The sequence below is a fragment of the Felis catus genome, chromosome B1 (genome assembly GCF_018350175.1).
Source record: "Felis catus isolate Fca126 chromosome B1, F.catus_Fca126_mat1.0, whole genome shotgun sequence".
Taxonomy (NCBI): domain Eukaryota; kingdom Metazoa; phylum Chordata; class Mammalia; order Carnivora; family Felidae; genus Felis; species Felis catus.
This window is the reverse complement of record NC_058371.1, coordinates 122,434,039-122,547,238: the sequence shown is the minus strand read 5'-3', so window position 1 is coordinate 122,547,238 and position 113,200 is coordinate 122,434,039. Positions and strand designations below refer to the sequence as shown.

General features: G+C 38.5%; 2 protein-coding genes, 1 long non-coding RNA gene and 1 pseudogene across 3 annotated transcripts in view; 2 read left to right on the top strand and 2 right to left on the bottom strand.

The window, feature by feature from the left end:
- The first annotated feature begins 4,128 nt into the window (after nt 1–4,128).
- Nucleotides 4,129–43,435, top strand: LOC123385007. The gene is made up of 3 exons (XR_006596919.1): nt 4,129–4,655; nt 20,818–21,034; nt 43,010–43,435. It is a non-coding gene; the product is annotated as an uncharacterized LOC123385007 (long non-coding RNA).
- Nucleotides 43,436–45,267: 1,832 nt separating this feature from the next.
- Nucleotides 45,268–104,647, top strand: METAP1 (methionyl aminopeptidase 1). The gene is made up of 11 exons (XM_023252915.2): nt 45,268–45,491; nt 76,197–76,248; nt 83,263–83,375; nt 84,320–84,380; nt 85,552–85,643; nt 86,785–86,868; nt 88,923–89,061; nt 90,573–90,704; nt 93,780–93,923; nt 98,436–98,501; nt 102,826–104,647. The coding sequence occupies exons 1-11, from the start codon at nt 45,378–45,380 to the stop codon at nt 102,987–102,989; spliced, it is 1,161 nt and encodes a 386-aa protein (XP_023108683.1). The 5' UTR covers nt 45,268–45,377; the 3' UTR covers nt 102,990–104,647.
- On the bottom strand, nt 79,471–79,885 carry LOC123385006 (annotated as a pseudogene).
- Nucleotides 104,648–112,914: 8,267 nt separating the features above from the next.
- ADH5 (alcohol dehydrogenase 5 (class III), chi polypeptide) overlaps nt 112,915–113,200 on the bottom strand; it is a 15,849-nt gene continuing 15,563 nt past the window's right edge. The window contains exon 9 of the mRNA XM_003985151.3: nt 112,915–113,200. This exon is cut by the window's right edge and continues 25 nt beyond it. The gene's annotated coding sequence lies outside the window, so the exon portion shown is untranslated.

Genomic DNA, 113,200 nt, shown 5'->3' with positions numbered 1-113,200 from the left:
TTTTGAGAGAGAGAGAGAGAGTCGCGGAAGGGGGAAGAGAGAGAGAGAGAGAATGAATCCCAAGTAGGCTCCATGCTGTCAGTGCAGGTGCAGAGCCCAACTCAGGGCTTGAACTTCCGAACCAAACTCATGAACTGTGAGATCATGACCTGAGCTGAAATAAGAGTTGGAATCTTAACTGACTGAGCCACCCAGGTGCTCCAGCTCAGAGTCCAGTTTTTAAAAAATATTTTTAAAGTAAGCTCTAAATCCAACATGGGACTTGAACTCATGACCCCAAGATCAAGAATCACTTGCTGTACCAACGGGGCCAGCCAGGCATCCCACAGTCCTTTTTTTTTTTTTTTAACAGTACTAAGATTTTTAGTTTTTTATACTTATGCTCTCTGAGCTTGGCAAGTGGAAAACTATCCCTGTGGGCTGGATTTTCTCTGTGTCTTTGGACTGTAGTGATTCTCTGAGGAAATGTCAATCTGTAGGAATTGTATGGATGGCTAATTACCCTTCTTCAGGACTTGCCATGTGCCTCTCTATTCCAACTGCATCTTTAGACAGCTACGAATTAGGAATTTTTGATTTACCTACATCTAAACTCTTTAATTTCAAAGTTGGAGAGATACCAGTCCTCAGTTAGGATGTTGCTTAAAAACATGAGATGTACTAAAAATTCTGATATGATCCTGTGTGTTTCAAGTAGCTAATGGAAAACCATGATTGTTGTTTTATTAATATAAATTATAATATAATGCTAATAATACTCAGGGAGCCATTAGTCTCTGGAAAAAATGAGAAATTACTATTAAGGACATGCTATTTGGGAAGAACTTTTACCAGCTCTATGGATGCATTTAGTACAAATTAACCAACAGCATTCAGAGCTCTTAAATGGAAAATTAGGAAACAAGAGTCTGTACTTTATCATATCAGTACCTGAGATTATCAGGTTTTAGGAAGGGGGGAAGGATTTGATCCAGATATGCATGTTAGCAGACTGGATATATTTACCTTGTAAAAACTGACTTCTGGGAAATGACAAAATACCATTTCTGAGCAGACTTATGAAATAAACTGTTAATTTAATTGCCAGACAATTTATGGAAATGGCACCTTAAAAAATAATCTGACTTTGTTTAAAAATTCTTTCTTATATCTTTATATGCTTATATGCTTCCTCCTACCCACCCCTGATAAGTAGAATTTATTCAGATGAAAGTTAAATGTGGTAACTATTTCATTTTATAATAAAGTAAGATGGCAAGATGGGTAAACACCGTCTTAATATCCTAACAGAGCTTCATTTTTACATTTTGAAAGATTTTTGGAAATATATAGGAAAATGTCAATAGCCATTATTAAAATTAAAAAGCCAAGGGGGGCGGGGTGCACCTGGGTGGCTTAGTCGGTTGAGCATCTGACGTTGGCTCAGGTCATGATCTCACGGTTTGTGAGTTTAAGCCCCGCATCGGGCTCTGTGCTAGCAGCTCAGAGCCTGGAGCCTGCTTTGGATTCTGTCTGTCTGTCTGTCTGTCTGTCTGTCTGTCTGTCTCTCTCTGCCCCTCCCCCACTTGTGCTTTGTCTCTCTCAAAAATAAATAAAAAATGTAAATAAATAAAAAGTCAAGGGGAAATTACTGTGTTTTGTTAATTACAAAAAGAAATGGCTAAATGTAATACTTGAAAGGAAGAGCAATCAACAGTACTTGACTGAAAATATTTGAGTGAAAGTTTTAAAATATTTTAGCTTATTACTTTTGTTTATTTTTTTATCTTAAGAAGCAATGTTACATTCTAAGTCAACTATACCACAATAAAGCTCTTTGTTTTGTTTTTTAAGCTCAAAAGAGAATGTTTAATATAGGAAATACATGCTATTTTCTGAATCTGCCTAGGGGCTAAAGGTATTTAAAGTGTTGACAAAGAAACTTGGAATTATGCTGCTGTTTTGGGAGATTAAATCAGATACCTGATAGAAGATAACATTATTTAAAAAGCTGGTGCTTAGCTCATTTAAAAAAAAAAAAAATCACACCCACACCAAAGCTGAATTTGTTTTATTATTATTTGTTTGTTTTTTAATTTAGAACTGGACTTTAAATTCACTTTGGGATTGGAACAACAGCTTAAATTACTTTGAATCTATAAACTAAACTTCTGTTTTTCAAAATAGTTAAGGAACCCTGGAGCAGAAGTGGAACTTTTTAAAAATTATTTTGTTATTCTTATTATTTATTATTGTTTTTCCCCTTGGTGATTTTTGAAATGCATTTAATCTTACATAGTAGTTTCATTTTAAGTACAATATAACAAACAATATAAAAGAAAAAAAATTTAAGAAAATCTCTTTCCAGTATATCCAACATGCCAACATTTTATGCTTTGACAATTACAGGGCACATAAAATTTTGAACTGGGCATTTTTTCACATGATATTTTATTGCAAACATTGCAAACTGAACATTGGTTACAGACTGGAGAACATTTTTAAACATTTTATTTTGAAAAATTATCAACTTTACAGAATTGTTGCAACAGTAAACTCCCACAAATCTTTCTAACTTCACCAGTAATTAATATGTTGCTCTGTTTCTCAATCTTTCATTATTCCTGAGCCATTCAAGAGCAAGTTGCAGACATAATGACCTCTAAATAGTTCAGCATACCCCTCCTAAGTATAAAGACATGTTCTTACAGAGCCATATAATTAATGTAATCAAGATATATAATATTGATTCAATACTTTTATCTAAAACATATAATCAATATTGAATTTTGCCAGTTGTTCCAATAATTACTTTCATAGAACTGGGTTTTGTTTTTTTTTTTTTTTAATATTTATTTTTGAGAGACGCAGTGACAGAGTGAGAGCAGGGGAGGGGCAGAGAGAGAGGGAGACACAGAATCCAAACAGGCTCCAGGCTCTGGGCTATCAGCACAGAGCCCGACATGGGGCTTGAACTCACGAACTGTGAGATCATGACCTGAGCTGAAGCCGGGCGCTTAACCGACTGAGCCACCCAGGTGCCCCGAACTGGGTTTTGTTTTTGTTTTTGTTTTTTTTTCCCAGTCCAGGATCATGCATCACATGAGTTGTGATGTCCTTTCAGTTTTCTTTAATTTGGAACAACGTCTCAGTTTTTCTTTGCCTTTTGAGATATTGACACTCTGAGGAATAAAGGACAGTAGTTTTGAACAATATCCCTTACCTTGGTTTATTGGATTGTTTTCTTACCACAGTTTGATACTCAGTGCTGATAAGGTTATTGTTATGTGGATACAACATTTTTGGGTTTGTGCATTTCTGGAAGAAATACTGAATAAGTAATACTGTGTCATCCCTAGTGCATCACAACACTGGTAACATTAGTGGCTTCAGAATATTACACTGAGTAGGTATATTACAATTCTCTTGCCCAATTCCCCACAGTTATATTTCAGGTTATTTCCACTTTCCCCCTATTATGAATAATACTATTATGAATAATACATTCATGAGAATTTTTTTCATATTTTAGATGATTCTTTCAGGATGAATTTTCAGCAATGGAATTAAACAATTTATATAAGATAAACAAAATGTTCACTCTTTATACATATTGGAATTCACATTGCTCTCCAAAAGTGTTAGGTTGACATGACAGGTCACACAAACTCATCAGCAATGAGTACTAGAAAGAATTAAGAGAATATATTGTTAATAATTTTTATCACTGGTTTCTACCCTACCTTTTATTTTAGAAACTCTTTAAATTTTTTTTAATGTTTATTTTATTTTTTGAGAGATAGAGAGTATGAGTGGGGGAGGGGTACAGAGAGGGAGGAAATCTTTAAATCTACAAAATGTTGAAACAGTGTAATAAACAACTGTAAGTTCTTCATCTAGATGATCTTTGAATCAATAGGATTGACAAGAATATTTGTGATAATTGAAGAGTGTGTGGGGGTGCCTGGGTGGCACAGTCGGTTAAGCGTCTGACTCTTGATCTCAACTCAGGTCATGGTCTGGTGGTTTGTGAGTTCAGGCCCCACATTGGGCTGTGCACTGATGGTGTGGACCCTGCTTGAGATTCTGACTCCCCTTCTCTCTGCCCCTCCTCTGCTTGTGCTCTCTCTGTCTCTCTGTCTCTCTCTCTGTCTCTGTCAAAATAAATAAACCAAAAAAAAAAAAAAAAAGACCTAATTTCTTAAAAAAAAAAGTGTATAGCAGCCAATGGGGCCTGTCCCTCAGAATTATGGAAACTGTTAATAAGACATGAAGTGTCTAGGTGTAAAACTGATGGGCAGGCAACAAGGGCACTATTTGATTTGTACAGTCAAAAAATTATGATGGATAAAACGAAAGCCGAAGGCAGTTGTATCAATAAAACATCACAATTTTTTAGTCCAATTATGATTAACATACAGTATTATATTAGTTTCAGTTGTACAATATAATTTAACAATTCTGTACATTTCTCAGTGCTTACCAAGATAAATATACTCATTTCAATCTTTTGCCCAATACCTGGGCCTGTGCCAGTTTCCAGACCCCAAATGCATTGACTGAAGAAGGTGGATGCCGAAGAGAAAGGAACCATGGCCAGTAATGGGGAAATGATTTTTCCAGTCCTTCCTCAAATGGATCTATGGCCACTTGGGTAACTGTACACCTTGGAAAAGGTAATACCTAAATATTTCTAACATTGTTAGACTCATGTCTGACTTTACATTGATATCCAGAGCCCTGAAAAATCATGTTGGCTCCTTTCTTAGAATCAGAGCATATGGAATTCAAGTAATAAATGGAATCCTGGTTAGGGTCTAGCTCGCAGTAAATCCACTGTATCAAGAAAGACATCTGGTGGTTATTTTACCATTCCCTGAATGTGTAACTGGAATAGTCATACTTGGTAGTTGGAATTTTGGCCCTTGGGAGAAAAGATTTCATAATGGTAAAGGCCAAGTGAAGACCTCTGAAACTGCTCCTCTTTCCCCACTGACTCCAGTTAAAATAATAAACCAAAAGCAGTATATTTCTGGGAACAATGATAATACCACTCCTAAAACTCAAAAAGATGCACGGATGGTGACCCCCCCCCACTATATCTTGATTTAATCTGAAAGTCTTGCTCATATAAAAGCTAGATAGTTCCCCCCAAAATCACATTAGACCTTTGAAACTCAACTAAGTGGAAGCCCCAATTGCTGCTGCTGTAGCAAACATAATATCTTTGCTATAGCAGATTAATATGGCCACGGCACATCATATATATCCATTAATTTGGTGAAATTCCTTTTCCATCCTTATCCAAAATGTGGATTAGAAAGACTGCATTTACATGGACAGGACATATATGTTTATAATTTTGCCCTCAGGCTATGTTATTATACAGTATATTATATGCCTCTGACATAATGTAGTTCCATGAAGCTTGAATGGACATCCTGCAGAACCTCACATTTACCTGCTGTATCAGTGACATCATTCTAATCAAACTGCATGAGCAAATGGGTTAGCACATTGGAGATTTTGATAGGACATATATGCACCAGATAGTAGAAGATAAACTCTACTAAGATTCAGGAGCCTGACACATCAATATAATTTTTAGGGGTCTAATGGTCAGTGGCACGCCAGGATATCGAACCAAACTAAAGGACTAATTATTGCATCTCACACTACCTCCAATGAAAAAGGAAGCGTAACATCAGATACATGCTTCTTCAGATACTGAAAGCAACATATTCTACTCCTGGGATGAAGCGATAAAGGCTGCTAGCTTTAAGTAGCGCCCAGAGGAGAAAGAGTTCTAGAGCAGGACCAGATTATGGTGCGAACAGTCCCACCCTTTGGGCCACTGAACTAGAAGAACTATGATGTTAGAGGTATCAATGGTGGTAAAAGATGCCATGTGGAATTTTTGGCAAGCTGCAGTGGGATAATCACAATGTAAGCTTCTGGGGTTTCAGAGAAAGGCCACGACTTTTGCAGCAGAGAATTTTACTCCTTTTGAAAAACAATTTCTGGCATGATTAATCCCTGATACAAGGGGAGTACTTGCCCATGGGACATCAAGTGACCATCTGGTTGCAACTACCCATGATGAGCTGAGTTCTGTCAGATCTATTCCACCAAGTCACAAGGTTAGGTAGCCTAGCAATGATTCATAATGAGATGAAAGTTGTACACCTGGAATCTAGCATACATAGAACCAGAGGGCCCAAGTAGTTTGCATTAGCACATCTCCTTCACCTTACACTGTGGCTATATGGAGAATTACTCAAGATCACCTGATGGAGGGGGCGCCTGGGTGGCGCAGTGGGTTAAGCGTCTGACTTCAGCCAGGTCACGATCTCGCGGTCTGTGAGTTCGAGCCCCGCGTCGGCTCTGGGCTGATGGCTCAGAGCCTGGAGCCTGTTTCCGATTCTGTGTCTCCCTCTCTCTCTGCCCCTCCCCCGTTCATGCTCTGTCTCTCTCTGTCCCAAAAATAAATAAACATTGAAAAAAAAAAAAAAAGATCACCTGATGGAGGAGGAAAGCTCAAATTTGAGTCATGGCTGGGTCCACTCAATAAGTGGGTGCAAGCTGAAAATAGAAGTTCACTGCAGCCCCACATGGGTGTGGCCTTAGAAAACACTGGTGAATGTCAAAAATAGTAAGACACCTAGGAATAAACCTAACCAAACAGGTGAAAGACCTGCACTCTGGAAACTATAAAACACTGATGGAAGAAATTGAGGATGACACAAAGAAATGAAAAGACATTCCATGCTCATAGATTGGAAGAACAAATACTGTTAAAATGTCTATCCTACCCAAAACAATCTACACATTTAATGCAATAAAAATACAGCATTTTTCACAGAACTAGAATAAACAATGCTATAATTTGTATGGAACCACAAAAGAACTAAATAGACAAAGCAATCTTGAGAAAAAAACAAAACTGGAGGTATCACAATTCCTGAGTTTGTATTATAAAACTATAGTAATCAAAACAGTAGGGTACTGGCACAAGAATAGACACACATAGGTCAATAGAACAGAATAGAAAATCCAGAAATGAACCCACAATTATATGGTCAAGTAATCTTCAACAAAGCTGGGGAGAATATCTAATGGGCAAAAGACAGTTTCTTCAACAAATGGTGTTGGGAAAACTGGACAGCAACAGGCAAAAGAATGAAACTGGACTACTTCCTTACACCAAACACAAAAATAAATTCAAAATGGATTAAAGGCCTAAATGTGAGACCTGAATCCATAAAAATTCTAGAAGAGAGCACAGGCAGTAATTTCTCTGACATCAGCTGTAGCAACTTTTTTTTCCAAATAGGTCCCCCAAAAGCAAGGGGAACAAAAGCAAAAATAAACTTTTGGGACTACATCAGAATAAAAAGCTTCTGCACAGCAGGGAAAACCATCCACAAAACTAAAAGGCAACCTATGGAATGGGAGAAGATATTTGCAAATGACATATTCGATAAAGGGTTAATATCCAAAATATATTAAAAAACTGGTACAATTCAACACCTAAAAAACAAATAATCCAATTAAACAATGGGAAGAAGACATGAATAAACATTTCTCCAAAGACATACAGATGGCCAATAGACACATGAAAAGTTGCTCATCATTACCTATCACCAGGTAAATGCACATCAAAATTACAGTGAGATATTACCTCACACCTGTTGGAATGGCTAAAATAGAAAACACAGGAAACAACAGATGTTGGTGAGGATGTGGAAAAAGAGGAACCCTCTTGCACTGTTGGTGGGAATGCAAACTGGTGCAGCCACTGTGGAAGACAGTATGTAGGTTACTAAAAAAGTTAAAAATAGAATTATCCTATGATCCAGCAATCACACTCCTGGGATATTTACCTAAAGAGTACAAAAACACCGGTTCAGTTGGTAGAGCATATAACTCTTGATCTCAGGGTTGTGAGTTCAAGCACCATGTTGGGCGTGGAGCCCACTTAAAAAAAGAAAAAACAAAAGAAAGAATACAGAAACACCAGTTTAAAGGGATACATGCATCCCCATATTTATAGCAGCATTATTTACGATAGCTAAGATATGGAAGCAGCCCAAGTGTCCATCGATGAAGCATTCCACTTCGGCTCAGGTCATGATCTCACTGTTTCTGAGTTTGAGCCCCACATCAGACTCTCTGCTGTTAGCACAGAGCCAGCTTCGGATCCTCTGTCTCCCTCTCTCTCAGCCCCTCCCCTACTCGAGCATTCCCTCTCTCTCTCAAAAATAAATATTAAAAGAACTATAAAATAAAAATTTAAAAATAAAAGTCACTGGTGAATGAAATTCCTCCAATGAGCACACTGGTACTGGATCCTCCACTTTGTGTGGAAAGATAAGTGGCCCAGGGTTAGAATGTCTAAAAACCCATGTCAGTGGTCAATGGTTCAGCCTGATAGATAGGGGCCTGAAAAAAGAAATATTAGAAGATTAGAGCCAAGTAGATCTGGGGAACATGTACATAAACATTTGTGAATACAAGTATTAGGGTCCCTGTGTCACATGTTAATGTCCCCCAAAGAGCATCCACCATGGAAGAGACTCTAAACAACCAAGAAAACAAAATGGCTTGGCCATTTGATGTTAGCCAGCCTCCATCATCAGCACCTCAGTGCTTGCACAATGGGTGCATGAACAGAATACCCAGGTGACAGTGAATGGAGGCTGTACACGGCCACCAAAAGATGAATTTACTCACCAAGGCTGCTCTAGCTCCTGCCACCATCAAGCTGCAACTTGGCAGACAAAAAGAGGACTCATCATTCTGTCAGAAGTCATTGGCCCTGCCAATCAGGAAGAGGCAGAACTGCTATTAAGCAGTGGAGGCAGAGAGGAGATGCTTGGTGCCCAGGAGATCCACATGGGTGACTCCTAGTGCTGTCTTGACTAAGTTTGAAGGCACGTGGACAAAGAAGGGCATGGTACCTTGGGAATCAGACCCCTTGGATAAGGACCTGGGCCAAGCCATGGGGCAAACTACTGAGACCACCACAGGTGCTCTCTGAGGGTGAGGAGAATCTTAAGTGGATAGTGAGGAAGGGAGACAGTGAGGCTCAGCTACAGCCCTGACGTCAGCTGCTGTGGTGGTATCTGTGATTCCTTCCACTCACCTTCTACTTCCAAATTTCCCTTGGAAAACAGGACCACTGGGATCTGGGAGAAGGTGTTCCAAAACATATGTGAAGAAGTGGGTCTGTACACCTGAAACGAATGTAATGTTGTGTGTCAACTACATTTCAATTAGAAAAAAAGTTGCTTAAAAGAAAAAGTAGTGGATCTGAGCAGCACAGGGGATAAACTACTGTCAGTACAATGCTGACCCACCAAGATTTGCCTTTAATGAACGGCTCATTGCCCCCAGCTCTGTGTCAGAATGTACTTCCCAGAATGTACAACAAGCAACAATCTATATACATAGATAATAATTTAAAATTTTGAGCAGGTGTAATTTGACATATAAGTAGAACACCTATATTTAGTACATTTTAAATGAAATTTTTTTTTTCAAATACGTACCAGCATTTGAATAGGTCTGGAGAAGTTCATGATTGAATCATAATTAATGAATAAATTGGAAAATATATAATGGCATAATTTGTCATAAAACCCTGAGGAAATGTATTAAGCTAAATATGGAAATCAAAGGGTGAAAAATATTAAATTACAATGTGATATATCTGGCAACTTAAACTGTGACCACATTTTTTTTCTAAATTGCTATATAAAGAATTCATATATCCTGAACCACAGGATTATTATTGCTTTTTAGGATAATAATGTGTCTTCTTATTATACTTATACAGGTGGCTTACTCATTTCTATATTTGGAAATGCTAAAATCCTGAAATTATACTTTATATTACTTATAATGTTGCTGCTATTTTTTTGGATTGAGAATAGATAAAAATTCAGCATTTAAACAAACTGACCCCATAGTCTCCAAACCCCATGACTCAATCCTAGCTCTGGCTGCTAGGACAAGACCTTCCCACTAAGTGACCTTACATGACTATATTAGGGTTCTCCAGAGAAACAAAACAAAACAGAATAATATCCTACTATGGGATATGTATATGTGTATGTATACATATCCTATATACATGACTTATAGGAAAAGAAATTGGCTTATGCAATTATGGAGGCCAGGAAGACTCACAATCTATTGTCTGCAGGCTGGAGAATCAGGAAAGCCAGTGGTATGATTACTCTGAGTCTTAAGGTCTGAGAACCAAGAGAGCCAACGGTGTAAGCCCTAGTGCAAGTACAAAGGCTGGAGAGCCAGGAACACTGAGGTCCAAGGACAGAAGATAGAGAAAGTAGAGAAAAAAATCACCCTTCCTCCATCTTTTTGTTCTATTCAGATCCTCAGTGGATTGGATGATGCCCAACCACATTGGCGAGGGCAATCTTGCTCAGTCTACAAGTCAACCACTAGTCTCTTCCAGAAACAGCCTCACAGATACACACAGAAAAAAATGACTTACCAGTTATTGGGGCATCCCTCAGCCCAGTCAAGTTGACACATAAAATTAACAAGCACCGTGACATTTGAATAGCTAAAAATAATATCTGGGACTCACCAACTTCGAGTTGGGTTCTTAATAACCAGCATCTTCCAACATTAACCAGATGTTTTATTTTTAAAATAAAGTGTCATAGGGGCACCTGGTGGCTCAGTTAGTAGAGCGTGTGACTCTTGGTCTTGAGGTCGTGAGTTCAAGCCCTACATTGGGCATAGAGATTGCTTAATAAAAAAACTTTTAAGTGTTGTAGATATTGTTACAACCCCTTTTGTATTCCTCCTAGATCACACTTCTCTCCAATCCTCCCCCACAGTCCTTGAGCATCATTCCTAAAGACTGAACCTCTAAAAATCCTTTTATATACTGTTGGTCATATGTAAGTAATAACGGTTAGTAATCTTTTCTGATTTAAAATGATGGCTGTTTGCCAGCTTCAAGAAAATTTTCAAGAAATTAATGTTAAGGAACTTTCTCAGAACCCGCCAAATGGAATTACTAGCTTGAATACTAGTAATTAATAGACTAGTAATTTATCAAGAGATTGTGAATAATGACAAAAAATGTGCTTTAAACTATGAATGTTACGGTTGTATAAGATGAGGGATTATCTTTGCATGGCTCTTAAATCAGTCTTGGTGATTTTTTTTCTTTTTAAAAAATTTTTAAAAAAAAATTTTTTTTTCAACGTTTATTTATTTTTGGGACAGAGAGAGACAGAGCATGAACGGGCGAGGGGCAGAGAGAGAGGGAGACACAGAATCGGAAACAGGCTCCAGGCTCTGAGCCATCAGCCCAGAGCCCGACGCGGGGCTCGAACTCACGGACCGCGAGATCGTGACCTGGCTGAAGTCGGACGCTTAACCGACTGCGCCACCCAGGCGCCCCTAAAAAAATTTTTTTAATGCTTATTTTATTTATTTTGAGAGAGAGAGAAAGAGAGGAGAGGGGAAGAAAGAGAGAGAGAGAGAGAGAGAGAGAGGATCCCAAGCAGGCTCCACACTGTCAGTGCAGAGCCCCATATGGGACGTGAACTGACAAACTGTGAGATCACAACCTGAGCCGAAATCGAGTCAGACGCTTAACTGACTGAGCCACTCAGGTGCCCTTCTTTTTTCTTTTTTAAAGATTTTATTTTTAAGCAGTCTCTACATTCAACGTGGGGCTTGTACTCACAACCCCAAGATCAAGAGTTGCATGCTCCACCAACTAAGCCAGCCAGTCTTGGTGATTTCCTTTTTTAAAAAAAAATGTTTACTTGTTTTTGAGAGAGCACAAGTTGGGAGGTGGGAAGTGGGGGGGGGGGCGACAGAGGGAGGGGTAGAGGATCAGAAGCAGGCTCTGCACTAACAGCAGCAAGCCCAATGTGGGGCTCAAACTCACAAACCGTGAGATCATGACCTGAGCTGAAATCAGAAGCTCAACCAACTGAGCCACCCAGGTGCCTCCAGTCTTGGTGATTTATAACTCAAGGAACATGGTGTGATCCTGATTGTGTTTCTGCTCACTGCATGTTTTCATCCATGCACTGGTAACAAGGAGAAAGTACTGATAGTCTGATCCAGTGGATGCTTCATGAGTGTTACCTGAAGAAATAACATCCCATATTTACAACTTTTGAGGATCCCATTAGTGAAAATAAGGTTCAGAACGCCCTGTGTAACCTTAATGACATACTTCAAAATGTTTTGTTTTGTTGAAACAATGTTTCAGAGATGGTAGGGATGAAATGGGAGTATCCTTAAACTAAAGAGAATCTGTTTTTTAGGGACCTAGCGTAAGCAAAAAGAGGGAAATTACTTGAGAATCTCTTTTAGTTGGAAGAACTTAGAAAAGGCTAGAATGAAACTAAGTCTCAGGAACAGGGAATTTGAATGACTTCAAAACTTCCTCTGTGTCTTATTTGTGCTCTGCATGTCTGCCTTCTCTTCTCACTGCAAAGTGTCTCCAAATTGTAGGAAACATGGCTGCCGAAAACTCCACACCTCACTGTCATACTATAGGACTTGCCACCAGAATGGTACTGACTCCCATGGTCCCATGCTAAAGTAATCCCAGGGAAGGAAGAGTTAGTTTTACGTCAGATACCTACATCTAGACCAATCAATGAAGTCCAGCAAGGGTGGGATGTTATATCTGGCCTGACTTAAGTTATATACTCCTTTTGGACGGTCAACTCTGCCTGGGGAAGGAATAGCATTTGTAACAACGTAGTAACTTCTGTGTGAGTCAGAGAGTTGGAGGAGAGGGAAGAGTAGGTTACAGAAAAGTGAAAGGAGTGATGTGCTGCTGAGAAAGGAGTATTTAGTATAAAAGAAAAACCCAAACAAAAGCTTAAATAAGATCATGCATAGATGCATAATTAACCAGGTTAATCAACCTAGATATTATAAGATGAATAAACTCTAACAACAGAATAAAAACTGAGCATATTTTGAAAGAACAATGATATGAAAATATACAGAGGGATACATATCAATGTATTAACAATAGTTATTTCTGGGAAATATGTGTGTGTGTGTGGGGGGGGTCATGCAGAGACTTCCATGTTTTACACATCTATAGTGTTTGAAATTGTTATGATTATGTGTATACTGTAGTATACCAAAGGTTGTGAAGAAATAGCAAAGACAGAAGACCCAAGATTCCTTAAAAGTCTTTTAAGCAACAGGAATAGAAAAAATATTATATACTGGGAACTAACAGAGGTGTCATGTGTAATGAAAAACACACCAATACAATGTTAATAGTCATCAATTCTGTAGATTTGAAATAAAGAGAGAGAATAGCTCTTCTGCTCTCCGGGAGAAGACTATCTAAGAAGTAAGTGAGAAGATGCATTTTCAGAAATACCAAATAAAAGCTGTACTGTCTAATTAACAATAGGTTTACAACCTATTGGAAATATGTATTAATCCCCTCCCCCCCCCCCCCCCCCACCAATGGAGTCCCAAACTCATAGACAGTTCTCTTCCACTTCCTGGTTCTTCTTCCCCTCTCCCTTTCGAGGGCTTATTTTCATCATGGGCTTATTTTCAGGGGCTTTGCAATGAGCATGTGCCAAAGAATAAAGGGAGGAACTACTAAAAGTCTCTGCGTCACTTCAGGGAACGTACATGTGTTTCAATCAGACTACTTTTTGCCTTACATGGGCATAGGTGACTTCTGGGTAAGGCTGTAACCTCTGTAGTACTCAGCCAATGAGGAATCAGGGAAGGGACTTGCATGCTAAGAGATAAATTGTCTGCTGTAACTGCCCCGGTGTGCTTGTCCATCAGACACCCACTCTTGCAAGAACGTGGATTAAAGCTTCGCTTCCCTATGCTCCGAGTCTCCGTGTCCCTCCTTAGTTTGGGTCAATGGGCTTATTTCTAACACATCTGCAAAATAAATAACATCCAAGCTGATGAAATTGGTATGATACTTACATGAGGTCACAAAGTGCGTCAAAGTCTAGATAGATAAGAAAGAAAAATAAGTGATTAGAGGATTCTGAGGCAAAAGAAAGTTAGGGGTGGTTTAAAGATTTCTAAGCCTAGGTTGTTGAGATAAACCTATAACCAATCCCCCCAAATGGGGTAGGGGGTAAATTTAGTTGGTTCAAGAAACTAAAAGCAAGGTATGATACAAAGTAATGCATACACTTCACCACCGAGAATGGAACAAAGAAGTGTGATATGTTGCCTGTTTAGGTAGAAATTCACATTTATTTTAACAAATTTAAAAATTGCCAGAGGCTACTCTAAGCAGAGACAATATTTCACTTTAGAATAGATTTTTTTTTTGAGAAGAATCACCCCAGTGGCTGTTTTTAGTTATGTAAATGTAAGAATACAGGCACCCCTTATCCTTTTTTTTGTGGCTTTGACAAAAGCTGCCCTTCCCAATGCTTCTTCATATGCAAATTTTCCTAGAAAAATAGGAGCCTCCTGAGTGGAAAGGAACCAAGATCTTGACCTCATTTCTTCTAATATTCCAATTTATTACAATCTATTTAATGGATTGAGATGGTCCCAAATGATGATGGTCCCATCTGGCAGTAAAGAACACCAAAGTTACCAGGAATAAGCCATGAAGAAAGGGGGCATCTGGGGACAGAGACATATCCCTATGTAGCATAGCAGGTGGCTCACAAGGAGGATTTTTCTCTTTTCTGTCTCTCATCTTACTTGTCTTGGAGAGTGTGTTCTTAAATATGTTACAATGCTATGGCTTTGGGGGCCCAAACCTAGAGTGACTTGTGCCCCATTTAGATCAGCAAGATATTAATTATTGTATTAGTAGACAGAACCATAAACCCAAACTAGAGCTGTTAGTGAACTTGCATGCTTCTCCAATTCTTTCTTCTGTAGAATTGGAACAGGTCTCCTTGGACTGAGTAAGTTCCTAGGCTTTTTAATAATTCAAGGGGGTAATGCCAAAACAGAGCATACTCCTCCAATAATGAGTAGAAAATAACAAAATTCAGTAAAGATGTCCTAGGTATAAAGTTAGAGAAGCACATTTGGATTGTGTTTTATTCATTATTTTTAAGTTTATTTGTTTATTTTGAGAGACAGAGAATGCACACATGCGTGCATGAGCAAGGGAGGGGCAGAGAGAGAGAGGGAGAGAGAGAATCCCAAGCAGGTTCCGTACTGTCAGTGCAGAGTCCCATGTGGGCTTGATTCCACGACCATGAGATCGTGGCCTGAGCCAAAATCAAAGTTGGATGCTTAACTGACTGAGCTACCCTGGTGCACTGGATTGCAATATTCAGCCTATACCAGACTAACAAAGTTGGTGACACTTGTCATTATTAAGTAGGATATAAAACTTAGAGGTAGCCCTATAAAATTAATACTAAAAATTGCTTACAGATGAACGCTAATGAAAGTAAGTGGAATCCAAAACACTACTAATCTCTCTTCTACATAACCACACATTTCTTTTCCTGGATTCTTTTTGTCCTGGTTAATGATAAAAATCATCCTCCAGTCACTCTTTTTCTACAAATCTTGTCATCAGCCCTCCAAAGACTATCCTTCTCTCATCCTCCACATCTAGAAAATCATCAGGAATAAACAATTCTTTTAATATTTTCAAATATTCCCTCTTCTCTTCATTCTCACTACCTTAGTGTAGTGGGCATCTTTAGATCTATAGATCAGCTTTCTCCTTCCTCTGGTAACAATGATTTTTTTCTTTTGATGACCTACTCCCACTCTAATCACTCCCACTCCAATCATGTTGTCCTACTGGGGTCTCTCTCAGAGATCTTACTCCAGCCACAAATGGAGGCACAGGACCTAGGGTAGGAAGTTAAAAGGGGAGGCATAACTTGAAAGGACATGCTCAGAAACTTAACCTTCTGCAAGTCAAAGTTATTATAGTGGTCTTGGTAGATGACTCCCCAGCACTGGTTCCCTCCCCCACCGATGATTAGCCTAAATCAGTAAGTCCCCATACTACTGACATTTGGGATCAGATAATTCTTGTTTGTAGGGGGCTGTTCAGTGCCTTGTAGGATGTTTGGCAGTATTCCTGATTTCTACCCATTAGATGCCAGTAGCACCCTCCCCCCCAAGTTGTGCCAAAAAAACTCAAGATATTGCAAATGCCAGCAGGAAGACAAAATCACTCTGGGATTGAGAACTACTGGTGTAAGCTATTTATGGTAATTTTACTACTTTTTTCTTAGAACTGGGTAGGTATCCCAAACCCAGCCAATGTGTTATTAAGGAATTTTCCACTAGAGGGCTTCTAGGAAGACTTCCTCACTCCTAGGAAAGTGAACCTGAAAAGAGACAATCTTTTTCTTGCTAAAAGTTGTACCTGCACGTAAGTACATAAACTGTTGTAGCCATCTCATAACCATAGAAGAACAAGCTCTAAGATGAAGCCAATATGGAAGGAGAAATGTAGAAATGTATAGAAATGCAAGGAATTTGCATCCTCAAGTATCAAGCTGATGATTTCCTTCAATGTTTCTACACACAATCTTATTTCTGGAATACCACTTATTCTTTACTATGTATACACTAATTTACTCATTTGGTGCATATGTATACATATATATATGATAAGTAGCAGTATATATTGTACTCCCATTTTGGTGTGTGTATATTTTTTAGTATATTCAAAATTTGTTCATATATATAATATTTTCACACAATATTTGTAAGTGATGCTTCCATATAAGTATATATAGAAATACTTCCCTCTTTTCATTGACTGTAAATGATTCCATTTTTTAGATAAAGGATAATGTATTTAACTAGTATTCTAGAAGCTTTTATGCATTTTTTATTTTTTTTCTTTTTTTTATTAAAAATTTTTTTTCAACGTTTATTTATTTTTGGGACAGAGAGAGACAGAGCATGAACAGGGGAGGGGCAGAGAGAGAGGGAGACACAGAATCGGAAACAGGCTCCAGGCTCTGAGCCATCAGCCCAGAGCCTGACGCGGGGCTCGAACTCACGGACCGCGAGATCGTGACCTGGCTGAAGTCGGACACTTAACCGACTGCGCCACCCAGGCACCCCATTTATGCATTTTTTAAAACATTTTTTTAATGCAAAGAATGGTTCAGTAAATTTCCATATATGTAAGTCATTTCACATGTGCGTAGTGTATGGAATAGAATTCAAAGAAGGGATTGTTAGGTAAAAATATATGTGTATATGTGATTCTGATAATATTACAAAATGTCCAGGAAAGATAACAAATTATTAATACTCATTAGCAACGTGTGACAGTGCCTACTGACTCATACCCTCATGAATAACATTAAGTTATCAAAATTTTTGTGCTTTAGTAATTTCATAAAATATGGTATTATAATGTTGTTTTAGTCTGTATGCCTCTTCTAATGAGTGAAATTGAATGTTTCTTCATATATTTAAGAATTATTTGTGTATTTTCTAGTTTTACAAAATGTCCCTTCATATCTTTGTCCATTTTTCTAATGGTTGGTAGGTCATTTTATTACTGACTTTAAGGAATCTTTTATGTATTGAGGAAGTTTTCTCTTTGTGATATGAATTGCAAATATTTTTTTCCAGTTTATAGTTTGTCACTTTACTTAACTGTTGATGAGTTTTCCTATTTGAGAGTTTTAAAAGATTTTTTATGTGCTTCATTTTATCAGTCTTATGCTTTATGGCTTCTGGGTTTATTTCATATTTAGAATGCTCTGTCTTATTCTAAGAGTATGGTTTTGTTTGTATGTTGTTGTTTTTGTAAGTAGGCTCTGTACTCAACATGGGACTAGAACTCATGACCATGAGATCAAGAGTCACATGCCCCACCGACTGAGACAGCCAGGGTCCCCTCTAAGAGTATGTGTTTTAAAAATATCCCTCTTTTATGTAGTTATATATTTTTATATCTTAAGTTTAAGTCTTTGAATTATTTATTTATTTTTAGTGGAATGTATTACGTAAGAATCCAACTCTATTTTTCTGAATTATCATCCAGCTGTACCATATGTTCTTTTCTTTCTTTTAGTTTGTGCCATTATTTATTATTGTAGGTTTTTTTTCCCATAGTTACATCTATATTTTATTTATTTAATTTTTTCATTTTTTTAAAAAATTTAAGTCCAAGTTACATTATTTAACATATAATGTAAAATGATCTCAGAAACAGAATTTAGTGACTCATCACTTACATATAATACCCAGTGCTCATCCCAGCAAGTGTCTTTCTTAATGACCATTGCCCATTTAGCCCGTTCCCCCCACTCAACACCCCCACCAGCAACCCTCAGTTCATTCTCTGTATCTAAGAGTCTCTTATGGTTTGTCTCCCTCTCTGTTTTTATTTTATTTTTGCTTCCCTTCCCCTACGTTCATCTGTTTGTTTCTTAAATTCCACGTATGAGTGAAATCATATATTTGTCTTTCTCTGATTGACTTATCTCACTTAGCACAATACCCTCTAGTTCTATCAATGTTGTTGCAAATGGAAGATTTCATTCTTTTTGATTACTGAGTAATATTCCATTGTATACATATGCCACTTCTTCTTTATCTGTTCATCAGTTAATGGACACTTGGGGTCTTTCCATACTTTGGTTATTGTTGATAGTGCTGCTATAATATGAGCAATTCTATCCAAGTCTGTTTTTTTGTCCAAAAAATATTATTGATGAATTATCCTTGATTGCTCACTCTCCCTTGACCTGGGAACTGTTAAACTGTCCTATGATATTAAGGATGGATACATTCTCTTTGTTATAACAACCACTATCCCTTACTGTGGTATGTAATACACAAAAACTGAGTTCCCAGCTTCTGGAGCCAGAATGTTGTATTCTTTGCTTACTAGCTGTGTGCCCCTGAGCTTCTTGCTATCTCTGTGGCTCAGTTACCTTACCTGTAAAATGAAACTATTATGAGGATTAAATGAGTTTATGATTGCAACACATTTAAAATGATACCTGGTGCATAGGCGAGGCTGTGTTAAGTGTTGGGTTATGACGAACATTACCCTCCTGTGGCTTGGGAGAGGGAAGAAGTGGGCTGAGGCCATGAGTAGCTTCAAGACTTTGCAGATCTTGGGCTTCTGATTTAGAAATGAACTCAGGCAGTCTTGCTCAGAGATTTGCTCTTAATCTCTAATATTTATACCTCTCCTTTAATATTTCTTCAGTTTAGTCCAAATGCTTCTGTATTTGGAAGATGTTTCCCAAAGTTTGGAAAAAACACATTATTTTAATTTTGGGGGGCACCTGGGTGGCTCAGTTGGTTAAATTTCCAGCTCTTGGTTTCTGCTCAGGTCGTGGTCTCACGGTTTTGTGAGTTCGAGTCCCACGTTGGGCTCTGCACTGACCGTGCGGAGCTTGCTTGGGACTCTGTGTCTCCTCTCTCCTCCTCTCCCATTCATGCTATCTCTGTCTCTTTCAAAATAAATAAATAAACTTAAAAATGTTTTTAAATTTTTTTAAAAAGTGGAGGGAAAAGGGGGTAGGAGCTGATTAAAATGGGTAAAGGGGGTAAAAAATACAAACTTTCAGTTATAAAATAAATAAGTCATGAGGATATAATGAACGGCATGGGGACTACAGTTAATATACTGTATTGCATATTTGGAAGTTGCTAAGAGAGTATATCTTAAAAGTTCTTATCACAAGAAAAAATGTATAACTATGTATGCTAATGGATGTTAACTAGACTTATTGCAGTGATATTTTTTCAATATATACAATTATGGAATCATTATGTCGTATACTTGAAACTAATATGTCATATGTCAATTATACCTAAATAAAATTTAAAAAGTAAAAATAGTCCCAAGTCAAATATTAGACAAATACACCATTTGTGGGTTTTTTTTAAAGTTTTTATTTATTTTTGAGACAAAGAGAGACAGACCATGAGCAGGGGAGGGGCAGAGAGAGAGGGAGACACAGAATCTGAAGCAGGCTCCAGGCTCTGAGCTGTCAGCACAGAGCCCGACCCGGGGCTTAAACTCACAGACTGTGAGATCATGACCTGAGCTGAAGTCGGATGCTTAACCGACTGAGCCACCCAGGTGCCCCCACCATTTGTGTTTTAAAATGAATCATGGCAAGGGCACCAGGGTGGCTCAGTCAGTTAAATGTCTGACTCTTGGTTTTGGCTCAGGTCATGATCTCATGGTTCATGAGTTTGAGCCCAGTGTCAGGCTCCTTGCTGACAGTGAGGATCCTGCCTGGGATTCACTCCTTCTCCCTCCATCTCTGCCCCTCTCTTGCTCTCTCCCTCTCTCTCTGCCCTTCTCTTGCTCTCTCTCTCTCAAAAATGAATAAACTTAAAAAAATGAGTCATGGCAGTGATTTATTCCAGCAATGCAACCTAATGTATTTGTTAAAAGCCTATTATATGCATGTATGTATTATATATAAAATTAATGGCATTAAACAGTTGAAGGAAAAAGTTCACAAAGTCATCTACGTAAATACTGAAAATATGTTTAATAAGAATTACGTGCCCACTTCAGGTTCAAACTAGAAATTGTAATCTACTTCTTCATTATCGTAATAATTACTTACCGGAAGCAAACAGCCAGTGTCATTCTTCACAATGAAATCCTACAGGCACTCATCTGAAGCCACTCCGGGGCATTTTCAATCTTTTTGAAATCTTTACCAAGATTATAGTTGTTAAGGCTTTCTCTATGTTTTGACTTAAGCAAAGTTTCTGAATATAGCCCAGAAACTTAAATACCTACAAGACTGGGCAGATTGCATAAATGCATGACACAGCCGGGATAGAATAAAGTATTTTTTGCTTCAAAGTATGCTATTTTCTTTTTTCAAGAAACAGATAACACATGGGTATAAGAAAGGTTTCCTGTCCTCTGAACTTTACTACAAGAAACCCAGCAACGCAAGTATGGTGATAAATGTAAACTGACAACAGCATTAATGCGGGGGAGCTCTACAGAGTGGTAATAGCTACTATGTGCGAGCACCTACATATTCCGGCGGGACACTGAAGCGGAAGCAGAGAAACACACGCACACGGAGAGATTGAGGTGGGACTCTACTAGTCTGACTCTTAACTTACATGTAATTGTGAACCATATCTGTGGTACAAATCAGAGGTGGGCCTGAAGGATGTGACACGGGTGTTGTAAGTGTCTGTTTACACTGGCTGTTTATGAAATGAGAGAAATCCTTCCATAGGATAAAAATTCCCCCAAGAGATTGTGTTGAAATCTTTTATTAAGACAAAGTTCATATGGTGTCCGGATCTCTGGTGTGTCTTTTGGTAATATTTGGCTTTGGTTTTCCTTCGTCCCTTGGTAATTTGGGATCTCTTACCACTGTTTTTTGCCTTGCCCACCGGTACTATCTCCTGCCACCAGGATATCCCTCAAGCCTCAGAATTTTTCTTTCTTTCTTTCTTTCTTTCTTTCTTTCTTTCTTTCTTTCTTTCTTTCTTTCTTTCTTTCTTTCTTTTTAATGTTTATTTATTTTTGAGAGAGACATAGAGCACGCACTAGTGGGGAAGGGGCAGAGAGAGAGGGAGAGGAGGATCCAAAGCAGGCTCTGTGCTGACAGCAGTGAGCCTGATGTGTGGGGCCTGAACTCATGAGCTGTGAGATCATGACATGAGCCGAAGTCAGATGCTTAACCCACTGAGCCACCCAGGTGGCTCTAGCCTCAGAATTTTCTAATTCATCATCACTCCTCCTAGATATTTTTTCTCTTCGGCACACATAACATTTTCTATCCTGAGAAAGTTTAGTCTTCAGTTTATGTGAAACAAATTAATGTCAGATAATTTTGAAAGTTCAAAATTTTTTTAACATTTTTTTTTACTTAACCTGAAGAGTATTCATACATAAATTAAAGGAATAATAGTAGAAATTACTTATGCTTTACCACGTGTCAGGCAATGTTCTAAGGACTTAACATGTGAAATCTCATCTAATCCTTCCCACAACCCTATGAGATTGGTGCTATTATTATCCTCATTTTCAGATGAGGAAACTGAGGCATGGAAATGTGAAGTGCAGTGTACAGGTTCGCACCACTAACAAGGGCAGCTTCACAATGTCTGGCTCTAGTACATGGCTCTCCCGCAGCCATTGCGCCATCCTGCTGCAAGACCGCAGGCCAAAGTACCGAAGGGAAACACTCCTTCTTTCACACACTCCAACCATTCATTTCTTCCCTCATTTATCATACTATTTGGAATGCATACTATGAAAAAAAAATGCTCTTCCAGGAATGGTACAAACAATAAAACACAAAAACCAAATAGCTAGCAAGTGCTACAGAAACTGAAGAAATATGTAAACTCAGTAGGAAGTAAAACAGGTTAATCAATTACGTTAGTGATTTACTATAATCAGATTTGCAATGAACTTTAATCTAGTTCATGGCAAATTGTTCTTGAATCCCTAACAAACGCTTTTGACATTTCTTCAAAACTAACTCAAAACTTCATTTTATTTTGTCTATTTAATTCTGTTTAATTTGGATAAAAATTTTGCTTTCAGCAAACCTAATTTAGTCACTCTCTATGAGATATCATAATAGATTCAGTCTATTTGTTCTTCAGTTCTATGAATTACTGACAGCTTTCTAAATTATTCTAAGATTCTGGAGTGCAATGATTTATTACTTGTGCAATAATTTCTGCAAAGCTGCTGAAACCTGGCAAGTCTATAACTAATTACATATATTAGACTAAGCATTTGGCTCTGACATAAAGTGGGTTTTGTTTTTCTCATCTCTACAGTATTTTCTGTCACTATGTTATCACTTCCCTATCTACAGGAATGCCTTGTTTCTGTTTTAGTGGTGCAGAGAGCATATGTATTTGTGTGCATTACTTGAAGATCTCCTTTTAATCTGAAAGATAAAACTGGGAAAGAACAATATACCAAATAGTATTGAAGTATAGCATGGAGTCTTAATTTGAAATTAGGATAAACTGCAGGCATGAGCAGGGATGTCTGCCAAACTGGTAGGGTAGGGTCCCTAGGAACTGTTTGTATGAAGACAAAGTTGCCTCATGGGAGAAATCACCTTGAAGAAAGACCAAGTAAGAAACAATGAACATGAGTTTGTAACAGAGCCTTATTAGGAAGAGAATAGGGCTCTGTGGGCTGCCTGGTGGCTATTATTTAGCTCATTCTCATTTTCAAGCAAGATGTCTGGGACCTAGCAAGGGACAGGGCTCTACGTAAAAACTGAACGTGCCATAAAACATTGAAACTGCTGGTTTGGATTCCTCTTATCAGAATTGATAGGGGAGAAGCATCTTCCTTTAGTGCCTTTGTGGCAGTGTTTGGTGAGAGACACTGGCAGGCAGAATCGTGGCTAAGACCAGTAGGAATTGCCATGCCTAGGTGGAGTAGAACAGAAGTTGGGATGCCTCATGGAACAGCAGCAGCGTCTGCAGGTAAGTTGGTGCCTGCAGTGCCCATCAAGTGATCCGGAAGCCTCCCTGAACATCAGTGGAACCCAGCAGAAATTGCCATGCGCAGAGCCTGGTAGGGAAACAGTGCTGGGGGAAGAGTTCCTGGTTCTTGTGAGCAAATGTGATACCTGGTGGGTGGTTGCTGAATCAGGGTGAGTTTGTGAGCATATGGGAGACACCCACTGAAGATGCCTAAAACACCTCAAGGAAGTGAGATTTCAAAAAAGGACTGAAGTCCTGCATTATGCAGGTGATGACATAAGCCGATGACTAGTGGGTCATTCCTCTTAAAATGACCTTATTTGCATCTACAAGCTGGTGGAAGCTGGACAAATGGATATATAAAATAATCTAGAGATTGGAAGTCATCATCAGACTATTGAGGATATTTGAAGGGAACTGTGTCATAATAATTTTGAGACAAATAGAATGTGTAATCTCATTTTATAGTCACAGGCTACCTTGTTATATAAGGTCTTATTTAAGACTAAATAACCCAAACTTTGGGAAATGAACCAATTTGGACTCTGGTCATTGCCTCATAAAGGTCATGGAACTAAACCATGTTTAACATGGATCAGGATGAGGTTTCATCCCCCAAGGGAAAGGATATGTTTATATTCTGAAAGCAATATTTCCTCTATTTACTCTACCTTTGACAGTAACACTGAACAAGCTCAGCCTCAGGATATGTCTGCCAACAGCCCCTTCTAAGAGGTTCTTGTCTATAATACTCTTCTAGAGTTTTACTTCTACATAGAATTCTCTTCTTGTATAAAATCACCCTGTCATCTGAGCCACAACTGATACGAACAAAGGCAGTTATCTGATCCAGGGAAAGCCAATAGCGCATTTAGTTAATAACATATGAGTTGATATTTCATAGAAACTCAATTGGGAATAATTGTAGTTAGGCTGATGAATATCACCTTTCCTTGAGAAAGTGCTAGTAAACACAAAAACTGAAAAACAAAGATTGAGAAAAGGTAATTAATAGAAGTCTATAAGCAGAAGCCACAAATAAAAAGCTGAAGTAAGCAGATGCCATTATGTTGAAAGGAGATGGTCAGTTTATTGGTGGCATGTGAAGCAGGACAATCAGACACAGAGTAACGGAGTCTCTGTTATGGTTGAGCATCGAATGAAGGTCATTGGAAGATTACTGAGCCACAAGAACTGCTGAACATCATGATGGACCTTGCAGTTCCCGAGCCATATTCTGTCTCCTTGACCTGGTAACTCAAGTATGTCTCTATTCCTGTAACCTAGCAGGCCCTAGCTACCTCCTACACTACTGCAATGAATTTTGTCGGTTAAAAAAAAATCAACAGTGATTTGAATAAGTGGGGAAGTGTACTTGCTTACATGATATACCTCATAGAGTTAGTAATAGAATGACAATCTAAAAATCAGAACTTAAGCAAAATAAATTGGTAAATATTCTCACTTCAAGGATCTATAATTGCTATGTATATTCAGTATAAAATTTGAAGCCCAACCTTCCAGGTATCTAAGGCATATATATATATATATTTATATAAATATATATATAAATATAAATATATGTATTTTATATAAATATATATATTTATATATTTATAAATATGTATATTTATAAATATATAAAAGAAAAAAGAAAAAAAGAACTAAAATATTTTGAGACATTTAACTTTTATCTCTTTATTTTTCCCTTTCCCTTCCTCTAAGTAGGTGGGCCGGTTAGTGCTTTCTTCAGCAAGATGAAGTGTGTCCTAGGGATGGATATTGAAGTTGTCTGGAAAACTTTCTGGCTTTTATTTCAAAAGGCTAAGCCTCAGTAGAAAAGAGAAATTGCAGGTGGAGACAAAATTACCAGGAGAAAGCTGAAGTTAGAACTTCCCTCAGTTTAGAAAAAAAAAAAAGACTCTACATGCCAATGGGGGCCAGAGGACTTGGATGAAGGAGCCTAGATCATGCTCTCGGGTAGTATTGTTAGGGAGGCAGCAAGATGGACCTCAGAAAGTGATGGCTGCAAGGTACATGAGAGCCCAAGCTTCGAATTCTTGGTAAAAATATCCATCCTGCAGACCTGGTACAGAAGCAGCTGAGAGCTGCTGGACCTGAAGGGATAATGCAGACAGAGCAAAGTCAGGGCTGTGACGAGATGACCAACCACCACTGGGCGTTTCTTCCATCTGAGTGATGTCTCGGCGCTGCATAAGATTCCAGAACCATGAACAACCCCGGGTAGGTTGGGGTCAGCTCCAAGAATGGACAATGTTAAATTTCCACACACCTGATGGAAAGATGATGGTAGGACTCAGCATCAGGAAGTACCTTGATACAGAACATTTTTGTACATCTGTATCTGTGGACAGAGATTCACAAGGCGCTATACTCGCGTTATCAGAAAAAAATGTACCAAGATCACTTCTAAGTTTCAGATTAATCATAGTGGCTATGATGATGGCTCTTTAAATCACAAAATAAAATGACAAGCTAGGGAAGCTTAAGTGATAGGGCTTTAAAGTAAGGCAGACAAATAACTTCTGCAGTCAGACCCTCTTCCCCCACTGGAATGAATCTGGAAGGTCATTCGGGATACTAGTAGTTTATGCCATTGTGTTCTCATGCCGCCATGGATCCCTGTTGCAGTCCTATACCATTCTGGTGACTCAGCCACTCTTTGTAGCTGCTATTCCTGCTATTCCATTCTGTCCATTGTCTTTCTTAGCTTTTGCCATTCATAGTTTCTGACGACTGTTGGGTTTTATTGTCTCGCGGCTTCTGATGATTGCTTTTTCTCTGGGTGTTTGTTTGGTTTTGTTCTTTTCATTTTTTGAATTCTACCCCTATAATAAACTGCTGACTTACTCTCTGTGTTATACCCTCAGCCTTTGCAAAAGAGTCCATTCATTCAGTTACAGCCACTTCTGTTGAATGGAGTGCTCACACCTGTATCCTCTCTGCTACAGCCAGCACTGTGAGTTCCTGAAACTTTCATAGCCCACTGTACAAGGACAGTTTTATGGACAGACTCTGTGAAAATAATAATAATATAATGATAATAATATCTAACACTTATGGAGTGCTAACTGTGAACTAGACATTGTTCCAAGTACTTTATAGTTAGTCTATTCAAACCTCTGAATAAAATTCCCATTTTACAGATAAAAAAGCAAGCTAATGTGGTTAGAGGTGAGCAATGTTTCCGAAGTCACACAGCCAGTAAGCAGCAGAGCCAGAATTCTATCCAGGCAGTCTGGCTTTTACTGGCTACATTTCCAACTCGACTGAATTTTTTAAAGAAACCTACACTGGATCTGCCATGCGCAGCAGAGGGGCTAGCTGACTACTAACGATCCAAATTCTGTGTTCCTGGTGGAGAGTTGTAATGGGAAGTGGTTGCCCAGCCAAGGGCTATGTTTTTCTAGTCCCTTTGAATCTAAGTAAGAACATATGACTGGTTCTAGCCAACGTGAACACCAGTGATGTGCTTCACATTCAGCTCAAGGAAAGTAGTATCTGATGTGCCTTCCTCATGCTCTATTCCCCTTCCGTGGAAACCCTGGAATTCGGATGGTAGTGTCATAAGATGGGAGGTGCCTGGTTCTCACTTGGAGAATTGCCTGGGAAAGCTGCCCAGTCAGGAACATCTACTTGACTTTGCATGTGGGAGAAATAAACTTCAGTGGGTTTAGATTTGGGGTTGTTATAGCAGTTAGCCTATTCTGACACATAAACCATGTAAGCACCAGTTTCTTGAATAAGATTGGCAAATTTGTTGATAAATGTGTGGTTGAGATGTTGTAACCACATAAATGTTTCAGACACCGACACTGTTAAGTGACCTAACAGTTTTGACAAAGGCTCTGGGAAGAAAAGGAAAACTCTTTAGTGATCTTTACCAAAGATTAATACCTTCCAGCAGTAATGGACTCTTCTCTTCTGCATGTGTGGCTATATATGCAAATATTTATATGTGCTGAAACCTCTTTCTCCAGACTTCCTAGAATTATTATGTGCATAATCAAGATGATCATTGGAAATAGTGTGAACTGCTTCCACATTTCCTGAATCTAGAGTCTGATCGATCTGAGATCATATTTCTCAATATTATGGGCTGAGCTGCAGCCGCCTCCCCCCCCCCCCCAAATTTATGTATTGAGGTCCTAATCCCCAATACCTCAGAATATGATTGTATGTGGAGATAGGGTCTTTAAAGAGATAATTAAGGTAAAATGAGATTATGTGGATGGGCCCTAATCCAACAAGACTGGTGTCCTTATAAGAGATTAGGACACAGACAGCACAGACCAAGGGATGACTATGTGAAGACACAACAAGAAGGTGGCCACCTGCAAGCCAAGGGGAGTGGCCTCAGAAGAAACCAAACCTGACAACATCTGAATCTTGGACTTCTAACTTCCAGAACTGTGAAAAAAAAAACTCTTGTTGTTTAAGCCCCCTAGTCCATGTTATTTTGTAGGGCTTGCTAGGCAGCCCTAGCAAACTCATACACTCCAAAGGGCCCTTTGCCTTTTGGAATTAACATTCTGCTTCTTCGAACCTCCTAAATCATCACAGGTATAGTCTTGCACAGTGTGGGTAGGATTTTTATGTTTGAGTCAATCTCTAGATATTGTGAACACAAATTTTTTTTTATTTTTACTAATTCCATGGCTAAGAGCTCTCTGCTAGCATCCTATGAAATCCCTGTTTATTAGAAGCTGTTCCTTTATTTCCTGAGCTGAGATAGATAATCCAGCTCCTCAGTTAAGTCAGGAATATCCCCCGTTAAGCTGCTGATTGCAGTTCAATATTTGAATATCACAACAGAGAGATTCAACAGTCTCACAAATTCATCAAACGTTTGCTTTTTTTTCCTAAGTGAAAAAGAAGATAGAGTCTGATTATGGTAAATATTTTTCTTCCATATTCAAAACTGTGAGAAGCATGCCTGGTTCTGTTGGCGACCTCTATTTTTGTTTATTTTAAGGAAGTGTTAGAAGAGCAGGTTCACTAATATCAGACTTTTCAGTGAGCCCTCTAAAAGTGTTTTATGGTCATGTCCGATTCAGCTTTCATAAATTATAAAACAAGTATTATAGATAATACTTTCAATATGATGAAATGACATACAGAATTGGAAGCCTATGCTGTTCATCTTTTTTTCTCTTTTTTTTAATGTTTATTTATTTTTGAGAAAGAGAGAGACAGAGCACGAGTAGGGGAGGGGCAGGGAGAGAGGGAGACACAGAATCAGAAGAAGGCTCCAGAATCCAAGCTGTCAGCACAGAGCTCGATGCAGGACTAGAATTCACAGACGGTGAGATCAGGACCTGAGCCGAAGTCAGATGCTTAACTGATTGAGCCACCCAGGCGCCCCTATGCTGTTCATCTATGTAAAAAATATCAGAATACATGGAGAAAACAGTAATAAATATAAAATTATTTAGGAATCCTTATATTCTCATTGTTAAGACTATTATTTTTTTGTTTATTTTTTTAATAATCTCTACACCCAACGTGGGGCTTGAACTCATAACCCCAAGATCAAGAGTCGCATGCTCTTCCAACTGAGCCAGCCAAGTGTCCCCATAAAGACTGTTATTGAAAAAACTTGCCTAAATGCACCAAGTGTTTGAGAAGAAATATGGTTTAATCATAAGACAAGGAAAGAGAACCGAATTGCATTATTCAGTTACATTCTTCATTTTGATAGTTATGAGATTGGACTAAAGCAAAGTAGATAGCTTATGCAATCCCAGGTTGCACATTGACATTTTTTGAATTATCAAGACACTTGATTAAGTAGCATCACACTGTCGCACTGGCCATTCTCACACAGCAGCTGTACTCACAGCTGGATGAAGTGGCATTCTCACAAAGGCATTCTGACCTTGGTAGCATGTCTGACCTCTCCTTTGAGACTTCTCTGTGAGCTTCTGTAGATCTCACCTCTTGCACTGCTTTCATTCATGCCCAGAATGGGGCTGAAATGGAGTCCTGCCATAAATCAAGGTCCATGAATGGATACTATAAAATTCCTGATTTATATGCTACGTGCTGTGTGTTCCTTTGAGAGACATAAAGCTATGCAAATAGAGTAACTAGAAAGCACAATAGAGAAGGACCATTTGCTTCCTAAGAAAGGAAGCAATAGTAATCAGTAAGCTTGTTTCACGTTGAGTGAGTGTACCACCAAGCAGTGCCAAAGGGCAGCTGTAGAGGGCCTTGGAAGAAACTTGGCTAAGCTATCAGAAAAGAAGCTGATAAATTTATAAAACAAACAGATGCTGGTCCTTCATTTCCAAACTGGTTTGGTGAAATGTAGTTAGTTGTCTTTCCTACCATTTACCTGGAAGGTGGGACAAACCATTCTGTGTAATTTGAGCCCAAATGAAAGATGTAAAAGAATTGTACTTCCCCTTGCTTCTTTCCTGGAGTCTCTCTTTGCTACAAGGATTGCCACAAACATAAGCAGAGTATAAAAGGCTATTGGCTTGTATATAAATGTTACATGGGTAATTGAATCTCCATCATTTGGATCCTGCTAGCCTGATAGATGACATGTTACTTCCACCCACAGTTCAAATGAGAAAGTTCAGAATCTGAACGTGGCTTTGGTGTTAACGTATATGTCACATTTTCCACAATTTATGGATTTCTGTCTGTCTCTAATCACTCAAAGATTTCGCTTCTTTTAAATTTATCACAGGCACTCAAGACAGAAAGCCAGAATGGTGCTGATTTTACATATCTCCAAACCCACTTTAAAAAAAAAAACACTTTTAGTTCAACTTGTACGTGTAATCAATCTTAGAACAGTCTTGTAATACATTGAAGAATATGTCAGCAGAAATAAATTTAAGCAACTCTTCAGTATCTCTTGCTGCCTCAAAGGGTTAGCAGATGATGCCACTTGACATTTTAATTTGTTAAACAGTATTGAGGGAAAGCAGACTGTAACGTGGAACACATATTTCAAATTAAACTTTGTGGTGCTTGGTTGATATTTATCTGAGGCATTGCATTGTAGAGTTATATTAGCACAGAATTTGAGTCAATTAATTCTGGCTGACTTACATATGTGAAACCTGTGTTTTCTATGAAACGTAGAGAAGATGATCCTAGGAGTTTGCTAGGCTTGTGAGTTCAGCATGTTTTCTCAGATATTATTTTTTAGAAATGCATGTTGAAAAATCCCCGCCTTTATAACTGAACTGAAATCTAGAACTTGCAATGAATTAAAAAGAAATAGGAAAGTTTGGACAAATGGTGTGTCTGTCATATTATTATAAATAGCATATTATTATAAATAGCACGTTATAAATAGCATATTGTGTAAATTAAAGAAATGTTTCTTCTTTTTAGAATAGCTTTTCCCCTCCAAGGGAACAGATTCATTAAGGATACTGGAAAATACAGAAATGTATAGAGAAAAAAAAAAACCTATTTGCCATTGTTCAACGGTGTAAAGATAGGTATTTTCAATATTTCAGTATGTTTCCTCTACACTTTTTTCTGCTTCTGTTTTGAGTTTCTGTATGTATACAATTATTTTTTTATCCTGCCCTTTTCTCTAATAATACCATTTCTCTAATACATAAATTTACAAAAAATTTTAAAAAGCCATACAATTTTCTGTTAAATGTAGGGTCTGTAAATTATTTATCTAGTCCCAAATCATTAGATATTTAGGTTGATGTAAGTTTTAACTTTCATAAAATACACTACTGTGAATATCTTTGTGCATAGAACATAGTTTTACTTTTTAATTTTAGATTATTTATGTAGGCTTTCTTCTCAGAAGGGAAATCATATTTAAAGACCTTTAAAAAAAGGACACCACCATCATGTACCATCACAAAGTTCTGGGGAAGGGGCACCTTGATATCTCAGTTGGTTAACTGTCTCTCTCTCTTTTTTTTCTAATGTTTGTTTTTATTTTTGAGAGAGAGAGAAAGAAAGACAGAACATGAGCAGGGGAGGGGCAGAGAGAGAAGGAGACACAGAATTCAAATCCGGCTCCAGGCTCTGAGCTATCACCACAGAGCCCGACACAGGGCTGGAACCCATGAACGGCAAGATCATGACCTAAGCCAAAGTTGGACGCTTAACCGACTGAGTCACCCAGGCTCCCCAGGTGTCTGACTCTTGATTTCATCCCAGATCATGATCTCACGGTTTGTGGGTATGAGCCCCACATCAGGCTCTGCACCGAGCATGGAGCCTGCTTGGGATTCTCTCTCTCTCTCTCTCTCTCTCTCTCTCTCTCTGTTTTTCTGCCCCCACCTTGTTCATATTCTCTCTCTCTCTCTCTCTCTCTCTCAAAATAAATAAACAAATAAACATAAAAAAAAAAGAAAGTTCTGGGGACGCCTGGGTGGCTTAGTCAGTTAAGTGTCTGAGTTGGGCTCTGGTCATGATCTCATGGTTCATGAGTTCAAGCCCCACATCGGACTCTCTGGCAGAACCCGCTTCAGATCCTCTGTCCCCCTTCTTTCTCTGCCCCTCTCCTGCTCTCATGCTTCCATGATTTCTCTCTCTGTCTCTTAAAAATAAATATTAAAAACAAAAGAAATTTCTGAGAATGCTGTTCAATGGCATACTGGCAGCAATGAATAGTATTATATACATGACTTCCTGTTAAACATGGGACTATGACCAAATACATTTATTTTCTCTTTTACTCAAAGCTTCAACAAAGAAACAGTAAAAAATAAAATACATATTCTAACTCAGAATATTAAATAAAATGGGAATGAAAACATGAAATCTGGACCACAGGAAGTAGTGACTCCAGGAGCTGATGAGAATAAAGTGAAAGACTCTTTTCTGGGGATTGAGGCAGTCAAATATATACAACTTCTTGGCAGGAGATAAGAGAATTATTTTCTTGTGTAACTTAAGATCAGCAGAAAAGACCACCAAATAACATTTTGGTCTCCTAACACAAGGGTTGGCTTGTTGTCTAAAATATTCAGAAACTTGGAGAAGAAAAAGGGCAGAAAATGTAAAAAAGAACCTAAGAGTCACACTAGACATGGAAGATAAATTGAATATATGTGTAATTGAAGTTTACTTTTAACGTATGTGTAATGAGAGATACTAAGAATTTTCAAAATCTAACAAGAGATATCAAGCCACAGAACCAGTAAGCAATAGACTACAGGCAGGATAAATACAAAGAAAATCATGTCTAGGCACATCACAGCAAAGCTATTGAATATCAAAGGCAAAGAAGGAAATTTTAAAAGTATTCTGAGGGAGGGAAATCACTTTCAAAGGAAGAAAAACAAGGCTATCTGCTGGTTTTTAAAAAGAAACCCTAAAAACCAAGAGCAATTAGAATGATAACTTTAAAGTCTTTTCAGAAGTACCTCCATGTATCAGTCTTTACATCTTTCTTCTCTTTTCCTTTTTTGTTTCAAATTAACTTAAAAAAAACTGAGATATAATTCATATATCATAAAATTCATAATTTCAATTATACAGTTGAGTGGTTTTTGGTATATTTACAAGGTTGAACAGCCATCACTAGTATCCATTTATATTTATTTATTTTGAGAGAGAGAGGAGAGAGTCCCATGTGGAGCTTGATCCCATGAATCGTGAGATCACAACCCCAGGGGAAATCAAGAGTCAAGCATTCAACTGACTGAACCACCTAGGTGCCCCTGCCATTCCTTTTTTATGACTGAGTGATATTCTGTCACATGGTTATAACACATTTAAAAAATTCATTCATCAGTTAATGGATATTTGTGTGGCTTCCATTTTTTGGAAAACAAATATATGGATTTATTTTGGACTCTCAATTCTATTCAATTAATTGATATGTCTGCCTATAAGCCAGTAACACACAGTTCTGTGTTTTCCATGAAAGCAGTTATGTGCCCCTGACATTTATTTATCTGATTCTTGTCATAATCTTCAAGAATACAAAGTCTATGTTGTCTGTTGTATCCCGATAATGTAGAATAGTGCTTAGGGTATGGTAGGTCACAATATAACATGCTAATTCTATTGTATTTCTTGAGTAAAAACTATTATTGGAGATAGAATTTACCACATCCATTATCTAATGAACACATGGATAGTGTAGATAAGCACAGGGATATGGCTTTTTTAATGCTTATTTATTTATTTATTTATTTATTTACCTAGAGAGAGAGAAAGAGAGTGTGCAGGGGAGGGGCAGAGAGAGGGAGAGAGAGAAACCCAAGCAGGCTCCGCACTGTCAGTGCAGAGCCTGACATGGAGCTCGATCTCACAGACCGTGAGATCATGACCTGAGCTGAAACTAAGCTTAACCAACTGAGCCACCCAGGCACCACAAGCACAGAGATATATTTTATCTGAAATGTGCATTTGTGTGATCCCATTGTGCTTGTTTTGGTTACTCCGTGCACATATACACAGAAAAAACACACAAGTATGTTCATTGCTAATATTAATAGTAAAAAACACTTTCTAGCAGAATTAAAATATGTACATGCAAAAATTAAAGCATTTGAATCAGAGCCAAACTATCACCTGAAAGTAAGTCAATTTTCACAATACTTACTTTGTTTTTAATTATAGGCAGAGTTTATTGTACTATGCATTAGAAAATTTAAGTAGCATACCTAAAATATTTTATAAAACTTTGCATATGATGAGGCTGCCTTTCTTGAAACAATCCCAGAGAAAAGCCGTAATTATGATGCAAACGTTATTTTTCTTTAACCATTCCAGAGAAAATTGCCTACCTGATGTCCCATCACCTCCCAATACTTCAGAGTCCATTTCCTACAATGAGGACATTCTCTTACATAACCACACACTACCATAAAGATCAGAAAGTTACCATTGATACATTACTACCATCCAATCAGCAAACCCATTCAAATTTCACCAGATGTGCAAATAATGTCCTTTAGAGCAAAAGGATCCATTTCAGAACCGCGAGATGTTAACTGTCATGTATCTTTAGTCTCCTTTTGTTTAAAACAGTTCTTTAGTCTTTCCTTTATTTTTATAACTTTAATTTTTGATCATATCAAGGCAGTTTTCTATATAATATTCCTCAGTTTTGGTTTGATGTTTCTCCATGATCAGATGCAGGTTACGCATCTTTAGAAGAGACATACATTCTCATTGCATCCTCTCAGGTGGAACACTATTTTGATTTGTTCCTTTGCTGGTGATATTTGATATGATTACCTGATTAAGAAGGCATCTACTGGGCTTGTCAACTCTGAAGTTACTTTTCCTCCTTTATTATTATTGAAATATTAATTTGGTGAAATATTTGAAACCATGTAAATATTCTATTAACAAACTCAATTTATTCATTTATCATTTTTTAGAAGTATGATTCATTATCTCCTACTTATTTAATGGGCTATAATCTATAATTCTTATTATTTTGGTTCCTCTTTAGCAGGCTGATATTTAGAAGCCAGGATCTGGCACCAGTATGATCCTTGCTATTGGGATGATGCAGGTCTCAGCCTCACTCAGTGGATAGAGCTGGGGAATGTGTATATTTACATGCATAAATATACTTACATTTAAATGTATATTTATGTCTATATCCATCAATATATATTGAAAACCATAGCTCACAACATTTCCTTCAATTTCATTCAACACCACGGCATTTCTTTTAGTTTTCCACCTTTCCATATTTGAAACTGCCTTCTATGACAGAGAGAAAACTGGCTTCAATTATCTTTAACATATTTATTTGTTGGATCCTGCGTACACAACCAATCTTCATTGTTTTATTATTATTATATTATTATTACAAATGTTTTATTTATTTTTGACAGAGAGACAGAGAGACACAGAGAGAGACAGAGCATGAGCAGAGGAGGGGCAGAGAGAGAGGGACACACAGAATCCAAAGCAGGCTACAGGCTCTGAGTATCAGCAAAGAGCCCCATGCAGGGCTCAAAACCACAAACTATGAGATCATGACCTGAGCTGAAGTCAGACGCTTAACCGACTGAGCAACCCAGGCGCCCCGACCAATCCCATTGTTGCTGCTGCCCTCCTGTGTACACATTTTCTTCTTATCATACATGGGCTCCAACACCCCATATCAGTCTTCCCCTTCACTTGTATGACTTCCTCACCCAACTCAGGCTCAGACACCACACACTTCCCCCCTTTCCCTATGGATCTCCTCCAGCATTCAGGCTCTGACTACCCATGTCGGGCTGCCTCTCTGGAGTGATGCCTACCTCACCTCCATTAGACTCTGACTTGTCATGCTAAGCTGCTGTCCTGTACAGGCATCCTCCTCAACATACTCTAGGGTTGACTCTCCTTGCCAGCTTGTCCCTCTATGGGTATGTCCTTCTCGCCCAGCTCTGGTCATGACACCCCAGGTGGGACCGTCACTGTGCAGAGATGTTGTTGTCATCTTGCTGGGGCTCTGACACCCCGTTCCTGGCCATCCCATTTAGGGGGAGACCCACTTTATATCTACTGTTAGTGCTTAAGTAGGATGAAAAGAGAATCCCAATGAAATGCAACCAATTTGAGTACATTGATTTTGTATCCTGCTACTTTGCTGAATTAATGTATCAGTTCTAGCATTTTTTGGGGTGGAGACTTTTGGGTTTTCCATGTGGAGTATCATTTCGTCTGCAAAGAGGGAAAGTTTGATTTCTTCCTTGCTGACTTGGATGCCTTGTTTTCTTTTTGTTGTCTGATTGCTGAGGCTAGGACTTCCAACACTATGTTGAACAATAGTGGTGAGAGTGGACATCCCTGTTGTGTTTCTGTCTTTGGGGGGAAAGCTCTCAGTTTTTCTTCATTGAAGATAATATTAGCTGTGGGTCTTTCATATACGGGCTTCATGATCTTGAGGTATGTTCCTTTTATCCCTACTTTCTTGAGGGCTTTTATCAAGAAAGGAAAACGAGGGAATTCCTTTTTTATTTTTCCCTTTCTAGCCATGCCCTATTTCCCAGGACGAGGGGCTCTCTGTACAGAACCTGATCCCAATGTGTGGTGGGGCACACCAAAACACTTGGTGCACAGGTGGGGGCTTGCCAGTGGGGAAGGCAGGGAACCAACTATTTGAGGCCAACAGAAGAGCTGTGGTGCTGCCATGGGTGGGATTCCGACTTAGAGGTTCAACAGTCCATAATCCCACAGGTGGTAGCTTCGTCCCATTGGCTTCTGAGGCAAATACATACACCAAATGTCTGAACTTGCGGTTCCTCTCATACTGAGCAGGATTGCCATAAAACCAGGGAATTCTTAAGGATACAATACAATCTTTATATTTTCCTTTTAGCAAAATCATTTTTTTCTTTTTATCCAAAATCTAACCCAGATTCAAGTTGTCATGTCTCTTTAGTCTCTTTTGATCTGGAAGAGTTCCTCAAATCTTTCTCTGTCTTTGGGATATTGACATTTTGCAGATTACAGGTCATTTATATTGTAGATTGTTTTCCATTTGGGGTTGACTGTTTCTTCATGGTTAGAATCAATTATGCATTTCTGAACACCACAGAAGACAAATTGTGTTCTCAGTGTTTCATATCAGGAGGTGCACAAAGTCAATTTGTCTCATTACTGGTGATTTTAACTTAGAAAACACTGTTAAGACAGTATCTACAAGGTTCTCACTGTGAAGTTATTATTTTGCTTTTTATATTTATTTAATTTTTAATTTTTTAACATAAGTACTTACTTATTTTGAGAGAGAGGAAGACAGAGAATCCAAGTAGGCTCAATGTTCTGTGTGGAGCCTGACGAAGGGCTGAATCCCACGACCATGAGATCATGACCTGTGCGGAAATCAAGAGTTGGACACTCAACTGACTGAGCCACCCAGACGCCCCTATTTTGCCTTTTTAAATGATAAATATTTTGTAGGGAGTTACACTGAGACTATGTAAATACCCTGTTACTTAAGAAACTTTCACCCAGTGAAAGCATACATTTTTTTTAGCATTTTTTGATGACTATTGCCTGAATAAATTATTGCTATAATGATTGCCAAATGGTGATTTTCTAACTCCATCATTCTTTCCAAATTAGTTTTTTCCTAGTTTTATTTTTTTAATTGAAGTATAGTTGACACACAATGTTACATTAGTTTCACATGTAAAACTTAGTGATTTGACAGCTCTATACATCCTGTTATGCTTATCACAAGTGTAGCTACCCATGTAGCTATCATTGAATACCAAATAGGTATTGTCAATACTTTTGACTATATTCCTTATGCTATACCTTTCATCCCCATGACTTATTCATTCTATAACTGGAAGCCTGTACTTCCCATTCCCCTTCACCTATTTTACCCATTCCCCTACCAATCTCCTGTCTGGCAACCATCGGTTTGTTCTCTGTATTCCTGCTGTTTGTTTGTTTATTCATTTATTTTGTTTTCTAGATTCCACATATAACTAACAGTATTTGTCCTTCTCTGGCTTATTTCACTTACTGTAATATCTTCTAGGTCCATCTATGTTATAAATGGCAAGATTTCATTCTTTAAAAAAATTTTTTTAACGTTTATTTTATTATTGAGAGACAGAGAGAGACAGAGCATGAGCATGGGTGGGCAGAGAGAGGAGGAGACACAGAATACGAAGCAGGCTCCAGGCTCTGAGCTGTCAGCACAGAACATGAAACAGGGCTCAAACTCACAAACCGTGAGATCATGACCTGAGTCGAAGTCAGACGCCTGACTGACTGAGCCAGCCAGGTGCCCCAAGATTTCACTCTTTTTTATGACTGAGCAATATTCCAGTGTATATACATACCACCTTCTTTATCCATTCATCTATTAATGGACACTTGGGTTGTTTCCATATTTTGGCTATTGTTAAGTAGTGCTGCAATAAACATAGGAGTGCATATATTTTTGAATTAGTGTTTTTGTTTTCTTTGGGTAAATACACAGTAGTGGAATTACTGGTGTGTGTAGTACTTCTCTTTTTAATTTTTTGAGGAACTGCCATACAGTTTTCTCCATACAGTGGCTGCACCAATTTGCATTCCCACCAATAGTGTATGAGGTTTTCTTTTTCTCCACATCCTTGCCAAAACTTGTTATTTCTTGTCTTTTTCATTTTAGCCATTCTGACAGATATGAGGTGATATCTCATTGTGGTTTTGATTTGCATTCCCTGATTAGTGATGTTGAGCATCTTTTATTGTGCCTGTTGGCCATCTGTACTTCTCTTTGCAAAAATGTCTATTCAGATTCTCTGCCCATTAAAAATATTTTAATGTTTATTTTTGAGAGAGAGAGAGAGAAGAAGAAAAAGAAGAAGAAGAAGAAGAAGAAGAAGAAGAAGAAGAAGAAGAAGAAGAAAGAGAGAGAGAGAGAGAGAGAGAGAGAGAGAGAGAGAGAATGAGTGGGGAAAGGGCAGAGACAGAGGGAGACAGCGAATCCAAACTAGGCTCTAGGCTCTGAGCTGTTAGCACAGAGCCCAACATCAGGCTTGAACCCATGAACTGCGAGATCATGACCTGAGCTGAAGTTGGATGCTCAACTGACTGAGCCACCTGGAAGCCCCTACCCATTTTTTAGTTGGGTTTGTGTGTGTGTGTGTGTGTGTGTGTGAATGTGTGTGTGTGTGTGTGTGTGTTTGAATGTGTGTGTTGAGTTGTATACATTCTTTATATATTTTGGGTATTAACCCCTTATCAGGTACATGCAAATATCTTCTCTCATTCAGTAAATTGCCTATTTTGTTGATAGTTTCTTTTGGTGTGCAAAAGCTTTTTATTTTGGTGTAGTCCCAATCATTTATTTTTGCTTTTGTTTCCCTTGCGTGAGGAGATATATCCATAAATATGTTCATGAGGCTGATGTCCAAGAGATTACTATGTTTTCTTTTAGTTTTATAGTTTCAGGTCTCACATTTTGGGCTTTAATCCATATCGTGTTTTGTGTCTGGTGTAAGAAAGTGGTCCAGTTTCATTATTTTGCATACAGCTATACAGTTTTTCCAACACCATTTGTTGAAGAGACTGTCTTTGCCCCATTGTATATTCTTGCCTCCTTTGCTATAGATTAATTAACCATATAGGTGTGGGTTTATTTCTGGGCTTTCTATCCTGTTCCATTGATCTGTGTGTCTATTTTTGTGCCAGTATCATACTGTTTTGATTACTATAGCTTTGTAGTGTATCTTGAAGTTTGGGATTGTGATACCATCAGTTTCTCAAGATTGCTTTGACAATTTGATGTCTTTTGTTGTTCTATGCAAATTTTGGGATTTGTTCTAGTTCTGTGAATAATACTACTGGTATTTTGATAGTGATTGCATTGAATGTGTAGATTGCTTTAGGTAGAATGGGCATTTTAGTGATGTTAATTCTTCCAGTCCATGAGCATGGAATAGATTTCCATTTGTTTGTGTCATGTTCAATTTCTTTCACCAGTGTCTTAGAGTTTTCAGAGTATAGGTCAGTCACCTCATTGGATAAATTTATTCCTAGTTATTTTATTCTTTTTGGTACAACTGTAATGGGACTGTTTTCTTAAATTTCTCTTTCTGCTACTTTGCTATTAGTGTATAGAAATACAGCATATTTCTGTATATTAATTTTGTATCCTGCAACTTTACTGAATTCATTTATCAATTCTAATAGTTTTTTGGTACAGCCTTTAGGGTTTCCCATATACAATATCATGTTATCTGCAAATTGTAAAGTTTTACTTCTTCCTTACCAATTTAGGTGCCTTTTATTTCTTTTTCTAGTCTGATTGCTATAGCAAGGATTTCTAGTACTAAGCTGAATAAAAGTGGTGAGCATGGACATTCTTGTCTTGTTCTTGATCTTAGAATAAAAGCTCTCAGTTTTCTTGCGATTTCTTAGTTGATATTCTATTGTAAATAAGAGCTTACTTTTGTCCCTCATTTATGTCTTTTTAGAAATATAGGCTCATGGAATATTATCTTTTTTCAGTGGGTTATAATCTGATACTATCACTATTTATTCTGGTTCACATTGTATTCAATTTGGCCAGTGGGAGCTGCTTCAACTTGGCTACCATGTCCTTTCTATAGTCACCATAATTTTTGTGTTCTACCTTATGTTCCGGTACAATTTGACTTTCCAGACTTGTACTTTCCCTGCTCTAGTTTTGGAATGAGCCAGCTCCCCAAGGACATCTGATCCCTTTTATTGGAGAAAAGTATTTAGAAACAAAGATCTGAAAATTAGGTGTGCTCATTGCCTATAGTTCCATTTAGTGGTCAGAACTATACACACACACACACATATATGCATGTCCATATTATCTATCTATTATGCAAAACCTTGAGTTCACATCAATATATTTTTAAAAATGTTTAATTATTAAAATTTTTTTTGATTTTTATTTATTTTTGAGAGAGAGACAGTGTGATCTTTATTTTTGAGACAGAGAGAGAGAGAGAGAGTGTGAGTGGGGGAGGAACAGAGAGAGAGGGAGACATAGAATTCAAAGCAGGCTCCAGGCTCTGAGCTGTCAGCACAGAACCCCATACAGGGCTTGAACTCATGAAGTGTGAGATTGTGACCTCACCTGAGCAGTAATCAGACACTTAACTGACTGAACCACACAAATGCCCCTTAATGTTTATTTATTTTGAGAAAGAGAGAGACACAGAGATAGGGCATGTATATGAGAGAGGGGGAGGGGCAGAGAGGGAAAGAGAATTCCAAGCAGGCTCCATGCTGACCTCTCCCTGACCCCCACCCCAATGTGGGGCTTGATCTCACAACCATAAGATCACAACCTGAGTGGATATCAAGAGACAGACGCTTAACTGACTGAGTCACCCAGGAGCCCATCACATCAATATTTCCAAATCCAATATAATACCACATGATTCATCCTAGCCTTCATCCTTTTCATATTTGTAACTCCCTCAGATAGTGATAAATTTGTCTCTCATTATCCTTAATTTAGTTATGTATTTGCTCATTTCATTTTTATGTACCAAGTCCCTTATCTCCTTGGCTGTGTCCTTAGCTTTGACTTTGGTGGTCCACAGATCTCCTTAGTCCTGTTTCCTTACCACCAACTCTGCAGGGTCTGGCCACCTTTTGACCCTGGCTCCAGCTCTACAAGCCCCATATTAGCAAAGGATTTTAAACAGGGGAAAGGCATGATCAGATTTATCTCTGAGAACAATCAGCTTGATGGCAGGGTAGATTCAATGGATTAAAGGCAGTTAAGAAGCTACTGTAACAGTCTAAGCAAAGGCTTAAAATGGCCTAAACTAAAGCTGTAGCCATAAGAAGAGAGAACATATTAAAAAAAATTTATTTATTTATAAATGTTTTTATTATTATTGTTTTGAGAGAGAGACAGAGCGTGACAGGGGAGGAACAGAGACAGAGGGGGAAACAGAATCTGAAGCAGGCTCCAGGTTCCAAGCTGTCAGCACAGAGCCTGATGTGGGGCTCGAACTCACAAATCTCAAGCTCATGACCTGAGCTGAACTTTGACGCTTAACTGACTGGGCCACCCAGACACCCCTAAAAAAATATTTAGAGGATAAAGTCTATGAAACTGAGTGATTCATTTGATGTGGGGGTTTGAGAGAGAGGGGGCCTAATTTTTAACTTGGGAGAAAAGACTAGATAGAGGATGTCACAAAGCAAGACAGGGAATTCAGGAGAAAAAGCAGATTTGAAGGGCAAAAGTGGGTAAATAGAAGATAATTGTTTCTTTTTGGCTATGTTGATTTGAAATGTCCATGGACACTGGAAATATTGTAGCTAGTTGGGCAGATAGTTTGAACATGTGCTTAAACATGATATCAAAAATGCTTCTCTCTATGCAGAAGTCCTGGGAAACAAGTGCTTTCCAAGGCCAAAGGACTCGTTTTTTTTTTGTTTTTTGGTTTTTTTTTAAGTTTGTTTGTTTGTTTGTTTATTTATTTATTTAGAGAGATAGAGGCAGAGGGAGAGAGGAAAGAGAGAATCCCAAGCAGGCTTTGCCTGAGATCATGACCTGAGCTGAAATCAAGAGTTGGGCACTTAACTGACTGAGCCACTCAGGTGCCCCCAAAGGACTCTTGATAAATGCCAAATTCTCAGCTGCGATTCTGAAGCGCATTCTGCCTCCTGGATGTGGGTTGGCTGAACTTTGCACATAGGAATTAAAACAGAAACAGTTAAAATCTCAAAAGGAAGAGAAGAATAAAACAGGGACTCTGACAGACATAATTTTGTAAAACCTCTCATATATTGTCACTTTTTTATGTTTAAATAAAAGGAATATGGATGATTATCTTGAGAATAAGATAAGGTGATCTTAGGAAGTTTATCTCACTCAACAGCCTGTTTGAGGCTGGTGTGGTGGTGGGGTGAGTAGGACCAAGGAAGGAGGACTTGATGGCAAAGCGAACTAAGTATTGCTAATGGAGCTCCAAAGCACTTCACAAAATCTATTTGATTTAACTATCATAAAACTCCATGGGTAGGTACTCTAGCTTGTATTTTTCAGATATGGGAAATGAGGTTAAATAAGTTGCTCATGGGAACATGACTAAGGGAGGAGAGTTGGGAGGCAGAGGTTTCAACCCAGGTCTGCCTATCTTAATCAACATCTGTGCTCTTAATTGCCCCACAGCATTGCTTTCCTAAAGGTGCAAGGACACAGCGGACTCCAGAGCAGACAGCTAGCAAAAGCAGAAGAGTTTCCGGTCTCCCCATGCCTGAGAAGAACCCTGAGGGTCTTTTGGACTAGAGTTTTCAATAATTCCTCTTCCTCTATTTGATTAGCTTCATCTGGACACAACCCATGAGGGAACAAACTGGAATTCCTCCAGATTAGATGGAGAAAGATTGCAAGGGATCTAAACTTACTACAGATGGAAGGGGATGCTGTAAGACTGACAAACCATAAGACCTGACAGTCTCAAACACATAAAAGAGCTGTCATGTTGAAAAGGAATAGAACTTAGTGTTTTTCCTAAATCTGAGATTAATCCATGGCATAGTATTATGTGAAAATGTAGAATAAAAAATTCTATCAATAATTGCAAATATGTAAATGCTGAAGATGCATGTGGATAAAGATTGAGGGAACAAGGACAAATGAAACATTGAGGTGTTCAGGTGATAGTATTATGGCCAATTTGTGTCTTGTTTTTTTTTAGTTTTTAAGTACTGTTCTGCAAAAGGAAAATTTAACAAATAAAAGCAAACACATACAGGAAGACATGCAAATGGTGATAATCAGAGAAAAAATGTCCAGCCTCATTATAAAATAAAATAAAAAAAAATAAGATACCATTTTCCATTTATCAAAATGACAGGCATTAAAGATAAGATAATAATCAGCACTAGCAAAGTCTCAGGAAATAATGTGTCAGTATAGTTCTGACTAGAGTGTAAATTTGTATACACTTTTAAGGGAAAATTTGACAAACTGTATCATAAAAAATAAAGTGACAATCCTTTGATGAGGCAATTCCACTTTTAACAACATATCCTAGGTAAATAAGAATGTATGCAAAGTTCTAGCTAAAAGGGTATTCAGTGAAGCCTTGTTCATAATATGTAACAGTTAAAAATAACTTAAATGTCTATTGTTAGTGAGCTTTGTTCAGTGAATTACCCATACAATAGGATATTACGCAGACATTAAATTATGTGGTAAATTTTATCATAATTAAATTATTAAATCATAATTAAATCAATAATAAATTATACTATATTTAAGGACAATAAAGCAAGTTTGTAATGTAATAACTGAAGAAAGCAAGCAACTAAAGATGGTCTTTGTTTTTGTTAAAAAATATTTTATATATACATATACACATATGTATGTCATACGCATCTATACACACATAAATCGTTGATTTTTGCTCACGTGTAACATTTTAAAATGTATTATTTGATCTTATTACATTATTTATTTGTATTGCTTATACAGCAACACTTAAAAATAAAAGTAGCATGAGTTTTTTCGTCTATTAAGTATGTAAGTTTAAAAAAATATGGATTAGATAACACGAAGTTCACAGCGCTTAGCTGATGATCAATAAATATTAGTTCCTCTCCCTTTCCAGTGACAGGAGGTATTTAAGCACAAGTTAGAAAATGGCAGACCTGGGATGTAGTTGAAGAAATTTAGGCAACAAGTTTACATCAGATGACCTCTAAAGCTCCTTTCAACTCCGGTGCTTCAACATTAGAACAATTCTTCCCTACTCACCTTTCAAACAATCAACTGGGATAATACAAAAAAATCGTTGTTTTATTGAATATCTAGTAGTTGTGTCACTATTACTAACATTGTACACTGCGAATGGGGGGGGGGGGAGTGTGAAAAAAAATCAGGCACGAGGGCGGCCTGATGCAAATCTCAGCCCATCTTCTGACAGCTCTCTGGCTCCTCTTTTTGTGAATGACTGAGTGGCGGTCCTTAGGCCTCAGAGCAGACACTATCGGTGAGAAACAGTACTTTAAAAGAGAGAATTACTTTCCTTTTCCAAGGAGCTGCCGGGTGAACCAACGCAGAGGAGCGCGGCGCTCTTTCCAACCGCCTGTGAGTGTGGGGGACATTCAGTAAGGCACGGCCGGGGCGCTGTCTCCCTAGGTACAGACAGCGCAAGACGTGAGGGCCTCTCCCTTTGCGCCCTTCGCCGCCGGGCGCCAGGAGGTCGCACTACCCGGGGACAGACGTGGGACCCCGCGGAGCAGGAGGTCTCCGACAGACTGCCTCACAGCCCCCACGTGCACGACTGGCGCCGGGAGGCGGGGGCCACGGGCGGGGGCGGGGCGAAGGCCACGGGGCGGGGCGCCAGTTGCGCGCGCGGGGCGGGGGCGGGGCGCGCAGCGTGGTCTGGGCCGGCCCGGCGCTCCTTCTGCTTCCGCGCCCAGGCCCCGCAGGCCGAGCTCCTCCCCCGGTTCGGCCTCTGTCCCCTCCCCTGCCCTCTCTCCTCCTTCTCCTCCTCTTCCTCAGTGAGGCGCTCCTCCAGCAGCCAGGCAGCATGGCGGCTGTGGAGACGCGGGTGTGCGAGACGGACGGCTGCAGCAGCGAGGCCAAGCTCCAGTGTCCCACCTGCATCAAGCTGGGCATCCAAGGCTCGTACTTCTGCTCCCAGGTAGACGCCTGCTCTCCCACGGCGCCGCCGCCGCTGGCGGACTTCCTTCCCTCTGTGCCTGCCCTCGCGGCCGGTCGGGACGCGCTCCTCCTCTTCCACCCCCCGGGCGCGCCTGCCGCGCTTCCTCCTACCCCCAGCCGCAGCGCCGCCGCCCCCTCCCGCCTCCGGAGAGCCTGGGCCCCTTCGACGCGGGCGCGGTCTGCAGCGGCCATGTGGGCTGGGGGCGGAAGCGGACTTGTCCGGGGTAGCTCGGAGGTCCTAAGGCGCCGCGTTTAGGGGCGGGTTCCCGCCGCGCATCTCCTGCCGGTGCTGGGGCTACCAGGTGTGCGGGCTACCCGAGACAGGTGGGGACGCCCCGGGGAGGGGGCACGCCCCTCTGGCGTGTCTCCACAGCTCCCGGCAGGACTCTGATCATGGTCATAGGGGGCTGCGGAGCTGGGTAGTCACTCTGGTCCCGGCGGGATTGGAGGTCGGAAGACACCCACTGGGTTTTGAGGACTGGGTTGCCTGGGGGTGGTGGGGGTCGCAGACAGGAGGAATGTTAGCTCCAGCCCCACCTGTGTCCTTGTGTTTTACTACCGCGCTTTGACACTTACGCAACTTTGGACGTGGGGATAGAGAGGGGTCTGTAATTCATTCTGTTGCTTTGGCACCCAAAATTATTAATTTAGAAAACCGTAAGTTAGCGTTATGAGTCACCGTTCTCATTTACTGAATTTCCCACTAAGGGAAAAAGTCAGTTCCATTAAGGGTTATGCTTTAAGGCCGTGGTGTATTTTAGTAAGTTTTGTGCAGTGGACAAACCCAGCACTGAATGGGGTCTTGACAGAAACGTGTGCCGGTGTTTATGTTTACTGAAGAGTACTAGTGTTCCGGTTGCATTGGAACAGAGTATTGGCAGGGTAGCAGTGGTAAGGCTCGTAGTTACAGTCCAGATTTGTTGAAGAGAGACACGTGAAAGTTCAGGTTTAAATTAGTAGCGTCCTGTGGGGAGAGGAGCATGAACAAAGAGTCTGAAGGCCTGGGCAGGGCCCTGTCCTGTCCTTGCCAATTACAGTGCAGTCTTGAACTAGTCAAGTTACCTAACCTTTCTGAACTCCCACTGTGTAGAGGGAAAGGTGATACTTTCACTTACATATTTCACAAGGTTGTTCTGGAGCTCAAATTATCCAGTAAATGGAAATGTTGGTAAAACGTGAAGCACTTTTTTTGGTTTTAGAGGCTTGTCAGTGCAGTGCAACACTGCCATATAAAAAATATCAATGAATGGAATAGAAACAAATATATAAGAACAGTAAATACAAGAATATGAATATCTTCAATATAAACTATGTAAACCTAAAGATGTATGTAAAATAAACAAATCCTTCAGGTCACAACACTTGTGCATAAGCCATTATGAGAGATCCTAGCTATATTGTATAGGTCATGTTTTTAGATAGGATATGATCCTTGACCTTGTTAATATCATTTGGAAAAAGTTGCACTGAGAAGAGTTGCTCTTTCTAAAAATAGCATTAGGACTACTCAGCGTGCTAAACCTGGTATGAGTCCTTTTGTTTCTTAGAAATAATTTTCAAATTCTCATTTGCTGAAGCCTATGTGGGACTGGATTTAAAACAAAACAAAAACCCAGTAATTTGCTTTTGGAAATTATGTATCATCCTTGTGTGGAATAATGTGGTTTTCATTGCGTTTAAGATTAGGTGGCATTTTGTAATGCCAAATGAGTTAACGTGTACACACACTTACCTGTTGAGATTTTAGAAAGGTACTGTGAAACTGTATTCATCCAGCATAGGTGATGTTCTCTTAGGCACGGTGTTATTCAGTACAAAGAACATTGGCTCATTAGGGTTTGTGGAAAAATGCCAACACAGTTATGAAAACATGAAACTAGGGCTTCTCCTTGCCACTTCTCTGATCATCTTCACTAGGAGTGGTCTGTCTTCTGTCTGCTTCTCTGGTCGCCAGCCTGGCTGCCTGGCCAGCTTGTGTGGAAACAGGCTGAGAGCAAGACTACAAGAGGCCATAACAGAAGTAAGCCTTTCTTTTCCAGTTACTTACTCACATCCCCTTCTTTATTTCCTTTATAATACTTTATACAATCTGTAATTTTCTCATTTATTTTCTTATTTATCTGTTTCTTAATTGGGAGGTGAGTTTCATGAATAAGCTGTCTCGTTCACTGCCCTCTTATTTCTCAACATGATGCTCTGTATGCAGTAGGTGGGCAGTGAGTGTTTGAATCAATCATAAGTGTATCACAGGGCTGCATAGAGAGGCTGCATTTGAATCATGACTTAATCATTTACTAGCCATGTGACTTTGGGCAAATAATATAGCTTCTTTATTTTCTGTTACATCCTTTTAAAATGGGGCCATTAATAGTACAGGGTTCAGTCTTCAGTAAATACTAAGAGTATGTAAAACATTTTGCACATTGGTAAATTTAATCAATGTTAGGTTTTTTTTTAATATGGAATTTATTGTCCAATTGGTTTCCATACAACACTCAGTGCTCATCCCAAAAGGTGCCCTCCTCAATGCCCATCACCCACTTTCCCCTCCCTCCCACCCCCCATCAACCCTCAGTTTATTCTCAGGTTTTTTTTTTTTTTTTTAATGTTTATTTCTGAGAGACAAACAGAGCATGAGTGGGGGAGGGGCAGAGAGCGAGGGAGACACAGAATCCAAAGCAGGCTCCAGGCTCTGAGCCATCGGCCCAGAGCCTGACGCGGGGCTCGAACTTACAGAGTGTGAGATCATGACCTGAGCCGAAGTCGGTTGCTCAACCAACTGAGCCATCCAGGCACCCCTATTTTCAGTTTTTAAGAGTCTCTTGTGGTTTGGCTCCCTCCCTAACTTTTTTTTTTTTTTCCGATGTTAGGTCTTAGTGTTATACTGTGTTTTATGCTTAAGGTAGAAATATTTTTATCTGAGATGCTTAAATTTTTTTTAAGTTTATTTATTTTTAGTAATCTCTACACCTAATGTGGGGCTCAAACTTACAACCCTGATATCAAGAGTCACGTGCTCCTCTGACTGAGCCTGCCAGGCACTCCTAAGATGCTTACTTTTTTTTTGTCTTAAAAATTTTTTTTAATGTTTATTATTTATTTTTAGATAGAGACAGAGATATATAGAGACAGAGCAAGAGCAGAGGAGGGGCAGAGAGAGAGGGAAACAGAATCTGAAGCAGGCTCCAGAATCCAAGCTGTCAGCACAGAGCCCGATGAACTGTGAGATCATGACCTGAGCTGAAGTTGGATGCTTAAGTGACTGAGCCACCCAGGCACCCCTAAGATGCTTAATTTTAAGAAAAGTTTTGGTCCTTTAAATGAGTAAAATCTGTTTTATTTGAAAATCAAGCTTTTCAGGAGTTTCTGATGTTTGATGGTATTTCCTTATAGATGCATGTCCATTTTTATTTAATAGTTTATTTTTTATTTTAATTTTTTTTATGTTTATTTTGAGGGGGAGAGAGAGAGCACAAGTGGGGAAGGAACAGAGAGAGAGGGAGAGGGAGGGAATCCCAAGCAGGCTGCACAGTGTCACCACAGAGCCCGATGCTGGGCTTAAACCCACAACCCTGTGAAATCATGATATGAGCCGAAATCCAGAGTTGGATGCCTAACCAACTGAGCCACTGAGGTGCCCCAGTAGTTTAGTAGTTTCAATAGTAGTATAGGAGTTTACTTCTACTTCCTAGGAGTCTGTAAGAATATTTTGAAGATGGAGGCTATGCTTTACTTATTTTCATTTTCGATACCTTGTACACTGTAGGCACTTAGTTTATTAACTGAAAGAAGAGAGGTTGATGGGCCTGAGAAGGAAAGCAAAGAGCATTCTTGCCCTTAGTGAATATCAGCCCAGGGCAGATGCTACCTTGTGTGTAGTTAAAGGATCAGTTGAGAAGACATGAGTGATTTCCAATCATTTATAAGATACAATAACTAAAAGATAGTATAGTGTGAGTGGAAAGAGACTGGGTATATAGTCTGACCTAGGGTTAAATCTTTGCTGCTATGTTCTTGGCTAAGTTCTCTCTTAAATTTGTAGTAGAGGGCTAATGGTGTATCCTCTTCATGGAGCTGAGGGGAAGGTGAATAAGAGAGCGTGCAAAGTGCTCAGCACAGTGTTCAGTGAGTGGTGTTATTATGCATATTGCCTCACATCTAATACCCTTACACTTAGTTATGAGGAAGGTTTAAAAATGTTTAGGAAGAAGTATCATTTGTTTATGAAAAATATTTTTTTAATTATGAAAACAATTTAAAAAAAAACGTTTATTTGAGAGAGAAAGAAAGTGTGTGCATAAGTGGGGGAGGAGAGAGAAAGAGAGAGAGAGAGAGAAAATCTCAAGCAGTCTCTGCAATGCCAGCGTAAAGCCTGACACAGGGCTTGATCTCATGAGCCATGAGATCATGACTTGAGCCGAAATGAAGAGTTGGACGTTTAACCGACTGAGACACCCAGGTGCCGTAAAACAATTTTTATTCTCCATAATAGCTATCAAAAAGTAAAATTATAAAATAATGTTATTTACAGTAGCACCCAAAGAAATCAAATAACTAGGGAAAATCTAATAAAAGCAATGAAAGATCTCTACACTAAAAAAAGTATGTACCAGTGCTGAGAGAAATTAAAGAAAAGCTAGAAATGGAGGTATATATAGGTATACCTAATTGTATTGTGCTTGCTTTATTGTGCTTTACAGATACTGTGTTTTTTGTTTAAATTGAACATTTGTGGCAACCCTGTGTCAAGCAAGTTTCTTGGCCCCATTTAGCTTACTTAGTGTCTCTGTCACATTTTAGTAATTCTCAGAATATTTAGAACCTTATCATCATTATTTTATTTTAAATTTTTTAGTTTGAGTATAGTTGACACACAATGTTACATTAGTTTCAGGTGTATAACAGTGATTCAACATCTCTGTACCTTTAGGCTGTGCTTACCACAAATATAGCTACCATCTGTCGCTATACAGCACTATTACAATATCACTGACTACGTTTCCTGTGCTGTGCCTTTTATTCCCATGCCTTATTCATTCCATGACTGGGAGCCTGTATCTCCCACTCCCCTTCATCCATTTTGCCTACCCCCCACACATGTGCTCCTGTCTGTTTATGAACATTTTGAACAAAGTCTTGCAGTAGGTTCTTTCAAAGAAGCAGTGGCAAAGTCAGGTGATGAACTGGGTCTCCAGGAAGAAAGTTGAGTAGCTGAGCATCTTGTGGGTTGGAGTTGGAAAGGAAGGAAGGAATTGCCCTTCCAACATACAGCATCTTTGAAATGCAACCCTGTCCTCTGAAATTCTTTCTCCTTTTGTATCAAAGTTCCTGATAATGCAGCGTATTTCTGGAACTCATCTTCATCATTGATGGAGATATTACCATATTGTATTTTATAGGGATTATCTTTACATTCCTCACATTATGTCATACCACCCCTAGATAACTACTGTAAGTTAGGTGATTGGGTATAACTATCAGAGCTTCTTATGAAGCTCATCGATCTTATAAAGATCATTGTTGGTTTGCAGACTTTGTGGTGGTCAGTGGGGATCTTTTTTTTTTTTTTTTTTTTTTTTAAAGCTTATTTATTTATTTATTTTGAGAGGGACAGAGAGACAGAGAAGTCCAGGCATGCTTTGTGCTGATAGGACCCACCAGTGTCGGGCTCGAACTCATGAACCATAAGATCATGACTTGAGTCAAAGTCAAGATGCTTAATCGACTGAACCACCCAGATGCCCCAGTGGAGATCTTTTTATTGACATGCTTATATTATAAACAAACGTGTTGGCATTTTGGCATGAGTTATACTTCTATTCCAGTAGAACTTATAAAAAGCAAGCCTCTGGGGCACCTGGGTGGCTCAGTCGGTTAAGTGTCTGACTTTGGCTCCTGTCATGATCTCACAGTTCGTGGGTTCGAGCCCCATGTTGGCCTCTGTGCTGACAGCTCAGAGCCTGGAGCCTGCTTTGGAGTCTGTGTCTCCCTCTCTCTCTGTCCCTCAACTCACACACACTCTGTCTCTCTCAAAAAATAAATAAACTTTTTTTTTTTTTTTTTTTAAGCAGCATTTGGTAGGTAATCAAGTGGAACAAGTCTTTAATGAAGTTTTTAGAGATTGAAGGGCTGTTGGTAGTAGGTGTGATCTTATATTGTTCATACAGTTTGTGGATAGATGTTTTAGTCGCTTTTTTTCTTTTTTCTTTCTTTTTTTTTGGTGAGTCTTTTTGACATATAAAAAATTATTTGGCATACAAAATTTTTAGTTTGGTCTTAGTAAAATTGGCAGGGGTGGCGTGACAGACACATAAGCACATAGCTAAGCGCATGCTTAGCTCTAGATGTTAGGAGGGAAAAGCAATGGCATGGTAACTCCTGTATTAATTACTGAGGAATTGTCCTTGGTATTAATAGTAAACCCATTTAGTAGATATAATATAGGCAGGCATACTCTGTAAAGCAACTATTGTGAATCTCTGCGTATCAAAGATATAATGTAATGGAGTATAAATATAATTACTACCCTTTCTGCTTGATCATGAACCTCTCCTGACCTCACAGTTTCAACATGAAGCATTTGCTTATTCATGCTTGGGCAGATAGTACTCCTAGCTCAACAATTACACCTTTTTCTTTTGATTTCTTTGATTAGTATCAGTCTTGTGTGTGGCTTTGAATAAAGAGCAGTTCAACACACTCTGTAAGCTGTGTCTTGTCTCAACATGTTTGGCAGCTATAGTTAAACCTGGGAGAGGGACCCTGTAATTCTTCCCCCGAGTTATATATTGCAATATGTCTCTTGTAGCACTCGCTATTCGCAATAGCTAAGTTGTGGAAACAACCAGAGTGTCCATGGGTGGGTGAATGGATAAATAAAACGTGGCATATACACATAGTGGAATACTATACAGCCTTAAAAAATGAGATTCTGCAATGTGCCATGAAATTATATTAACTGATACAAGCCAGTTAACAGACACTACATGATTCCACTTACATGAGGTATCTAAAATAGTCAAATTCATAGAATCAAAGAATATAATGGTAGCTGCCAGGGGCTGGGAGGAGGGAGAAGTGGAAGGTGCTAATCAGGCATTAAGTTTCAGTCACACACACACACACACACACACACACCCCTCTAGAATAAGCTCTAGAGGTCTGCTATTCAACATTTTACCTACAACAAGGAAAATTACATTGACACTTAAAAAAAAATTATCTCCTGTTTTTGTCTCCAGTAACTTACCTGTTTTACCATAAAATTCAGTAGGGACTTCTTCCTGATACACTAGAGATGTGCCATGTCTGTTGGAAAGCATTCTTAAAAACGCTGTTAGCTGGGGTCTGCTAGTGTCCCATTTGTCTGGGTCATAGCTCAGGCCTCTAGTGGTTAGGGTAAAAAAGATAAATTGTGACTGTAGCAATTTTCCTTAATAAAGTAAGAGGAGACAGAGACTTCTCCATATTGTAAACCTGTCTTTAATGATTTTCCCTTGATGAAAGGTACAAAAGGGCAACCTTTTATATCACGTTCCGAAGGCTACTTTGTCTTATCCATCAAGCTATGATGTTAAATCACTCAGTAAAATAGGTAAATGTAAGTGCCATTAGACCTGCCTTGGCTTCCCCCTCCCTCCCTCATGGGACGTGACTTTTTGGGTGAAGGGATTTATTTTATTCCTGGTTATTTTGCTAATTGGTACTACTGGTAGGTTTGATTATTTGAATACTGATAACTTTGCATTGTTCACTACTAAGCAAATGCAGAGAAAAATATAAATGCAGTTATTGTGTGAATAATTTAGTATTGTTTTTGAATTGAGGTTTTATGTACCTTAAAGTCAGGATCTATATATAAGTATTATCTTTTTTTTTCTTTGCTAAATTGTTTTTGTTAGATTTTGAGTAGAATTAAAAACTACTGGTAAATCATCCATAGAATCTAAAAAGAAAAAAAAAGACATGGTAAATGCCTAAGCACTTAAGTTATTAAAAAGAACATTACTAGTAAAACAAGTAAAACCAGAAGGCTCTGATGCTTTCCTCACACAAGAGTTACTACATATCCTGAATTTTGTGTTTATCATTCATTTGCTTTCCCATATGTTTGATTCCTTAGATAATGCATTGTTTACTTTTGATGTTTTTGAAAATTTTGTAAATGAAATCACTGCTAGTATTCTTGTGCAACTTGCTTTCTTCGTTTAACATTAAGGTCTTAAGATTCATTCGTGTTGTGTGTAGCTCTAGCTCATTCATTTTCATTCTCTGTGGTATTCCAATGAATTCATATATCATAGTTTATTCATTTCTTTGTTAATGGAAATTTGGGTTGTTCTAAGTTTTTGTTATTGTAAACAGTGCTGCTTTAAATAGTCTTGTACCTAGCTCTTGGTGCCTGTGTGCAAGAGTTTCTCCTGGGTATATACCCAGGAGAAAAATTCTTGAGTCATAGGATACGTATGTGTTTAGCTTTATTTTGATGGTGCCAAATTGTTTTTCAGTGCGCTTGTACTTGTACTCCCATCATCCAAAACTTTATATTGTTCTATATCCTAGCTAGGACTTGAAATTAACAGACATTTTGATTTTTGTCAATCTGGTCTTTTGTGTTACTTCTGAATAACAACATTCATTGGGTTATTTGTATGTTTGTAAACCTGAAAAAATTTAACTGTCCTCAGGGACTTAATAGTTACTTGTACAAACAGGAAGTACTTTAAAAAAGACAAGTGATTGAATCATTGTGTTGTGCGCATGAAACTAATATTATATGTAAGTATACTTCTCTTTTTTTTAAAAAAAAATTTTTTTTTTTTCAACGTTTATTTATTTTTGGGACAGAGAGAGACAGAGCATGAACGGGGGAGGGGCAGAGAGAGAGGGAGACACAGAATCGGAAACAGGCTCCAGGCTCTGAGCCATCAGCCCAGAGCCTGACGCGGGGCTCGAACTCACAGACCGTGAGATCGTGACCTGGCTGAAGTCGGACGCTTAACCGACTGCGCCACCCAGGCGCCCCGTAAGTATACTTCTCTTAAGAAAAATAACAAGGAAGGGCGCCCAGGTGGCTCAGTTGGTTAAGCATCTATCTCTTTGTTTTGGCTCAGGTCATGATCTCATGGTTCATGGGTTCAAGCCCCACATCGAGCTCTGTGCTGACAGCACGGAGCCTGCTTGGGATTCTGTCTCCCTCTTTCTCTGCCCCTCCCCTGCTCACTCTCTGTCACTCTCAAAAATAAATAAATAAATATTAAAAAAAGTTTTTTTTTTTGAAAAAGAAAGAAAAATAACAAGGAGGTGCTAAGTGAAATTTAGAGACACATAATTATTTTTTCCTTTATTTTACAATTTTATTAAGTTCCCTAGTTTTTTATTTTGAACAGTTTCAAACCATAGAAAAATTTAAAGATGAATATTATAACTAATTGCAGTATACTCATCACCTAAATTAAGTTGTGCCTTGCTTGCTTTGTGTCTGCTTGTGTGTATATTGCATTTTTGTATGTATTTGTTGAAACATTTGAGAATAAGTCACAGACAACATGACACCACAGCCATTAAATATTCAGCATGCGTTCTCTAACGACAAGGACGTTTTTCTTTCTTAACTACAGTGCCATGATTACATTTAAGAAAATTGACAAGGATTCCCTAATGTCGTCTAATAGTCAAGCCTGTTCATATATCTCAGTTATTCGCTAAGCACGTCTTTAATAGTTGTATGTTTTGCTTTTTGTTATTTTTGGGATCAAAATCCTGTCAAAGCTCACAGATAGCATTTGATTGTCCTCTCAGCCTCTTTTAATTTGGAAGAGTTCTCTCATCTTTATTTCATGATGCTGACTTTTATAGAGACTAGTCAGTTGTCTTATAGAGTGTCACACATTCTTGACTTTTTGATTATTTCCTTATAGTGTCTTTAAGTTGTTCTTATTTTCCTTAAGCCAGATATTAGGTCCAGAGGCCTAATTGGAATATGTCAAGATTCCCTTGAAAAGACTCCTGGGTGATGCTGTGTGCCTTGTATTGTATCACATCAGGAGGCACAGAACACCCGGTTGTCCCACCACTAAACTTGATCTCTTTGTTAAAGTGCTACCAGATCACCACTGTAAACACATTTTTCACTTAGCAATGACTGTGTAATCTGTGGGGTGATCCTCTGGCACTATGAGAATATGCTTTTTTTCAACATGCTTTCTCCTAATGGTTTTAGTACCCATTAATGATGCTTGTCTGATAATTATTCCAATAGGGGTTGCAAATGGGGATTCCCCTCCCCACTGCATTCTGCCATTCTGGCATTTAATAGCTGATTTTTTTTTCTTGTAAGGAAGAGTTTATCTTTATCAACTGGCTAATAAATTATGTTCCACCTAAAAACGTACTATAATATTCCTACTAAAAAGACATGTAACGGTAATGCATCGCTCACTTTAAACGGTCACAAATGTTTGTTGGAGTTTTCACATTTTTCTGTATAGGGACCTTTGAATTTTTTTCCCCTTCATTAAGCATTAAAATAAGTTACAGTCCTTACTCTTTTTGATGTTCAAATTGTCTCAGATTCAGTCAGTGGTACCACTTTCAAAGTGACTTCTGTATCTTTTTGACCTTCCTTCATTAGTCTCTGATTGCTTCCTGGCTTTCTGCTACAAGACAAATCAGATTTACCTTGTAATTTCCCTATCCCAGACATAGAATCAGTCCTGTCTCTAAGGAGCTCTTGTTTTTGGTAGGAATGTCTTTAGAAATCCAGATCTGGGTGCTTTAAGTATGTTTCATGCTCCTGGAGGGTCCTTGTCTCTAGGAAAAGGAGTAGTAAGATCTTCGGGAAATTTTGCTGATGACCATATGAGGGACATAAATAAAACCTCTACAGGGCAGTTTTTCTAAAGGAGTACACTAAATAGGTGAAAAAATGCTATAGGTAAGGACAGGTCCTAGAAGACCTCCTGAAGGAGGTGAGTTAAGAACTGGATTTTGATAAATTACAAAAATAAGTGAAAGTGAAAAAGTGAATCAGAAGGTGTGCATTAGGGTGTAGGAGAGGACATTCTTTCCAGGGGAAGGATGAACTTATGGAAGTAGAGATGCAAGCTGAGAAGGTGTTGTGTCATAGCAAATAAAGTAGCTTTACTGTAGTGAAGAGTAGGAGTAGTTAGTAGGGACAGAGACCTTGCTGTTCCCTTAAGTATATTTTTTGAAAATGTAAATATCTCCTTTTGGTTTTCATTGTAAAAAGCAGTACATGATCTTTGCATAAATCTAATAGAAGCATGTAAAGTAAAAAGTCCATCATGATGATACTAGAAGAATGTTAACACTCTGGTTAATTATCTTTCCAGACTTTTGTATTTGTATTGCATAGAAGTTAAGAGCATAGATAGTACCTCAAGAGGGCCTGCATTTAAAACCTGGCTTTATGTTTTTTGGACATGTTAATTAATCTGTCTGTGTCTCAGTTTTCTCATCTGTAAAATGGGATGATAATATTACCTACCTCTTAGAGTTGTAGGATTAACAGCATTGATACATGGTAAGTGTCTAAATCTGTGCTTGGCATACAGTACATGCTCAAATGTTAGCTGTTTTTATTTTTTCAAAACAAAAATGAGGTCATTGCTCTTACATAGAGCTATTCAGTTTTAGAACTTAACCTTTTTTTTTTTTTTTTTCCTTACATTTATTCTGAAAGAGAGCGTGCATGAGTCAGGGGGAGGGACAGAGAGAGAGGGAGAGAGAATCCCAAACAGGGATTCTGACATGGGGCTTGATGCTATGAACCATGAGATCATGACCTGAGCTGAAATCAAGAGTCGGTCTTAACTGACTGAGCCACCCAGGTGCCCCTTAACTTTTTTTAAAGTTATGTCTTTTTTTTCTTATTGTAAAAAACCCCACAAATGACCACTGTCACCATTTTTAAGTGTACAATTTTGGTAGTGTTAAGTATATCTACTACATTGTTGTTGCGCAGATCTCCAGAAATGTTTCATTTTGCAGAACTGAAACCCATTAAATAACAACTCTCCTTTACTCCCTTCTTCTAGCCTAGCTAACCACCATTGTGCTTTCTTTATACATGAATTTGAATATTTTAGATACTTCATACAAGTGGAATCACATAGTGTTTGTCCTTTTGTGACTGGCTTATTTCACTTAACATAGTGTCCTTAAGGTTCATCCATGGTGTAGCAAGTGACAGGATTTACTTCCTTTTTTATGGCTGCAGAGTGTTCCATTGTGTGTATGTACCACATTTTGTTTGTCTGTTCATCCTTTGGTAGACATTTGGGTTGCTCCCATCTCTTGGCTATTGAGAACAGTGCTGCTGATGAATGTGCTGTCCAAATGTCTCTTTGACCCTGCTTTCAATCTTTTGGATATATGTTCCGAAGAGGGATTGCTGGATCTTTAACTAGTTATATGTTCATTTTTTGAGGAACCATCATACTGTTTTCTATAGCAGCTACATTATCCCAGTATGGTTTACATAGTAGTTTACAGTTCCACCAACAGTACACAAACATCCCAGCTTCTCCAAATCCCTGCCAGTATTTTCAGGTTTTTTTGATAGTAGCTTATCCTAGTGGGTGTGAGATGATATGTCATTGGGTTTTGATTTATATTTCTCTGATGACTAGTGATATTGAGCATCTTTTCAGATGCTTATTGGCCTTTTTATTTATTTTTTTAAAATCATTGTTGGAGAAATGTCTGTTGAAGTCCTTTGCCCATTTTTTAAATCAGGTTATGTGATTTTTTTCTAGTTGGGTTGTAGGAGTCTTTGTATATTCTGGATATTCACCCCTTATCAGATACATGATTTGCATATCTTTTTTACCATTCCATAGGTTGCCTCTTCACCTTTGATTGTGTCCTTTGATGAGCAAAAGTCTTAATGTTTGATGTAGTCCCACTTTATCTTTGCTTGTGTTGCCTTTTCTTTTTGGTGTCACATGCAAGAAATCATTGTATCTAATGTCATGAAGCTTTTCCCCTGAGTTTTATGGTTTTGGGCCTTATGTTTACTTCTTTAACCAATTTTGAGTTAATTTTTATATATGGTGTAAGATAAGGGTCCAACTTCATCTTTTGCATGTGGATCTCTAGTTTTCCTAACACCATTTATTGAAGGGACTGTCCTTTCCGTATTGAGTGGTGTTGGTACTCTAATAAGGTCATTTAACTATATATCTGGGGGGTTATTTCTGGACTCCATTCTATTCCAGTTGTCTCTATATTTGTCTTAATGGCAGTATCATACTGTTTTGATTATTGTAGCTTTGTAGTATGCTGTATGTATGTAGTATGTAGTATGACACTTTGTAGAAGTGTCAGTCTTCTGAGTTGGTTCTTTTTAAAACTAATTGTTTTGGTTTTTTGGGGTCCCTTTAGATTCCATATGAATGTTAGGACGACTCTTCATTTCTGCAAAATAAGTTTTTGAGATTTTAATAGTGATTTTGTTGAATCTGTAGATTGCTTTGGGTAGTACTGACATCTTAACAGTATTAAGTCTTTCAATCCATAAACAGGACTGCTTTCCATTTGTATGTGCCTTTAATTTCAGCACTGTTATGTAATTTTCTGTGTATAAGTCCCTTGCCTTGTTAGATTTATTTCTAGGTATTTTATTCTTTTCGATGTTATAAATGGAATTGTTAATTTCCTTTTCGGATTATTCACTGTTAGTATATAGAAACATTGTTGCATGTTGATTTTGTATCCTTCAACTTTACTGATTTTGCGTATTAGTTCTAATAGTTTTTCACTTTAGAATCTTTAAGAAGTTTTCTACATACAAGATTATGTCATCTGTGAACTAAGATAATTTAGCTTTTCCTTTCTAGTTGGAAGCCCTTTATTTCTCTTTCTTGCTTAATTGCTCTGGCTAAGAATTCCAATACTGTGTTGAATAGCAGTGGTGAGAGTGGGCATCCTTGAGTTATTTCTGGTCTTAGAGGAAAAGCTTTCACTCTTTTTCCATTGACTGTGATGTTAGCTGTTGGCTTTTATTATGTTGAGGTAGTTTCTTCTGTTCCTAACTTAAGTGTTTTTATCATTGAAAGCGCGTTGACTCTTGTCAGATGTTTTTCCTGCATCGATTGATAATTACTTTGATTTTTGTCCTTCATTCTGTTAATGTAGTGTTGAATTTTATATACTGATCAGTTGACTTTGTGTGTGTTGAACCATCCCTTGCATTCCAGGAACCCATGTCATCATGGTGTATAATTTTTTAAATGTGTTGTTGGATTTGGTTTGCTAATGTTTTGTTGAGGATTTTTGCATCAATATATTTTTTATTTTTATTTTTTTTTATGTTTTTATTTATTTTTGAGAGAGACAGAGACAGAACGTGAGTAGGTTGGGGGCAGAGAGAGAGGGAGACACAGAATCGGAAGCCGGCTCCAGGCTCTGAGCTGTCAGCGCAGAGCCCGACGTGGGGCTTGAACTCAGGAGTCGTGAGATCGTGACCTGAGCCGAAGTCGGACGCTCAACCGATTGAGCCACGCAGGCGCCCCTGCATCAGTATTAATCAGGGATATTGGTTTGTAGATTTGTTGTGGTGTCTTTTGTCTGGCTTTGGTATCAGGATATCACTGGCTTTGTAGAATGAATGCACTGAGAATTTACCCTCTTTATTGTTAGTTGAGTTTTCTCTCTTTTTTTCTAAGTAGCTAAGGGTTTGTCAATTTTGTTGATCTTTTAAAAAATATTCCACTCTTAGTTGTGTTCATTCTTACCCCCCACCATTATCTTTTATTAATCTGTTGTAATCTTTATCATTTCCTTTCTTCTGCTAGCTTTAGATTAGATATGTTCTTTTTTAAAGTTCCCTGAGGTGTAAAGTTAGTGTTATTAATTTGAGATCTTTTTTCCTTTTTAATGTATGAATTTATAGCTATAAACTTCACTTATCCTGCATCCCATAAATTTTGGTATGTTGTGTTTTGTTCTCATTTGTCTCAAGGTATTTGGTAATTTTCTTTGTGTCATTCTCTTTGACCCATTGATTGTTTCAGAGCACATTGTTTAGGGGTGCCTGGATGGTTCAGTTGGTTGAGTGTCCAACTTTGGCTCAGGTCATGATCCTGCGGTTTGAGGGTTCCGCCCACATTGGGCTAGCTGCTCTCAGCGTGGAGTCTGCTTTGGATGCTCTGTCTCCCTCTCTTTCTGCCCCTCCCCCACTCATGCTCTGTCTCTCAAAATTAAAAACTTTAAAAAAGGAGAGTACATTGTTTAATTTCCACACATTTGTGGATTTTTCCAGTTTTCCTTCTAATTTACTTTTTTTTTTAACACTAAAACATTGTAGAATTCTTTGTATGCTTGTAAGTAAGGTTATTTCCATTACTTTTAATAATGATGTAGGATTTATTTGCATGGTTGAATCAGAATTTAAACCATATTATATTGATGGATATCTAAACTCTCTTTAGCTTTTCACAATTATAAACAATACTGCAGTGAGCCTTAAATTGCGTTTGCTTGTTAGGTTATTTTCCTTGGCTAAGTTTTTGGAAGTGGATATTATGATGAGCACTGAGTAATGTATAGAATTGTTGCATCAGTATGTTGTTCACCTGAAACTAATATAACTGTATACCAATTATACTTAAATATATAAATTTTTTGGAGGGAAGTGGAATTACTGGCTCAAATGGTATTTTTCTGTGTGGGAATATATATTTATATGTGTTGTATATTTATATACATGTTATATTTGATACATGGAGCCTTCTTGGTATCAGTTGATCATTCAAGACTCATTAACACTGAATGGTGTGTCTGTTTACTCAGACCCTTATCAACATGAATTGATTTTAGTTTTGAGAGGGCAGAAAAGAACAAGATAATATAGGTTCTTAAGGAGGCAGGAGTAGGTAGGTGTTCACATTAGGAAAACCATTTAATGTTAATTCTAGCAACTACTTGTAGGATGGTTTGTGGTTTGGAATAAGAAAAGATTGGGGAGAGGAGAGGGTTCTGGTAAGGATACCAGTTGGGAAGCTGTTTTGGTAATTTGACATGTCAGTAGAGCCTAAAATAGGGTGGGGATATTGGGATTAACTAGATAAGAATAAAATAGGAAAAGACTTGTTCTAGCAGTGAAATGAAAACACAGGTCTCTTAATTCTCTTGGTACTTTATTGCTCTCCAGTGATTCACAATCCTGGAAATAAATAAGAATCCCCTATGTAGCCTGTCCTCAGAAGAGAAAGCTTTCCAGGTGTTTCTTTTATGTAGCCAGGATTAAGAACCATACTCTCTCATAGCAGCTCCTAAAACTGGTAGACCTTTGCTGGTGCTAAAGAAAAAATACGTTCTCTTGGGGTGAAAACCAAAGGTTGACACAACTAGTTATAAGAAGTAATCAATACACAGTGCTTTGGTGCTGTTAAATAGGTGGAGACTAAAGCAGTGAGACAAAGTGCTCTCAAACAAGCACCAAATAAGTACAGGTGACCTGTTAGGCTTGGCCGTGGGGTGGGGTGTGGTGGACATTTATATAGGGAAGGTAGCATTTGAAATAGACCTGAAGGGATAGGTAAGGCTTCTGAGAACTCAGATGTAAAGGTGAGTGTCAGGAGCACATAGACCAGGTTGTGCAAAGGAAAGGGAAGTGTGTTTGGGGAACTTTAAGTCTAGTTTTAGTTAGGTCATTGGTACATTTCTCAGAGATGAGCAGGGGAAGATTGCCAACTTAAGCATTCAGAGGTTGATTTTTTAGGAAAGGGCAGTCACTCGGGGCTTTGGGTGGTCCTTGGCTGATACTGAATGGGAGAAGAGAAAGAGGGAGATTGTGGTTTAGGGAAGGAACACTGTTCAGTCATCAGGAATTACTAGGAGATGTGAGAATGTTCTTGACGTCCTCAGTGATTTTTGAAGGTCATGACCAGGTTGCTTCATGGCCTCAGCAAGTAAGGGGAAGGTGGGTGCACTTATACAGGTGAGAGGTGTTTCTTAGGAATATTTTTTTGAATCTTCAGGTATCTTGAAATACAAGCCTTTAGCTAATTAAGCTGTTTCATGAGATAGTTCCCCAGTTTATTTAATGAGAATAATCCTATTAGTCCTCTTATTAAAAAATTGGGATTTGATGTAAGTTTCATGAACTAAATATAAAGCACTCTGAAATCCTTTGAGGAAAGTAGAAGGCTATTTGGTGGAGAGCTACTTTTCAGTGAATGTGTGAAATTTCAAAATGTTAGTTGATGATGGCTACATTGAAAATACAGTTGGGAGAAAAATCGATGTGGGACAGAGTTGATCTCCAGTGCATCATAAGCTTCTTTAGAATACCAAGTAGTCTGAAAAATGTAAAACGTGTTGTGTTTTTCCAGGAGTATGTTCTTCTTGTAAGTGTTCTTTGCTGAAGCAGAGTCAAGCATGATTATTTTTAAATCTTGGTAATTACTGCATAGCTTGTGACTTTTTAAAACAGATATGAAAAAATAATTTTCCATGAATGCTTAAGGGGTATGTTAAATGTTGATTTTTATATATTATTTTGGGTTGTTTTACTTTGCCCACCATGAAGTGAGGATGGAGAAGGATTTTGAAATATGATCCCTTTAAAAAATTTATGCTGCTTTTAGTTTATTCAAAGTTTACCTCAGAATCAAATCAGTGGTACAGATCACAGTGGAATAGATTATTAAGTGAATTGTAGAGGCAGTTAGAAATGTCAGTTCCCACTGAGGGACAGATGGTATTTAAAATCAGTTATTATTATCTTCTGTACTCTTGAAGAAAGGTAAGGTTTGAATGGAGCAGAGGAGGGCATCTGATTATTTAAGCTTAATTGCTTTGAAAGATACATTTAGAGTTGGGCACAGGTGGGAGTGGCACCAGCTCCCTGCTCCTGTCTCAGAGAGCTCTTTTTTTTTTTAATGTTTATTTTGAGAGAGAGAGAGAGAGTGCGTGCACATGTGCGAGTGGTGGGAGGGGCAGAGAGAGGATCCCAAGCAGGCTTTGTGAGGTCAGTGCCAGGTCTGAAGAGGGTCTCGAACTCATGAACCTGGAGATCATGACCTGAGTGGAAATTAAGAGTCGGTTGCTTAGCCAACTGAGCCATTCAGGTGCCCCATTTTATTTCCCCTTTACTGAGCTGTCGCTTCTTCAGAGCCCTGCCCTGTGAGCTTTGTAGCTGCATAGAAAGAGTGGACCTTGGAACCTGAAAGCCCAACAGCTGTTTGAGCTGGTTCAAGTTATTTAACCCTTTCCTGTTTTAGTTTCCCCATCTGTGAAATGGGAATCTTAATATCCGGTTCTTAGGATAAGTGTGAGGTCTGAGTGAGATAACGCATGTAAGGTGCCTGCCACACACACACAAAAGGCTCTCAACAAATGGTAGTTCCAATCGACAAATGTTGACTGGAGGCTAGACAGGCCTTTATCTCTAATGGACAGTGATCCTCCTAACTCAGCTTGACAGAAACCTTCCTCTATAGATTTTTGCCACCTGGTCCTTTCTATTCATTAAGATGGCAGGAATTTGTATTTTTGAGACAAGACTCTGAAGCAGAGAAGTTATGACAGCTTCCCTATTACCTGTTGACCAGTAATAATAAGGGTTGGTATTAATATTGAAATGGTAGTTAGACAGGAAAGGGAAGACAGGGCAGCAAGAAAACCCTGAATTAAGAAATACCAACAATACATACTGAGAGACTTAAAATGCCCACAACTTTGCAAAACAAATACTGTGAAGTTGTATTGTGCAGTATAAAAAGGAATAATCTACCATAGTCAGCTAGTTTATTTCAGGGAGTTAGAAATCATGAAATAATAGGAAAAGCTATTAATATAGTAATACATCAAATCATTACATCAAATACAAAAAATTGCTTCTATGGATGCCGAAAATGAATTTCATAGGTTTCAGCACGAGTCTCTAATATTTTTAGAGTAGAAATAGAAAAATTATTTCCTGAATGTGAGAAAAAGTGTAAGAGTTCTCCAATTCTTCTTTTTCAAAATTGTTTGAGCAATTCTAGTTTGTTTGCATTTTTGTATAAATTTTAGAATTGTACTTTTTTATATCTAAATGAAAAATCCTGATTGGAATTGCTTAAAACTTATAAATGAATTTGGGGAGAATTGACATCTTTCAGATGTTGAGTTTTCCACTCTGTGCATACAAGATACCTCTCTACTTATTTAGGTCATATTTGATCTCTTATTATTAACTAGTTTTCAGCCTATAGCTGCTGTTCACGTTTTGTTACTTTTATATTATGTAATTTTGGGAGGAGTGGTTTTTAATGGTATTGCTCTTGTGTCATTTTCCAGTTATATACTGCCAGTATATAGAAATACAGTGGGTTTTTGTGTGTTGACTCTGTATTTGTAACCCTGATATTTTAGTTCTGGGAGTTTTTTCCTTTGTATTTCTAATTTTTTTTATTTATTTGTATTTTTTTATTAGAGAAAGAGCCTGGGGGTGGGGGAGAGGGGCAGAAGGAGAGAGGAGAGGAGCAGAGGGAGGGGGGAGAGAGAGAGAGAGAGAGAGAGAGAGAGAGAGAGAGAGAGAAAGAAAGAAAGAAAATCTTAAGCAGGCTTCATGCTTAGTGTTGAGCTAGAATCAGGAGCTGGACGCTCAACCAACTGAGCCACCCAGGTACTGCTGTATTTTTATATAGATAATTATGTCATCTTTGAAAGAGGATCCTTCCTTCCCTCCTTCCTTCCTCTCCCTCTCCTCCCTCTCCCTCTCCTCTCTCTCCCTCTCCCTCTCCTCTCTCTCCCTCTCCTCTCTCTCCCTCTCCCTCTCCTCTCTCTCCCTCTCCCTCTCCTCTCTCTCCCTCTCCCTCTCCTCTCTCTCCCTCTCCCTCTCCTCTCTCTCCCTCTCCCTCTCCTCTCTCTCCCTCTCCCTCTCCTCTCTCTCCCTCTCCCTCTCCTCTCTCTCCCTCTCCCTCTCCTCTCTCTCCCTCTCCCTCTCCTCTCTCTCCCTCTCCCTCTCCTCTCTCTCCCTCTCCCTCTCCTCTCTCTCCCTCTCCCTCTCCTCTCTCTCCCTCTCCCTCTCCTCTCTCTCCCTCTCCCTCTCCTCTCTCTCTCCCTCTCCCTCTCCTCTCTCTCCCTCTCCCTCTCCTCTCTCTCCCTCTCCCTCTCCTCTCTCTCCCTCTCCCTCTCCTCTCTCTCCCTCTCCTCTCTCTCCCTCTCTCTCCCTCTCCCTCTCCTCTCTCTCCCTCTCCTCTCTCTCCCTCTCCTCTCTCTCCCTCTCCTCTCTCTCCCTCTCCTCTCTCTCCCTCTCCTCTCTCTCCCTCTCCTCTCTCTCCCTCTCCTCTCTCTCCCTCTCTCTCCCTCTCCTCTCTCTCCCTCTCCTCTCTCTCCCTCTCTCTCCCTCTCCCTCTCCCTCTCCTCTCTCTCCCTCTCTCTCTCCTCTCTCTCCCTCTCTCTCCCTCTCCCTCTCCTCTCTCTCCCTCTCTCTCCCTCTCCCTCTCCTCTCTCTCCCTCTCCTCCCTCTCCTCCCTCTCCTCCCTCTCCTCCCTCTCCTCCCTCTCCTCCCTCTCCTCCCTCTCCTCCCTCTCCTCCCTCTCCTCCCTCTCCTCCCTCTCCTCCCTCTCCTCCCTCTCCTCCCTCTCCTCCCTCTCCTCCCTCTCCTCCCTCTCCTCCCTCTCCCTCTCCTCTCTCTCCCTCTCCTCTCTCTCCCTCTCCTCTCTCTCCCTCTCCTCTCTCTCCCTCTCCTCTCTCTCCCTCTCCTCTCTCTCTCTCTCCCTCTCTCTCCCTCTCTCTCCCTCTCTCTCCCTCTCTCTCCCTCTCTCTCCCTCTCTCTCCCTCTCTCTCCCTCTCCTCTCTCTCCCTCTCCTCTCTCTCCCTCTCCTCTCTCTCCCTCTCCCTCTCCTCTCTCTCCCTCTCCCTCTCCTCTCTCTCCCTCTCCCTCTCCTCTCTCTCCCTCTCCCTCTCCCTCTCCTCTCTCTCCCTCTCCTCTCTCTCCCTCTCCTCTCTCTCCCTCTCCTCTCTCTCCCTCTCCTCTCTCTCCCTCTCCTCTCTCTCCCTCTCCCTCTTCCTGCCTTCCCTGTCTGTATGCCTTTTATATTTATTTTTCGTGCCTTGTTGAATTAAAAAAAATTTTTTTTAATGTTTATTTTTGAAGGATAGAGAGACAGAGTGTGAGTGGGGAGGGGCAGAGAGAGAGAGGGAGACACAGGATCGGAAGGAGGCTCCAGGCTCTGAGCTGTCAGCACAGAGTCCGACGCGGGGTTCGAGCCCACAGACCTTGAGATCATGACCTGAGCTGAAGTCAGACGCTCAACCCACTGAGCCACCCAGGTGCCCCTATGTCAAAATTTATTTTGAGAGAAAGACAAAGTGAATGAATGGGGGTAGAGAGAGAATCTCAAGCAGACTCTGCACTGTCAGCACAGAGCCTGATGTGGGGCTCGAACCCATGAACCATGAGGTCATGACCTGAGCTGAAATCAAGAGTCAGATGCTTAACTGACTGAACCACCCAAGCACCCCAATATATGTCAAATAATTTTAGATTGTATCCTGGAGATTTTGAATATTATGAGATCTTGAGTCTTGTTTAGATCCTATGGAGAATGTTGATATTTTTGTTTTAGCAGGCTATTAATCTGGTTAGATTTAGGCTATGAGTTCTTACCTGCCTTCTGACCCAGTGCTTGGTCTGAGACTTGGATGATGGATTTTCGATTAGTTCTTTTCTCACAAGCATCAGTTTATTGTATTATGGACAACTTTCCGTAAGTTCCCTTTCTGGAACAACTTGCAGGTACTTTCTGGTTCTTTGGGAATTCTCTTTTTTGGTCTTCTGGCCAGTAAGCTGCGGTTTAGTTACCTGCTTTGCTGCACACTTCATGACTGTGCCTGCATCTGTGGCCAAATGGCGAGAGGGCAGAGGCAAAAAAAAAAAAAAAAAAAAAAAAAAAGCAGTAGGGTTTAATCCCACCCTCTCTGCACTGATCAGGGAAGGAAAATGCCCCTTCCTCAGAACTTTGGCTCCTACAAACTCATGTAGTAGATGGCCAACTCAGGATCACTTTGGGGTCTGGGGTGTGAGAGGATAGAAGAGAGAGAAGGTGGATACCCATGCTCTTTGAGCATTAGGAGTTCCCTGTCCTGATTTTTTTTTTTTAAATCTTTATTTATTTTTGAGAGAGAGAGAGAGACAGCGTATGATCAGGGGAGGAGCAGAGAGAGAGGGAGACACAGAATCTGAAGCAGGCTCCAGGCTCTGAGCCATCAGCACAGAGCCTGACGCGGGGCTCAAACTCACGAACTCTGATTCTTGAACCAAAATTGGAGGATTTCTCCTGGAGCACTCTGTCTTCGTGGCCTGGCTTTCTAAGGGTTGCATAGCTTAGTATTCTGCCAGAGATTGGTCCCAGGTTGTACTCAGACACCTTGAGCCAGTAGGCTGGGTTCTCTGATGGTCTGCGTGTTAGGAGCAAGTTTGAACTTTGGGTTGCATCCCCTTCCCCACTGTGTAGCTTCTGTGGGCAGTAATGATGCTAGTCAGATACAAAGCTCACAGTAAGCAATAGCTGCCTAATTGCCATCAGTTTTCACAAGCCAGGAATTTGGGCCAGGGTTGACAACATGTTAAAGATAGATATGTAGGTGCATCATCTTTTCAAAGTTAAAATTTAAATTGCTTGAAAAAGTAAAATGGATGACAATTAGAATTGAGCACTTATTGGCCACACATTTAACCTAATTGTTTTCCCGACATAACAGTTGAGGAAAGTGGAACTGAAGAGATACTAAGATTTTTTTTTTCTCCAGTATCACAGCTTAATAAGTGACCAAGCTAGGATACAAGTCTGTCTGATTTCAAAGTCCATGATTTTAGCCACTGCCCTAACGTTAGTTTTGAAAAGGAATGTTTTACAAAGCCTTGTGGGTTTTGAGTTGTCCCTACTTAGAAACCCTTTATGAATTATGAATTATCCTTAGTAATAAGTAGGCAGTATTTTTTTTTAGTATTAAAAAATTAGGTGAATATACTAAATTTTTGGCAACATTTTAAATGCTTCTTTTACCTCTCCTCTCTGGTAGTTCTTCCCCTACCCTTTCTTGTTCAGATTGGTACGTACCCCTCCCTCCTGCCCCCATTCAAATTGGTATGTAAACTTCTGTGTTCTCTAAATGAATCAGTTGGGATAGAGATTTTTTTTAACTTACGGAAATGTGTGTCAGCTTCTGTGAGGGTAAAAAAAGATGTTGAGTGATGCAGAAGCGTTTTTGTTCACTTAACCCATTTAGAAAGGTTTTATAAATAGGTTGTATGAGAGTGCCAACTATATAAAGGCAGATTTTTTTTGTTTTTTTGTTTTTTTAAGTAAGCTATTTGCACAATGAGGAGCTTGAACTCAAGTCACACGCTCTGCCAACTGAGCCAGCCAGGTGCCCCCTAAAGGCAGATCTTACTTTGCAGTTTTGATACGCATGAGTTTTGTTACCATAGTTTAGTTAAACGAAACCAAGTCTCCTAACATCACAGAGTAATTACATAAAGTACACACTTGAGGGCTAATTCTTCAGTCCTAGGAGCACTATGTAAATCACAGGTGTGCATCTTGATTGGTGACCAGTCACTCCCTTCTTTCAAAACCTGTGATTGGTCACTGTGCATCCGTCATTCAGTTCTCATCCAGACAGACAGCAAAGCCTGTAGTTGTGGTGCTTTCTTGTTTTTCAGTGAGAACTTCTGTGATATTTTACAAATGTAATTGAAAGAAGGAATCTGTCAACAAAGATGAAAGTGCAGCAAAGAAATGGTAAATGATAATGCTGGAAGTGAAATCTAAATAGAACATAAAATGGGGTTGTAGAAAAAGTAGCTGACCATGGGAATGTTGGCATAGCTCACCATTCTAGAAACTCGAGACGAGTAGTCAGAGCACCTCTGTGAGGCCAGCTTGTTGACACAAATGAGGAAACTGGTTGTGCTGAAAAGAATGACAGTGTCTCAGGGGAAATGATAACCAACAAAAACTTTAAAGGAAGTCTCAGAGGTTTTGAAAGTGCAAAGGATAAAATTTGGAAGCTGCTCCACATCTAGAAAGGAGAGGGATAATTTGCCAAGCACAAAAAGATGCTCACTCCGTTTCATAAGTCATCAGTGGGAAGAAGGCTAAACGTTGTTCAAACTAGTCTTGATGAGTTTTTATTTTTTAATTTTTTAAAATTTTATTTATTTTTTTAAGCAATCTCTGCACACTCAGCATAGGGCTCGAACTCATGACCTGAGATCGACTGAGATAGTCAGGTGCCCCTTGCTAAGTTTTTAAATAAAGAAACAAAACACTCTAATTCTCAGTATTACAGTGTACATAAGTGTTACTTTTATTCCTTCACCCCCCAGTTCTCTATATATTTATAACTGACAGAGTTTTTTTAATGTTTTATCAAAAAATTTTAAAGGTTATGGAACAATTGTAATTTCTTACAATTTCTTACAAGATTCTTTGTATGGTTATAGCTTGCCCTGGCCATTTTTATGGCTCTGTACTACTATGCAAAGCAAGGACTGCCTATATTAAAAACCAGTTCTTAAGACCATTCTTTAGGCTATTATTTAGAAAAAGGGGTTTTGATTTTGGGTTTGATGGAGATCAGGGATGCCAGGAATTCAGTCTTTTTCAGGTTATTCCTTGGTTTAAAACTCTTTAATGGCTTTCTGTTATTAGAGTAGACCAGAATCCTTAACCTAATCTGATCCCTGACTATATCTTTAGCTTTTGTCTTCTTCCTCTTTTAACAGCACCATGTATTTTTTCTTTTTAGCCCTTATGACTTAAACTGTGTAATTGTGTAATTAGCCGTGTAATATTTGTCTAGAACAGGCCTATATTGTTCACTGCTGAATGCCTAGCACCTTGCAAGTGCTTTGGTCATAATGTGCATTCTGTATTTATATGAATAAATGAGTAGAATTGTGTGCATGAGTTTATATGTGCATGGATTTTTTTTTTTCTGTGGAGGGGAATGATTGCTTTCCCAAGATTCTCAAAAGATTCAGTGATCTAAAAAAAGTTAAGTATCACACTAAAGGAATTGATACAGTGGGTATTCAACCTAGATGGTATCATTAGACATAGAAGATGTTTACTTTTTAATTTTAAACTGCATTTGAATGTCTAGACATATATATATATATATATATATATATATATATATATATGGCAGTGAGCAAGCATTTTAAATTATTACATTTAGAACATAAAATTCATTTGAAAAATGGTTATCTATATAATAGCATTTAAAAAATCTCTCTCATAGTTTAATGTAACATATATTACAGTGTGATAGAAGTCCTATTGAGTGGGAGATTACTTGGTTTCATCTCTCTCTCTCTCTCTCTCTCTCTCTCTCTCTCTCTCTCTCTTTTTAGGAGAGAGTGTGAGCAGAGGAAGGGCAGAGGGAGAGAGGGAATTTTAAGCAGGCTCCATTACCAGCACAGAGCCTGATGCGGGGTTCAATCTCATGACTGCAAGATCATGACTTGAACCAAAATTAAGAGTTGGACACTTAACTGAGAGAGCCACCCATATGCCCCTTGAATTCATCTTCTGTAAAATTGTAAATTTCTCCTAGTTTTAAAAGTCTGTGTTTTCTTTCTAAAGTTACCTATTGATTTTTTCATATTGATTTTGATTTTATTGATAAAATATTGATATTGATTTTATTCATACTTTAAACTTTAGAGTTTTTTTAGCACTATATATGTTTTAAAATATTTTGTATAGAAGCTTAACTCACAATAAAGTAATTTAGATGTTCCTTGATTGGGTTTATGTTTACTGTCTCAACATCATGGAGGCAAAATGTCCATAATTAATTAAAATAACTTTTTGTAACATTTAAAAAAATTTTTTTAACGTTTATTTATTTATTTATCTATTTATTTATTTATTTATTTATTTATTTAAAAAATTTTTTTTTTCAACGTTTATTTATTTTTGGGACAGAGAGAGACAGAGCATGAACAGGGGAGGGGCAGAGAGAGAGGGAGACACAGAATCGGAAGCAGGCTCCAGGCTCTGAGCCATCAGCCCAGAGCCTGACGCGGGGCTCGAACTCATGGACCGCGAGATCGTGACCTGAGCTGAAGTCGGACGCTTAACCGACTGAGCCACCCAGGCGCCCCGACATTTTGTAACTTTTTAGTTGGTTATTCAAATTATTTCACATACCTAGACAAATGTTTCTAACTTACAAATCCCCTCCCTGCTTTCCTCTATATCCCATTCTATCTATCTATCTATCTATCTATCTATTTATAATCTCTACACTCAACATGGGGCTCAAACTCATGGCCCTGAGGTCAAGAGTCACATGTTCTTCTTCTGACTGAGCCAGTCCAGTGCCCCCTATTATCCATTTTTTTTTTCTTTCTAAGGAAGCTCTACCCCAACTTGGGGCTGGAACTCAAAACTCTTGAGATGAAGAGTCATAGCTCCACCGACTGAGCCAGCCAGGCCTCCCTCTTTCCCGTTCTTTTAACAGTATCCTTTGGTCGTTTACTGATTAATTCCCAGACTCTTCTACAATTTCATAGAATTCCTCTCAGTACTGTTAAATACATTTGGCATGTAATCGGTTTTATCTGGGAACTCTCTGACCTCCAGCCATAACTTGTTCCCTGGGCTTGCTTCGGAGCAGTCCTCCTTATATCCCTCTTCAAGCATCGCCCTTTACTTCTCTTTTGTCTGTATCACATCATCCTCTTTCTTGGTTAGTTCTCATGTTTTATGCACTGTCTCCTCCAATAGCTTCCTGAGAAAGATGGCACAGGAGGTAGATTTTTGAGATTCTGAAAATGTCTTGTTATATACCCTGACACTTGATTTTCAGTTTGGCTGGGTTTGGAATTCTAGTTTGGAAATTGTTTTCTCAGAATTTTTATATTCTCCATTTTCATTTAGCTTCCAGTGTTGAAAAGTCTGTTGCCATGGGATTCATAATCTTTTGCATATTTATGCCCCCCTCTCCCCCCTTCTCTCTGGAAGCTTATTGGATCTTCTCTTATCTCAGTGTTGAGAAATTTCATATTGTATCCTTGGGCAAGTTGCGTTTTATTTTGGGGGTCTTTTCAGTCTGGAAACTCCTGTCTTTCAGTTATGGAAACCTTTTATTTCTTTGATTTCTCCTCGCCCTTTTCTTTCTGAAATTTTATTATTCAGATGTTAGACTTGTTGGTTTTTTCTTTTTTTTTAAGATTAAAAAATTTTTTTTTATTTGTAAGTAATTTTCTACACCATTATGGGGCTTGGACTTACAACCCCGAGGTAGAGTCGCATGCTCTACTGACTGAATCAGCCAGGTGCCCCAGACTTGTTGGTTGCAAGTCCTTTGTTTCACAAATACCATCTCGTTATTTTCAACTTTTTGTCATTTCAGTCTGCTTTTGGGAGAGGTTAACTTTGAGATCATGATTTCTACTGTCACATTTTTAAGTTTTTGAGAACTTGTAATGTCTTCCATAATTACTTGTAAGATGGAATCCTAGGCTTATAGAGCTGAAGAGTATCTACAGGGTCACCTTTGATAACCCTGCTCTGTCCAGAAGTCTCTTCTGTATTGTTCTTGACATTTTCTTCTCATTTTTTGATGGTTTTCTGCCTTCTTATGTCCTAATTTCAGTGATGGCAGGAAGAGGGATAGCCAGGCTGAGGGCACAAACTGTGCTTGTGCTTACGTAACAATTGGAGTACCTTAGGATTTTGGAGAAGGGGGTGTATGTGATGGGACAAGAATCTGTCCTTAATTTTTTTCAGGGAAGTCTATTTATAGCAGTGCTGCAATAGTGGTTCTATTTGTTCCTAGGAGATGTGTAAGCTACTTTAGCAATATATTGTTCTCATTGAGCAGACATTCAGTTGATTTATTCTAAGCTGGCATAATGAAAATGAATTGAAAATTGTACCAAGCATATTTAGCATGCAGATGGTTTGTCTGGTTTAAGGAAACATTGGAATCATGGTCTTGAACTGAAGAAAAACATTGGTGCACCTAGCATGCAGCCATGGTGGGATTTTGCTTCTAGGCCTGGCCGACTTTTAGACTGGTATTCTAGGACCCACCCTGAATACCTCACTCCTTTCTTTCCTCGTCCCTGAACTTTTCCTTGCTGAATGTCTTACTGCCATAAACTATCTTTGTTACCAGCTAGGGTGGGAGAAGGGAAAAACAAGTGAAACTCCAATCTGTCTCCTCCCTCTTGTCAGTCTTCTCCATGATGATGAATAATTTGGAAAGGGGAGGAAAAGAAGAGGTTGAAATTGCTGACTGAAATTAAGTTTCTTTTTTTTTTTAATTTAAAAAAAAATTTTTTTTTCAACGTTTTTTTATTTATTTTTGGGACAGAGAGAGACAGAGCATGAACGGGGGAGGGGCAGAGAGAGAGACACAGAATCGGAAACAGGCTCCAGGCTCTGAGCCATCAGCCCAGAGCCTGACGCGGGGCTCGAACTCATGGAGCGCGAGATCGTGACCTGGCTGAAGTCGGACGCTTAACCGATTGCGCCATCCAGGCGCCCCTGAAATTAAGTTTCTTAAAATAAGTCATGTGCCTTTGCTCATCCCATTTAAAAATTACCATGCAAAGGGGTGCCTGGGTGGCTGTGTTGGTTAGTGTCCGACTTCGGCTTAGGTCACGATCTCATGGTTCGTGAGTTCGAGCCCCATGTCGAACTATGCTGGCAGCTCAGAGCCTGGAGCCTGCTTTGGGTTCTGTGTCTCCCTGTCTCTCTTCCCCTCCCTGGCTCATTCCTTCTCTCTCTTTCTCTCTCTCTCTCTCTCTCAAATAAATAAGTATAAAAACATTTTAAGACATAAATAAAAATCACCATGCATAATTGGGAGTTGACCCCATGAATAAGTACATGTAAGCAAAAAAAGCTTCAAGAAGACCATAATTGATCCTTCACCGTCATTGTAGTAATTGGATTCATTCTTTTGCTGTGCCCTGGTGTCTTGTTATTTACTGTCTTAGTTTCCTGTGGCTGCTGTTAACAAATTGCCACATAGTGGCATAAAACAACAGCAGAGTATTCTTTCATAGTTCTGGAGGTGGAAGTCCAAAATCAGTTTCACTGAGTCTAAATCAAGGTGATGGTGGGGCCATGCTCCCTGCAGAGGTTCTACGACATTTCTCCAATCTCTACCCTTCTGGCCATATTACCTTTTTTCCTGTGTGGGTGAACCTTTCTTTGCCTCTCTTTTATAAGGATACTCATGATGATGGTATTTAGGGCCTACTTGTGTAATCCAGGATAGTCTCCGTATCATAAGCACAGGGCCTGATGTGAGGCTTGTACTCATGAACCCTGAGATCGTGACCTGAGCTGAAGTTAGATGCTTAACTGACTGAGCCACCCAGGTGCCTCTGACCTGGGTTTTCTGAATGCAAACAGTTACAGGCTGTGTAGGGTACAAGGAGAGGAAAGGAGAAGTAGTGAACATCCTGGCCCTGGAGGGAGAAACCAACCCCTCAGAGCCCGTGGACAACCTTTAGAGAGAGTAGCTTTAGCGACACTGGTGTCATGTAGTTTAATTACTACATAGTCCTAGGGAGGCTTTCTACTTTTGTCATAGCTTTTTCTTATCCATTACTTACTCTTTTATGTTTGCAAAGTTAAAACATTTGTAGGAGTTTGTGAATTCTCTTAGTATTTGTACTGATTTGTTTGAGTGATTTTAAACTCTTTGAGGGAAATACTATAAAAATCAAAGCATAAATAAGATCTATGGTTGAATTCATTTTTCTAATTTATTACTTGAGTTCATTATTTGAATTCAATTTATTACTTGAGTTCATTTTCCCAATATAGTATTTCCTATTGGTGTCTGAAATATGTCATATGAACTTTTTTCCTAAGTGAAAAGTCCAATCTTTCACATCATTCATCCATTCTGATCAATCAGTAAGTACGCACTGAATCTCCACTGTGTACCAGCCACTACGGTTGCCTCTGGGCATGTGATGGTAAACTTGACAGTGTCCCTTCCCTTACTGAACTTATAGTGTAGGATTGTCAGTGTGTAGAAAACAATGAGGATACAACTAACTAGGAATCAAACTATAAATAATGGAAAAATCTGCAAAATTTTCCTTGTGTGTCCCCCCCCCCCCCCAATCCCTCCAGTGTATGACATGGGTCATGGTTCTTTTCAAATGCTTAAAAATAATTTGGTGACATAAAATTGAAATATAACTATGACTATTTTTTTTAATGTTTATTTATTTTTGAGAGAGAGAGAGAGAGAGACAGGTTATGAGTGGGAGAGAGGCAGAGAGAGAGGGAGACACAGAATCCGGAGCAGGCTCCAGGCTGAGCTGTCAGCACAGAGCCTGACGTGGGGCTCGAACTCACAAACCGTGAGATCATGACCTGAGCCAAAGTCGGACTCTCATCCAACTGAGCCACCCAGGCGCCCTGACTATGACTACTATTTATAATATAGGCTGATGTTTCTTGCTTATTTGAAGTACTCTCAAGTTTAGGATGGTTTTTGAAGTGAACTTTTAAATAGATATCATCATTTCTTAAGCTTTCCTAAATACTGAATATAGTAAACTCAACTGATTTAGATTTTTGCAGAGTTTCCAGTAACTGTATCTTACATACAGTATTCCTTAAAATGTTTCTGATTAAGGAAGGTCTGACACTAATTTTCATGTTTGCTCTTTTAGGAATGTTTTAAAGGAAGTTGGGCAACTCACAAGTTACTGCATAAGAAAGCAAGTAAGTAAAATTACACATCTCTGTGTTAATCGTTTTAGAAGTGGCTTTTTGCAGAAGACTAGAAGTCTTCCAGTTCTGAAAGTGTATATGTGAATGTTCTGAAAGTGTAATCCCTATATGTTCTAGAATTAGCACATATTTTAAAATTTTTTATTCTTTGTGGTGCATAAACATGCAAATAAAATGTGGCTGAGTACTGTCTTTGTTAATCTTGTATGTAACATGAAAACATGAGATGGTTGCTAGGATAGATGGCTTTTTCTTGAGCAGTACCTGAGAATGTCCTAATTTTTTGGCACCCTCTTTCCATTGCTAGAAGTGTTTGCATGTTGTAGGCAGGTGCACATGAGCTGTCTGGGTTCTAAATTTAGCCAGACCTCTTGTTTTTGTTTAGTTTCAATTTGATTGCTATTTCAAAATTTTATTACTTTGTTTTTTGATGTGTTATTACTTGCAGCTAGATACTCAATTTTCCTTTTTAAAGTTACTTTGTGAGACACAACAAAGTGAAACGATTAGCTGCTTCTTAGCTATTGCTGTCAGCTGCATGGATCTATTGCCAACTCACATGCCCTTTCTTGCTTTGGCTTACTTACTCATCCTGTAAATTCATTTCATTAGTGGGCTGGCTTAAGGGCTTAAGACAATTTGTAACAGTTACCTGAAAATTGACAAGGGCTTTCTGGTCTTAAAGCATTGCCATCCTAATGGATGAAGGCTTGGCAGACAGTCTTCATCCATCTTAAGTTTTGTCTTAATGCTCTTGGTATTTTTTATTCATCTAACTGTATATTTTTTAGGAATTTGCTGGTTTAATAAAGTAGATAGATTATTTCATATATGTATGTATATACATATGTATATATTTATATCTTAAAACCTCATTGAGGTCAGTTCAACCACCATTTGAAGGAAAGGGAAATTAAAATTTAAAAAGACTTATTTTCTGTGGTTCTATAAGTGAAGTCTACATTTAATGGAAATGTTAGGTTATTGTGGGAGGAATTGTGGTTAGAAATGAGGAAATACGATTATGAATACATAAGAGTTTAAGAAAGCATAAATGACAGGGTTTGTTACTTCAGATCAAAGTACAGTATAGAGGTTGGTTTAAAAATGCCATTTACTTTTATTTAATATGTAACTTAAGTCACACATTAAGTATTGTATGTCTGATGTGTTAGATATTGTTAGAGCTCTTTTGAGCCAGTTATTAACATTTTATATCCAGGAAGTTAAAGCATAGGGAAGGGAAAGGTTGAGGTGAAACAGTATGTTAGTAAAAAAGCTGAGAATGGGTCTCTACCCCATGCATATGTTAACTTGTTGAAGTGTGTGTGTTTCGTTAATATTGGATTCCTACAGGAAATAAGGGCTATTATGACCTACACTCCAAGAGAATTAAATAGCTCATGTTCCCTAAGTAAAAAGAACATAATTATTACTGCCTTGGACTGAGACCGTTTGCGTTTTACTTATAGCTCTGGTGTTTACACATGGTGCCTTCTTTTAAATGGTGCCCTCCGGGATTTTTTGGAGATGATTTTCTTAGGGGTGAGCACTATTCTTGATCCCTTTGGGCTATGTTATGCTGTTGGATGGAGACAGTTCTCAGCTGGCCAGCCCTGTATCTTTTACACCCTATTAAATTGACCCTGACTATACCATTGAGGATGACTATTCTGGAGGAGGGAATGGTGTAGGGGAAGGTTAACATCCAGGGCGAAGAGGAATTGCTGGAAAAGGGATCGGGGGAAAAGAATGTTGGACTGGCAAGGAGCCAAGCATATTACAGATCACACCGTGTTCAAAGAAACAATAGTGAGCTAACATAGGAAGCAGTAACTTTTCTTTTCTTCAAAAAAAATTTTTTTTCATGTTTATTTTATTTTTGAGGGTGGGGGAGAATGACTGGGGAAGGGGCAGAGAGGGAGACACAGCATCTGAGGCAGGCTCCAAGCTCTGAGCTGTCAGCACAGAGCTCGACGCGAGGCTCAAACTCATAAACTGTGAGATCATGACCTGAGTCCAAGTCAGATGCTTAACTGACTGAGCCACCAGGTGCCCTTCTTTTCTTTTCTTTTTTTTTAACTGTAATGTGTACTGATCTCTAATTAAGGAGGCCTGATTTATATTTATGTTGGTGCAGATATTGGTCTGACATTTGCTGTTAATATTTTTGCCTAGTTTTGGCATCAGAGTAATCCCAGACTCATAAAATGGGAGATGTTCCCTCCTCTTTTCTAGAAGAGATTGTGTAGAACTGGTATTATTTCTTCTGTAAATATTTGGTAGAATTTACCAGTGAAGCCATCTGGACCTGGAGTTGTTTTGATTGCAGAAGCTAATAAGACCTTAGGAAAATTTCAAGTGTCAGTTAAAGAAATGAGTCAATGGAGTATTTATTTTTTATGTGTCCTAGTGAAGACGATCACTTAGATTGCAAAGCCCTTAAAGGGGGTGCCTGGGTGGCTCATTCGGTGAAGCGTCTGACTTCAGCTCAGAATTTATGGGTTCCAGCCCCACAACAGTCTCTGTGCTGACAGCTCAGAGCCTGGAGTCTGCTTCAGATTCTGTCTCCTTCTCTCTCTGCCCCTCCCCCACTTGCTCTCTGTCTCTCAAAAATAAATAAACATTAAAAAAAAAAGGCATGTAATGCTGACATGCTGGCTTGGGTACACAGTGTCCAATGTGTATCTCCTGTCAGAATGTATGCAGTAGCATTGGCTTTTAGTCTGACCTATAAAAGTTGTAGCACTTTACATCTTAATAATATAGTATGTTTTAGGTTATCATTGTTTTTACTTTATTACTGATACATTCAGTGTGTTTGTCACCTTTGCCTAGAGTAAAAGGTAGGAATGTTTTACAGGTATCTCTTGAATAGCCAGAAATATGATATGAAAACTCTATTTAAAAAACAAAAAACTTTATTTATTCTCTTCCTCTACTCCTCGAAACTAGCAAGCTTGATTTTTGGATTGCAGAGAGAAGGTGTTATGTGATAATTCAGAGAATTACTTCCACTAAGCTTTGTGAGCACGGATTACTTTTTTTTGTTTTGTTTTTGTTTTTTTTTGTTTTTTGACTATTAAAGAAGTTTATTTAACAAAAAAGTTCAATATGAAAATGCATGACCTGATTTTCATATTGTAGTAAAAGAGGTGCTATGGAGGGGACATGTGAGGGCAGTTGGTTTCTTCTGGTGAACACACCCATTGTTTATACTTGTTCCAAGGCTTCTAACATGATGACACTATTTCCTCGAATTACCACCATTCTGTTCTGTTCCCACTAGTTGCCGTCTCCACACATTCATCTATCACAAGATTCATAAAGGGATCGAACCCCCGCAGTATTCCTTGGACATGTCTGTCACCATTTAATTTCAATGATAATTTCTTGTCCATAAATTTTTTCAACTTGGGAGGGTGAGCTTTGCCCATCATGCTTGCTTGGCGAGCTCAAAGAATGCCTCCAAATGGGATTCGTGGAGTCCTTCACACTCGAGCATGGATTACTTTTAAGCCTTATCTCCAAAATGCTGAAATTATAGGTTTGTTGTGAGGATTAAATGATCAGATCCATATAAAGTGCTTAGCATATGTACAATGCCTAGTAAATGCTCAGCAATTATTTAATAATCATCTCTGGAAGAACGGAGTCAGGATTGTGATTAGAAAGTCCTGTTCCAGGCATATGTAAGACATATGTAGTTCTTTGTTATCAGTTGGCTGGAAGAGACAGCTTGCACAGAACTTTTTAAAGAATGAGGCCTGGGTATGATGTACTTTGGGCCAGACCTTGCACATATCAGGTACTCTTCAACACTCCCTGCAGTGTACCTGGCCCTTTTGCATTATGATGTTTCAAAGGCAGCTTTATTTACAGATCTTTATTTACACTGTCCTGTGCTTTCATTCTTTTGACAGAGACCAATTAGTATGTAATTTTGTTACAAAACTCCTGTACGATTCATACTTACTAGGTGTCTGTTAATGTTTGTAGGATTTAAGGCTGAGATCAAATTGATTCATTCATTCTTTCTTTCTCTCTTTCTTTCTTTCTTATGAGAGAAAGAGAGAGAGAGAGAGGGAGAGAGAGAGAGAGAAGCAGGGCTCACCCAGGGCTCGTGTTTTTTTTTTTTTTTTTACCTGAAGCAGGGCTGGAGCTCACCTGAAGCAGGGTTTGTGCTCACCCACTGTGGGACTTTAACTCACAACTGTGAGATTATAACCTGAGCCACCCACATGTCCTCAAATTGAGGGCCTAAAATGTAAACTAACTTACTTTGGAAGTGTAAATTTCCCTAGGTAAATTCTACATAGAGAAAAGAAATTGCCATATTTCAATCTTTACTTGTTTAGATAGCTTTGAGTTATATTTGTTGGAGGTCTGCTTTTAATTTTCTTTTGACAATAGATTGTGGAAGGGTCTGAATGCAGATCAGCAGGAAGCTTTGAAAGATCTTATGTCCTTCCTTCTCCCTCCTCCTTCCCCAGGAGTGTGTCAGACCAGAAAGCCTGCATCTTGATTGCTGTTCTGTCTGGGTTTCAGGTGAAAATGATTCTGGAAGTTCATATTTCAGACGAAGCACTTGATGCAATTCATAGCTGAAGCAGGCATCAATTGGCCTGTATTTTGAACTGTTTTCTGTAATATTTGACCCTAGGGGCAATGAGTGGAGTCCATTTTTATCTTGGGTTGGGAAACAGTTTTCCTGTTGACATTCACATTCACAGTGGCTTTCTTGAACTCCAGAGGGGAGAAAGATCTAAAATTCAGTAGCATGATAGAGCTTTTCTTTTCCTTTGCTATTCTGTTTTTTTGTTTTTTTTGTTTTTTTTTTTAAGGAGAATGAGAGAGTGCGAGCAGGGGAGAGGGGCAGAGGGAGGAAGGGGGAGAGAGAGAGAGAGAGAGAGAGAAAGAGAGAGAGACAGAGAGAGAGAGAAAGAGAATGTCAAGCAAGCTCCACACTTAGCATACAGTCAACATAGGGCTTTGATCCCACAGTCCTGGGATTATTACCTGAGCCAAAATCAAGAATCTGACTCTCAACCAACTGAACCACCCAGGCATGGTCCTTTGCTATTCTTATTTTCTAGTCTTATTCTTTTATTTTATTTTATTTGTAATATTATCATTGAATTTTCTTCCAAAGTAATGTGAACAGACTGGCTATATATATATTTTTAAGGTTATTCATTTTTTTATTTCTGGGAGAGCAAGGGAAAGAGAGAGAGAGAGCGAGAGAGTGCACAAGTGGGGGAGGGGCAGAAAGAGAGGGGGACACAGAATCCAAAGTGGGCTTCAGGCTCTGAGCTGTCAGCACAGAGCCTGATGTGGGACTCTAACCCATGAACCACAAGATCATGACCTGAACCAACGTCAGACGCTTAACCAACTAACTGAGCCACCCAGGTGCCCCAAGACTGGCTATATTTTTGCATTCTAGTCTGTTGTGCCTCAATAGTCTTGCAATCCCAAGTTGACGAAGGGCTCTCTGCAGAGGCTACTGGACTGAGAACCAGCATTCCCACGTCTCTGCTCCTGTGAGCCACATCACCTCAGTTTCCTCATCTGTAAATTGATGAGTAAATTAGTCTCAGTTGTCTTTTTGTTGTTACCTGTAGTCCCCATGCTATACTTTACACCCCTAGCACTTACTTACCTTATAGCTGGAAGTCTGTACCTTTGGACCCCCTTACCCATTTCACTGTTCCTTTCTAGCTTAACATTGTGTGAGTCTCATATTTTAGATAGCGTGTGTGTGTGTGGGGGGGGCAGTTTTATTTTTCTTGTACACTGCAGAAATTATTTGAAGTCTGATTTTTAAAGTCAATGATAACAGTAATCAACAGAAGATCAGTGTGAGTTGGGAAGTGTATAGGTTGATACTTGGTGTAGGAGGAATTTGAATTCCTGCTGTGTAAAGTCTTAGGTTAGTTTTTCTTTTAATTTTTTTTAATGTTTATTTATTTTTGAGAGAGAGAGAGAGAGAGAGAGAGAGAGAGCGAGCGCACAGAAGCAGGGGAGGGGCAGAGAGAGAGGGAGACACAGAATCTGAAGCAGGCTCCAGGCTCTGAGTTTTCTTCATGGAGCCTGATGTGGGGCTTGAACTCATGAACTGTGAGATCATGACCTGAGCCAAAGTTGGATGCTTAACCAACTGAGCCATCCAGATGCCCTTAAAGTCTTAGGTTAGTTTTATTTTAGTTGATGGATAAGAGATGCAGTCTGGGTGCGGACATAAGACACCATTGAGGGTCTGTTCCATGTGAAAAGAATTCTTAGGTGCATTTCAGTAAATATAACATTATGTATTAATGACTAAGCTGGTAGGAATGAGTGAGTGTGTGTGTGTGATTCTTAATTTTTCTAATGAGTTTTCAGTAATTTTCTATTGGTATTTCCCCCCTCTTATCTTTGACTTTCTCACTACATCCTATCACCCCCCTCCTGAAAAAAGGCAAATGATGACTATAAAATTTTCAAAGCATTTTGAAATATTGATCTGAAAGCTGTTCATCAGCTAAGTGGGAATTTTTTTATTTTAAATTTGCTGTGGAATTTTTTAGACTGTTGTTTTAGTAAGAGCACAGAATCCATTTATAATATCTGCTCTCAGTTGGGAAGTTTTGCCTAGGTTTAGATTTTACATTTCAATAAATGGTCTTCCTATAAATTGACATTGTAGAGAGAATACATTTAGCATTTTTTTTGAAAAGGGAGCTCTGGGAGCTATTCCTATGCAATTTCATGTAAAAACTTAGAATATGTTTAGCTTGGGCCTTTTCTCCCAAGACATTTGGATCTTTGAAGAGTCCTAGGGTTATGAACATAGCAGGGAAGCAGAAGCTTTGGTGATTTAGATTAGGGTGGAAGTTTGCTAGATTTTTATACCTGGTCTCTGTGGCTTGGTTTCCAAACAAGTGATGGTTAAAGTATGCTGGTGCTCAGTAGCTTGACCACTGAAGCATTTCTTTCTCTTTTTCTCATCCATCCACCTCCCAGAAGATGAAAAGGCCAAGCGAGAAGTGTCTTCCTGGACTCTAGAAGGTGATATTAACACTGATCCGTGGGCAGGCTATCGATATACTGGTAAACTCAGACCACATTATCCACTGGTGAGTAAATAAGGTAATAAAAATTTTGCATTCTTTTAAACCAATTTTAAGAATTTTCAGTTTCCTAGAATTGGTACATGTGTTTTACATTCTAATTATGAATCACATGATCAGGATGAAATTTGCATTCTAGCTTGTTAGCTTTTATGATATATTATTTGGATTTTAGGATAATTGACAGTCCTGGACAGAGGAGAAAACATCTTAGGTGAACGGATTAAAAATTCTTTAATCTTAAAAAAAGAATGAGGTAGAGTAGATATTTTCTGGCCAGCACAGTGGTAGTATATTTCTATTTTCCAATTTTTTTTTTTTTTTTGCTTTTTTTGTTTTAAAGTGGAATATATTTCCACCTTAATTTACGTATGGCTTTTCTGCCACTCCTACCCCTTCCTATGTTCTTGGCAGGTGGACCTCAAGAATCTTAATAACATAGGAATTAAGTTGAAATCTGTCTGCCATTCTCAAATATTTAAATTCTCTTTATTGATGTTTTTCTTTTTATAAAAGGAATGTACCTTTAATTTTTAAAATTTGGACAAATAACAAAAACATAAGAAAGTCTCTTTAATCCTGCCTTCAGGGATAATGACCAGGAGCATACTGCTATATGTTTACTTCAGTACATTTTATTATTGTTTTTGGTTTGTCATTTTGCTTGGGCACCATGTTGTCTGTGTGTCGTCTCAAATCCTTGCTGGATATTTCTTAAATATCCTAAGAAAGGGAGTGGCATTAACATTAGGAAAGTAAAGCTTAGTCTTCATGAAATAGATACGATATTTAAGATGTCATTTGAAACTTGTTTTCCATTTATATGCTATGAGTGAACTTATATCTTTAGTGTTTTTCCCCTACTTTTATTTTCTTTGTTATTAAATTTTAATAATGAAAGTTACTTTCAGATTTGAATTGGTTTTAACTAATCTCTCTGATGTTTTTAGATGCCAACAAGGCCAGTGCCAAGTTATATTCAAAGACCAGATTATGCTGATCACCCGTTAGGTAAATTCTGCTGTGCCGATTCTACATTTTTCAATTTGTGGGCTTGGTAATTACTGCAAAGGAAAGGAGTGCTTTTTTGTAGAAATTTTCTATTGCTGGCTTTTCAGTAAATGTAAACATGTTTTTCCAAGATACACTAGAACATTTATGAGAGTTAAAGATTCTTTCCTCCTCTTAGAAATATGCCCAATTCTGAAAACACTGTTGATATAGCTGTTAAAGGCTACATTCAACATAATGTATTTTGTGTTGTTACATCACATTTTAGATTAAAAATTTGTTTTGATTTTATTTAGTTTTTGTTTTTTTATTTTTATTTTTTTAAAAATCTTTTTAATGTTTATTTTTGAGAGAGAGAGACAGAGACAGAGAGACAGAGTGTGAGCAGGGGAGGGGCAGAGAGAGAGGGAGACACAAAATCTGAAGCAGGCTCTAGGTTCTGGACTGTCAGGACAGAGCCCAACATGGGTCTTGAACCCATGAGCCATGAGATTATGACCTGAGCCGAAGTCAGACGCTCAATTGACTGAGCCACCCGGCTGCCCCAAAAACTTGTTTTGATTTTAATGTGTCCTCTACTTTAATTATGTAGTGTCTATTTAGATAAAAAAATAGATTGTGGGGGCCTCGAATGAATGCCTAACTAAAGACTCTGGGCTGTAGCAGTAATAGAAATAGTGGTGATGACGATGATGATGATTCTATAACTGATATGTATTTTTTCATGACTGTATGTCAGGCATTGTGCTAAGCTGTTTACATGTGTTCCTTCCTCCCGTTACTACCCTGACCACCCCTGAGGTGGGTTCCGTGGTCTTCTCTGGTTTATAGATACCAATAGTGAGATGCCCGGGGAAGATAGGTAATATGTAGCACAAGTTGCTCCCTGCCAGTTAGAGGAGGAGTTTTTTTATAATGACTTGTAGGTGCTCTTTTTTTTTTTTTTTTTAAGTTTATTTATTTATTTATTTTGGGTGGTGAGGGGCAAATTTCCTTTTCATGTTGAGAATATCTCTTTAAAATATCTGACTTGGACCCTCCTAAGTTATGGGGTACTCTTGTGTGAAACAATGAGACTTGACTATTATTATGTCGTTAGGAAGATCATTATTGCCAATAAATACTACATTTTTACCTTCATTTTGGCTTTCTTATTGATTTTCTTTTCCAGGAATGTCTGAATCTGAACAGGCTCTTAAAGGTACTTCTCAAATTAAATTACTCTCATCTGAAGACATAGAAGGGATGCGACTTGTATGTAGGGTAAGAGTTATTTTTTCCCCATGAGATAAGATAGATGGAAATGGGCTTGAAGTTTCTAGATATGAAGTCAGTGATTTGCTGATTTACAAAGGTAGCAAATGTCCCATTGTAAGACTATGGCTAGTCATACTTTTCATTAAACTATTGTTAGCATATAATTTTATGCAACGGTTCTTTTCTACTTAGCCTTTTTGAAAAGTACTATGGCAAGTTGGCAGTCCATTTTTTGATCCTTGTATTTTTTTTTTAATTGAACCGAGTTTTCATATTTTGTCATTTTATTTTCACGAGTCATCATAACATAGGGCAAATTTGAGGTTTTATATAAAGCTAAATAAAAGCCTCTATTGTGAAACTCAGTGGCCCACCCTTATCTGTGGTTTTGCTTTCCACGGTTTCAGTTACCTGTAGTCAGCCACGGTCTGTACCCGGGTGATCTTCTTTCTGACATATTGTCAGAAGGTCAGCAGTAGCCTAATGCCACATTACAGAGCCTACACCATTCATTTCACTTCATCTCCTCATGTAGGCATTTTATCTCACATCACAAGAAGGGTGAGTACAGTACAGTAAGATATTTTCAGAGAGAGAGAGATCACAATCACAGAACTTTTATGAGAGTATATGTTGTTATAATTGTTCTGTTTTATTATTACTGTTGTCAATTTCTTACTCTCCTTAATTTATAAATTAAATTTTATCATCGGTTTATATGTATAGGAAAAACAGTATGTGTTGGTTTCGGAACTGTCTGTGGTTTCAGGCATCCAGGAGGTCTTGGAGCATATCCCCTGCAGATAACAGGAGACTGCTGTACCTAGGAAGTATAGAAATGTGAGAAGACTTAACTTCCATCGATTGATTATTGTTTAGATTCCTTAGGATATGCATTTTCACATGGAACTCAGTCATGCTTACTTATTAAGCTGGTTAGCCTGATTTTATTTACATATTTTTACACACATATTTATTGATGGACATTAGAAATACAAATAGCTTTAAAATGAAAATTCAAGATTATAGTATTCAGGGTGAAATTCATTTTACAGATTTCTCACAAAATCTGAGATAGTACAAAGGGTACAGATTTCTGTTTCTATTTCATTTCTTCTTGAATGTATTAAATGTTTCTCTTTTACAGCTTGCTAGGGAAGTATTGGACATTGCTGCTGGCATGATTAAACCTGGTGTAACTACTGAAGAAATAGATCATGCTGTACACTTAGTAAGAACTTGACTTTTATGCTTTGAAAGTGTTTTTCACCTTATTAGATGCTTTAGGCTTCTAAAAAATTAGAAATTCTGAAAGTTCTAATGGCTAATTTGAAAGCAAAATTTTACTTTCTTTCAATATAGAAAATATTGAACAGGGGTACCTGGGTGGCTCAGTCGGTTGAGCATCCGACTTTGGCTCAGGTCATGATCTTGCGGTTTGTGAGTTGGAGCCCCGTGTCGGGCTCTGTGCTGACAGCCTGGAGCCTGGAGCCTGCTTCGGATTCTATGTCTCCTCCTCTCTCCCCCTCCCCCACTTGTGCTCTGTCTCTATCAAAAATAAATGTACAAAAAAAATTAAAAATCTTTTAAAAGAAAATATTGAATAGTCATTATTACCATTTGTAAAGGCAGTAAAGAGGTAAATGTTTGTACTAAATATGATATAGGGGTAGATTGCCTATCCTTCATGGAGAGACCTTAAAACCCTGGCATACATGAGTGCACGCGTTATATGAATATCTTGTTCATAAGACGAGCAAAACTAGTTAATAAATTATATGGTAAACTAATTAAACCTGCTCTGGTAATCAAACGCAAATCATGAAGACCTATTGAATTAGTTAAGTATTTTAAAGACGTTTATTTCCACAGTCTCTGTGGAGATGAAGCTGGTACTCTAAAAATTTTTTTAAATGTTTATTTTTGAGAAGAGAGAGAGCGTGGATTGGAAGGGGTGGGGGGGGGACAGAGGATCCAAAGTGGGCTCTGTGCTGATAGCAGACAGCCTGATGCAGGACTCGAACTCACTCACGGACTAGGAGATCATGACGTGAGCCAAAAAACAAGAGTCAGACGATTAACCAACTGAGCCACTCAGGCACCCCAAGCTGGTACTCTTTTTGCATGGTTGTGCTACTGTAAATTGGACGACCTTTTTGAAACGGAATTTGATAAGGTTTCTTGAGCAGTAAAAAACTTTTATAAAATTTTTTATTCAAAATTTATAAATTCTGAATTTGGGGAGTTCTTCCCTATGTTATAAAATATGTAGTATGCAGTAGTAGCATATTGCACACTTGCTATAGGCCAGGTGCTTTTTCACTAACTCATTTAATGTCTGCAACAACTCCATGAGCTAGATACCACTGTCCTCTCTGTTGTATAGATAGGGAAACTGAGGCAGAGGTTAACTGTCCAATGTTACACAACTTGTAAATGATGGAGTTGACATTTTTAGTCAAAACAATTTGCTGTGTGCTCTAAACTATTTATACTGGCTGTGAGAAGCATGTCATCAAATAAGGGAAAAGTGACAGGCATATAGTTACTGGTTGTAATATTTTTTGTAATTGAGGAAACTTCATTTAAATTTCTAATAGTAGTGGAATTGCCAGTAAAATTATGGTATATTTCACAAATCATATTATATGCAAGTATTTATTGGTCTGAAGACTGTGTGGTAGTATGGAAACAGAAATTATATATGTTGTAACTCCCACTATGTAAAAACATCCAAGTAAAATAAGACTTGTTAAGGAAAACCAGACCATTTTCTTAGAGGTTCCCTTGTTGTTCCATGTGAATGTAGTGATTAAAATGTATCAGGAAGTACTTTGTCATCTCTTAATTATGCTGGTATTCCATTTTTGGTTATAAGGATATATATAAGCTGGTTATAAGATATAATTACATTAAAAGTACATTTAATATTTGCTTTAGATATTATCTTTTTATTTTAAATAATATATTTTTAATAAAGAGTAGTTAATTCCAAACTAGAATCTTCATGTAGTAACATTTGTGTGTACTTGGAAATAGTTATAATATGTGAAATTGCTTTACTTTTGCACTTACCAGTATATTGGTTTGTCTACAGTCTGATGTATATTGTTTAAGATAATATTTATTACTTTTTCTAAAATGATATATTAAATAAGTTCATTAGGAGCATCTGTACAACAGTTTTTTTCACATTAAAAAAATTTTAAAATCTGGTTAATTGCATATAGATTTTTTTCTTTTGCACATTCCAAACTATTTTCTCTGTATTTTAATTTCTTATAGGCATGTATTGCAAGAAATTGTTATCCCTCTCCCCTGAATTATTATAATTTCCCAAAGTCTTGTTGTACTTCAGTGAATGAAGTGATATGCCACGGGATTCCAGACAGACGGCCCTTGCAAGAAGGTGATATTGTTAACGGTAAGTAATGTGTAAGCATGACTTTTGTCACCACGAGCAAAGCAACAACAAGGTTTTGGGAGTCTGATAGTGACTTGTGTTTTCTTTACTTGCTTTCTGTCTTTAACTTATCCCTTTTTTGTATTTAAAATTTTAAAGAAATCTTAAATCTGTGGAAACATTTTTTATGATTTTAAGTACTTCTAGTATGATATGTTTGGCACAGCATGATTGTGATTGACAAATCGTGGAAGATGTCAGTGAAATGTGGAAGTAATGTTGATTCAGGTGGGATTCACTCCTCCCCCCTGCCTTTTCTTTTAGTCCACTAATGGTGTTGAAGAGATCAGGGCAGGCTTTCTTACAGAGAATGAAAAATTTTTAGTAATATATGAAGATCTTAAGAAAAAAGGTAAAATCCTACAGAATGCCTTCCTTGATGTAAGAAATTCAGAAAGTGGCTACAGGGGCCACTGTATTAAACTATCTGGGGACGCTGCAAGTGCAGAGGAAGGAGCTGCGATAAAAAGAAATACCGATGAAGAAGACATCCCTAGATGGTATGGTATTTTTAATATTGATGACCTTGGTCTTGTTAGTAATCAGAAACCTTCAAACGCTTACCTGTCAGATGAGGAAGCATGAGCCCAAGTGGTAAGGCTGCAGGGGATGCTTTGCCTATGATGCTGACTGGGAGTGATAATGGAGACAGCCAACACTTGTTGTTCGGTTGTTATTTTTTAGTTAGGGTATCTGTTTACAAAGGCCATGGCTTTTGCCCAACCCTGTTTTTCATACATACCCTGTTATTTTTAATTATTATTTTTCATACAAACCTGTTATTTTATTTTTACACATTTATTACATAATGTGTGAGGTTTTTCAGGAATGTACGTGTCATGCTAGCCAACACACCTATATCGTGATACTGTAGGTTGGTCAAAATTCATGGTTTAAAAAAACTCATTTAACATACATATAGTGTATTACAGTTGTATGTTAGTAGTCTGTATGTATTCAATATGGTAACAAAGGGAAGGGTGAATATTCACAAATAAGTGAAAGCAAATGAGTTTTTGAAAAAAATAAGTGTAGAACAGCATAAGTTTTTTTATTTAGTGATTCACTAGGAAGAGAAAAAAACGCGTTAGACAGTAAGTGAAAGCAGTATTTTCTGTTTAATGTTGAAACATAGCATAGTCCTCCATTTAATGTTATTAATTGCTTATTGATCTTGTGTGAATGTATCCTCAATACATTTCTTCTGACATAAATGATCTAATTAGTACTGTAAGTATAAAAGACCACCATCTGGCTTGTGCTGCGTGACCACATCCTTTTCCGCCACAGTGAGTTTAGTTGCATGACAGACAAGGAATGTCTTTCAGGCGATAACTGTATATCCATTAGTGTCTAGTTTGAGAATGCAGAAATTGTCTTTCTCATTAAGCTGCTTGATGCTGTCATGTTGGAGAAATGTCTTCTATTTTGAAACAAAAATATGGTCTATATATTTGTACATTGTTTTACAGTGGACATCACTCTTTATCGCAATGGCTACCACGGGGACTTGAATGAGACGTTTTTTGTCGGAGATGTGGACGAGGGAGCACGGAAACTGGTTCAGACCACGTATGAGTGCCTGATGCAAGCCATTGACGCAGGTCAGTGGCAGTGCTGGGCACCCTCTAGAGCTGTTACGTGTTGATGGGCTTCAGATGGCTCGTCCCTCCACAGTTCTTTCCTTGCCCTTACCAGCTTTGCCTCTACCCTGCCTGAGTTAGCGTGGGTTTTAGCAGTGATGGGTATACGGGTGATTTGGGGATCCCTTGATGAGGTGGACCAGATGATTGCTTATCATCCTTTATCTCTTCTGTGATTTATCTTTCTTTGACCGATAAATGAGGAGGAATGTATATTATATGTATAACATGATAAGTGTATAGAAATGTGTAGTTCTTAAATGCAGTTTTTTTTCCTACATGTTAATTCTTTCATATTATGTTCTCGTTTTAAAAAAAATTAATGCTAGATTGTGAGAGAAAAATGAACGATCTTCCTTTATACTTACCTCTTTCCTTTTTATATCTTTTTTCCCAGAGGTATCTGCGTTTAACATTTAGGTTTTTTTCTCCCCTGTACATTAACAGATGGACATATGCATACCACATATATTTATGTGTATGTGTTTAGTTAGGTTAATTGGAGTTATAATATTTGTAATATTCTGTAATTTGTATGTTTTCTCAGTAGGGTCTTTGTGATTTTTCCCAATTAACATATGTACGTGCATGCATAGATCTACCCCCTTGTTTTAAATGGCTATATATTATATTTCATACTATAAAAATTTCTACAAGTATTCCCCTACTAGAATTTGGTGTTTTCTAGATGTCTTGCTATTGTAGTGAATAATATCTTTGAGTACAGGTATATTTCTGTAGGATTTTTCTCAGGCTGTCTTTGTCCACTCAGATAGCTCATACAGATTTTGTTGTTGTTGTTTATAGTATGTCTTAGGAGGAGAAAGAATGGCTTGTTGCGAATGTTAGCAGACTGTTACTAAGAGGACAGTTGGAGTTCAAACAACTTTTTAGGTTGAATCCCATGACATTTTAGCTATATTGTTCAGTATATTATCTGTATTCACCTTCCTTTCCCCCACAATAAACCTGATATATCATCCACAAAGTATTGTACAGGACCACATTCTTTGACAAACACATAGTTATCTCTGATAACATAGATCTGTTATTTTTATTTTTTTGAGTCCATTTTAATATGCATGGAAAATGATGACATTTTTACTAATAGAGGAATGAAAAATGAAAATGTGATACTTTCAAGTGTCTGTGTTGATTATGTAAAAGCTAATATTCTTTAGTGTTTAGTTTCTCATTTTTGGAAGTTGTAGTTTAAAACAATTTTTAGGGTTTCTGCCAGGTAGTATCTTTGATGTTTATATCCTTTTTGCTCTTCTGTGAGTTGATGGACATAACCAGAGAGCTGAAATGTTGTTTTACAAAGACACAGGAATAGAACTTATCAAGAAACCAGCAGATACCAAAGTCTTTGTCACAGTAGCCAGGATAGAACTCTGGAAAGTGCTATTAATACCTTTGTATGTATCATTCTTGCCCCTTATTTTCTACTGGCTTGGCTGCTCAACATGGTGTAGAGCAGTAGAGCTTGACTGTTGTTAAAATTATCCTTTTAGAATTGGGCTTCTCAATCTACACATTAAATTGTTTTGAGTCTGGTAATTCTTTATTGTAGGGCCTATCCTGTGCATTGTAGGATGCTTAGCCACATTCTTGGTCTTTACCCGCTAGATGCCAGTTTGCACCGGCCCTCCTAGTGGTGAAAACTAAAAGCGTCTCCAGGTACTTATGAAGTGCATCCTTGGGATGAGAATTGCCTCTAGTTTGAGAATTAGGGAGAAATCTCCTCTCTTTTATTCTCATTATTTTTGAACAGGGATTTTTTGTTGTTGTTGTATATTGCGCAAAATGGGTTAAAGTTTTGCTTTGCTCCCCCGTGACTGGGGCTGATAAGAAGGCTTGGATGGGAATGCAAGCAAATCATTATGCAAGTCAACCTTGTTCCTCAACATTATTAACTTCCCACCCCTGAAAACAGTCAAGCTGGAACATAGAGTTAAGAACAAGTACATATTAATTGAAATAATTCCTGGAGCTATTTGCCCAGAGATTTGATTGGCTGGAGGCAATACATTGTACTGGAACCACAGGTTGAAAATCGGGGAGGCAGAGTTAGGAGACTGTAGGGAGTTGGAGCACCAGAACCATGACTAGGTTCTCTGGGAGTCTGGGCAGCGCCCAGCTTGGGGGTCTCAGTGCTGGGACAGCCATAACAACAACAAGAACCACTTTGTTTGTTTTGGTTTATAGTGGCAAAAGTCATAAAAATTAAGCAGAGCAGGAAGTATATAGTGAGAAGTATCTTTCTATACCCTATCCTCAGGACTGTCTTCAGAGGCAACTGTGAGTAATTTGAGGATCACTTTTATGGGGAAAGAAGCCCAGGGGAAGTAATCCTTTGAGAACTTGATCACTCTGAAACTAAGGATAAGTCCAAGTTACTTTCTGGACATTGCTTTTTGTCCTGGTGCTCTTTCCTACTTTACTTCTTCTGCTCGCTTTAATAGGATAGCACACTTGACCTTAGAGAAGGAGAGAAAGAGATGCCTGTTTTCCATTCTTTTGTCTATTTAAAAATTTTGTTTAATGTTTATTTTTGGGGGAGAGAGAGACAGAGTATGAGCCGGGGAGGGTCAGAGAGGGAGATACAGAATCCAAAGCAGGCTCTAGGCTCTGAGCTGTCAGCACAGAGCTCGATGTGGGGCTCGAACCCACCAGTGGTGAGCCGAAGTTGGGATGCCCAGCGGACTGAGCCACCTAGGCGCCCCTTTCTTTTGTCTATTTAGAAAGCAAAAGGTATGTCTCTCAACCCCTTAGTACTGCACATGTGTCCCTTTCTGCACCGAAGGAGGAAGTACAGGTGCTACTAGTTTGAATCTCAACTTTGCTATTTATTGGCAGTGTAGTATCTGTTACCCTTGGTTTCCTCATCTGAAAGTTTTGTAAGGGACATGTTTATGTATAGGCATGTAATGTAGAAATATAAAGCATTTGGAAAGGTTCCAGGCACATAGATAGTAATTGGCAGTAAGTGTCACTTACTATTACTTTGTCATGAGTCCTCTTTTTTCCTTCCAGTGAAACCTGGTGTTCGATACAGAGAATTGGGAAACATTATTCAGAAGCATGCCCAAGCAAATGGGTTTTCAGTTGTTCGAAGCTATTGTGGGCATGGAATCCACAAGCTTTTTCATACAGCCCCTAATGTACCCCATTATGCCAGTAAGTACTACCCAAAGATTTGCTGTTTGCTAACCATTTATTTAACAAATATTTATTCAAACATTTAACAGGACCTACTATTTTGTATTTATTTTTCTATTAACTGTTATAAATGGACCCTCAAAATGTATATGTGCTCATACACAATACACATTTGTTATCTTGCTCACCTAACAGTCCAAAATGTGTTTGGTCACTATTGGGGTGGTGGTGATACGGCAATTATTCTGTGACTCAGGTTCTGTCATCGTCAACCTACACCTTTCAAGATCACTTTGGGAGTTATTCTTCTAATCTGTAGATACTGGGAGGAGGGGGAAAAGCGTGGAGAGGGGTATCTTTGGGAGGTTTTAATGAACCAGCCTGAAATTGGCATAGATCACTTACATTTACTTTTCATTGGTGGGAATTCAGTCACATGGCTACACTAACTGAAAAGGAGATTGGGAAGTGTAATCTAGCTGAGGACTCTCAGAGAAGTAACCTAATTCTGGTCAACAGCCTCTGCCATGGATCCAGCTATCACTATTTTTTTTTTTTTTAATGTGTATTCATTTTTGAGAAGGAGAGAGTGTGCACCCATGAGTGGGTGAGGAGCAGACAGAGGGAGACAGAGAATCTGAAGCAGGCTCTGTGCTGACACAGTGAGTTCGATGTGGGGCTTGAACTCATGAACCATGAGATCATGACCTGAGCTGAAGTCAGACTGAGTCATCAGGCATTCTCTGCTGTCACTTTTTTGATTCCTTAAATGAAATTGGTTTGGCTTGGTTTGATTTTTGTAGTATATATCAGATACTGTACTATTTGTTGGTATAAATAAAGGAGATAGATGAAGTACCTTTTTAAGTTGAGTGCTATCTGATAGAATAAGAAAGGAAGTGTGGGACAATTAATGTCTTCCAGAAACCTTTTTCTCTTGGAGAGATAAGGCATGCAAGAATAAGTCTGTTTATTTAGTGCTAGAAATGAAAGCTGTCCACAGTAAGTGACCTAAGAAGGAATTTAACAAATATATGTGAGTTATTGCTGTGTAGGCACTTTCACATAATTTCTTGTGCTTAAGTTTTCTCATCTTGAACAATAGTAGGGAGTGGCACCTACCCTAGAATTGTTACTAGGATTAAGTGAGATAGTACATGGAAAACAATTAGTGTTAACTTTTAGGATGATGATGATGATGATGATGATGATGATAATGATGGATATACATTATTTCATTTGATCATCACAACTCTGAATAATTTCTTAGCCCTATTTTAAGAGCAGATTCTGCTAAATAAACAAACAAACAAAATAAATAAATGCAGATTCTGTGCTTAGAAAAGTACTTCATTTACTCAGGTTCACACAGACTAGTAAATAAATACCAAGACTAGGAGTGGTACCTGGGTTTTGTCCTTCTAGAGGCAATCTTTATTCCCATACTTTGTGCCGCCTGGTAAGGACCGAAGCAGTTGGTGTAGTTCCTGTGGGAGAAAAAAAGAATGGTTGAAATTTTGGCTTGGTGGAGATGAGGAAGAAATTCCAGGTGGAGAGGAAGCATGAATAGATGTTTCAAGTTGAGAGCGAACAGAGACATGATGAGCTAGGGCTGAGTACTATATATTAATAATACAGCAGGAGGCAGTGCCAGACCAAGGATATTTGACTTTATTTGCTGGGATTATCGGAAACATTTTCGTGCAGAAGAATGACAAGGTGAAGTTGCTATTTTGGGAAGACAAATTTGGCAGTGTTGTCTAGAGTGTATTGCAGGTGTGAGCTAGTCTAGCCAGCCTGATGCACACTTGTTGCCGTAGTCGAGGTGTGAGGTGGTAAGATTCTAGATGTCAGTAGTTGTGAAGAAAAGGGAAAGGAGTGAGAAACCTCTCAATGGGAGAAGCTGGAGAAGTAGTTTGGAGCACAGCATTTGGTACCTATCAGCAAACATTTATTAGCAGACCACAAAGTTTTCTTTATATAAGCTGTGAATTGTGCTTGAAATAAAAATTAGCAACAGAAAATAAGTAGCCAACTTAATTCCTTCCTGGTAAGCCCTGTAATCTGATGTGCATTCCATTAACAGAATGGAAGTGGCTACTCTGATTACAGGGATACATGAGTGTGTGTATGTTTGTGTAAAAAGAGTGTGTGCGGGGTGGGGGGGGGTGAAAAAATTCCCTTTACTTACTGAATTGACAAATGACAGACTCAGATTTAGATACGGATTATATAAAGAGATGGAAGAAGATAGAATTTATGGGAGAAGGGGACATGGGTCAGTGATGATCGTGTCCATAAAATACATAAAACCATTTAATTAGAAATAAAAAACAGTTCTGAAAAAAGAAGCAAGGGCCAGGTATACTTGATTTCATATGTTTGATACATTTATGGAAAGTCCAGTTTCAGTCAGGTTTATATATATTAAAATATGTTGTGATCACTTTAGGGAAGTGTAAAAGGAAACTGCTGAGTCTTTGTGCAGCTGAGACCTTTTGAAATGTATAAATGATCCCTGCTTTGGCTTGTAACTCCATATTCCTAACCAGCTGAAGGTGGAACTAGGAAACTGTTGTGTAACTTCCTCCACGCCTTCTATGTTAGAGAAGTCCTTGTTAGAATTGATTTCCTTTTATTTAAGTCATTAGGGCTGAGAGGTAGTGATGATAATACCCTACGTTTGGAATGTATGTTAAATAATCTGTGAGGTAGATGGTAGAGCAGGTACAGCTTTTTACAGAAGTACTTAGCATACTGTCTGCAGTCGTGTAGTCAATCAGATAATGTATGTTTGCTGAGTGAGGTACATGGAGAAACAAACCATGAGTCAAGTTGAGTAGGAGTGGTAACTTCTAGAATAATGAGTCAGTGACAGAAGAAAGGAGTGGAACTTTGAGTCTCTGTTTCATCACTGTCCAATAGTAATATCTTGCGAGGTGCCTATGTAATTTAAAAATTTCTAGTGGTCAGTAAAAAAAAAATAAATAGGTGGAATTAACTTGAATGATATATTTTATGTAATGCGTTGCATTCACAAAATTAGCATTTCAGCATTTAATCAGTGTAAAAATGATTGAGATATATATTTCATCTTTGAAATCGGCATATATTTTACACTGAACAGTTGACATCATTCTGACTAGCCACTTGGCAAGTGCTCTTGGAGGCTACATGCTTCCAGTGCTGCAGCAATGGGACAGCTCAGTTCCAGATTCCTTTATCCTTTTTCTTTCTGTGACATCACACTGCTACCCTTTTGACAGTAAAAAAAATACATATCCCCAGGAGAATATGACCAATTCTTTATATGTAGTAAGTTGCAGGTCATTAGGAAAGAAAGTTCTTAGAAATAGTAAGTCATTGTTTTTTGCCTCTCAGATTTTAGGATGATTTAGAAAGTCCAGATTTGGAATCTGCAGTGCGTGTATTTTGGCAATACGTAAGAGAGTGAAAAGCAGCATGATGGCTTTTCACAAGGAAGGATGTGTAGGAATATAAATGTGCAGGTGAGATTAGATCACATCTAGATGGCGTTTAGTGGATTCAGCCTCTGGACACGTGTCATTCATTACCAAAGCCACCATCTCCAAGACCAGCCTTACCAAGAAACCCTGAAAGCCAGTGCTGTTGCCATCTGGTGGTTAAGCAGAGCAAATGCAGTCATTTGTTTACTGACGCTCACATCAGTTTTTTGTTTTTTTGTTTTTTTAATTGGAACTTTAAACTGATTCTCCAATTTTGTCTGAGATTATCTAAAAATGCCCATCCCTGTTTTTACCTTTTGGCCTTTTTTGGAGGATGACCAGTTTGAATACTTGAACTCATCGTTGTGTCTTTCATGATGGTCCTGAAAAATACTCTCGTATTAGTGAACAAAAAGCTAAAAAAGTATTTGGGGGAGAAAATGGAATTTCTGTTTTCAGATAAAAAGGGATAGTTTTATCATTAAAAAAAAGTAGGTTCATACATAGAGGCTTTGTTCCTTTTTGAAGATAAGAAAAAGAAGGCAACATAAAAGCCCCATGAGAATCGTGCCATTGTTTCTGTGGGCTGTGTGCCTGCTCCCCCCTCACCCCACATCCACACACCCGCCCAAAAGGTGCGAGGCTTCCGGCGTAATCTGGAACATCTGTTGTTTTCCTTTAAATATCTGGGTGAGTAATGGAACTTTGCTTGGTTGCATGATTTCAACTCTACTCCTGGTGTAACATAAATGGTGGTACTTTTCATTTCATAGAAGTGATAACTTCATCTGAAATCACTTTGCAGACATCTCTGTGTTTTCCTAGAGAAAATAGAAGCAGAATAAAATATGCCTAGGACAGTATCTGCCCCACAGCAGGTGGATATCTGCAAAATACCTGTTTGTTGAATGATCCCCTTTAAGAAGGGGGAATTGGGAAAGGAGAGAAGAATTTAAGAATCACTGATAGGAATGCAAGCTGTGTACTCTGACAAGGGAGCTGTTCAACAGTATGCTGCTGGTTTTTAGCTGGGTTTTGAGAATTTTTTTTTCTTTAATTTCAGAAAATAAAGCAGTTGGAGTGATGAAGGCTGGCCATGTATTTACAATTGAGCCAATGATTTGTGAAGGTGAGAAAAAAGGATGCTATAATGTTCTTGAATTTTAATTTACTTTTGGTCACTCATGATCAGATCAGTAGTCTGCTCTGTTTATTCTCTTTTTGGTTCATTTCCACTCCCAGTCGCATCTCAAGCTCAATTCAGTATCATGTAGAGAACTGAAAACTGTAAGGGCTGGCAAGAAAGCAGTGCTTTCTGTCTGGTAATTCTGCTGTCAGTAGATGCTGAAGTACTTGAATCCCGGTCCCTTTCCATAAAAGATTCTGTCAAAGGGTGTGTTGTAATAACAGGAGCCTCCATCAAGCCTGTGTAGCTTTTTGATGGGTGTCCAGGGGGAGGGAAAAAGAAGTAGAGCCACTCACTTCGAGGCAGACAGGGGTATATGATTTGCTTCTCCACAACTCACGAGGTAGGTGCTATCCCCATCATACAGAAGAGTAAACTGATCCTTGAAGCAGGTAAGTAACTCTTCTGAAGTCATCTAGCTAGTTACATGGCAGCTGACTTAGACCAAACTCATGAGCTGTTCTGCCTGCTCAGGGTCTGCGCTCAGGTCATCAGGTGGCATTATTTAGCTCTTGTGGACAAAGCACAGCACAGACATACTTAACGCTGGCAGTTTTATGTCCTCACTGTCGCTGTTCCCTGTGGCAGGCTCATAGCATTGATAAAGACCCAGTGTCATGATTAGAGCTTGTGGCTCAGATGGTCGGATGTTCTCTTCACCTTTCTTCTCAGCCAGTCCTCTGTTGGGATTAGGGGACGCAGTGAGGCTATAGTAGTGGGGCTGGTGTGTCCTGGGGCCTACATTAAAGGATACCTCCTCTCTGGATCCTTCCGGTCTTTTTTATAACCTGATCTTGGCAGTGACATCCCATTACTTCTGTCAGATTGCCTTCCTTAGAAGTGAGTCACTAAATTCAGCCTACAGGCTGCCTTCTTATAACCTGATCCTTTGTTGCCTTTTCTGTAAAGTGGAATTACAGTCTTTAACCTGCCAGCTCCCCAGGGCAGCTATTAAGAATTGAGACGACTTACATTAGCACAAAATACCTTGTGTCCTTTTAAGGGCTGTAAACATGCAAGGTACTGTTTTTGTCGTTGTCATGGAATAAGAATTAAGTTCTGATCCTGTGGAACCAGTCTGAGGGTGGGAGGTATATTAGCAGAGAAAAGCAAGACACTGAGAAGAAAGTGTAGTTTTGGTTACATACCTGTTTTCATTAACTGGCACCTGGTTGGTGAGACACAGTGTGGTATTTCCAAGAATAAGCAAATAACTTTTCATAGAGCCTGTTCAGATAGTCATCATATTATAGCATACATACTTTAGTGTAACTCAGGTAGGCTAAATCCTAGCTCTGGAGTGGAAAGTTTCAAATGCAAAGAAGAATTTGAATTTTCTCCGAATAGGATCCAGATATGTTTGACTTGACATTGGTAAAGAACCTTTTGTAAGCAGTTCGCAGTAAAGTTAGATAAGTATTATGTCTTTAATCCAGTTGTGAAAAGGTTATTCATTACGTCAGAAAATACCCAGTTATAGTCATCTTTACATGTTTGACAAAGCATGAATTAACTTTCTTTAAGCTACCTCATATTTTCTTTTTAGGCTGGGATTTAGTATTGTAAAAGTAGGTTACTTCACTGCATTTTATATGTGTTCTAGGATTTGTGTGAGTCAGTGAGACCTAATCTTTGGTAAAGATTACTCAGAATGAAGGCTGTATTGATTTTTTTGACATCTAATTTGGAGACAAGAAAGTCTCTATAAACACACTTCTATAGTAGTATCCAGAATTGCATAACTTTCTCATTTTACCTCTGCCTCCCCTCCTTCTCTCTTTCTCTAGAGTGGTTTCTTTCATTGTCCTGGGGCTTTTTTCACTGTCCCTTTGTTTCCTTTCTCTTTTTAGCCCCTCCCTATCTATTTTACCTCATTCTAATTTTTTAAAATTCTCTCACCAATCCTATTTCTTTCTCTTAGCCCCTTTTTTTTTCTGGTTACTAGAGGGGTGTGGTCAAAAATTTCAGAGTAGAATCTCTTGTCACCATCCGTGTGCCTGCCATTTAAAAATCATATTAGAAATTAAATGCTATAGGGGCGCCCGGGTGGCTCACTCGATTAAGCGTCTGACTCTTGATTTTGGCTCAGGTCATGGTTCGTGACATCGAGTCCCATGTTAGGCTCTGTCCTGACAGAGAAGAGCCTGCTTGGGATTCTCTTCCTCTCTGTCTCTGCCCCTTCCCTGCTTGCATTCTTTCTCTGTCTCTCTCTTAAAAATAAATAAACATTAAAAAAAATGCTGTAATAAAAGTGTAAAAAGATGATTTCCTTTACAATATACATTGGCTGTAGTTTATGCCAAAGTTGTACCAGGAAAGAGCTAAATTTATTAATTCAATTTTTAACTCATAGTTCTATAATGAGCTGTATCAATATGTTTTCTAAAATGAAACCCAGTGCCTTTATTTTGGAAATACCATCTTGATTTGGTATTTGGGAGGCATAAAAAATGTGAAGTTGTAACACACCCAAGGAAATTTAAAATATCATCATTACTTCATTGAACTAAAAACCAAAATGAAGTTGGAGGAAAAACTAAAACAGTTGAAGTATAAATAGGAGTATTATTATTATTGTTATTATTACTGAGGTATAATTGATGTACAATATTGTATTAGTTCTAGGTATAGATTAAATATACTGATTTGACAGTACTATGTATTACCGGGTGCTTATCGTGATAACTGTAGTCACAACCTCTCAATTTTATTGACTATATTCTCTATGCTCTACTTTTCATTTCCGTGATTTCTTTGTTTTATAACTGGAAGTTTGTACCTCTTAATTCCCTAATTTCACGCCCCCCCACCCCGCCCCATATACCTCCCTTCTGGCAATCACTTGTTTGTTCTCTCTATTTAAGAGTCTTTCGCAGGGGTACCTGGGTGGCTCAGTCAATTAAGCATCCGACTTTGACTCAAGTCATGATCTCACAGTTCGTGAGTTCCAGCCCCGCATGAGGCTCTGTGCTAACAGCTCAGAGCAGCCTGGAGCCTGTTTCAGATGTGTCTTCCTCTCTCTCTGCCCCTCCCCTGCTCGCTGTCTGTCTCTGTCTCAAAAATAAATAAATGTTAAAAAAAAAAATTTAAGAGTCTGTTTGATTGTTCATTGGTTTTGTTTTTTAAGTTCTACATGTAAGTGAAATCATAAGAGTATTTGTCTTTTTCTGTCTAACTTATTTCACTTAGCATAATACCCTCTAGGTCCATCCGTGTTGTTGCAAATGGCATGATCTCACCCTTTTTCATGGCTGTGTAATACTTTGTTGTGTGTGCATGCCGTATCTTCTTCATCCATTCATCTATCAGTGGATGCTTGAAAGTTGCTTCCATATCTTGGCTACTCTGCATAATGCTGCAGTAAACATAGGGGTGCATATATCTTTTTGAAGGAGTGTTTTTGTTGTTTTTGGGTAAGTTCCTAGTAATGGAAATACTGGATTGTGTGGTAATTCTATTTTTAATTTTTCTCACAGTGGCCGCACCAGTTACACTAGCAGTCCACAAGGGTTCCCTTTTTCTCTACTTCCTCACCAACCAACACATGTTATTGTCTGTTGTGAGGTGATAATCTCATTGTAGTTTTGATTTGTAGCTCCCTGATTATTAGTGATGTTGAGTATCTTTTCATGTGTCTGTTAGCTGTCTGATGTCTGCTTTGGAAAAATGTTCAGGTCCTCTCCTCATTTTTAATTGGATTCTTTGTTTTTGTTTTTGTTTTTGGTGTTGAGGTATATATAAATTCTTTATGTATTTGGATATTAACCCCTTATCAGATCTATCATTTGCAGATATCTTTTTGCATTCGGTAGGTTGCCTTCTGTTTTGTTGATGGTGTCTTTTGCTGTGCAAATGCTTTTTATTTTTGATGTAGTCCCGATAGTTTATTTTTGCTTTTGTTTTCCTTGCCTCGGGAGACAGATTTCATAAATATGTTGGTGAGGCTGATGTCCAAGAGATTACTGCCTGTTTTCTTTAAGGAGATCCATGGAATTCCAAGTCTTTAATTTTGAGTTCATATTTGTGTGTTGTGTATTTTGCTTACTATGTAAACAAGTAGTGCAGTTTCGTTCTTTTTTTTTTCCAGTTTCATTCTTTTGAATGTAGCTGCCTACCATTTGTAAATTGGAGTCTTAATAGTGAATTTTCTAATTGGCTTCTGTAATATCCAAGGATATAGGAGTACATGCAAATACACTTATCTAGAGAGTTTGTTTAGAAAACTGAGCGATAGAATTAAGAAATTGTTTTTGTTTGTTTGTTTAAGGTGGATGGCAGGATGAAACCTGGCCAGACGGTTGGACCGCCGTGACGAGAGACGGAAAGCGGTCTGCTCAGTTTGAGCACACCCTGCTGGTCACGGACACTGGCTGTGAAATCCTGACCCGGCGACTTGATAGCACGCGGCCTCACTTCATGTCCCAATTTTAATTTCTCCCGAGATGGCACATCTCAGTAATACCTTCTGGCTGTACCATGCATTTTATTGAGAGTACAGAATGGAAGAGGAGATTTTTATTATGTGTTTTGTTTTGACTGTAGATAAGGAAGACTACAGCATTGGATGTGTGTCAAGAACTTGACTTGGGTCTGAAAAAGCTGAGAAGAATAAAAGAAACATTCTCAACTCTTTTCAGTATTCCCCTCTCCCTCCAGAAATCTCTGCACCCCTGTTTTCTCACTTGGCCTTTGAGCACTTTTTACGTAAACCTGCTTCTAGTTGCTTTTATCACTGCCACAACTGGGCCAGCAAGAGCCAGCTGCTCTTCAGGTGAATGTGGAAGATGAGAATCCTTGAAACTTTAGCAACATATGTTGTTCCAGATTTTTTTTATTATATATGTATGGAAATATATATGTATACATTTTAAATTCCATGTATGTAATTCCTGAACACTATATGACCTGGGTTTGTGTTAATTCTGCCCTGACAGTGCTATATGCTGTCATAAATGGACCCATTGTTTGCAGTGATTTATTTCCCAGTTGGGAATTTGGCCTCCCTCCTTCCCCATGCTACTTATTTACCCTTGTAATTGTGTGTAAGGAAGCACTCGGTCAGTGAGACTTCCTCTCCAGTGTGGACTCTGTCAGTGAATGGTTGTGGCAAAATTCACTTTGGAAAAGGGTTGTCACATTTTAAAAACATCTAGTTTCTGGCAAAAATAGCCATGCTTCATATGATAGCTGGCTGTTTCAGAGCATGAGCGTTTTGTGATACATTGCTCTTTCAGACCTCTTTCTGGTCGAAATGGGAGGGAAAAAGCTCCCTTTCTTCCCCTTATTTTATTTCAAGGGCAAACCTTGGAGATATTCAGAGAAGGGTGAACGGTTGCACTGTGGAGGTTGATGGGAAGAGACAGTTCTGAAATCTCTTTGGCAGTGAGCAGAGTAAGTCAGGTGGGCTGTTAGCTTCTGACATTTAGTAAACCTGGTAGTGATGAGAAAGGAACTTCTTTGAAGATTGTACTGTTCCCTTGCAGTAGAGATGCAGCTGTCCGTGGTGTGTTGAAAACACACTTTACCTTGACATGGTTGGGAACCTCATTAGAAATGACCCCAGCTGCCCAATATCTTTGTTCCTTTCAGTAGTTCAGTCCAAATGGAAGTGTATCCAGGGAACACGTATCAGATCAAAGTCGTTGTCATTGGAGTGTACTTGATTACTGGGTATCTGGTAACTTTCTTGTAAGATAATTTGATACCACTGACATGTTATATGAGAACATCTTTCCCAGAGTGCCTCAGACCTTTATTGCTTTAAAAGAATTATGATAATGTTTTCATTACTTTTATTATTTTAATGATTTAGTGAAGTGACTGAATCTGGTATAGACTTTTGGGGGTATGTGTGTGAAATTTTTTATCAAACTGTAATATTTGTGAATGGAATGCCTTGCAATATGAATGTTAATATAATGTGTAAAGGGAGATTAAAAGTTTGAACGATTATCCCCATTATCCCCTCCCCCCCCCCCCACCGTGTAGTTATTAACTTTGCTGCATTTGTTTGGGGTTTCAGAGGGAAGTGGTGGGAGTAGGGTGGCTGATTTCATAATCTGAAATAAACTCATGACCATTTGAGTGAAGAGTTTTTCGAGTTTAACGACTACATAATTCCAGTACTGTGTTTAGTTCACCAGAGCCTATCAGCAGTATTTGAGATGCAACCATAGTTTTGAGAGCTTTCAAGACAGAATGCTGAATATTTAGGGAATCATTTTAGGTACTGATGGTGGAATTAACAGTGTGGGCTTCTTTGATCATTAGAATATAAGCTCAAGGAAAAAATATCTTGATAGGATAATTTTTTTGTAAAAAGGTTAACATTGGTGATGATGCTTTTTTTGGTTTGGTAGATTTCAAAACAGTATGGGCTCTAGTCTAATTGTATATATCTAATTTAAAATGTTTATTAGATGAGAAAGCTTCACGTTTCATTATTCTGCCAACTTTTCAGAGTGTATTAACTTTTTATTTTTTGTGTCAACTTAATTTTTTTAATGTTTGTTTATTTTTGAGAGAGAGCATGAGCTGGGGAAGAGCAGAGAGAGGGAGACACAGAATCCAAAGCAGGCTCCAGGCTCTGAGCTGTCAGCACAGAGCCCGATGCGGGGCTCGAACTCCTGAGCTGTGAGATCATGACCTGAGCCGAAGTCGGATGCCAAACCGATTGAGCCACCCAGGCACCCCTTGTGTCAGCTTTTAAATTAATACATATAGTTTTTCCTGCCAGTCCTCCAGCCCCCTTGGAATTATAATTTAGAAGCAGGGAAACATTTGCCTTTAAATTTTATGTCTTTTGCTGATGTAGTGGATTAAGGTACATTAGGACCCGTTCACTGATACTTTAATACCACTTGCCACGGGTCGAAATTTAATAGGAGGTTGAGGAATTTGTCATCTTACCTTGATTCTTTTGTCCTATAACTACTATTTTTTTCTTTGTGTTTGGTTAAGATTGCAGGCATGGTGCTTTACTTTTTGCTAAGGCCCCCAGAATGCACCCTCATGGTATCTGTAAGCTGTTTTTAAAAAAAAAAAAAAAAAAAAAAAAAAAAGTTTTTTACTTCCAACTTTGCATTTTGAAAATTTTCAGATTTACAAAAAAGTTGAAAGTGTAGTACAAGGAAATGATCATATACCCTTTATCTATATTCAGCGATCATTACTTTGCCACATCTCTCTCTTAAGCACCTTCCTTTTGAAACAAATGGCATCATACTTCACATTATTATTGCAGCTTGTCTGTTAAGACGTAAGGACATTTCTTACTGATCATAGTACCACACCCAAGGAATTTAACATTGATACAGAATTATCTAATGTATAGTACATACTCAAATGTGAGTCTCAAGTTTTTTCCAAATGTTCTTTAAAGCTTCTCTCTTTTCTAAATCCAGGATCTAGACCCATGCATTTGGTTGTCCTGTAACTGTAGTCTTCTTTACTCTAGAACAATCCTACCTTTTTTGGTGCTTTATGAAATTGACACTTAATAAAGCAGGCCAGTTAGCTTATAAATTTCTGTATTTCTCTCGGAGTTTCTCATGAGAAATTTCAAGATAAATATTTTGGCAGAAGACTCTACTGATGGTATGTGGTATGTCTCATTCGTTGTGTCACATCACATCAGGAGACACAATGTTACTGTCACATTATTGCCAATATAAGTTTGATCACTTGCTTTGTCAGATCTTTCCATTTTAAGAATATTTTTCTTTTCTGAAGCAAATAATCTGGGAGGAGATACTTGAAGACCATTTGGATATTCTTTTCACTCAATGGTATTAACATGCACTGATAATCCTTGCCAGAATCCATTATTTTATTACATTGGTGGCTGCAAATTGAGACTGAAATCTAGCATTCCATTTACATTTTATTAGCTGGCACCCTTTTACAAAGAAGCATTTTCCCCCCTCCTTTTACCCACGGTCGTTGAGTGTTGTCAATGTGGGCTCATCAGTTCTTAAAAATTCTATTTAATTACTGTAATTGTCCCAAATTTGGCCAGCAGAAGCACCTTTAAGCTTATTCATGTGTCATTTTGACCTGTGCCTATCAGTCTGTGAGCGCTTTCTTTTCGCTGTAGCAAGATGTTGTAAGTTTATCGTACAGCTTTCCTGTCTCACACTGGGACAGGCTGTTTCTCCAAGGAGCCCTCGTTCCTTTTCATGGGGAATGGTATTTGGAAATGAGGATCTGGGTGCTACTGGGTGTCCTTGTTGCCAGGCACTTTCAGGGAACAGAGCCAGGAAATGTACTTTTTATAAATCATGAATTCGTTCTGATACTTTCAAATCTAACACTAATCTTTCTCATCTTTTTCTGTTTCATATTTATATCTGCTTTATCCCATGGTGAGAACTTTGGTTCTGAACAGCATTAATATTTATTTGCTGGATTCTGTAAGACATGTAAAATTTAGAATTACTGTATCAAAATCACTACCAACAGTGAACTTAAGTGCAAAATTTGTGATTCTTGAAACCTGTCTCACTAAGGGAGGACAGATTATTGGTTTGTTACTTGAAGTAATTTTATTCCTACTGTATCCTAAATTTCGTAAACTGTGAGCTCCTTTTTGACAGTACAGTGCATCTTGGGGGCAAAAGGTACAGTAAGAGGAATGGGAAGGATAGTGATCTGGGAGTTAGAAGTATTGGAAAGGTTTGAGATAGTGTGGTAAGATTCTGTCTACATTTGGTGTTTGACCTCTACCAAACTCTGGAGCTATAAGAGGAGCACATGATACCACTTTGTAATGTAGATGTGTGGCCCATTTTCCAGTAGAGAAAAACATCTGGCCATTATTGTCTTAGCAACAGGTTGTTTCACAATGTAGGCTACATTATGCTAATACCCTAAAAGTTATTAATGTGTTGTTTCATTTTAAAAATGAACACCCAAGGAAAGGTTAGCTTAGCACAGGTTCCCCCACGTTTGAACCCTGAGGAGCAAGCAGCCTCTAGTGGCAGCCTCTCCTTTACCTCTTCTTCCTTTTGGTGCTAAGTATGAAAAAGAAAAATAGTGCTTTGTATTTGGTTATTTTGAGAAAAAGAAAGCAGGAAATAAGGTGGCCTTGGCTGCCTCTCATTTTGGGGACTGTGGAGGAGCAAAAACACAGCTGTCGGTCTATGGCGATTCTGTGGTTATATTACAAAATGTGTCAACGCTGGGGTCTTAGCAAACTGCCAATAAGTCCAGTGGAGCAGTGAAGAAGGCTTCCTGGAAAGGTATCAGTGATACGTTTGTTATGGCTCAAAGTCTTCTGGTAATTATTTTTTACTGATGTCTAGAACGTTTTACCATTGTAAAACTTGGTAGAGGCATTGCTTACATTTCCTGGGTGCTTAGCCCTTTTCATGTTACCTCGGCCTCCTCACCTCACCCTCAAGAACAAACGTGCTAATACTTTTCCAAAACTTGTAGGTACATTTGTATTTTCGTGTCATGAGAAGAGCACAGGACCAACAGGACTCCAGGGCTCTGATTTCTCCAGTGTTTTATTTGGTTGCAAGACTAGGACATATCCCTATACTTACCTGTGGAGAGACCTATTTGTGGAATGATACTATTAGCAACTATTTTATTCTATATATAATGTGACTATAAAGCAAATTTATTTCAGTAGTTGGGTCAGGGGTCAACAGAAAATTCAGGCTGGAATTTTCACAACTTTATTAGTCAATCTGATTCTGAGGAAACAAAATAGCCAAGGATAAGAACTTTTAGTCTGAAGATCTATGTTAGAGAAAGAGCAATAGATACTTTAAAGCACATTTTCACTGTTTATGTTGCTTAATATATCCTGGTTTAATATATCCAGCTTCAGTCCGTTTTTAAACTGGAGTAGTTGACTAGCACTCCTTTCTTGAAAGGGGCTTGTGCAAATTTATCTCATCACAAGGAATTCTGATATGATGTCCACTGTGATAAAAATCAGTCTACCTTTTAAAAACCGTCCCACCTACTTAGTGCCCATAAAGTTCCACCAAAAGAAATTTGTATAATGGAGGACTTTGTATGGCCCTGTTCACTTTGTAGTTGTTTGTTTAAAGTTGATTCCCTTAGTTCTATGCATTTATTATCTAAATATCTCTTTAAATATAATAAAATGTTCTCCAAATGTGTTTGTGGTATACTTTTTTCTAAAGGGTATTTGCTGACAATCCAATCTGGCATGTGTATTGAAACAAAATTGGCTCAATCTACAGTTATTTTTTTTTTTTTTTCCCTGGGTCACACAGTGTCTCTAGGCCCAAAGAATTGTCAGTTACTTCAGGACTTTGATCACCAGCCTAATTGGCAGATTGGTAGCCAGGCAGAAAATGTTCTGAAGCATTCTGTGCATGGGAAACATGTTCCCTCTTTTCCAAATCAAAACACGTTTTGACTATAAGTTTGCATTCAAGTGGGATAAATGGAAAGAAATAGCATTATGTATATTTTTTGGAGTGTTTTTTGTTTGATGTAAATTGTACACTCATGAATGGTTCACTGTGACAGTTTGGGATGTAATTCAGTTTTTCCCTGTCTCCATCCCCCCAAACCTCATCATTCCCTAGGTTCCTACTTTATATGTTAGTTCTCTGCATGCAATAAAGAACTTGTTCCCAGACATGTCTGCAAATGGACTGTCTTACTCCAGTGAACATCAGTCAGGTTAAACAGAATAGCACAATATGCAAGCAAGATTTGAAAAGTGCTAACTAGGTACAGGAAAAATTTTCAGTAAAAAGTTGCTTAAAATTAGTTCCTAATACTGTAAAATTTTAGGTACTTAAGTTAAAAATACATTTTACTAACTTTCATGAAGTATATAGTGGGTTAGCCATTGTGTGTTAAAATTATGTATCTGTCCAAGAAAGCAGTTTAAAGATACTTAAAAAAATGCCCAACAATTCTTTTCAGGTGGTAGACCTCCTAATTTTGGACAACCAGGATAGGCTTGCTGATGTGCAAATAGTGAGTAGCTTTTAGCCCTGTTTTATCTATACTTTCTTCCAAAAACTGTATATGCTATTTCTTCCAAAAACAAAAACATTATACACAACATCCTAGATGCCATCCAAGAGGCTATATTAAAAGGATCTTGAAAAGGCTTTATAGTCCCATGATCCAAGAATCTTTATAGTAAGGATCATATAAACTTAACTCCTTCATTGGCCAGCTACAAAAGTTGGAGTTACATTGTTTTGATATTTTATTATTTTTTAAAAATAAAGCTATCATTTTAAAGGTTTTGTTGTTAATTTGAGAGAGACAGAGACAGTGAGTCACGGAGGGGCCGAGGGAGACTCCGCAGCAGGCTTCACGCTGCTAGCACAAAGCCTGATGCGAGGCTTGAACTTATGAAGCTATGAGGTATGACCTGAGCCCAAACCAAGAGTCAGATGCTTAACTGACTGAGCCATCCAGGTGCCCCCATTATTTTATGTTAAAACGGCTTTACTTTTTCATGTAGGTGGGCATAAAAATGCCATCTCATTCGTGTATATACCTCATATGAGAAGAAAACTAATGATGGAAAAAACTTTTTAGAGAATTATTTGCTCTCCTACATTATCACACCACTTGTCCATTTTCTTAGTGTGATTGCTCAAGGTGATAGATTTTGTTCCTGGAAGGCTAAGGCTAAACTGAAACAGTTAAAAGCCTATTTCCAGAGCTTTGGTAGAAGCTAGTTTTAATTTTTTCTTCCAGTTTTCTCAGAACAATAATTTGGGGCCATTTGGACCCCTAGTGCATCTCCAGCCCCCAAGGTAAAATGGGAGAGAAGCTAGGTTGCAATACCTGGTTCTACAAATGCACTAGCTATCCAAAAAGGAGAGGTCATGACCATAATTGCTACCTTTCTATTTTTAAATCAACTATATAGTGCTGTCTCAGAAACACAAGCACTTACAGGAGCAGTTAAGCCGTATCAATCAAAAGTATTTTTATTTTTAATGTTTTAGTTATTTTTGAAAGAGTGTGTGAGTTGGGGAGGGGGAGAGAGAGGGAGAGGGAGGGAATCTGAAGCAGGCTCCAGGCTCTGAGATGTCAGCAGAGAGCCCCAGTGCGGGGCTCGAACTCATGAACCATGAAATCATGACCTGAGCTGAAGTCAGAAGCTTAACTAGCCACCCAGGTGCCCCAAAAGTATTTTTAAAATAACAAAAAAACACATGGCTTCAATCCAACCAAAAGAACTATGTGCGTGGCATATCCGATGTGTTGACAGAACAGCAGTCTGCAATACACTATCATGTGGAAAAACCAAAAGAATGCAAAATAATGTTAATAGTATTCCCTTGTGTAGTTTTAAAGGATATGTATATGTGCTATTCCGTGAATTGAAACTTCTGGGAAGATACATGAACTTTGTAGCAGTCAACCTTTTTTTTTTTTTTTTTTTTTTTTTGTGGGAGGGGAATGTTGTGTTGCTCTTATATAATTTTCTGTAATTGAATTTTCTAGCTCTTGGATATGTTGCTTTTGTTTTTTTTTTTTCAATGTCAATGGATTACCTGGATGGAAGAGAAAGCATTTTTTGTTTACTGCTTTATATTGCTCAGAATAAAAGAAAATCCTAAATGTTACTTAACAGCACCACAAAAAGACTGATAGATTTGATTAGATTAAAATAAAAATATAAAATATATTAAAACATAAAACTGATGGAAGGACTGGCATCTATAAGAACACCTAAAAATTACTCAGAAAAAGAGAATCCAATAGAAAAATGAACAAAGGATGTAAATAGATACTTCACAAAAAAGGAAATACAAACGTACGATAGTACTTTAGTAACTGAGGGAAATGCAAACTGAAGTAATGAAGTATCATTTCACACTCATTGAATTTGTAAAGATTTCCAACCATTTTGAAGAACGATGTTGGCAGTTTCTAGTACAGATGTGCTTATCTTAGGATATACAGTTGGCTCTTGAACAATGCAGGGACTAGGTATGCCGACCCTCCATGCATTTGAAAATTCACGTATTACTTCTGACTCCCCCAAAACGTTACTAATGGCTTACTGTTGACCGGAAGCCTTACTGATAACAGTTAATTAACACATACATATTATAAATGGTATTCTTACAACAAAATAAGCTAGAGAAAAAAAAGTGAAGATAATCATAAAATACATTTACAGAACCATAGTGTAAAAAACCCATATATAAGTGAAATCTGCAGTTCAAACCTATGTTGTTCAAGGGCCAACTACACATCCTAAGTAATGAGGATTACTAACACAGTGAGCATGAGAAGGATGTACAAGAATGTTTCACCAGTGTCGTCAGCAATATAGAAACAGCTTTGGAAATAGCGTTAGGCCATCATTTGGGCAGCAGATAAATTATGGTAGTTCATATAAGTGAATACTAATGCACAGTATTAAAATTAGTGAATGAGAGCATCACATGGATTAATCACAATGAGTAAAAAATGAAAGCTGCAGAATAGGACAGTTACCAGGTTTTCAATGCTGAAGACTAGAGACGGTTAATGGATACATATAGTAAGTGTGACAACATGTATGAGTGAAAAACACCAAATTCCGGGTGGTGAGGAAAGGAGGTAAACAGGTATTTCACAAAAAACTTCTGGAGACGAAAGGCAATGTGGTGGTCTAGAAATGGTAAAATGTTAAGATTTGAAAAAGCAGCTGGGAACTTTGCAATTCAGTATGTATTTTTCCTATGCTTGAGAGAATTCATAGAGCCACCACCTACACACATACACCTACTTAAGCACAGAGGGTAGCTTCGTCAATGATGTTTAGTGCCCACTGTGGGCCAGATGCCATACTAGGAATTGTGGGGGGTGGGTCTCTTAAGCTTGAACAAGACATGGTTATCTGTTCTCAAGAATGTAATCTCACAGAGACTGCCCTGGGTTCTCATGAACTTTGCCACTGATGGTGAGGGAAATGTTATTTTTTATTTTTTAAATGTTTATTTTTGAGAGAGGGAGAGTGAGGGAGGGGCATAGAGAAAGGGAGACACAGAATCCGAAACAGGCTCCAGGCTCTGAGTTGTCAGCACAGAGCCTGGCTTGAACTCACCAACGGTGAGATCATGAGCTCAGCTGAAGTCGGATGCTTAACCGACTGAGCCACCCAGGTGCCCTGAGAAATGTTCTTTAGTAAACGGGCCAAAGACTGTTAAAAGTTAAACACAAGTTACCGAGGATGGAAGAAGGCAAGGTTAAGATATTCACCACTGCCCCGTTTCCTCTGGCTTTATTTATTTTTTTATTTTATTTTATTTTTTTCTCTGGCTTTCCTTTAAAGAATGAAGACAACAAGTACAGGAACCATGAGAATGAATTCAGCATAAAACAGAGATCACAACTTCACACATATGTGGAAATTACTTTTATTATGTTAGACTATTTCTTAATAAGCTAGCAATTATTCATGTGAAGGAGAGTTCAGAAAGCTAATTTAGGACTGTATCAGCTTTGTCCTTGATTAGAGATGTATGAATTATACACAAAATATCACTCCCTAGAATAGGTTACTCTAGAAGTAGTAGTAGAGAAGGTCTAAGAGACTGATCGTGGAAGAGCTTCTCCCTGCTTGTCTGGTTGTTCCAGTTGGACCACAAGATTTAGGTGAAAGGATGGACATATTTTCTCTGTTGAAT

Bases quoted from the DNA above. Each gene is read 5' to 3' on its own strand.
- METAP1 (XM_023252915.2), top strand. From the start codon at position 45,378: ATGGCGGCTGTGGAGACGCGGGTGTGCGAGACGGACGGCTGCAGCAGC. The intron at 90,705-93,779 runs GTCAGTGGCAGT...TTTTCCTTCCAG, and splicing joins GATGCAAGCCATTGACGCAG to TGAAACCTGGTGTTCGATAC. The intron at 98,502-102,825 runs GTGAGAAAAAAG...TGTTTGTTTAAG, and splicing joins TGAGCCAATGATTTGTGAAG to GTGGATGGCAGGATGAAACC.